General features: G+C 42.7%; 2 protein-coding genes across 4 annotated transcripts; both read left to right on the top strand.

The window, feature by feature from the left end:
• The first annotated feature begins 26,170 nt into the window (after nt 1-26,170).
• Nucleotides 26,171-115,816, top strand: FLNB (filamin B). Of its 3 annotated transcripts, XM_056852869.1 has the most exons (47): nt 26,171-26,504; nt 54,390-54,638; nt 55,910-56,007; nt 57,606-57,753; nt 59,318-59,436; nt 60,200-60,277; nt 64,718-64,880; nt 68,426-68,623; nt 70,344-70,481; nt 73,655-73,781; nt 74,975-75,111; nt 75,890-76,083; nt 76,507-76,620; nt 78,058-78,201; nt 78,474-78,597; nt 78,840-79,000; nt 80,882-80,972; nt 81,204-81,379; nt 84,804-84,921; nt 85,527-85,789; nt 86,777-87,374; nt 88,081-88,254; nt 88,548-88,710; nt 89,385-89,545; nt 91,242-91,409; nt 93,922-94,014; nt 95,652-95,775; nt 96,259-96,415; nt 97,677-97,866; nt 99,458-99,705; nt 100,431-100,508; nt 101,159-101,258; nt 102,369-102,509; nt 103,268-103,396; nt 104,493-104,666; nt 105,149-105,307; nt 105,615-105,818; nt 106,258-106,410; nt 106,908-107,030; nt 108,830-109,096; nt 109,357-109,494; nt 109,609-109,724; nt 111,479-111,611; nt 112,707-112,883; nt 114,535-114,753; nt 114,951-115,154; nt 115,572-115,816. In XM_056852869.1, the coding sequence occupies exons 1-47, from the start codon at nt 26,213-26,215 to the stop codon at nt 115,757-115,759; spliced, it is 7,911 nt and encodes a 2,636-aa protein (XP_056708847.1). In that variant the 5' UTR covers nt 26,171-26,212; the 3' UTR covers nt 115,760-115,816. The 3 variants fall into 3 exon arrangements, with proteins under 3 accessions (XP_056708847.1, XP_056708855.1, XP_056708864.1); XM_056852877.1 differs by lacking the exon at nt 93,922-94,014; XM_056852886.1 differs by lacking the exons at nt 93,922-94,014; nt 100,431-100,508.
• Nucleotides 115,817-125,069: 9,253 nt separating this feature from the next.
• LOC130480361 (protein ATP6V1FNB) lies at nt 125,070-133,178 on the top strand. The gene is made up of 2 exons (XM_056852857.1): nt 125,070-125,635; nt 132,843-133,178. The coding sequence occupies exons 1-2, from the start codon at nt 125,197-125,199 to the stop codon at nt 132,959-132,961; spliced, it is 558 nt and encodes a 185-aa protein (XP_056708835.1). The 5' UTR covers nt 125,070-125,196; the 3' UTR covers nt 132,962-133,178.
• The last annotated feature ends 11,001 nt before the right edge of the window (nt 133,179-144,179 follow it).

Genomic DNA, 144,179 nt, shown 5'->3' with positions numbered 1-144,179 from the left:
ACAGGCATCATAAGCTGGGGACAGGAACAAGGGGCACTCCATTAAATTGCAAAGGGAAGCAATAGCCTTGGGTTCAGGCTCATTAAACGAAGCTAATGGATAATACTGATTCATCTATGACTTGATAGGTGGGATGGCAAGGAATTTGCCTATGAGGGAACTGGAATGACATCAAACAGTTTGTAATAGCCTTTTTCATGGTGATCATACAGCTTGTGAATTGGAAGGATCAGCGCACTGATCCTGGTCTGAAACTGGCAGTTTGTTAAGACAGAGCAGCCATCCTTAGAAATTCAGCTAGAATATGGTACACTTTTGAATTACCCACTGCAGCTGTAGCTAATGAATACTTACACAGAAGTATCTCTGATTGAGTTTGAGAGGTCTTACTACCAACGTAAACATGTGAAAGATGCAATTGCAAGAGCATGAGAGAAGGCACAAGGGCAGACCAAGGATTATTCTTCTGACCAGTTGGCTATCTTGATGTATAGGGTTGCCACCCTTCAGGTACTTTTTACAAGTAAAACTCGGATTGCAATATGTAGTTAGTCAATGCAGGGCAATCACTATGGCTATTAATCAAAAACCAATGATAACAATATTCTTAAAGGTTCAGTTTCTTATTCAGCCTTTGTTCCTTCACAAAGATACAAAATATACATGAACAATATAAATGAAAAACAAAACAGGCTTCCGGTAAATTTCCTGTTTCATATAAACTTTCATCAGTTGGTAAGTATAATTTCATAAATTATAGTTCATTAATCCTTTGTTTCTTCTTTTTTTCAGATTCTTTGCTGAAGAATTATTGAGGATTATTCGTGCACAATGGCGATCCCACGTTGTATCTCTTAATTCTAAATAAAATATTTTTCCAAAAGCTATCATTGGAACTCATTATATAATTGTAAATATATGCAGCACATCCAAATAATACACATATAAATTATACTTACAGACTACTTTTCCACGTCTTTTATATATTTAAATTATACCATTCGTATGGTGAATATTCTTATATCATGATGGGATAGAGTAGAGAGAAAGAGGGTGCGATATTTATTGGAAACGCTCCTGTGCGGCGTTTAACAATGAAATTCACAAAAAGGCAGAATAATCGCATGCCGAGTTCAATCCATTGGGGGCCATAGTATTAAACATTGTAATAAAGTGGGCTTCTCTTTGAAGAAGAATCCTATCTATATTTTCCCTGTTAACCCGTTTCTTCTTATATTGCCATAAAGCAAAAAACCTCAAGTCGGTGTCATTATGTTTTGCCTGTTTAAAGTGCGCGATGACCGGAGCCTCTAACACGGAATTCCGTATCCTCGATCGGTGCTCTCCGATCCGTATTTTCAAGGATCGACCTGTTTTGCCTATGTACATTAATTCGCAGGAACATAGAACGGCATAAATCACGTTTTCTGAGGAACAATCCGTATATGACTTAATTTCAAATTTAAAGCCTGTTTTAATATAAGTAAAACTCTTAACAGGGAGCGCATATGGACACATGGTGCAAGATCCACACCGATAATGGCCCCTCCTAGTGGTTACGATGGGCCGATCGATTCTATCGGTGTGTACAAGTTGATCCTTAAGGGACATGGTTCTTCTATACCCTAAAAGGGGTGGTTCAGAGCAGTCAGGCAAAGAAGCAATAATGTGCCAGTGTTTATGAATAATTTTCCGAATGCCACCCACTAAAGGAGTGTACTGAAAGGATGAGGTTAGTTTAGAAGTTAGTCTCTTAGAACGAGTAAACATCTGTTCCCGTACCTGTGCATCCGCCAGTTTTTTAGCCAAGTCAATTAAAGTTATAGGATACCCCCTTCTCATGAGGGCACCTTTTAAAGAGGAGGCAGCGGTATCAAAATCTTTAGTATTGGTTGAATTTCTTTTAAGCCTCAACATTTGGCTATATGGTAAATTTCGCTTTAAATGGCCCGGATGATTAGAGTTGAAGTGTAAAAGGGCCATTCTATCCATTGGTTTTTTATACGGAGACACCCAGATTACACCATCAATACTCTTATGTATATTAATATCCAAAAAATTAATACAATTGGAATGACTTTTAGATTCAAATTTGATATTGGGATCAACATGATTAAGTTTTTCAAACATCATATTATAATTATCGTCAGTATCTATACCCATTACCTTTTAGGGTATAGAAGAACCATGTCCCTTAAGGATCAACTTGTACACACCGATAGAATCGATCGGCCCATCGTAACCACTAGGAGGGGCCATTATCGGTGTGGATCTTGCACCATGTGTCCATATGCGCTCCCTGTTAAGAGTTTTACTTATATTAAAACAGGCTTTAAATTTGAAATTAAGTCATATACGGATTGTTCCTCAGAAAACGTGATTTATGCCGTTCTATGTTCCTGCGAATTAATGTACATAGGCAAAACAGGTCGATCCTTGAAAATACGGATCGGAGAGCACCGATTGAGGATACGGAATTCCGTGTTAGAGGCTCCGGTCGTCGCGCACTTTAAACAGGCAAAACATAATGACACCGACTTGAGTTTTTTTGCTTTATGGCAATATAAGAAGAAACGGGTTAACAGGGAAAATATAGATAGGATTCTTCTTCAAAGAGAAGCCCACTTTATTACAATGTTTAATACTATGGCCCCCAATGGATTGAACTCGGCATGCGATTATTCTGCCTTTTTGTGAATTTCATTGTTAAACGCCGCACAGGAGCGTTTCCAATAAATATCGCACCCTCTTTCTCTCTACTCTATCCCATCATGATATAAGAATATTCACCATACGAATGGTATAATTTAAATATATAAAAGACGTGGAAAAGTAGTCTGTAAGTATAATTTATATGTGTATTATTTGGATGTGCTGCATATATTTACAATTATATAATGAGTTCCAATGATAGCTTTTGGAAAAATATTTTATTTAGAATTAAGAGATACAACGTGGGATCGCCATTGTGCACGAATAATCCTCAATAATTCTTCAGCAAAGAATCTGAAAAAAAGAAGAAACAAAGGATTAATGAACTATAATTTATGAAATTATACTTACCAACTGATGAAAGTTTATATGAAACAGGAAATTTACCGGAAGCCTGTTTTGTTTTTCATTTATATTGTTCATGTATATTTTGTATCTTTGTGAAGGAACAAAGGCTGAATAAGAAACTGAACCTTTAAGAATATTGTTATCATTGGTTTTTGATTAATAGCCATAGTGATTGCCCTGCATTGACTAACCCTTCAGGTACTAGCTGGAGATCTCCTTCTATTACAACTGATCTCCAGCCGATAGAGATCAGTTCACAACCACTTTGGCAATTGGGCTCTTATGGCATTGAAGCCCCTCCCCTCCCCTCCCCAAACCCCACCTTCCTCAGGCTCTACTCCAAAAATCTCCAGGTATTTCCCAACCCGGAGCTGGCAACCCTACTGATATAGAAGCAATGCTTTGGAGGCTTTCCAAACTATTAGGGATGAGTTTGCCTAAAGCAGGAGTTCTCAACCTTTTGGGGGCATGGGGGAACTTTTGGAGCCAAACTCCAAATGGCTACCACAGAGCCAAACACAACACCTCCCTCTTCACTTCACAAAAGGATTACATGGCAACCATGGGAACAACATAAAGTTGCCTTCTTCAGAGTCCAGCTGTTGGTCTGTCAAGGATAGTATTATTGGTACTTTGGTTGGAAGCCTGGTCAGCCACTGAGAAGACAACAAGCTTGGAGAAGGAGAGGGTGGACTTATGCTCCTGACCACTTATCTCCCCTCCCCTCCTCAGATTCTAATACTAGAACAAAACTCCCTCTCTGCTTTGCAAAATAAGTTCACAGCAACACACTGTCACTCATTGGATTGTCATAGGTCAGCTGTGACTAGACAACACTTTACATACTCACAGGGCTACTAGCAGCATTTGTACTTGTGTGTTTCCTCTCCAGGGAGCAGCAGGAGGGAAGGGTACCCCCCCCACACACACACACACTGCCTAGCACTGCAGCCCTGATCCAGCTGTACCCACTGATCCTTTTAACTGGCAGTGCGAGAGTCTGACTGCATGCGCAGCAGAGGCTCTAGCAACAGCACAGGGGCCTTCCCTAGACTTTTTCATCTCTGTATGACAACCATCACCAGCCAAAATTCCCTTTGCTACATAGCTTGGTTGTGGAGAAGGGCAACTTTTATTACCACTGAGAAAACTGCTTGGTCCCCTCTGCAGTCACAGACTTCTGCACAGCACCCTGGGGAGTCTATGATGTTTCTGTTACGAAAGCAGCTACCTGGCTTTCCAAGAGGACTCCTCCCTGTTGTCGCTTCTGTGCTTGTAGGATCATTAACTGCAGCCGTAGGACTCCCCCCTCCCCCCCCCCCGGCCAGGCTTGACCTGTCTGCCAAGTACTTCAAGTTATGATTGAAATCTGGTCTTTGGGCGAAAACGCATGGTCGCTTTAGCCTCCTTTATTCCCTGTTTCAGCCAGGATTCAGCCAGGATCGAACGCACGTTCGGCGAAACGCATGCGTTCGATCCTGGCTGAATTCTGGCTGAAACAGGGAATAAAGGAGGCTAAAGTGACCATTCAATTTCGCCCTTAGTTTCCCAGACACAGCATTGGTGTCCCGTCCCCCCACTTTGGTGTATCCACATGGTACAGGCAGAAGATAGTGTAATATAGGGATGAAATAAATGTGACCCTTGGCCCTGTGTTCTGAAATATGTGTGAGCATCCTGCTGAAGCCATCCTCTATGCCATACATGGTATTCTTGTCATCCTGAACAGCATGTTACAGTTGCATTCTTTTTGTTGGGGTTTGCTCCTATACCTTAACCTCAAACATACAGAGATTTAGCCAATTCAACATTTGTCACCGCATCTGTCCTTGCCAGAAAAACCACCATCACAGTTGTCATCTTTGGCAGGGAAGGGCAGAGTGCCTTTAGCACTTGCATGATGACACTACGACATTGAGCAGCAGGTGGACCTTTCCCCTAGCATGGAGTTGCAGGAACAGGCAAACCTTTTTGTCACTCAATTTCTTGGTCATAATGGTGGCACCTGAAGAGTACCAAAATGTATTCCAGCATAAGCTTCTGTGAGTCAGCGCTCACTTCATCAGATGCACTGGTATATATCCTTTAGGTCAATGCTTTTATTTTGCTTGTACAGACTAACGCTGCTACCCATCTGGATTTATCAGCATGCCAAAAGGTTTGCAGCTGTACTCTGTGACCCCTTAACCTACTTCATCACTGGCCTGACCCCTGACCTACTTTCAGTCTCTCTCCATGGTTAATCCTGGACTTCATGGCTGTATGACCTCTTTTATTGGGCTCATCTCAGCTGCCAGAGGAAACTTGGACTCCCAGATTGTTGACTGGAAAAAAATGGGGAAGGTCCTAGCTCTTTGTTTTCTGTGCCATTGAAATATCTGGGATGATGGGGAAGTCACAGTGGTGAGTAGTTCCAGATCCCAAGAGTCTCGTCTCGTGTAGCAAGTTGCAGAAGGGAGGCTCTTAAGGTAGGAAATATACCCCCTAGGAAACATTTACGTAGCTAGGAGTACCTGTGCCAAAAGTTTGCTAGGCGGCTAATTCAGCATTACGAAGTGGAATTAATTTTGAATGAAAATATATTTTATTGAAACCGAATATAGTGTTTTTTGCCACTGTCAACTGAACAAACACAATGAGTCTGTTTTTGAACCATTGTCTATCATTTGCTCTCTTTCCGGTTCAAGGGAACACATACCAATCTACAAAGTAATCCTGCTACATAAATATATTGGCTTTTTCACCCTGACCTTTTCATTGTGTAGTTTATGGTAATGCCTTTTATCCGCTGAACGTAAAGCAATCCACCCAGGTGACTGTGATTCATTATCTCTGTTTTATAGATGGAGATAAAAGGCAATCTCTTTCCTCCTATGTCACATAGTGGTGGAAGTAGAACCGGGGTCTTCCAGTTTGTAATAATCTGAGACTTTATCCTTTGTTACAGTGGATTTATCACTCTTTCATTCATGCTCTCAGGAATATGCTTATGCTCCATGACGTAGGCTCACAGACTAGTCCTGGAGGGTTTAGTCCTGCCAGCTGCTAGCTTTTGTGAGAAAAAATTAGGGAGATGTTTGTTTATGAGCTTTATGGGCTGTTGCTGCTGAGAATAAAGTTAGAAGAAAACTTTAGGTTTGCTGTGACACAGAAGATAGCTGTATGTAGAGATTTTTCATGTCACATTGCTTTTATTTACCCTCTTCAGAAGATTACAGTGGATATGGGAGTATTATATAGCATACAGATGTTATGTTCTCCAATAAACTCTGCGTGTGCAACTTGTGACCCACCATATTGAATGCAGCCCACTAGGAATTCAGATCTTTTTGCTGCCATCCATGTGAGTGTGTGTTAAGTGCCATTGAGTCGCTTCCAACTCAAGGCGACCCTATGAATTGATGTCCTCCAAAACTCCTATCTTTAGCAGCCTTGCTCAGGTCTTGCAAATTGAGGGCTGTTGCTTCCTTTATAGAGTCAATCCATCTCTTGTTGGGTCTTCCTCTTTTCCTGCTGCCTTCAACTTTTCCTAGCATGATTGTCTTTCCCAGTGACTCTTGTCTTCTCATAAAAGTATGAGAAGTATGAGAGCCTCAGTTTAGTCATTTTAGCTTCTAGGGTCAGTTGACTTGATTTGATCTATAACCCACTGATTTGTTTTTTTGGCCATCCACGGTATCCGTAACACTCTCCTCCAACACCACATTTCAAAGGAATCTTCTTTTTTCCTATCAGCTTTCTTCATTGTCCAGCTTTCACACCCATACATAGTAATAGGGAATATGATGGCATGAATTAACATGATCTTGGTTGCCAGTGACACATCCTTACACTTAAGAATCTTTTCTGGCTCCTTCATGGCTGCCCTTCCCAGTCTCAAACTCCTTTTGATTTCTTGGCTGTAGTCTCCCTTTTGGTGCCATCCTAGGACTGCCAAAAGAGATGGTTTGTCGGACTACTGCTCCTGGGCAGAACTGGGCTTGGTGGGCAATGTGTTGTACAGGCCTACAGCACACAATCTTCCATCATTCTTTTCATCCAACTTAGATTCCTTCCAGAATAATCCAAGCTGTTCAACATGGACTGATATCATCATGCAAAACATCCAATGCACATTTGACCTGTGGAATCTGCAGCACATTAAATGCTTACTATGATTCAATCTATGCCTCATTCAAGGTGTCTCAGCATAGATTGGAGAATTTACATGCAGTCTGAACAGGTACTATTTTGCCCATAACAGTTTTTCACACTGCCAATTACGAACCTAGGGCTGTCCCTAGGGGGATAAAGGCTCTTGAATAAGAATCTCCCATCTTCTCCAAGCCTTAAAAAACTGCTGAGTGACATTTCCTTCCCCTGTTCCCTTCCCAAGTGACGTGGGCTTAAAGATCTTCAGCGGTGGCTTGAGGCTGAAAGAGAATGGTGGCACTTTTAGTCCCAACTCACTGCTGATTGTTTGGGACTGAAAATGCATTTAGCTTCAAGCCACCGCCAATCATTTGGTCTGCTGGTCTTCAGCACTGGCTTGGTGTTGAAAGTGTATTACATGCTTTCAGCCCCAAGCCACCACTGATCATTTGAGTGGTCCCTATGGACACTGCAGTGTAGGTGAACACACGCCAACCTTGAACACACGAAGCTGCCTTATACTGAATCAGATCCTTGGTCCATCAAAGTCAGTATTGTCTACTCAGATCAGCAGCGGCTCTCCAGGGTCTCAGGCAAAGAGGTCTTTCCCATCACCTACTTTCCTAGTCCCTCTAACCGGAGATGCTGGGGATTGAACTAGGGCCTTCTGCATGCCAAGCAGATGCTCTACCACTGAGCCACAGCCACAGTTGCTTCCATGAAGCATATGGCCTCCCAATGTGTCAACCCTGAAGTGCCAATGTGTCAACCCTGAAGTACCCTGGTTCACTATGCCCAAAGGATCGCTCAGACCACAAGAATAAGTGCCTCTGGTGTAGACATGACCATGGAAGACATGTGGAAGTCCACTAAAATATTACCTGTCTTCAGGGTGACTAAACATCAAGTTGTGATCCATACAGAGATCATTATCAGTTTCTAGCGTAACTTCTTTTTCTGTCTCCAGGAAAGGTAATTAGGGTTGCCACGTCTTTCTTCGCCACTGCGGGAGGTTTTTGGGGCAGAGCCTGAGGAGGGTGGGGTTTGGGGAGGGGAGGGACTTCAATGCCATAGAGTTCAATGGTCAAAGCGTCCATTTTCTCCAAGTGAACAGATCTCTGTCGGCTGGAGATCAGTTGTAATAGCGAGAGATCTCCAGCTAGTACCTGTAGGGTGGAAGAAGAAAATACCTATGCTGGAAATAGTAGAAACTGTAATAAATGGCAGCACGTGGCTTTAAAGATAATAATATGAAATATACCAACTGGAAAAGAAAACAATATTATAGAATATAATAATTCTATTTTTTGAAAAATCCAAAACACAACATATATTCATAAACACTGTGTTGAAAGCCACACAGAAACCTCACAGGGTCTAAAATAACAAAAAATGTATGATACAGATTGCTTTAAACAACATGAACAACATAAATTCAAGAATTATTTCTATGGCCTTAGCAAGGGCTCATGTATACTCAAGAATTATAATCCATGAAAAATCACGAAGAGACGAAGAAAGGTCCAAGGTAGGTCTATCACAAGTATGCGTTTCGGAATCCAATCCTTCCTCAGCTTGGCGACCACAATGATGTTTAAAGAGACCAAAAAATGGCTTCTAGGAATAATGATAATCATAATCATAATAATAAGGCAAATAATAAGGCTTATCAAAATGGCTACAGTGACAACTTAAGAGTGTTGAGAATACATTTGTAACAACATGAATGCAATTTCAAAAATAAGACTGCTTACCACTGCTTTTCAAAAAGTCCAAGGAATCTTCAAAAGGAAATTCATGGGAACAATTTTTTCCTATGGTACAATGAAGCTAATCAATAAGGCTAATATTAAAAAAAGAGAATCAAAGATTGAACAACTCTCCATACCAAAAATGAAGTCTTACCCCATATGAAAGGGATCAAGAAAGAGTAATCAACCCATTCAGAAATCAGTATTCTTCGAAGTGAGAACAAGGATGCAGGGACAAACTCAAATACACACAGCTGTGAGAAAAATTTCTCAAAAGGATCCAACTGATTAAAGTTACAAAAAACAAGAGAGGTCAAATTCTGTATTTAAGCCACTAGGGGCTAATGTTTTAAAAAGAAAGATGAAGCGTCTCTCCTGGCATTTGAGAATCTTCTTAACATCTTGTGCCTGATATGCTTTAGGCTGGTATTGCCAAAGAACAAAGAATTTGAGATCGTGGTCACTATGACCATGAGAGACAAAATGGCTGACAATTGGTGCGCCCTGAGTTCGAGCTCTTACTCTTGCACGATGTTCACCAATGCGTAAACGTACTTGGCGCAAGGTACAGCCAATGTACATTTTTGGAACTGGGCAAGAACACAGAAGGGCATAAACGACGCAGGCTGATGCACAGTTAGAAAACTGTTTAAGAGTGTACACAAATTTACCACCATCAGCAGTGACTTGCTTCACAGGTAGGCTGTACGGGCAGGCGGAACACCCATTGCATTTAAAATGACCATGTGCAGTGATCTTAGATTTCCTGGGCAACACATCTGTTTTAATAAGATGATCCCTCAGAGCAGAGGTTTTTCTTAAGCCTAAAATAGGAGGAGAATCACAGCCTGGTAGGTGATTGATGACATGCCAATGCCTCTGAATAATCTTTTTGATATCATAAGAGAGATGTGTATAGGTGAAAGAAGCTGTCAGTCTCTTGGAGGTTTGTGAATCAGATTTCGGAGACAAAAGCTTAGAACGATCAAGAGACATTGCTCTCTGGTAAGCTCTCCTGAGAACAGGCTCAGGGTAAGATCTGGAATGAAGATTCTGTGTTAGAAGTTGTGCAGCTGTTGCAAAATCTTCAGAAGTAGAAGAGTTGCGCTTCAAGCGTAAGTATTGGCTGTAGGGGAGGTTCTTACGTAAGTGTTCAGGATGATGAGAGTGAAAATGTAAACCCCCTCCTGTGTCGGTGGGCTTCCTGTATGGTTTGACTGCAATGGTGTTACAACTGGTGCGAAAAGTGAGTACGTCTAAAAAAGAAATGGAGGTATGATGCCAACTGCCAGTAAACTTTAAATGTGGCTTTAAAGTATTGATCCATAGTAATACTTGTGAGTAAGACTCAGAGGATTTACATAGGAGATACAGATCATCCACAAACCTGAGATAAAGGACCACGTGCTGTTGGAAAACTGAAGTAGGGGGAAGAAGATATTCCTCCTCAAACCACACCATGTACAGATTAGCAATAGAAGGTGCGCAAGCTGCGCCCATTGAGACTCCCTTAATTTGGAGAAAAAATTGTTGATCATATCTGAAATAATTGTGCTCAAACAAAATATCAAGAAGAGAAAGAAGAAAGTGGGTGGGTGGATGAAGAGAAGTCCGACTGGATAAACATTTTTCAATAAGGGTACGTACATCTTCTAAAGGTATGTTGGTATAGAGGGATGTAACATCAAGAGTAGCAAACACTGAAGTGGGATCAATGTGTTGGCCCTCAACCTTAGAAATAAAATCCCTGGTGTCAGCAACATAAGAAGGGGTGATGATGGAGAAGGGATGCAGAAAAGATTCCAAGTATTTTGAAGTAGGTTCTAGAATTGAGCCCACCGCACTTATGATAGGTCGTCCTGGAGGTGAAGAAAGAGATTTATGGACCTTGGGAAGGGAGTGAAAAATAGGAACCCTGTATTGAGTGGGAATGAGGTATTCAGCAGTTTTCTTATCAATATAGTCAAGGGCTAAGCCTTCATTAACAGTAGTCTTCAACAATGCAAGTATTGCAGGGGTAGGATCAGCCTTAATAGGCTTATAGAACACCAGATCAGAAAGTTGTCTAAGATTCTCCTGATGGTAGGAATGGTCAAAGCGTCCATTTTCTCCAAGTGAACAGATCTCTGTCGGCTGGAGATCAGTTGTAATAGCGAGAGATCTCCAGCTAGTACCTGTAGGGTGGCAACCCTAAAGGTAATGGAGAACGGCCGAGGAAAAACCATGAATAGTGGAATAGAAATCTCTGATCTTATCACATTTCACACTGGATGGTCAAGATGATGGGGGTATATTATATGTGAGAGTTTTCCTAGAGATTTGGGGGGCATGGGGGGAGTATAGGGAGGGAGTTCCATGGGGAAGCGATGCCACAGAGTCTACCTTCTGCATCTGGCATTTCGTGCAGGGGAACTGTTCTCGGCAATCTGGAGATCAGTTGTACTTCTGGGAGAATTCCAGCCCCATCTTGAATTTGGTAACCCTAAACTACATGCACAGGCTTTAATGTGAACTAGGCTTTACACTATTATGGTACACAGCAAAATCTGCAGCTGTTTCTTTGACTCTGGCAGTTGGAAAAAGTATGATCAGATAAATGACTACTGGCCGCTGAATCCTGTATCCATGCACGTGCACGGTCTGAAATATGGAGAGGTTACACCATGTGATCCTGCATGGAGAAAATAGGCAGCCCAATCACTTTCAGAAAACCTGAAAGAATATGAGTGTGCGTGCTTTGGACTTGCCGATTGTAGTCCATTGGCCACCCATACTCATTCTGAATGCAGGGGGAGATCTTTGTCTCCCCAGCTGTCTCAAGGAAGACCTGGTCTATATTCAATACTTGCTTTCATCTCAGAGTTTGAAAAAATGACAAAGAAAAACAAACATTGAAGTTCAGGTATTTTGTTTGAATTTTCACAGACTGGAAGAAATTATTTATGTTAGTCAGAGGCGGCAACAGACGGCCCATGGGGTGCAGTGGCTGGAGTGTCAGGCCAGGACCTGGGAGATCCAAGTTCACATTGCCACTCTACTATGATGCTCACTGAGTGCCATGGGTTAGTTCCTCTCTGGCTAATGTACTGTACAGGGTCGCTGTAAGGATAAAACAGGGTGGGAAGAACTATATGGGCCTAAGGTCCTTCCTTCAAGGCATCCTAAGCTCCTTGGAGGAAGGGTGGAAAAATGCAATACGCAGTTAGAATATAAACGCTATTATACTCAAAGTGTCCACTCATTAGGGTTGCCAGGTCCCTCTTCACTACCGGCGGGAGGTTTTGAGGGTGGAGCCTGAGGAGGGTGGGGCCTGAGGAGGGTGGGGATTGGGGAGGGGAGGGACTTCAATGCCATAGAGTCCAATTGCCAAAGCAGCCATTTTCTCCAGGGGAACTGATCTTATTGGCTGGAGATCAGTGGTAATAACAGGAGATTGCCAGCTAATACCTGGAGGTTGGCAACTCTACCACTCATTGATTTTCTCAGACCCTTGCCTTGCCCTTATGGAAGAATACCAAAGTGCAGACTGCAGCGCCAAAATAAAGTTGAATGAATGCTGTTTAATGCCTGCAATGGAAGCTTTTCTTTAAAAGCAGCAGGGACGATTCACAACAATCTTAGACCAGGGGTGTAAAATATACGTCCCGAGCTGGATCCAGCCCCTAGACAGCTCTTATCTGGCTTGCAAGCTAGCCAAAGCAGCCACCCCCCCTCCAGTCTCGATCTGGGCTGGCGAGGAATGGCCTGGCCCAACCAAGTGACTTTTGACAAAATGCACCTATGCTGGGTGCCAGCTTCTGTGGCCTCCAATACCAGACACTTAGAAGTCTTTCATTCTCACTCTGAAAATGTGTGCATGAAACTATCCTTCCAGCAACGTAAATGAGAAGTTTAATTAGTTAAACGTCGGTGTTAAAACACCAAACTTATTAATTACTTGAACTGTGTTTTATACTTCTTGTGTAGGTATGCTTTTGTTGAACCAGACAAAGAGACCCTGTGTTTGTATAAGATGTACAGGGTAAAAACATATACATATTTTTTAACCAAGAGCTAATTTTCTAAAGACATCTGGTTGCAACACTTCTTATCCCAGTTCTTTCAAGCTCCACGCCCAGACTGCAAAAAAAGAAAGAAAGAAAAATAGGGGAGGGGGAGGAAAAAAAGAAAAAGAAAGAAGGGGGGGGGGAGGCATGGACCTTACTTTGCATGTTGGATCTGCCAGGGAGGTCTTTTCGAAAGAATCAAGTCTAGAATGTCACCTCTTCTTCTCTACATATTATTGCTTCTGACATCAGCTGCCTCTTTAAAGCAGCATGCCTTCTTATAAACTAATTCTTTACTCCTGCTGTGTGAAGCATGGTAGAATTTTTCAGTGTATGTCTTGGGCTGTTATAAATGACAAGGCATTTACAAACGTTGTTACCATGGTGTAAAAAAAAAAAAACAACCACCCTTAGCAATAAGGAAAGTGAGGGTTTGCCAATATGACAAAAATAATATCTTTAGCTGCAATCCCCCAAGGTTTGGTCTTCTAAAACTTTGCAGATGTTAGATGAACGTTTTAATGTTCATTTAGATTCCTTGTTTTCCAATGATACTATCAATCTGCTGTTGCTGCAGAATCCAAGCTGGTTTGAGACTGAAAAGTACATACTGGATTCTACATGCCCAAGGGTTATTCTGCAAGCAGCATGTGCTATGGAGGCCTTCAGGAATATATAATCACATAAGACAATGATAAAAGCTGGTTAGTATGAAGCAAACCTCAGAATGTATTAGTCAGCCAGAGTCCTGGGTTGTTGTTTTACTAGCATCAGTGAATGCTTGCAATAGTTGTCTCTCCCACACCCTTCTGCCTTTGGAAACAAAGATGTTAAAAAATGAAAACCACTCCTTAGCAAAATAATGACAATGAAGTAATAATGATCTCTTATCCCGGGGGTGGGGGGAGGGAAATAAATGTAGGCCCCCAATATACAGTTCTCTTGAAAAGTTTTAATTGTAGTGTTTTGTTTTTTCATGACACAAGCCTTTTAATTTTGGAGAAAAGTAGCTTTGGAAGTATTTTAAGGTTGGGTGGTTTACAGGTAGTACCGTGGTTCAAATAGTCTACTTCCTATTTTATGTCCCAAACCAAATAAAGCATTTCTGGAAGAAGATTGTAATTTTTGGTGCTGGCTCTCTAAGGGCCAAACTGGATGTGACGGCATCTTCGTGGTTGCCACAAGGATGCCGTTGCCACTTAAAAGAGAAAATGCCACAAAATGCCTGCAGTGTGGTGGGCTGGGGGACTCTTGTTTGCCCTGAGCCCTATCAAATGCCAAAACAGCCGTGTCCCCCACCCCCCGTGAGGATTTGGCTCTTGCAGCATTTTAAAATCACTTTTAAAAGGCAATGGCATCCTTATGGCCGCCATGAGGACCCTGTTGCTTCTAGATGGGCCCTAAGAACATGCTTTCAGCCATGAATGACAAGCAGAAAGAAGAGCCAGCGTGGTGTAGTGGTTAAGAGCAGTGGTTTGGAGTGGTGGAGTCTGATCTGGAGAACCGGGTTTGATTCCCCACTCCTCCATATGAGCGGTGGAGGCTAATCTGAACTGAATTTGTTTCCCCACTCCTACACATGAAGCCAGATGGGTGACCTTGGGTTAGTCACAGCTTTCTCAGCCCCACCTACCTCACAGGGTATCTGTTGTGGGGAGGGGAAGGGAAGGTGATTGTAAGCCAGTTTGATTCTTCCTTAAGTGGTAGAGAAAGTTGGCATGTAAAAACCAACTCTTCTTCTTCATCTATTCTCTCAGTTCTAACTGTGCAATTTTATTTGCCAGCTTGGCCCAGAAGCCCAGCTGTTTTCATCTTTATCCTGTACCCCATGTATGCTCAGATCCCAAAAGCAACAAGAGAGACAAAACTCACACCCTGCTTTTAACCGGACAAAAGGTGTTTCTTGAAACCCGTCATGGAATAGGGATGAGGACACAGGGCTGACAGAAGGAGCTGGCATTGTTAGGCAGTCGCCGAGGTCCAAGAACCTTGAGATGACCCCCACTGCTCAACCTAGACATACTGTGGTGCAGCAGCAGCAGCAGCAGCCACCTCTGCCTGCTCTTCTGGGGCCTTTCCATCCCACTCACCTTCAATCAAGCTCCTTCCAAGCTGGGTGAGGAAGTCGTGGCAGCGAAGATGAGAGACTGCAGCCGCTGCCACCTCTTGCCTGCTCCCTCTGTTTGTATGGTGGTGGCTGCCACTGCTTCTAGCAGCCATTGCCACACATTGGCTGAGTGATTGAGCAGCTGTGGCCATGCCAAAGAACAACACCCTCTACTACCTGCTTTCTTTCTCTGTCTGAATGAGGAAAATACTGTCCATTCCATTTAACCCCATGATATAAACTCTTACAGTGCATTCCTGAAGCGGGGGGTGGGGGGCCTGAATGTTCTTAGGAGCCGGCAAGACCCCAACACCAGCGTCCGTGCCACTTGCACCATGGAAACTGGCACAGCCACTGGTGTAGTGCCACTTATGCTGGCCCCCCTGTACCAGGGCATTCTGGGGGGCGGAGCTGCCATTAGGCAGCTTCCTAACCCCTTTTAGCCTGGGAACGCTCCCTAACGCAATGGCGGCACCACGGCACCGTTTTGATGGCACAGCGTCACTGTTTGCAATGGGGCCTTTTGCCCCATTTGGGGGATTTTTTAAAAAAGCCCTTCCCCCCAGCAGTGGCTGCAAAACCTCTGTGGAGGCGCAGCGGCCACACCATCCCAGGCCACTGCAGTTTTCAGGAATGGGCTTAGTCAAATGCTAACTTCCTGTAACTGAATTGAATTCATATTTCCCCATTTAATTCTCATCTCCGTCATTCTCATCGTGTTGTTTATCCTTCCCTGTACTCAATTTTAGACTGTGGACTTATCTTTTTGTTCTTACCTCATGCACTTTGATGGCACTATGTAAACAAAGATATAACATGTTAGCCATTTAATGGCATCACTCAACATATCAAGTCTTGGGTTACAATTACAGAATTGAGGGGATGGAAATGAAATTTCCCACCAAAGACCATCAACTGGGATCTATAGGTCAGGTGCTCATTCAGAGGTGCTTGTCTTGTCACTTCAGGCCATTTACACTTGGAAAGCTAGTATGCCTGTGTGGTTCAATGGAGAGAAGTCAGGAACAGAACTTGGAACACAATTTAAGTTAAGCAAAATTTCAAAATCCTCCAACATACACAACAATTCAACAAGATTGATATAAATGTGGCAGCAAAGAAAAACTTGCAACAGATAGTCTCTAATATGAATTCAGTTAAATAACTAGTTCTTGTTTGCTACAACTTTGTGGTGAGCCAAGCCCAACTTCACCAGTGCACCAAGTGATCGATTCTTCCAGTTCTCTCCTCTTTAAAAAAGGAACAAACTGGACACCACAGAAGCCAGGCTACAATCTTCCTCTTGAAAAATATAGCCCTGCTAGAACAATATGATTGCCATAATAAAACCAGTAATACTAAGTTTAACCCCCTTTTAGCAATTAACTTTTCATAGACATAATTTTCCATTACCCTCTACAAGATGATAAGATTCCAGAAATTCTTATCCATCTCCCCAGGATATAGACTCTCCTTCTTCTGGTAACTTTCATTCCCTGACTCCACCCCTACTGGGCTAAACCAACAAGTTTCTCGAAGTTACACTAGCACATTAGGGAGAAGGTTTCTAGCCTAGCTTTCTCCATGACATGCTAGTTTTTTATGTGCAGGGAAGCTTTTTCTGTTTTAATATGAGGGAGAAGCCAAATGAGGGAAAGAAGGCAGCATGGTATGGCTTGATCTTGCTTCTCACTTGCCATGAAAGCACCTTACTGGGGTTTCCATAAGTTGGTTGGCAAGTTGACAACACGTACTTTGCCAAACAGACAACTCCCAACCAGCATTCTGAAGAGGTATTCTCTTTGGAGAAGTCTACCATTTGATATTTCAGAACATGTACTTTGACTCTGAATGTAACGAGGCCATCTTTTGGTGTGATTTGTTCATGGTATTTATGAGCAACGTGAGGGTGGGAAGCTTGTACTCCGATAGTGTTGCTTGGTGTCATGTCTGTTTTGTTCGGATGCTTCATCACACAACCCCAAAGGTTGGCTTTATTTTAGAGAAACCTGATCACTTGAATGGCAGCTGGGCAACAAAAATCAAAGAGATGACTTGCCAAACTATAAAACTGAAGGTTTTCAAAAATGAGCTGGGTAAACATCTACCACAGTGATGGTTTAGGCTTAGCGAATCTGGCCTCTGTTTAGTGGATGCTCTACCCTGGAGGTCTTCTCTAGTCTTGTGTGTCTATAAATAAATGGCAGCAGCCTGGCAGGATGTGTAAGAACCTTGATCCACTATACTCTGTCCAGTACGGTCATGGAGGAAATGTGCTATTAATAAGGAAACACAGCCTTATTGCTGTATCTCAACACTTGTGTTACTTTAATTGTAAAGTATTTCCCATCTCAAGAGAGGGAAGGTGGCATGGTATAGCCTGATCTTGTCAGATCTTGGAAGCTGAGCAGGAAGGGAGAGACCACCAAAGAAGACTCTGCAGAGGAAGGCAATGGCAAACCACTTGCCTTGAAAGCCCCTTGCTAGGGTTACCAGAAGTTGGCTGGGACGTGACGGCACTTTACACACACACAGCACATCTCACAACCATTGTATCAAAAAAGAAACGAAAAAGCCATAGTGGAAAATGCCCTCTGGTTATGCATCTAGATACACATCTAAATTATGCAATACGTAGGGGGACTGATGAGAAAACATTCCTTCTCAGTGTTTGCCCTAGAAATCAAACAAAAGGGAACAGGATCTAATGTTGACTATAGTGTTGAAATACATGTGTGTGTAATGTACACATATACACAAACATTTGCTCATAAAATATACAGCCAAAGTCTTTCTCCATGTGCTTGTTCATTTGTAATAATATACAGTACTGAGAAGATATTCCAGCAAATTTTGGATGCATGTTTCAATGTATGTTTTACTTTAGCGTCTCCTGATGAAAACACAACTTGGAACATGTGTTCATTGTTAACACACATTCAAATTCAAGTTTACAAGCAAACATTAATGGTGCTCATAGCCAGTTCCTGGAGACAAATCCTGGCTACATTTTCAGCTAAAGAACATGGTTGGTGTACTTGACCTGTCTCTGCGTTATGGTACGGGCAGAAATTCCACCTCCTCATCTCAAAGCAGCTATAGAAACACTGTGTGCTTGCAGCAGCTGCAGAACCAAAGGCATGTCTCTGTGCCCTGGAGGTCCAGTACATCTCTATGGAGCAGGGGGGCCAGCAAGCTGCCATCTGCAATGCTGTAGCTCTCATTTTGATCTGCAAGAAGATTCACATAGAGAAAATTACCCTGGACGGAGGTAAATATGCACCCAGCTCTGGAGCTGACTTTATAAAAGAAACATGGCACTAGAGTGATAACAGTGTACCCAGCTCCTACCACTGAGGGAGAGGGAACTGCAGTGCCCTTACCAAAGGGTGTTGAGAAGCGGTGATGGAGACATTGGGACTGAGGCTCCAGCAGCACCTAGGCATACAGCTACTGAGTGGCACTACTTGTTTCTAACTAACCTTTACCCAAAGTTAAGACCTTATTTAATATCCTGTAAATGGAGGAGCAGAGGCAATGGCTATCAGGTACACCTTGCATGGGATTTTGCAGACCAAAGGGCAAGCATGCATGCTGTAGCCAACATCACGACTTTACAAGGCATTCCTTTTCTGTCCCATTCACTGAATGTCCATAGAACTGTTGCTATGTTTCAGTCAAACCTGGACAGGAATTCCCAGGGGATTGAGAAAACATACTGCCAGAGTCCCAGAGGGCTCACTTCCTGGCTACCACTCCCACTATTACTATTGTAAATGTTCCAGCATATATAGAAATGCACGTGTGTGAGAGAAAAGGGGGTTGAACAGTCTCTGGATCAGACGAAGTTGCCTATTAGGTAGGTTCTTTTTATTGGTTTACAAAAAAAGAACAGATTCTGAAAGATATTGATTTGTCCTTTGTTTCCCATTGAATATATGGCTACGTTAGGATAATGTAGGTATTCCAAAGCCATTGGCACACTATATTCCATAAGGGCTTTCAACTCTGGCTTGGGAAATTCCTAGAGATTTGGGGGGGGGGGTGTTTGGTGAGGGTGGAGTTTGGAGAAGGGAGGAAGCTAAGCAGGGATGTGATGCCACAGATTCCTTTATCTGAAACCACCATTTTCTCAAGGGAACATGATTTCTGTGGTCTGGAGCTCTGGGAGAACTCCAGGCCAAACCTGGAGTCTGCAAACCCACTAGACTACAATGACATGAGTGTATGGTGACTGCTTAAGTTCATGGTACACCAGAAAGTGGAACTGTGGCTCAAAAACATGAAACATGTAGTTCCTTAGGAGGAGGAAGTACCAGTGTCCATGCCTAGTAACTTGGCTATCACCAATGGGAGATAGATGGCTTTGAGGTTTGGGGCAAAGTTTGGATGCAGAGTATGAAAATGATTTTAAAGATAGAAATATTAGAGTAACACATTTCCCTTTGTGTTCAGTTTTATCTAGGAAATCCATTGATGTCTACTCTACTCCCCGGTAGCCAAATATGGCAACTGGGGGGATGACTGTAAGCAGGAAAATTGGAGGGATTTTTTTCCTCCATATTTATGGACAGATGCTCCTTCACGGAATATATACCCCAATTATTGTAGACAAAAGTGCAGAAAGAGACTCTGATAAGTGAGCACAAACAATTATAAAACAAGACATAAAATAAAAACCTTTGGATTCAATGCCTGGTAAGCTTCGGAAATGCTAAGACACACATATTTTCTTGTTCACTAAATACAAAACTTTTTGACATAACAGATTGTTAAAAAAATGTAATTGAGCCTCACCCACTGCCCTGGCCTGTCTCAAAAGTCAAATTTTCTGTTAATTCTCCATAAAACACATTACAAATAGAATGGTATTAAACAGTACTTGTGTTTTACAAGTTGTTCTTGAGTCACAGTTTGGGAAACATTATCTTACTGCATAACTGTAAACTGTTTTTAATTATAATCTGAATTATGTGCAAGACAGGTAAATCTAGCTTTCAGACTGCCTATGTACTCCACAGAGCCAGTGTGGTATAGTGGTTAAGAGTGGTGGACTCTAATTTGGAGTACCGGGTTCAATTCCCCACTCCTCCACATGAAGCCTGCTGGATGACCTTGGGCCAGTCACAGTTCTCTCAGAACTCTCTCAGCCCACACGGAGGCAGGCAATGGCAAACTCCCTCTGAACATCTCTTGCCTTGAAAACCCTACAGGGTCACCAAAAGTCAGCTGCGACTTGATGGCACTTTAAACCACCATGCACTCCATAGTTTTAGATGGGTTTTGATTTGGGAACATGAATAGATCTAGACAAGGAAAACCACTTATACAGTCTTATGCAATTAAACATATTCCTAAATTAATATAAAATATTATGTTGGATCAATGTGAAAAGGTAACATCTCAAATATTTATTTGACCATAATTTTTTGCTATGGCACAAAGAAAAGAGCATATATTTGGGCACAATAAAGGCCTGTGTCCTCCTCTCCACAAATTTACCCTCCCCCTAGGGTTGCCAGGTCCTTCTTCGCCACTGGCGGGAGATTTTGGGGGCAGGGTTTGGGGAGGGGAGGGACTTCAATGCCATAGAGTTCAACTGCCAAAGCGGCCATTTTTCTCCAGGTGATCTGATCTCTATCGGCTGGAGATCAGTTGAACTAGCAGGAGATCTCCTGCTACTACCTGGCAGTTGGCAACCCTACCTCCCCGCAAAAACAGCACAATTATTTTCCTCCTTCCTAGGAAAAAAACAGCAAATCAATTAACTGAAGCTGAAGTATCGCAGGGATGTACATGACTATGAGTGGTGCTGGTTAAATAATCTGCTTGTTCTAGGCCTGCGGCTGTGGACAGATGCCCAGCTTGTCCTAAAGGTGAGCCAAGCAACAAATCTGTTCATACTTTTAAAAGCTATTATATTTTATGGAGAGGATAACAGAGAAACAAAATAAAGAAACAAATTCAAGTTTCGGCAAAGATTTTCCTGCATATCCATTGTAAAGAGTTACACACGAGGCACTGGAAAGGAATTAAAAACCCCAAATGAATAATACAATCTGCTTTGGAAATGTTATTATGACAGCAGAAAATCAATGCAACACATTGGTAAAAGATGCTGTAGAAATTGAAATACCCCCCAAATTCCACTGACCTCCAGAAAATCTAGCATTAAACACTCCGTTTTGTGTTCTTGGGGCAGCTTCAGCCTTTTCCTCCACCTGCATTCTTTACACTATGTATGTATTCATTTTATTTGTGAAATGTATATCCCACCTTTCTATTAGCATGCCCAGGAGGCTATCAAAAGCATAAAGGAGTTACACTAACTAAATGAAAGCAGATGACTGCCCCTCCTCCTGCTATGAGGAAGCAAGGATAGCAAATGGGGGCAGTACTTGGACCTCCCACTACCACTCACAGTTGGTATTTTCTGGCAAATGCAGGGGAGTTCTTGGCTCCTACTTCTCCAACAAGCAGTTGATGTTCTTATGCCAACAGCAGGGATGGCCAATTGAGAGCCCTTTTCTATGTTACTGATTGGTATGTAGGTTGGTTATCATTCTGATTTCCATTTCATCCAGTTTCTAACAGTTAGAGCGGTTCCTCAGTGGAAAAGGCTTCCTCGGGAGGTGGTAAGCACTCCTTCCCTGGAGGTTTATAAGCAGGGGCTAGATGGCCATCTGTCAGCAAAACTGATTCTATGGCAGATCATGAGAGGGAGGGCATCTTGTCCATCTTCTGGGCATGGAGTAGGGGTCACTGGGGGTGTGAGGGGAAGGTATTTATGAATTTCCTGCACTGTGCAGGGAATTGGACTAGATGACCCTGGTTGTCCCTTTAAACCCTATGAATCTCACTGGGGAGGAAATTCCAAAGTTTTGGTGCCACAACCGAAAAGCCCTTTCTCAGGTTTCCACCCATCTAGCCTCAGCTGGCGGGGGCAACCAAAGCAAGGCCTCTGAAGATGACCGGAGTGTAGATCCCACCCTTAACACCACCATAATTTCATACCATCAAAGGAAGAGATCCAACACTCCCATTGTTCTGCAGTACAGTACAGTAGACTTCTGCTACAGTCCAAGAATATATTGCTGTTTATAATACCAGCACCTTCGAGGATTCTACATACTCCATGATGTGTCATGTTGCTGTGTGTTCCACTGGTTCTGTATGTCCCATTCTCTGAAAGGCATGGAATCTCCAGCAGGTAGCCAAGATTAGGCTGTGAAGCTTTTGCTGAATGGAGCTGACCAGAACTAAGTACAGGCTGGGATAGAGAACTGTTGAACTCAGTTGAGTTTGATCCCTGATCTTTCCAGGCACCTAGGGAGTGGCATCTTTCCCCTGCATGTATGAAGGCCCTGGCCACAAGGGGTGTTCTCCTCTGCCTGGTCTCCTTGGCCTCCCCATCTCCTCTGTTCCTGCAGGAGACTGGGGGGGAGGGCTGGAGACAGAAGGGACCACTTTGGGACTCCTGATCCACCTGAACCCTCTGGCTCTTGATGGGAGCCAGTTGTGCCAGAGAAATTAAGGGGTCTTCTCCTGGAGATCTTGGGGTGCAAGGAACTTGTGGTGTGACGGGAACCACAGGGGCTCCACTTCCCCTTGTGGAGTTTGTTTCTTCCTCTTCCAATGAAGATGGACTGGGGCAGGACCAGACACCAAGGACTAGAGGTGTCTATAGTGTGTGAGGTGTGGAGTCTAGTCTTAACTTCTCCTTCTGTTCTGTTGTGCTGTGTCTGATCCTTTCTAATAGATGTACTTTGTCTTATCCTTCCTCTTCATGTGGGACTCAAACCAGCAAGCCATTTCCCACAACATTACTCTTTGATGGTGAGCTACTGGAGATAACTTCTGTGACTGAAGTTCTCTTTATCTACTTTCTTCTCCCCTTGTCTAATTTTATAGACCTCTGTCATGCTCCCCTTATGTTCTCCATAAGGGAGATACATGATCCACTGCTGAAGACTGAAAATGCATGGCCTACAGCTGGATGGGTGGGGACAGAGGTGAGGGAGAGAGAAGAGCAAGAAGAACACAGAGGAAGACAAAAACTGAAATAAGATGGCATAGCAGGCATTGTTCTATGCCTTCTTACTTATGAATAATTTAAGTCAGCAGGATACTTACAAAATCGACATAGATAGTATTGGACTGCACATTCAAGCAAGGGAACTTATGTGTAAACCTTTGTTGCATGTGGTAGTGATGTCACAGGTACTATTCAACTAGTGCAACCAAGAATGCTATGAATTTTATTTTGTAATCTTTGTGGTTGCTGGGGGGAAACAATTTTTCAAACTCTGGTTTTGTTTTTTACTAGGAGACTGTGTTATCTACTGTTAGTTAATTGGTTTATCCTTAGACTGGTTTTATTTTTATGGTGCTCAGTTGTGTTTTCCTAAAGCAAGTTTTAGATTTTATCTTTACGGTGATTCTTTTTAATGCTTGTGCTTGAGCTGCTTCGGGAATACTTTAAAAAAACACAGAGGATGTGGGTTACAAATTGCTGTATGAAGCAAGGCTAAAGCATCTAGGACTTTGTACTTCTGTAAAAAAAAAAAAAGACCCCTGAGGGGGTGACATGACAGAGGTCTATAAATTTATGCACAGTGTAGAGAGAAAGGAGATAGAGAGGAACTTTTCTCCCCTCCTTCATACTACTAGAACCTGGTGGGGGGGTCACCCTATGAAACTGACAGTAGATTCAACCGAGACAAAATTATGATTTCACACTATGGATAGCTGACTTTTAAGACTCCGTGCTAAAAAAGGTGGTGATGGCCACTGGCTGACATGGCTTTAAAAGGTGGTTGGACAGATCTGTGGAGGACAAATCTGATGTGGGTTATTAGACACGACAGCCAAATGGAGCTTCTAGGTTCAGAGGCAGAGAGCCTCCAGTGGTCAACAGCGGAGGAGTGTCTTCTGCAGGCCTTGCTTGTGGGCTTCCCTGTGGCCTCTGACTGGCCACTGTGGGAAACAGGATGCTGGACTTGATGGTCCGTTGGTCTGATCTAGCATGGTGCACACTCTTACTTTCTAATGTAGATATTTTTAAAAATAAAGAAATAAGGAGACAATTCTAGGTTGTCATTCCTCACCCCCGTGGCAGGTTTCTGCACCTTAGATGTGGGACCAGCAATAATTCAGCAGGAAAAATCTGCCTATCACTGCATAACCAAGCTAGGAACATTTCTGATGAATTTCTGAGTATCAAACAGTTTGGTCTGTTCACAACCACCCAAGAAGGTAAAATTCAGGCAGCACCTATAACATTCTGGCAGGGTAGCAACAATGTTTATAATTTAGCTGAACATGATCCCATTTTGTCACTCATGCTTTTCCCCACAATGCCATGGGGGTCACCTTTGCTCATTACCACTGCAACATGAACACCTTTTCTTTCTGGCAGGACTCTAGGGCTATTGACAACTGCAGAGCATTATAGGCAGACACGAAAGGTGTTGCTGTGTTGCTGAGGATGAAATAATGGGGAAGGCTTCCCTTCCTGAATTTCTACTTGTAACACAACTGTTAAAGGCACAAGACCGTCTTTCTCAAAAAAGGTAACAATCCTATCCCACATTTTAGTAGACTCCCCCCCCCCGCCATCAAGTCCTAGCTGACCATTGGCAACCCCATAGGTTTGCAAGGCGAGAGACGTTCAGAGGTGTAGTACACTACAAGCCAGCATTTGGTTGCATAAAGCTGTGGTCTTAAGCTTTGCAGGTTCACTGTTAACACAAGTCTTTAAAATAGGACCTAGTTTCTCTCCCTATTTCCCCCTTACTCATTCTCTACAGCTGGCCCATAAAATGGGAAATGCCCAGTATCTGCTATTTAAGACCCCTCTGGGCAAAAGTTTGTGCTTCTTTTTTCTTAGTGTCCCTGACACTTAGAAAAAATGATGGCAGCTTCACAGGTGTGATTCACCTTCAGTTAGGCCAGTGATTCTTAACAAGAACCCTACCCTACCCTCAGAGGGCAATCTGATAATCTCAAGGGCCATTCAGGACTTCTGAGGGGTGAAGGGCTTTAGGGATTTTAGGCAAGCCTTTCTCCCCACTTGCAGTGACTTCCGACAACCGGTGCAGCGGAATCGCTGATACGGCTCACCCTGCCCTAAGAATACATCAAATCCCTGATTTTATCATTCTCCCCTAGGCCCTTACCAAAGCAAATAGGAATCAACCCTCACATTAAGGAGCTGGTTGATGGCCGTTAGGCACAGGAGTCTAATCAAATGCATACCTCAGATCTCGGCATCGCATGTATTTATCATAAATATACCTATATAAACAAAGTTGCCTTGTCTGGAGTGCCCTTTTTTATGATCTAATTATTTACTTGTATCTCGGGGCAGCATTAAATTATGGCGGTGCATACTTGGCGGGCAATAGTGTGTGTGTGGGGGAGAAACAACCGGAGTAGGTGCATGGAAGCCAGAGAGCACTTTCAACCCACTCGGTGCGAGCTGGCCAAATCCACTTGCAAACGATCGTGAAGGTGCACGGAAAGCGGATCGAAAGCGCATTATTTGGGCTGTGTGAAAACGCCAAAGAGTCCGGGATGGGCGGAGAGTTCTCGTCAGCGTCTGGTGCCTCCGACAGGGGGCAGCCCTCCCGCCTCTCCGGCTGGGCTGGCTGATGGGCTCCGCCCCTCCCGGGGTATTTAGCCCCTGCGGGCGAGGGCCAGAGTGACTGGGGAGCGCGCACGTGCGCCGTCGGTAAGGTGAAGTCCGCGGAGTCCCGCCGGCGTTGCAAAACCAGCGGCGCCCTTCTCTTCCCCCGCAGGTCCCCCTGCTCGCGCCTGGCTGCGACCCAGCTGCAGCAGCCGAAGGAGGGAGAGAGCCGGCCGGCCAGCCTAGGCGGGCTGGCGGGTGGGTGGGTCGCTCGCTCTACCCGCTCATTAGCGCCAGGAGAAGGCGGGGCGGCGTCCTCGGCATGAGCACGCAGGCGCGGGGCCAGGCGTCTCTCGGGGGCTGGAGCAGCAGCAGCTTCGAGCAGAGAAGCAGTTCGCGGCCAGCGAGGCACGAGCAGGAGCCGCCGCCGCCGCCGCCGCCTCCTCCTCCTCCCCTGGGCCGTAGCGACGCCAAGGCGGACTGCGCAGCCATGCCGGTGACCGAGAAGGACCTGGCGGAGGACGCGCCCTGGAAGCGGATCCAGCAGAACACCTTCACCCGCTGGTGCAACGAGCACCTCCGCTGCGTGAACAAGCGCATCGGCAACCTGCAGTGCGACCTGAGCGACGGGCTGCGCCTCATCGCCCTGCTGGAGGTGCTGAGCCAGAAGCGCATGTACCGCAAGTACCACCAGAGGCCCACCTTCCGCCAGATGCAGCTGGAAAACGTCTCCGTGGCGCTCGAGTTCCTGGACAAGGAGAGCATCCGGCTCGTCTCCATCGGTGGGTCCGCTCGGCGCGCGCGCTCCGGGGCATGGGGGGGGGGGTCGTCAGCCCGGCGGCGGGGGGCCTGGGTCCTCTCCCCGGCCGGCTTCGGCCGGTTCTGCCCCACCTGTTGGCTCCCGCTAGCTTCCCCACGTGGCCTCGGGAGGCGCTGGGCTTCCTCTCTCGCTCCCCGCGGCGACGCCCTGCCGCCTGCCCTTCACCTGCGCTTGGAGGTAGGCGCCTCTTCCCCGGGTCAGGCTGGGGCGGGAAAGGTGGCAGGCGGTGCCTCTGTTGCCTTGGCGGGAACACAGCCCGCTGGGCCGCTTTCCGGGGTGCGGGGGAGAGAGCCCCAGGAGGGGAACTGCTGAATGGCTGGGTGGGGCGGCGAGGAGCTGACGCTGAGGCACCTGAGTGGGTGCTGCTTGTGCCTTCTAGGCCTGGCTTTGAAGCAGCCCATTTCCCCCCACCAGTGAAAATGGTCCGGAAATAGGCTCCGGCTCCATCTCAGCTGTAGCCAGCGCTGGTGATGGCGGGGAGATAGGCTGCTCCCATAGGGAGGTTCCGTGGCGGACTGGGTCTAAAAAGGGTGGCTGCCAGGAGACCCACAACTATAAGGCTATCATTTAATTTTTATAAGAAATAAATATTTTTTTCAAAAAAAATACATAAGTGAAAAAAAGGTACAATTAAAATTTTAGTTGCCTACAGTCATAGTCTTGGAGCTTCTATTATATTTTCAAGCTACGAAAAGGTCATTAACATTTTTGGCATATTGGCAAATGTTTAAGGGGCCCCACTTCGTCAGGGGCCCGCTTGCCATCGGGCAAGCTGACCCCCTGGCCAGTCCGCCACTGGGGAGGTTCCTTCCTTGAGAACAAGGAAGGCTCATGTTTTGGCTCTCTCTCTGTGCGCCCTGCCCCAGGTAATTAAGGCTGCCCACCCACCGGTCTCTGGTCTGCCTAGGCAGTGACTGGTCCCAAGTCGAATCATGGGAAAGTGAAGGAATGGCTGACTTTGCTCAGACAGGATTTCCTGAGATGCCTCCCTCCCAGCAGGTAGAGCCACTTCCTTTTGGCTGCAGGGCTTGGGTTTCTATGCTCAAGGTTTATGAAGGCTGCGCACTGTTAAAGCCCAGCCTCTGATTCTGAGAGGAGCCTTTCAGTGCTGTTCTCCTGGGAGAAGTATGCGTGGGGCTAAGCTTTTTTTTTTTTTTCCCTAGTTAAAGCGCTATGTGGGCTGGGGTGGTAGCTTGTAGAGCCGAGCACAGCAACTCAAAGGACATCTGTCAGAAAAGCAGCCTGCCTGTTTTTTGTAGGAGGAAGAACATGACGATAAACCCAATAAATTAGGCTGGATTGGGCTATGTCCTCATTATGGATTGGATACAGATGGGTATAGGGAATGTAGGTGGCAATTGTCAGCCTTTAGTCAATACTTCTAGCTAGCATTCATGTGGGTGTAGACTTCAGCCTTTGGCTGGGGAGGGCAGGGTACAAATGTAATAAAATAAATAATACTGTAAACCAGATAGTATCTTTGGTGTTTATGTTGATCTCTTAAGGTTTCACATTCAAGTAATGTACTGCCCAGATGAATTCACCAGATAATTTTTAATAACCTGTCAATGCTGTAACACTGTCATTGAAAACTTGTAAGCTTATAATTTACCAATAGCCAGCACCCTGGTATGCCAGGGCAGAAATCAAATAATACTCATTTATTCCTTGCCTACTAGATCTTGTTAACTTATTTTAAATTGTAAGTCTGGCTATGCCGGACTTGATAACTGTCAGTTTTCTCATAGCTGCTCCTCTGAAAAAGAATGTGTGGAACCTTCTGAAACCGGCCTGTGTCATGTGCCTTTCTTTGCTCTGTGTCTGAACTTTACTAATTTTTATGTGGATTCGGAGATGACAGGGCCAGAGGAAGATGGCACCGGGAACCTTAAAAAGCCTGGGTTGAAACCAGTTTTTCAAAATGCTTGATACTTTTTTACGACCCTAGTACATTCTCTATTGCTGCGCCTGAAATATTTCTTAACCTTTCAACTACTTAATATACCTGAACTTGGTATTAAATGGATAGGGACGTTTCAAGTAATGCAGCTGTACACAAAGTACTGTAGTTAACCTGAACGTAGGCACTATAGCTCTAAGGTTCTAGTTTTTTCCTGTTGAATGCACCAACTCAGCATTTTACGTGTCAGGGAAGGTAGTGGCCAGGGAAGAATAAAAGTAGTGGGAACAGTGTGATGATGATAGGAAATGACCTCTGATTTGCATCTTGAGATCACTCTTAGTTGGTATGATTCTAGAACTATGAACCCAATGAACATTCTATGTGGGTAGCTTTGCAAAGGAAGTTATAATCTAATACTTGTATAGCGTTTTAGCATCTGAGGATCTGAACAGCTTTTACCAGAGTTTAGCAAACTGGTGCCTTGGTGTTATGGCTGTCCATATACCACAGAGAGGCATGATTCTTAGATGAGCCTGACACTATTCGTGTTTGTCTACCAATAAGTTGAGATTTCAGTATGACTTACCCCCCAGGCATTCGTACATAAGGTCACAGCACACTTATTTCTCTTGCCTTCCTTTAAGCGTCTTCCTTAGTATCTGCTTACACTATTTTGAAAACTTTAAAGCTTATCTGGTATCCTCACTGCAAGGCAAGGAAGATATTTGCCTCTAATACAATGTTCCCCAGTGTGGCACTCATGGGCACCAGGGTGTCTGCCAATAGTGTTCTGGTGCTGGCTTCCTGCCCCTTTCCACATTCCCTCATTATCCCTTTTGAAGTTCCATTTTTCTTTGTTCTACTTTGCTTCATTCACACTCCCTCTTTTTTTCCCTGTTACTGCTCACACTTGTCCCTCCTCCTTTTCCCTGACCTGTTTTTTTCTCTTTAGGTGTTAACTCCTACCCCATGCCACTTCTCTAGACTGCTACAGATTTATCACCATTACCTGTAATTTCTTGGCCTCTATAAAAATGAATTCTTCCATTGCCCCAATGTTTTATTTAATTGAAACATAGTTTTAAAATATTTGGGGTTTAGGGCAGCTGCTTTAGGGTGATACCCACTCTCCTGGTGCTTTCTGTGTATGTACAGATGTAAAGATAAAATGCCCTCACCTGGCTAGCCTAATCTTGTCACATCTCAGAAGCTAAGCAGGGTCAGCCAAGGGTTGTTGTACAAAGGAAGGCAATGGCAAAGCACCGCTGTTCGTCTCTACCCTTGAAATCTCTACGGGGTTGCCTTGAGTTGGTTGCGTCTTGATGGCACTTCATATGCACAAAAATGAAATGGGGCGCAGAAAATAGGCTAAGAGAACATTACACTATTGGGTTGTTTAAAACTTAGCAGATCTTGGCCTAGTCAGTGCTTGGGTAGAGGGCGCTTGACTGTGTGTCATAAGTTACTTGCAGCTTTCCAAAGGGGCAGAAGTATAACAAATAGTCTGTAAATGAAGGTGGTTTGAGATTGGTTAATAGCAAGTCCTCTTAGCCAAGAACTTGCTGTGTTCCCAAGATCTACTGCCAAGTAGTAGCATAGAACTGGTGTGTTAACAAGTAAAGGAAAATAAAACTAATACCTGCCCATGGGAGCTAAAATCTAACATTGTAACAACTGTAGCCCTGTTTGGTTGAAGCCTGTATCTGAATTTTAACTGGGGAAGCAGCTTCAGTTCTCTGCAGTTGTGTCTCTGGAGCATAAAACTATGCTGTTATGAGCCAAACGTGACCTTGAATTAGAGACTGAAGCATAACTACAGAGACGTTATGTCTGTGTAAATAGACTTGAGGCTTCAAGGAAAAGTATAGGAGAAGGAATGTTGGTTCTCTATATGTAACCCATATGTTTTGAAGCAGGGGAAACCTTGCTGAGCTCTGAATCAGGCTCCTTGTGGGAAAATATCTTTGACAGCTGCTTCAGACTTGCTTACCCAGAAATTACTTCATTGTGGCTACCTTTCAGTTTAAATATTAACAGGAGAATATATTGTCAAAGGTGCCAGTGGGAGTAACAATGGGAATCATGTGTTGCTCTTACACGACTTGTGCTCGGGTGCTGCTTGTATAGAGCAGAGCAGCAATGTGGCAGATGTGTTGCAGGAGGGGGGGTCACTGGTGGTGTGTCTCATCTTGCACACTGGATGGGCCAGGTGGGTATTTTGAGACCAGTAGATCCAAAACTATGCAGCAGCATTGTATTAAGCTTTCGTACAGCAGGAGTTCCCAGCCTTTTTTTGAGCCTGTGGGCACATTTGGAATTCTGACACAGCAGGGTGGGCACAGCAACAAAATAGCTGCCACGAAATTGCTGCAGGAGGCTGAGCCAGCCACAAAACGACTGCTACAGCTTTAACTTCAGAAACACAATGTAGATCCTTGTGCTGTGGTGGCAGCTGCTGCCAAAGCAACATTATTATTTTTTTAAAAAAATCTGTACAGCCAGTAAGAAACCTTGCTGGTCAAAAGCCCTACCTGATCCCACCCACTTCCTAAAAACACTTCAAGGGGGCCAGAAGATGTGTCGGTGGGTGCCCTGGCACTGTGGGCACCACGCTGGGGACCCTGGTAGTAGAGTCTTTCAAAGACTGCCACTTGATTGTTTATTTACTTCATTTATACCCCACCTTTCTTCTCAATGGGGATCCAAAGTGACTTAAATCATTGTCCTCTCCATTTAATCCTCATAACAACGTTGTGAAGGTAGGTTAGGGGGAGTGTGTGTGACTGGTCACCCCGCAGCCTTTAATGGCAGAGGGAAGATTCAGACCTGGGTCTTCCAGATCCTAGTCTGACCCTCTAATTACTGTACCGCACTGCCTGTCATTTCAGGGGAATGTCAGAAATATCTGTCTACCTTGGGTGTAGTTCAGATAAAGAGGAAGAGTTGCAAAGTCCAAACTTCAAGCAGACATGAAGTTGTTTCTGAAGGAGGCGAAGTCAGTGTGGGTTTTTGGGTTTTTTTGCTCGAAGGCAAGACAAATATGACACCTTTAAATGAGACTGGGTGTGAATCATGTTTTTGCTTCGTGGCCCTTCTGGCTTTCCATAGGACCCTTTCAGAGGCACATCAAAGCAGACCGGTGGCACATGGCCCTTCCTCTCTGGCACACTCTCACATTGTAGAACAAACTTCCTCTGTCTTTGAGAGGCATGCTGTGGCATAGTTTTAAGAATCCCTCATAAATGAAGAGAAGAATTTTTTTGAAATGTGAGTATACACAGGAGGCCTGCTCCAAGCATGTAACTGCACTTCAATTTAACTGTCAATTTGGGTTGTCTTACATAGAAATCCTGAGTGGTCTCACAACTTTGGTAGCAAAACTTTTAGCAGAGCTGAACCCCAGCGTGCTCTGTATAAATTAAAACTACATTTGAGAACTTTTCTTTCTGAAATCTTTGCTCTAATAGCATACCGGGGTGAACTGCTTTAAGTACTTAGAACTTCTACAGCAAGTGGGGAAAGGCACACTGCTTCTATTCCTGTTCACCAGAGCACACCAGATTATCCAATCTGTTCAGTTCAGGTGCAGTTAAAATACACCCCAGAGTGGAAAAACATACACTTGCTGTGTGATCAGATCTTGCCCTGGTTTCTACATGTAGGGGAGCCTATCATATGCATAAACTATACTTCATAGCTCTAACATCGGTGAGGCAGAGTTTAGACTCAATATAGGAGCATAGTTCACCTGAACATTTTGTGAACTACTTTAATACTGAAAAGCTGTTCTGGTGAACAAGAGGCATATCAGCCGTTCCCATTCTTTGTTGGAACATCTGTGGTTAAGCACCTGTGTGTTGGCAGTTATATTCAGCTAATGACTAGCTATCAACTTTAATAACTGATATTTTACTGAACCATTTTTGGCTCACTTGCTCTAAGCAAGTTACAGTGTAGCTTTATAATGGGGCTCAGAACTGGGCTGCAAATGGAAGTCTAGTAGGCGCTGCAGAAAAATGGGAAGGGATCCAGGTTTTTTTTAAATGGGGATTGCTGCAGCATTATGAGAATGCTACCTCCTGAAATACAGGCTATTGAATGACTTGTACAGTTTAGATTGCCAGATTTATATATGGGAACACTTTCCTATCATAAACCTAGCTGGTTTTTCATGAGCAATAAAATGCTATTTGGCTGCATGAAAATTGTGAATGTATCACTCATGCAAGGCAATCAGGTTGCCTCAAGTGAACCAGACTCCTGGGTCAAGTAATGAAGCCACTGCATGAGCATTGTAGATTGTTGGTAAAAACCAAGTTGCATTCTGCAGTCTGCTGTTGTTTCTTTTGGGGCATCAAAAGTATAGGTCTGCATATTAAGGTAGCCAACTTGTATGTCACAGCTTTTGGTCTGAGTTCTTATATGCTGTTCAGGTGGGTGTGTCTGAGCAGGTTACAGTGGTTCCTGACTCCACTGTGTGGCAGCAGAAATAGTTCCTGTTGTCAAAGGGTATGTTCCCTGTTGTACGTGTACACTAGATGACTAAAACATGACTCAGTTTGTCAGGGGCACACTGATAAGTATCGTTTAGGTGATGACTTGCTATGGAAATGTTCCAACCCCAGTATACAGTAGATCCTTAATAGATCAGCTTTGCTACAGTTGTATCATATCAGTGGCTTACTAGGGTGTGTGTAGGTGTGCTAATTGAGTTGCAATTAGTAATACTATTGAAGCAACTTCCAGTCCTCCTTTTGCATTTCAAGGACCCAACCTGTGCTCTAATTTTAAATCTGGGTGGAGTAGTTCAACTGAAATGTTTGATTTATGAGTTTCTTTATGTGCAATTGCTATAGTTAACAGAAGTATTAGCTCTTAAATAGCTAAGGTGGTTTCACTGCTGTCAGCTAATATGCCCACACCCCATGTTTATATATACTCAAATACCTAGGTAACGGCTGAACCAGCTACTGTTAAATTGGAAGGAACTGGCTTCGAGCAAGGGATGGATATATTTCTGGTACATTCAGTGGAAGAATAGGTGTTGTGCAACTGTAGCACAGAAGATTTTCCTCATACCCATGTGGCTTTCTGGTTACTGTGGCTGGGTCTCCTCAAGCAAGCAAGAGTGGCAAAAGCACCCCTGCATGCCTTTGCTACTCCTAGGGCTAAACTGGGAACTTCATAATGCCATGTTTGTCAGGCCAGGGGAATATGTTGTAGGACTCTGACTGTAATCCAAAACCTTGTGCTGTATCTCAAGTTCAAGGAGTAAGTGATGTTTTCAACCTTGGAAAAATATAAACTAAGGAGCGTTTAACACAAACCCAAGAACTGCTGTGCTGGATCAGACCAATGTTCCATGTAATCCAGCATCGCATTTCACACAGTGATCAGTTAAATGTCCTTGGAGACTTCTAGATTAGTCTTCTCTGTATAAACCAAGTGCTGTGCCATTGAGCCATTGTATCTTGTACAGATAGTCGTGGCTTGTATGGGGCTCTTTGCTCTGCCTCCTCATGTAGCACAAGGTTCTTGATAGTTCTGCTAGACTCGGCTAAGGCCTAGGAGTTGAAGGCCAAAGAGCCACGCTGCTTGGTTTTGTCAACCAAAATCTTAATCTTCCTCAAAAGAATACCGTAATACTTCAGAGCATGCCCAGCTTCTCTCCTATTCTGAATATTACCACAGGAGAAGGGTATAAGTTCCCGAAATAAAACAGCTACAAGTCTACTTTCCAAAATAAGTTTTGTAGCTCAAATTGGAACAAAGACCTATTTGGACCTATCCGGGAAGAACATCACTACTTGAAAACTCACTTGGCTAGATTTCCAAGGCTTCCGTTTTTCAACAGTTGTCTGCCACTTAATATATCACTCATGCTTGCAGTACATGAGAGCCAGTATTTATTAACTACTGGTATTAAAGGACAATAGGTAAAGGAAGGGGGGAATTATTCCTGGAGGATGGCATAAGATCAACAAATTGGTCATAGTTAATTCTACTTGAGCCATTCCTTGGAAAAGCAAAGTGTTCATAACATAGTAAACATAGCTATATTTTTATATGTTTCACTTATAACCATAGATGGCCTTTAAATGGAAGAACCCAAACAAGAGAACAGTTGGTTTAAAAATTTATCTATCTGAAGGGTGCCTTGCACTGGCTCAGACTTCATGGTTATTTGGTGAGGAGCAAAAAACAAAATGCTACATACAGTGTGTCTCATAGCTTGTTGTAGAAGTAGGGAGCCGTTTAGACGGCAAAGGGATCTGACTGAGGCACCCCTTCCCTGGCAGCAGACAAATCTACACCCCCTTTCTCACTCCTGTCTTTCTCTTGCCCCATTAATGCTTAAAGCAGACGACATAGTTGCTGTGATCAACCTGATTTGGGGATTTTGCTGTAACTTGGGAGGGCCCATGTTACCTTCTCATCTAATTCCATGAGCAGTACCTCCTTGCATAAGGGGAATGTTGCCTAGACATACAACCAAGTAATGAGACATAAAAACCATGTTATAGCCTGTAATTTCCAAAACAATTAATGGTTGGCCTAAACTCTAATTCCAAACTATATCCCCCTGGGCTAACAGAGAAGCCAGGCAAGAAAAATAGTACTTAAATCCTGGATGCAGCTATTTTGAGCTAGTACCTGGTTCCTCTGTTTTCTTAGTCCAAAACATGGATCAAGCCAATAAACCTACATTTACCTGTGTGAGGTTACACTTTCCCCATACACAGCAGCTATCTTCCAGGCCCACTCCACAAATTGCACACTCTTGGGAACAGGGTTTTATAAGTTTCCCCAGGCTCCTGCCCCTTTATACAGGATTGGTTGCAACACTCCTTCCAGAATGGGCAAAGACCAGATCTGAATCCTGATTCCCCCTGAGGAGCTCTAGGCAGAAAGACGACTAGTCTCTCTTCCCCCCACCCTCGGAATTCTCCATTTAGCACATGCTCGCTATTAAGGAGTCCAAATGCAAAAGTTGCCTGGAGGGGCCTAGGGAGGCCTCAGGCCAGAAACTCTGGCAGAACAGAGAAAATTATAATGAATGTGTTACTTCTAAGCCGTGGTTCATGATACACATCAGTGCAGGAAAAGGTGTCAGCTGGCAGACTAAGGGAAAGCTTGATGTAAAGATAAGAATATACTTAGTGTTCAGTCAAAAAGGCTTAGCTGTAATTTAAAAAGATGCAACTAAAACTATGCTTGTCAACTTGATAGTACTGGAACTACTTTTAAGTTCCAGCGCTTAAGAACTGCAAATGCTGTATGTAGCATAACTCAGATTGTTCCAAGCCTGCAAAGAAGTTGGCATTGCTGTTTCAATTTCAATGTTCTTCTCATTCTTCTTAGCCTTCCTGATCAGATATGCTGCGCTGTTGAAAGGGATTTTAACACCTTCACTATAGCTGTCCTCTGTAAGAAGAATGCATGCCTGGAGACTGTCAAATGCAAATACGGTTCAGGATGCACCACAACACTGTACAGAACAGTGTTGTTACACATCAGTTTTGTGATTGATTCTAACACTCGCTCCCTTAACATTGGCAGTTAACGCATCACCGTTCATGTGTCCCCGGTTGCCTGAACGTCTGAGTACACTGGTGACTTGCAAATGAAACAGCATTTCAGGCTGGGCGTTTAATGTTTGGTTCTACTATACGTAGCATGGAAATAATACAGCAAGGACAGATATGGAGATAGTTGGCTGTCAGCATCTTCACAGGGACTGCAGGAAGCTTCTGAGAAACCTTGGCTTTTTTTAGTTTTATTTGCCTTTATTGTAGAGGAGGGGTGCTTCACTTTAAGCAGCAAACACACATATTTGGCTTTTATAACTTTGAGAAGCCAACTGGGTAGACCTGTTCAGTGTATATTGTCAAAACGGAATGGGCTGTTCAGCCTGAAGCACAACCATGTTGTGTGAAAATGATGCTTGACTGATTCTTAAACCTGGAGATGGGTACTGACAAAGATCTGTTTAATTCGCTGCTAAGTTAAATTTGCTTTCTGTATAATTCCAAGGGGAAATTGCAGGCCTGGCATAATTTCGGGGTCTGTTTGGGTGATCACAGTAGAAATAAAATAGCTCAACTCCTAGTGTGGTGGTGGAAAGTACTGTCAAATCACAGCTCACTTGTAGCGATCCTTTAGGGTTTTCAAGGCAAGAGATGTTCAGAGGTGGTTTTCCATTGATCAAGATGTTGCCAGGAAAGACCATCCTAGGGTGTCTAGAAGTTCCTGGACTTCTATCTTGCTTCGTCCATTCTCTAGAGTTTTCCTGGAGTTATATTGTTGGATCTGTCAGTTAACCTATGCTATCTGACCTTCTCACCTCCCTACATGTGCAAATATAACTTAATTCTGGAAACCACTGCTTGCCTCTTGCCTAATTCTCTCAGTACTGAATTTTGAGGTCGAAAGGCTCCTCTCTCTAGGCCAAGCGGAAGCCTTGCCCTCTGTGTCCTCTAGTACATGCGAAGAATGCGAGGGAGAATTGGTGCTCTCTTCATACTGGGCTTTGGAGGAAGCTGGAAACGTAGTGCCTTGTTGCTTCTGACTTTCTGAAGTACGTAAGGTGAAGCATAAGAAGATAAAAAAGGCCATGCTGGATCAGACCAAGGTTCGTCAAGTCCAGCAGTCTGTTCACACAGTAGCCAACCAGGTGCTTCTAGGAACCTCTAGACGCCCTGAGAGAGCAACTCTCTCTGACTTTCTCTCGAGCTCAATATGAAATGACTTGAGCCCCCCTTTTCCTTAGCTCACTGTGCTTATAGGTGGACTACATGAAGGTGAGGCTAGTGACAGCTAAACAATAGCTAGCTTCTGAACCGCCTGGGCACAGGCATTATGTGTGGAGGAACTTGTTGCTATTGTTCTCCTGGCTCCCCAAGTTTGGTTTGAATTTAATAAAGACTTAATATTAAGTATGAGTTCTATTGCACTGCTATAAATAATGTAAAAAGTATGTGCTAATGCTGTACCATTAACTATACATGGCCACCCAGGCAGAGAGGGCTTCACGCATACTCTGAATTGCTATTCACCATTTCCTGGAAATAACTCAAGAGAATGGGCTCACCACCATCCTCATGATTGAGCAAGTTAGCTGGGCCTGATGCCAACATTGTTGTCTCCAATGGTAAACTGAAATTGGTATAAACCTGACCATCCTGTGTTTTCTGAGTACTGATTTCAGTTACTTTCACTGTGCTGTCTGACTTGATGAACAGGTGGAAATAAAGATTTCTAAAGTGTTTTTTTGTGGATGGAAAAAATAGCTTACTGTTTTTAGAAATATAACCCTCTTGCTGTTCCTACTGCGGATCAGTTTTCTATAAACTGAAAGATTTTTTGGAATGTTACTGTAGAAGTGAGTCTCATCCTAAAAGCAAGAGTGGACAGTTTTGTCTAAACAGAACAGCTCCAGAAGACTACCTTTGCATGTGTCTGGATAGAGTGATAAGTTGAATTTTTTTGGATAAAGAGATTTAGTACAACAATTTAAGAAAGTACAGAAAAAGCTGGATGTACTAAGGTTAGGGTGCAACAATTTGCAGCATTCTAGTAGTAGGTATAGCTGTAGTTTTGCAGATGGAAAACTCAGGTATTTGCGCTTTTAAATTCCATAAATATGCCAAGTAGCATGTTCTGTACTAACTAAATTCTATATTCTACGTTTTATGACAAAGCGCTAAAGTCTAGGACTGAGATATTGCATAGATATGAAGCCACAGCCTTCAATTTGCAAGATCTGAACAAGGCTGTCAAAGATAGGACATTTTGGAGGACTTTCATTCATAGGGTCGCTATGAGTCGGAGGTGACTTGAAGGCACTTAACACACACACACACACACACACACACACACGGGTTTCCCCAAAATGTCCATTGTCCCAATTATTTTTCCATGATTTCAAAATCTCTGGAACTATGTTGAGTAAAGATCTAATTAGGCACCAGTGACTTGGAAGATATACCCATTCAGTGAAAACAAACATTTCAGTATGGGTAACTTTGAGCAGGTGCAGAACATATATAATCCCTGGGGGTTGTAAGCTGTTATCTCCCACAAAAAGCCTATGTTTAAAACAAGTATATCATACTTGGCCTTGAATATTACCTCCATAAGTTTCAGTGAGCTTTGGCTTTGATAGCCCAGGCTAGCCCAGTCTTGTCAGATCTTGGAAGCTAAGCAGGGTCGGCCCTGGTTAATATTTGGAGGGGAGACCACCAGGGAAGCCCAAGGTTGCTACTCAGAGGCAGGCAATGGCAAACCACCTCTGAATGTCTCTTGCCTTGAAAACCCTACAGGCACCATAAGTCGACTTGAAAGCACTTTCCGCCATTAAGGTTCAGTGAACAAATGTTATGGTTGCCTAGATAAAATCTGATTCAAACCATATGAATGTAATTTTGTTATAGTCTGCTTTTCTTACTGAGACTCAAGGTGGATTACACAATGTAAATCAATGCAATCAAAGGATGAGGCATTTATTAAGCAATGTAACAGGACTAGGAATTGCAGAAATTTCAAACGGAGCAGGCTGAACAAATATGACAAGCAGAACATAGTATCACATCAGTAGAAACACAGTGCATTTTCCTTGACCAATCTTTTATGATGTAGCCTTATTTCCTTTATAAAAATTCTCTCCTTAAGCTGACATGCTTAAGACAAGAAGCATTGCCGAATAGAAGGGCAGATCAGCAGGTATTATACTTCCTTGCTATGGTAAGGTTGCCAGCTGTCAAGGGAAGGGGCTGGGTTTCCTCTAATTTTAGTTGATGAAGCAGCTGAATAACATGATGATTCTGCAACCATATGCAAACTATCAAGGACTGCATGTTGTAAGCAGTGTGAGGGTGGAAATGAAATTATCTAAGGGAAAGGAGATTGTTTAGCTGGTTTGGAAAGTGACAACTCCAAAGATCAGTCAATATCCCTTCCCCTCCATGCCGGTTCATTCATGGCCCTGGGCTTGTGTGGAACAGCAGACATCTTCAGACAGCATTTGAGATTTGATTGCCTGATGATAAAATCTGACTTTATTTGGGATTTAGATCTGTAGAGTTAGCTGTGTGATCCAGATATAAAGCTTCTAAATGCTTTCTCCGTCTAAAAAACAGCTAAAATGGGTGTCTCCCGTAGCATCTAACTTTAAAGGAGTGCCAGAATGTGAACATGAAAATGTGCTTCCTGGAACTAGAACCTTTTTTTAAAATGCTGTTTGGCTGCAGTGGAGTCTGGCTGAACTGTGCATACTTGCATGAATGGGATTTCCTCTTGCCAGCCCTGTTAGTGTGGTAACTCAGTATGGTTTCAGATGGAAAAACTGAATCAAAGTGTACATTGTAGTCAAGGATTTCCCCAAACAGTAATCACTTCTGATTACTTCCAAAAGTGTTGGTTTTGGCTCTAAAAGTTCCATCCACTCTGGCTTTAGTGTTTGTCGTGTGCAGCACAGAAGATATTTGGCTGAACCATATCTGAATAGCTTCACTTATCTGTGCAGTCCTCTGCTGGCAGTAGCTGCCTAGAAGCATCTTGACCTACATCCAATATGAGTAACATGCTGCTAAATGGGGAGGACGTTATGCTTGGAAGCTTTGTAGCTACCATGCTCCCCGTAATACTAGCTGGCTTGAGATGAGGCTTTCTTACTGAGATGTCAAACAAGATCTGGAGGGTTCAGCTTGTCTGTAGAACGTTACCCAAAATGCTACATGCTGTACTTGGAGATCAGAGTGCAGGGAGGCCCCTTTGGCAGCTTTATTTAGTCTTTGTCAAGCATAATCTAAACTCCTAAGAGTAGTATAGTCGGAGGAAGGTACTGGGACCAGATTACTTCAGTGTACCTGAGCTGCCTCTGGCCATTTCAGAATGCTATCATCAATATTACGAGGGACTAGAGAATCCAGAGTAATGTCCCTTTTTGTTCTAGAGGAAAACATGTAGCAGCGTACATTACACAAACTTGAAGAATGTGAATGCAGGGTCCCTTAATGAGATGATCTGCCTATAGTTTTGGAGAGCTATATATTGCTCTGAATATGGTACCAGTGACTGGTGGCTGTCCTGGCCCAGTGTCCAAATATGGTGGTCAGCTATCTGAGAGAGCACAAACAGACGTTGAATCCAGGTAACATAGATGTGATCCTACTTGGAAGGGCTATCCTTGAAGACAATCTAGAAACTGAGCTAGTGCAAAGTATGGCTGCTCATCTACTATCTGGGGTTAGCTGATGGGGCCATGTTACTCCTATTCTGAGTTGCAACTTGATGGTACATTCCATCACCATCTAGTTGTCCATTTGAAAAAGGTAGAAGATTCAAGTACACAAATCTAAGGCATGGTTTTACTTGCTATGCCAACTACAAATAGCATTGCATGTCTGCACCAACCGTATATTTCAGCACCCTCTTTTGAGAGACTACGGGGAATGGGAAATAAGGCAACAACTAGCTTCAAGCTGGCATGATTTGTGCTTGAACGTTACCCATGGATCCTGAGCCAAGTACGGCTCTAAGACAACTGCAGGCTTAAGTGAGGCCCTGCTGTCTGAAATTTGGTAGTGAATTGGAATGAGGTGATTCTGATAGTCCAGCCTCTGAGGCAGTGGTAGCCTTGTCATGAGTGAAGGCATTCACTCTCTAGAGTTTGCACTGAACTGTGGTGTATGTCAATGCAGGCGATGTGGGTTGCTAAGCCTACACAACTCTTGCTTAGTCTATTTTTTCTGGAAGGCTTGGTTTTCTGGCACTTCTGAAATATCAAATTAAAAGACTGTTCTCATTTTTTGGAGAATGGAGTATATGGCTAGTAAAGGGGGCATCTTGTAGAAAAATTTGTTACTGCTCAAGCGAATGTAAGGATTAAGACCTCTTCTATTGTACACTATAATGTGGCACTATAATGGGGCACTTTAATGTGGCACTCCATGATTCAGGAGGCAACAGCCAAGGGTCATCTCTGTTCTACTTGACTTCCATAGCATCCCTACAACAGGGACCCTTAACCAGTGGTTGGAGGCCCTGGGTTCCTTTGTTTCAACCAAGTTGTCTCTAAGCTTAAACAGCAGAGATGAACAAACCTTAGGGAAGCACATTGTACATTTGAGAGCCTGAGATCTAGATTATGCCTGAAAAAGTAATGATACAAGTAGCAAGATCATTAAGTACCTGGGCAACCTGCATTGAAATGAAAGACCGAATCACTTTCCCAATACTACCCAATTTGCATGCGTAGGCTGGTAAAGCAGCCAAGAAAATCTTCCTGGAATACTTGTGTTGATACTCAAATGCTTCACAAAGCACTGTTTCAGTGAAGCCTGTCACAAAGCAAACTGATCTCATCTGCAGTTTCTGGGGGCTTTTTGCATACATGGGGGAACAAGAGGTGACCTCACTAATGAGGAATGTGCTTTGGTAAGTATAAGAGGGGGGCCTGCTCTCCTGGGGCTTATTGTCAGTATAACAAGTTTGTCAATGATGTCATTTATCCAAAGCATGCTGCAGCAAGCTTTAAGGACACAGGAAGTGCTTGGAAAGCTGAAGTCTGTTTTAATAATAAGTGGGAACAAAGTTCTACAGGTTGGGTATAGAAGAATTTATTGGAAAAGGAAGCATTACCAGGTGTGGACTCCTGTTAGAGTACAGCTGCCAGACTTCCTTGTTGACCAGAAGGCTCTGGCTCAAAATGCAGTGCTGAATGTGTGCTAATTTGAAACAGCCCTATAGCTACATGGGGCAGTTTAGGAGTAACACCCCGCCAGACATTGTCAAGCCCACTTCCAAATTCTGAGTTTTTATTTTTTTTAAATTGAGCCTGTAGTCCTTTTGGTTGCAGAGATATAAGGGAAAATGTGCAAGATCTTTTTCCCTCTCAGAGGTACAGCTATAAGATTTGCCTCCAAAGACAGCTGCTGGTTAACCTCTTCCTTACAAAATTTATCCTCTTCTGCTCTGTTCCATCACCTTTTCTCCCTAGGCCTCTTGCTGCTTTCTTGTTTCTCTCCTCCCTTGTCACTTTGGACTTTAAAAAGAACATTGGTCAGAAAACGGGAGTCAGATTTATGCTACTTAGGGTTTGCTGCCTTCTGTTTGCAGTTGGAAATAAGCCTTGATGTGGTCACTGGAGGGAAGAAGCAGAAAAATGAATCCCCAGGTTGACTTGGCCTGGTATAAGGTATTAAACAGTTACAAACCACCTTTGATTGGTTGCAAACATTCTGCACATGCTCTATGAGTAGCCACTGTCAAGTTCCTGATTTGATCCTCACTCCCTCCAAAATCTGGGATTAGGACAGAAGAGGCATATTGCACAGGCAGCCACAGGTCTAAAAAATTCTAGATCCTTTCACAACAGAAAAAAATATGTCAGTATAGAATGCCAATAGGCTGAGGGGCATAATATCCATATAGTCTTATGTCATCACATTTCTACAAAAAAATTAACTATTTGGGAGGATCTAAATCTGTGTTAAGAGTCAGTTTTCTGAATACGAAGAGCACAAATGTTCCGCACATGTGCAGAGTGTTTCTTCCTCACTATACAATAACCACAAACACCTATCTTCCTGGTATTAGGGGATAATTTCTAGGTTGGAGGAGAGGATTTGCAGCCAAGTATACCTTGGGAACTTCCCATCTTAGTAATTAAGGCACTGATTAACTGTTATCTTCCACCCATCTACCCTGTGCTTTCCCAACAGTTTTGAATCCTACCCATTCTTCTATGCCCTGCAATACTTGAGAGAAGAATCTATGTGCATTAATTAAATCAACCAAGGATGTAGTGTGATAAGCAAATCACTTTTTCCAGGGTAGCTGATAGTATTCTAGATTGCAGATTCTAAAATGACACACTAAACACTTTGAAGGAAGCTTGTGAACCCAGAATCCCGATGTTGTATCTACTGCGCAATGGTGGCTCTTGTTCAGACAGGGGGACATGGAATTTATTTGCTTTTAGAAGCTATATGACACTGGTCTTGACATGTGCTGTTGGCAGTTGTAGCTGCTGCGATGCTCTTAATTGATAATGATAACTTAGCAAAGTTGATGAGACTACTGGTATTAAAACAGACTTGTAAATAATTCTGTTTGTCACTTGTGAGAGTTGCATTTGTATGGTTAGAAAAAGAAAGCTTGTAAATTTGAGGAGTAGTTTCTTCTTCTCTTAGGCGGTTGGTATGCCCACGAATACCTAACATGGAAGGTGGACTAGGAAATCCTGTGGGCTTGTTTGTAAGTCTATTTCAGTTCTGGTAGTGAAGTGCCTACACCTGGCACTGCCAGTCTTATATAAGTATTGGCAGAACATAATTTTATTGTTTTCCTAGACATTAAGACAATGGAAAGGGCCAGTGTTTTCTAGGAAGTAAATAATTACCAATGAAACAGGAAATTTGGATGTTTGTCTTGTGGATCTTTAGTATATTGCTGTTTTATGTTGCACTCTGCCGGTTTGTCAAAGAGTCAACAGTACTGGCAGCTGTGAATTTATCAAGTTGTCCTAATTACCCATTTCCTGACCATAAGTATTTTCACTTAATGTTGCCAGGTAGGTCTAGACTACTTTAGAGAGGCGATAGACATGTACCTGGAATACATACAAAAACCTCAACTTACTTAAAGGTGTGTATCTTCCCCATAGAGGATATGGATGTTGGCTTTAACAGGGAGAATGTATCTAGACCAGAGAATAAATGGTTTATTTACTATTCAGAAAACATCTATGCCATCTCTCCAGGAACCTGTCTGAGATGGCTTACAAAATAAAAAATCCAGCCCAGAATAAAAACGTAGGCCGTGAAAACATAGGCCATTGACAGTGTAAAGTAAGCTTCCAGACTAAAATAACGTTTAGAAAATAAACCCCTAAATTAAAAGCCTGGGTGAATAGGAATTTTTTTGGCCTGGTGCTTAAAATAAATCAACATAGGCACCAAGTGATCCTCAAGGGAAAAGGGCATTCTGTAAACAAGGTGACACTAATGAGTCTAGATCAGGGATGTTGAACTCCATTGTTACGGCGGCTGGATATGACATAAATGCCATGTCTTGCCAGCCCAAATCGAGAGTGGGGTGTGTGTGGCTATCTCAACTGGCTCGTGGGCCAGATAAGAGCCCTCAAGGGGCTGTATCCGGCCCCCCGGGCCTTATGTGTGACACCCCTAGACTAGATATTCTATCTCCTCTAAGATCACCTGAAGCTACATGACCATCACCTGCTCAGATACCTTGCCCCAAAATGGAAGGTTGGCCATTGGATGGTAGTTGTTGAGGTCGGTGGGTCCAGGGATGCCTTCCTCAGGAGAGTTTGCATGACTGCCTCTTTCAAGGCATTTGGAACTACACCCTCATTTGACTAACCAAGCCTGGCTTGCTACCAACAGCCATGAAGGCAAGGGCCAAATCTAGATTTGGTGAGTTGCACATTTCTGAGTAATTTATCTACTTCATCAGGCCTCACCAACTAAAAATAATCCACATAGCTAGGGCAGGATTACACTCCAATGGCATCCTGAGATTGAACTTCACCAGCTGTGGAATCTAAGTCATGGTGTATGTGAGTGATTTTATCTGCAAAATACATTGCAAAACCATCAGTGAGCCTGTATGTTTTCCAGGGCCACATTTTTAGGAGCCTGGAATAAGAGCCCCTTAAAAAGGTAAAGGTCCCCTGTGCAAACACCGGGTCATTCCTGACCCATGGGGTGACGTCACATCCCAATGTTTACTAGGCAGACTTTGTTTACAGGGTGGTTTGCCAATGCCTTCCCCAGTCATCTTCCCTTTAGCCCCAGCAGCAAGCTGGGTACTCATTTTACCGACCTCGGAAGGATGGAAGGCTGAGTCGACCTTGAGCCGGCTACCTGAAACTGACTTCCGTCAGGATTGAACTCAGGTCGTGAGCAGAGCTTGGACTACATTACTGCATCTTACCACTCTGCGCCACGGGGCTCCCTAAGAGCCCCTCAACAGCCCAGAAAAGCTGTTCTTGATGGCATTTTGTTGATGCAAAGTACTCTGACTTTGGTGCCGCTGCCACACAGAGTAGGCATGATAATGTGTTCTCACCTGTGCTTGGTCACATTCACTTTACGTTTTCCTCGACTTGCACTCCACCTACCTGCCCAACTGCTTCATTCCTCCAAGCTCCTCAGTAAACTAAGGAGCATTTCAGGCTCTCCTGGGGGGTAGAGGGCACTCTAGAGTGATCATATCCACAGCCCGGGTCATCTGTATATTTCACCAATCGATCAGGTCTGCAAAAGAAGCACCAGCCTTTCTGACCAGAGAATCACCACGAAATGTTAGGAAACCATCTGGATTCATCACCCTCCTGGATTGGACCATCCAAACTGGCTCCCCCACTCTTGCAGAGAGAGTCTAAACCTCACCCCATGACAAGGACAGTGTGGAAAATTTCCCCATTACCAAGGCATGCCTTCTTTCCCCAGAGAATACCAGATCAAGTATATGTCCTGTTGTATGCGTAGGGATTAGAATGTCTTGGGATAGCCCCATGGTTGTCATGGTGGCCATGACGTCTTCAGCCATTCTAGTCAGGGCAGCCTTAGCCTTAGACATTGAAGTCCCCAAGAACAATAGTCCTCAGGGTCCTCAATGTCAAATCTGTGACTACTTCAGTCTGCTCAGGCAGGGAGAGTTGGGCAACATGGTGGGCAGTATACCAACAGTCTCTATTGTGTCCTGAGTTCCCAACATTAGGTACCAGGACTCAAAATTGGGGTTCTAGGTAACAAAACACCTGGAGAGTGCTAGAGAGGCCTGAAAGACCACAGCTACACTCCCTCCTCCCCCACCAATACTAGGCTAATGCTATTTCAGGAACCCAGGGGGGCAGAATTGGGAAAGAGCTACCCTTTCCTCTTTACCCTTCCCATAATGCATACTAGGTCAGCCTCCTTATCCAGTATTAAGTCTTGGGTGCAGGATGTTTTATTTTGAACTGACCTGGCATTCAACAGCAGCACTTTCAGGCTTGATGTTTTGTCAGCAAGATCTGGGGAGGGGCCTTGGATCAGTGATAGAGCATCTGTTTTGCATGTAGAAGGTCCCAGTTCCTCAGCATCTTCACCTAAAAGGATTAGTGATAGGTGTTGTGAAAGACCTCTGCCTGAGATCCTGGGGACCCACTGCCAATCTGAGTAGACAATACTGACCTTGATGGACCAATGGTTGATTCAGTGTAAGGCAGCTTCATGCATTCATTACCCGGGTTGCCTTGGTTGGGAGAATGACCAGAAAAAGAAATGGTCATAACCTGGTGACCTCTGCTTCCCCTCACCTGCCTCATTCTCCTTCCACCACCATACCTTCCAATACCCACCAGTACCTCAGTTGTGGCATCACTCTCCCCAGATCCACATTTACCCAGACATATAATACAAAATCTCACCAGCAGCAACCAGCTCCCACTGGTGGGTCACAGGGAGGTACAGTAGTCTCTTGCTAGTCTCCAGCTTCCAACTCCTGATACACCATGATGTAATGTGGAGATCTCCTGTCACAGTCCCTGAGAGCCACCAAGCACAAGCCACAGGCTAAGAGCCAAGGCCAAGGCCAAGATCCCTTTGGCTTGTTCCAAAGCTTATGCCTCTGGCAATAGCTGGGCTTTAAAAGCTCCGTAGCGCAGAGTGTTAAGCTGCAGTACTGCAGTCAAAAGCTTTGCTCACGACCTGAGTTCGATCCCGACGGAAGTTGGTTTCAGGTAGCCGGCTCAAGGTAGACTCAGCCTTCCACCCTTCCGAGGTCGGTAAAATGAGGACCCAGCTTGCTGGGGGTAAAGGGAAGACAACTGGGGTAGGCACTGGCAAACCACCCCGTAAACAAAGTCTGCCTTGGAAATGTCAGGATGTGATATCACCCCATGGGTCAGGAATGACCCGTGCTTGCACAGGGGACCTTTACCTTTTATAAAAGCAAGTCCTCTGTTGGTAATTCACTTCAACAGAGAGGTGAGGCATCAGGTTTAGCTGCAGAACCCTAGTCAGATGACTAGTTAGTCTCAATCTAGTTCCCACCCCTCCTCACAGTGCAATAATTAAGGTGAAACTTCTCTGCCTGCTTTGCTAGTTTTACAGCATTTTAGTTATAAAATGTAGATTATAAACTACATGCTGTCTAAACAAAATGATGGTTGCCAACTTAGAAGGTTTTATGAGGAGAGTGGATATGTTCATGGAGGAGAGGGCTCTCCATGGCTACTTGTCAAAATGTATACTAGTCATGATGCATACCTATTCTCTCCAGGATCAGAGGAGCATGCCTATTATATTAGGTGCTTTGGAACACAGGCAGGATGCTGCTGCTGGAGTCGCCTTGTTTGTGGGCTTCCTAGAGGCCCATAGAATCATAGAGTAGAATCATAGAGTTGGAAGGGACCACCAGGGTCATCTAGTCCAACCCCTTGCACAATGCAGGAAATTCCAAACTACCTCCCTAGTGACCCGTACTCCATGCCCAGAAGATGGCCAAGGTGCCCTCCCTCTCATGAGCTACCTAGTTGGCCACTGTGTGAACAGACTGCTGGTCTTGATAGGCCTCGATCTGATCCAGCATGACTTTTCTTATGGTCTTATGTTTTCTTCTGAAATGAGTCACGTTTAAAATGGCAAATAATAATTTTAATAAAATTGCCACTCATGTCAGTGGCGGCCGAGCCAATTACAGAAGAATAATTGTGGCCATTTTGTATAGGTAGGGTACTGAGAAGGTTTTACATGTATCTGGCTACGCAGTTAGGGTAGATCAGAATGTTAAACATTTTAATTGTCCACATGTTAATGTGTTCGCACCTAGTTTCTTTTCTGGTGTGGTTTTTAATTTTTACTTGAAGCTGGATAAGTACAAGATGATTGGACTAACATATCTGGCCATCTCTTACATGAAAACATTGAAATTGCATACTTATGCCACCAAAGCAGTCAGAGAAATCATGACTTGTGTCAGAATAGATAAGCAAAGTAGCTATTTTGTATAATTGAGCAAGTGCCAACAAATCCATTGTCTGTGGAAGCTTATTACTTTTTATCTTGACATGCTTCACTCCAGCCCATGTGAAGCTCTCCAGGGCTTGCATTTGAAAATGTGGGCGCAAAGGGCATAGCTGCAGTAGGGCAGCCCGTGCAAGTGCCTCTTACTTGCACCCACTTTCTCAAGTTTGAGTTGTCAAGGGAGTGCTCTTGCTTGATCTGCAGTTGCCTTGTCTTGCTAAACTTATTTTCACAAATCCAATTGAGCATGAGTGAACAAGAGATGTCCAGGAGCACGTGTCTGGCATTCTGCTACATCTGAAAATAGTAGAATAAACATAGGAAGACATCCCAACAGGACTGTATCCAAAGCTTGAGTGCTATAGTTCTACGTAAATCCTGACCCAAGTAATTTGTACCCATTTTCCTCTGTACTGAAGATCAGCAGTTGACATGGTGCTAAGGAGTTGCCAAATTTAATTTAACAATGTCATTCTTCCCTTTCCCTAATCTCTCCTTACTTTTGCTCAAGGCAGTAAAAAAAAGTACATCTCCTCTGTGTACTCCAGTTACCAAGGAAACTTGCTGTAGTAGCTTATCAAGTTTCCGTTAATTGTGTAACTGCAAATTCCTAGCAGTACTGGAGCAGGACAAAGTTCAAAGAGAATGTATCATTTAGCTCTGTAAGCTTTATTTTGAACAGCTCTGTCATTCAAACATGAGAGAACTTTGAGATTGTTTTGCGCTGCAGCAGGTTGTCTAAGTTTATAGGCAGTCATCTTTCTGTTTGGTGACACCCTTGGGTGTGTGCTGTGGAGCAGTTTTTATTGTGACTTAAATAAAAATTAACTTGACCAACAAATACTAGTAAATGCCCTGAATAACCATTTAGTGGTAGGCTTTTAAAGCAAGTCTTTAACATTAATCACGGTATCTGACTTAATTCCAAAGGATATTTGTGAGATTGCTTATACTGTTAGCAGTGTTCAGACTGTGATCCGTTAGGGCAGGAAATTGCCACTATTGAATATTTCTTGGTTTCAGCATGCAAATTTAGTGACTCCAAGTACATTAGAACAAATGACAGCAAATGTGAACTCTATAACCTGGTAGAACTAGCATTTGATATGAAAAAAAAAGCCGGTTAACTGGTCTGATATTCAAGTATAATTTTTTTCAAATTATGCTAGCTGTAGACACTCCTGAATGACTCCAGACAACTGTCCCTTCCAGATTCTCATAGTGACATGCCAAGTTATGTGTTCTCCACATAACAAGGGCAAAGAAGTCTGTGCCAGTCACACAATCCTGGACAGTTGTGATGTGTATTGCTGAGGTGGAGGACTGCTGATGAGAGTTTTGACTTTCCCTGAAGCACATCCTTTATGGAACTTTCTTTGAAAGGATGTTTGCTTGGTGCTGTCTGTTGTGCTCCCCATGCAAGGTCAGAGAACCGCTCAGAGTTTGGGTAGTTAAGTGTTGCTGTTAGTAGATAACTGGTTCTGTGATTAGAATTCCGTGTAACTTTTTGTGTGTTTATTTTTAGCCCCCTTGAACACATGAAGCTGCCTTATACTGAATCAGGCCCTTGGTCCATCAAAGTCAGTATTGTCTACTCAGACCAGCAGCGGCTCTCCGGGGTCTCAGGCAGAGGTCTTTCACATCACCTACTTGCTTAGTTCCTTTAGCTGGGAATGCCGGGGATTGAACCTGGGACCTTCTGCATGCCAAGCAGATGCTCTACCACTGAGCCATGGCCCCTCCTTAAATATCACATTCTGCAGGTGTCACAGAAACACTTTATCTTGGTTCATGCTCCTGCCTGAACAGATGGTTCAGCATGTTGGCTGGCTTTCTTTATTGTCCATGTGGCTTGCTTGGGAAAAGCACTCTAGAACTGCAAGGCAAGGATACCTGAACCTTCCTGAGTGAAGATGTAGGCTGTTACTTAAGGGTGATGGCTATATTTGCAATAGCTATTCATTTATTTAGAAAATGTGCATGCTGCCACGTGGGGTGGCTCACAAATATGATTACTAGGCAGTATCGGACCACGGGTAGTCAATATCTAACTGGATAACTTACCAGCAGCCCAACCCTAGGTTTCTAGTCATGTAGCACACTTAACTGCCTCCCGTGACACTGGCTACTTTTGATTCGAAATGTCTGCTAATTTGTTTCTGTTCCAGATAAATTACTTTGAAGCCTTTCCAAGGTGGGATATAATTGTGTGAAAAATCTTCCCCTGTGGTTTATGCTCTTATGCAAAACACTCCTCTTTTGATGTGGCTTGGCTCTTACTAATCTCTGTGTTTGAGGCCACTAGTAAAGTTGTCATTTTAGTTCCATTAATCTAATTACAACATTAATCTGAGATGGGTTTAATCTTTCAGCACCCTATATCCATTGTGGGTTTGCCTTGATGTGGTGGTGTTGTACATTTTAAAATGAGAATTCAGTAAGCAACTACAGAGGCAAATGTTGGGTTTCATTACTAAGTTCTTTATTAGGGCTTGTACAGGAAAGGCTACCATGTTGAAAGGCAGTCTTCAAGATAGCATGGCTGTTTGAGACAAGGAACATTTGGATTTTGAAATCATTAATATTCCATTAAAAGTGTCAGACTTCCCATTTTTAAAACTATGGCTGTAGTCAAGGCATACTTGAGGTTTTGTACGCAATCTAGGTAAAATGACCTCCCATTTACTTCCTATGCAACAGAAGTAGATTGTGACTGGCTATACTTAAAGCGCTAGCAGTATTTTTGCAGTAAATGCTAAGCTGGACTCTGGTGTAGCCTTCCACATTCGGCTTCGGGTGCATGTGGAAGAAATACTATATATTTTGAGTGAGCAAAACCGTGTCTTATTTCAACCCTTCCAAATACAAATTTCCTAATTTTTTTCAGCCCCCCCCAAATTAAACCTAGGCTTGAGGGGAACAAACACTTTCCCAAAATTTTTTGGCTTTTCCTCAGGCCTTTACATACCTCTATATCATGTGAAGAAACATATATACACCCACTTTTTCACCCTTTGATTCTTCTACGATTCCTGTGCTGCTTCTCCCCTGGATATTCCTCCTAGCCAGTAACCTCTCATGGGGAAGCTGCATATGAGCTTTGAGTTTGGAGTTGGCAGTAAGGAGTAAATTGTTGGACCCTGGTACCTTTCTGCTTCTGTGAGCTTCCTCGACGCTTGCACACTCTGTCATTCTTCATTCTGTGAGTAGAAATGACTAAAATACCTATATCATCACTCAGTTTAGTACAGAGCTATAATATTTTGAGCTATTCAAAGTTTTAAACTCTTAATCTCTGCCTGGTAGTCTTAGCCTATGTCTCTACTGTGTTGCTGTGTCTCTACTCGGTTGCCGTTTCCCTAAAAATAATTCCTTGAGGCCATATATCTCTTTAGTACTTCACACTGTTGGTTTATTGCTTAAGCTGTTTAAGATAGCAATTAATTGCACTGGGTAGTAATTCCACTGTTCCTAATCTCCTATGCAATAGCTCATTGCTTAGAGCCACAAATAATGCAGTAAAACTGAGTGGCAATAGGCGGTGTATATGGGCAGAATCTTGCTGACTGCTGGAAAGGCTTGTGGACGGCCTTGGATGATCCAGGAATGACTGGTGACCAGCTCTTGATCAGCCAGGCATCGCAAATAGTGCCTGGCAATGCTTAGGAAGAGATTATTATAAAGTCACCCTTTAAACCAGTGGTTCCCAACCGGTGGTCCGCGGACCACCAGGGGTCCGGCACGCAGCTCTCTCCCTCTCTCTCAGTTGAGCTGCAGCCGCGGCTCAGGGGCCGTGTGTGAGGTAAAGTGCCCTCCTCCCCCCCTTTCCCTCTCCTCACAGCGCGGCCGGGTTTTGCACGTGGCGCTCGAGGGCCGGCGGCGCCAAGGCGGGCGGCGGCAGCAGCCAATCAGCGGGCGGGATTTTCCCGCTGGTTTTGGCTGGCGGAGGAGGCCGAGGCGCTGAGGATGGGCGGATGGCAGGCCTCCCGGGGAGGGAAGGTAGGAAGGAGCCCAGGTGGCGGCAGCAAGGAGGAGGAGGTCTTGGATTTGCCTTCCCATGGCGATCCTCCTCAGCCTCCACCCCGTTCCCTCTTTATAGAGCCGTCCCCCTCTTAAACGCCTCCCCTGCCCCCACACCGGGCTGGGCCGGGACTTCCGTCAGTCCGACCCTTTGCCTTCCGCCCCGCCTGCGTCCCAGCCGGGCTAGTCCGATGTCCAGCTGGCCGGCGGGCCGCTCAGAAGCTGGCGGTGCGTGTCTTTGCCTCCCCCTCGCTCGTCCTCCTGTCTCCTGGCCGTTTGTGGGGAGGTCCCTCGCTGTGCTCCTCTCTAGTGACGGCTTCCTAGAGGAGAGGGGACATATTGGCAAGGGACCGGCTGGGCCTTGGTTCTTCCCGGCCCCCAGGCCGCTCACGCGGCCACCGTCCTCCCTCACTGTCCTCCCTCATTGGCCATTTGTGAATGGGAGGTTTTGCCTTGGATTTGCTACTCAGATGCACGTTTTCCCCATCCAGATTCTCAAAACTCTGCATGGGGGGTTATTGGCCATCTGTGAATGGGAGGTTTTGCCTTGGATTTGCCGTTCAATAAAAAGTTGTTTGTATCACTGAAAGCTCTGCTATTGTGTTTTTCTTTTAAGGCAAAAGATGTTAACATATGAGTTGTTTTTTCTAAATTAAAACCTCAGTATTCAGGTTAAATTGCCGCATTGGCACTCGGAATTTTTATTTGAACCTTGGGGTCCCTGCACCGAACAAAAAAGTTCTAGTGGTCCCTGATCAAAAAAAGGTTGGGAACCACTGCTTTAAACTCTGACCTGGGTTCTGCTATGGGTTAAGAGTGCTGATACAAACTTTCATCAGGCATTTGAATAAAACTTTTGCATGTGATTGCTATGTAAATTCTGTTACTGTCTTCTACGTATCTTTAGCTTATTATCTCAGTAGGTATTATAACAGTGAGTGCATTTAACTTGCGCATGTGAACAAACTTGGATGGAAGCGAATTCAGCTTGCCAACATACCCTTTCAGTGGAAATGGCAAGACTTACCTATGTGTTCCTAACATCAAAGTGTGTATGGCTGTCTTTGATCCTAGGGCACTGATGAATTTCTGGAATATCTAACACTTGAATGATAAAAGGATGAAATACTTGACATAAGAAGAGTAGACTTATCATACAGCTGTGAAAGCAGTGCATAAAATAGGGCCCAAAATAAAAAATACAGGGGAAACTGTAGCCAGCTGTAAAAGCAGATTTTTGTAGCCCTGTAGATGCTTCTACCACCTATAATTTGTGTGCCAGTCATTTTGAATATTTAATAACATGGGAGACTTCAGATGTCCTTGTTTGTTTCAGCCTGTACTTTGTGGCAGTAAACCTCATTAACTGAGCACGAAACAGTTAAACATAGAAAGGTGGGTGAAGTGCTAAACAGCTTAAACAGTCCTCCCCGAGAATGAATAATCGAAGAGTTGTGTACCTTTTTAGATGCCTACTGAAAGATGGGCATAGCTGGCCACCAGTTAGCACTACTGCAGCTGCCAAGTGAAACTACACAAACATATTGTATACACTTATTTAGCAAAAGACTGGGTTCATGTGCTGGAGAAGGTGCATTTTTCTCATTTTCACCAGGATGGTGGCTAGCTAGACCTGTTCAATACAGTTCAACTTGATTTACTGCTGAAGTAGGAGGGGCTGTGGCTCAGTGGTAGAGCATCTGAATTGAATGCAGGAGACCCCACGATTACCCTGGAGACCCACTGCCAGTCTGAGTAGACAATATTGATCATGATGGACCAAAAGTCTGATTCAGTATAAGGCAGCTTCATGTTTATAAAGTGTAGCTTCAGCTTACTAAATGTGTTACTTTACACTACTAAGCTCCTGATTGTGTTTCTTTTTCAGATAGTAAAGCCATTGTTGATGGCAACCTGAAACTAATCCTAGGGTTAGTATGGACTCTTATCCTCCATTATTCCATCTCTATGCCTGTCTGGGAAGATGAAGGAGATGATGATGCCAAGAAACAGACTCCAAAGCAGAGACTACTAGGCTGGATTCAGAACAAAATCCCCTACTTGCCGATAACCAACTTCAACCAAAACTGGCAGGATGGCAAAGCACTGGGTGCCCTTGTAGATAGTTGTGCTCCAGGTAAGTCTCCTGTGTCCATATTCCCATTCTTTCCTAATGGCAGTAATAGTCCAGTCATTTGGTGGTTTTGCACTGAAAGCTAGTGGCATGGAAGTTGCCATAGGATCACAAGTAGTAAATGTCTGCCAGAGGAGCCTTTAGTGGAATATTCACATTGAGAGAATCCTTATGTAAACACCACTGAAGACTTCTACAGACAATAATGCATCACCTTGGTTCCTAAGGACTAAGGTCACAGAAAGATTACTAAATATCCATTTGTATCACTACACATTTACTATAGAACAACTGATCTTCAACTCCAGGAAGTATTGCATAGATGATAAAGGCTTTTCAGCAGGGCTTTTGAAATAATAGAGAAAAATGCAACATCCTTGTGCTACTGAAAGCAGAGCTTTTGCATCACACTGGCTACCAGTGCTGTTGCACCCAAGTGAACAGAGAACATTGATGTATACTTTTAATCTTCCTGTAGTTGGAAGAGTTCTGTAATTTAAGAGTCCACTTGCTCCTATTACGCCCTCTAATAAAACTACATTTAAAAATCACTATTGTAAAACAACTTTATGTTGGCATTTGATGTTCATGTTCAGAGTTTTATACTGTTTGATCCTTCCCATTTTTGGAGTCTAGACTTAACCAGGCTCCGAGTGTAACCTTATCAGTTGCAAAATTCTTTTCTAGGGTAATGATAGATAGAAAATGAATGATTAATTTTATCTCAGGAGGTTTTATTGTGATTTAGCTCATGGTCTCTAGGTCGATAGAGCTGTACCATTAAAGTAAAGTAGACTTAACTGGGAAAAGAACTTCCTGCTATGCTTCTTGGGTCCTAATTTATCTTTTGCTAGGATATAAGACCTTTTGCAAAAAGACTGTTTACTAGAAGAAAGATCTCATGTGTGGCAGAACTGAGTCCTGGAGCTGAGCCGCTGTTGCAGTCTACTAAGTACAGGTTTTGATCAGATGGATCTCTGGATGCCAGTCAGTGTGCATTGGCCTCAGTTTTTCCATCTGTGAAGTCTTCTGCTTGCACTCAGCACAATTCAGCAGCCTTTAGAACTTCCTGTCATTTGGGGGGAAAATAAGAAATTCTAAACTAGGAGGTCTTCAACTGAAAATTCCCTGTGGCTGTCGGTCTTTAACTTCACTTCAGTGGAAGTGTACTTCTATATTTCTCTCTTCTGAATAGGTACTGGCAGAACTCCCAGGTAATATTCACCTTGGCCAAATATAAAATGCAGGAAGTCTTAAGATTTTTTCCCCCTTAGGTCTCTGCCCAGACTGGGAAGCCTGGGACCCAAAGAAACCTGTTGATAATGCTCGTGAAGCCATGCAACAAGCAGATGACTGGCTGGGTGTCCCTCAGGTAAGCAAAAGCGGACTTCACTTTTCATGGCTGAAAGAAAATGGACTTCTGCGTTACACAACTTCATCCTGAGCTTTGCTGGTTGCTTGAAGCTCAAAGAATCCAGTCTGTGTTGGCTGTGGAATCGCAAAATTAAAAGCTGCATGTTGGTTCTAAGGCAACACAGTTTGTTCTTTGCCCCTTTCAGCCTAGCTTTGTGGAAGAGAAACTAAATGATCTGCTGAAATATGAAAATCATGGAACACAATCCTTGCCAGGCCAGTTGGGCAGGGAAATGGCTTGCCAAGTAGTGAGGCTTTTGTGGTGAGTTGGTAGAGCTTTAGTATATTTCTTGTTTCTGGCCACTCGGGTTCAGCTAACTTTCTAGCAACATCTAAGAACAGCTAGTTCTACAAGTTTTTGAAGTATGAATTCTTGCGTGCAGGTGCTACGCTGGTGATCTCTCTGCTTAGAGGGCTTAGGCCAGAGCGTGTATTAATCATCCTGAGTGCTGCCAAAAGCAGTCCCTCTGTGATATAAAATTCATGGTTATGTTTAGAAAACATATATCCTGGCTTTCTGTTATATGTGATGTTCAAATTGGCAACAAGAGTTTATCATACAAAGTTATGGGTTGTATCCTACCATCTGTTTCTGCTGACTTCTTCCCACTTTGCCCTGATGCTGTTTGTGATGGGGGGATGCTGACCCCCCTCAGATCAAAAATTTCAATGAGCTGCAACAGGAGGGGGAGGTGGGGAAGTCCTGTTTTCAAGATGCATGCCGTTTGCAGAACTTACAGGATACAGACCATTTAAGTATAAGAAATTAAAATTAAAACCATAAAACAGGTTAAGACATTGGATTGTAAAAACAGCAACTGCAGCAGCTGATAAATATTAGAACACCAAATCAAATATTATTAAATATAACCAGCAGCATGGTATAAAGTCTATTACTTTCCCCCAGAGCCCTGCAAAACAAAATGCCTTTTACAGCTAAACAGAAGGCCAGTTGTAAAGCCAGACTAATTCCTGGGGAAGGGAGTTCTAAACTTGTGCGCTCCAACAGGAAAGGCTTGGTCCCATGTACTCAACCTTGCCTATGCTAAAATGAAGTGCTGTTACGTCAGCTGCAACAGATCTTGAACCATGTGCAAGTTTGGTAAAAGCGGTCCTTGCGCCCCATACCTATACTTCATATAGTGTGGTGTAGTGGTTAAGAGCTGTGGTTGGGAGCGGTGGAGTCTGATCTAGAGAACTGGATTTGTTTCCCCACTCCTACACATGAAGCCAGCTGGGTGACCTTGGGCAAGTGACAGTTCTCTCAGCCCCACCTATCTCACAGGGTGTCTGTTGTGGGGAGGGGAAGGGAAGGTGATTGTAAGCCGGTTTGATTCTTCCTTAAGTGGCAGAGAATGTCGGCATATAAAAACCAACTCTTCTTCATATGAACTGCTTCCCGTGTAGTCAGTCTCTCCACATGGCTCCATTGGCAACCTTCATTTAAAGAGGAGGAGCGCATGTAATGTGTTGGAGCAACTTCATTTGATAAGTAGCGAGAATATGTGTGGTGAACTCCACTTCTAGTTAATTTGCGTTGTAATTGATGTTGGTCAGGTCATCGCTCCTGAAGAAATTATTCACCCTGATGTGGACGAGCACTCTGTAATGACGTACCTGTCACAGTTCCCTAAAGCCAAGTTGAAACCAGGTGCTCCTCTGAAGCCTAAGCTTAATCCAAAGAAGGCAAGAGCATATGGCAGAGGTAAGATCTACAATGCTCTTCTCAGTTTTAGCGGTTGAGTAAATTCACACCTGTTGTGTGAAGACCAGTTGATTCTTGTTTATGTAAATCCTGTTTTGTAGACAAACTTCCAAGTCCTATTGTATTCATTTGGTATAGTGCCAAGAAATATGTGGAAATAGTCCAAAAGGGCCACTCCTACTTTCATGTGAATTTCCAAACTCTCTGAGAACCAGTTGAGCAAGCTTGCTATCTAATGTTGTCCTGGACCGTATTTGAGTGGTCTAATTGTCTGTGTTCCTTCCCACCCTTTAAGATGGAGACTTCAGCCTGTTATCAGAGGGTGGAGATCAGTTATTGACTTTGTGTAAACCTTTCTTAAAGATGGGCGGGTCTAATACTGCCAAGAGTGGGGGCGGGGGGAGGAACTCTAAGCTTGTACTTAAATGTTAATGCTGCATGTTAATAACAACTTTTTTCAAAGGCACAAGTGCGCCAAATACATAAACCATTTAGGTTGGATGGAATCATGGAGATAGTTAAACATTTCTCTTGAAATAAGATCAAATGTCTTCTAGTTGTAGTTGAACTCTTACCTTTTCCCTATTTTGAAGTAGTCCTGGGAATACTTGTCAAGCATGTAGGATGGATTTACTGTCCGATAGCTTGTGGTGGTCCTATAGCTTATTGAACTCTATGGTAGAACATTCTGGGTTCTTTAGCATCTATAGGAATGAACAATCCAGTGCTTTGCTCTGAGTTTCAAGTTTACAGAAACATGGGAAACAGGGTTCTATAGTAGTGCAGTTAGATTTAAGCCCAGGAGCACCTCAGAGACAAACAAGAGTTTAAGGATATAAGTTTTTGAGTGTTAAAGCCTTCTGACTAGGATAAAAGGACTCAGATCTCCATTTCTCCATTAAGACTGGCAGGTATACTTCATACATCCTGTGAAATTATGGAACTTGTTACTACAACATGTCAGTTGCCAGGTTGTGATGAATCCTTTAGAACAGGAGGCCCCAACATGGTGCCTGTGGGTGCCATGGTGCCTATTGACACCTTTTCTGGCGCCCTCCAAGTGTTTTCAGGAAGTGGGTGGGGCTAGGTAGGGCTTTTGCCAGGCAAGACATCTGATTGACTATTGGAGGTTTGATTGGCTGTGCAGATTTTTAAAAAGTTGCTTTGACAGCAGCTTCCACCACAGCACAAGGATCTTCACTGTGTTACTGAAGTTAAGCTTTGGCCATCATTCTGTGGCTGGCTCTACCTCCTGCAGCAGCCATTTTGTGGCAGCCTTGCAGGCTCAAAAAGGTTGGGGACCCCTGCTTTAAAATATGGCATTAAGACATAAGGGCTGAAAAAGGAACATTCATATTCAGAGGCAGAGTATTTTTTACAGTCTTAGAGACTAAGGACGGCCGGCCATTGCCATCATGACTCAGTGATGTTTAAGCACATGGCTATGAGAAACTGAATGTTGAGAACTCCTTAAATATAATGAGTATTTCAGTGGGGGACAGCAAACACACACTTCTATACTTGTTACATCCGGCATTGTTCTTGTACCACTTTATTTTTGCAGGGATTGAGCCACATGGAAATATGGTAAAGCAACCCGCCAACTTCACTGTGGACACAATCAGTGCTGGTCAAGGAGAAGTAATGGTCTTTGTAGAAGATCCAGAAGGAAACAGAGAAGAGGTGTGCATATCTAGAAATCTTGGAGTATTTGGAATTTGCTAATCACTTGCTGTCTTTGTATGCATGGAAGGGCATGCTCTTGGACAATCAGGTAGAAGATTTGAGTTAGGTGTATTTGATCAGGCCTCAAGTGTAGCCTTACGATGATGGGATCCTGAAGGCAGGAGTACTTGCTTTCCCAGCCATACTAGGCCTGTAAAAGTAGAGAACTGATTGGGAGAACTGCCTGTTTTTTGAGGCTAGTTCTCAAGACAATGTTACTGAATGTGTCCTCAGAAGTCAAACTGAGTTGTGTGAGAAAGGGTCAAGGGATAGCTCCTTCCCACACAAACGTTGCTCCAGAACAGGTGTTTTTAATCTGAGAAGGAGGTGTCTGCTGTTGCATTCCCAGATTATCTCTACTGATGAATATTTTTATAGTGGGTTACAGAGGATGCATGCTGTAGTGGTTTCCATATTGCTAAGGTAACTTCAGAGGTGGCCTTCAATGGAAACTAGGTAAACTTGGCAAACAAAACTTTTTTAAGCTTCTAAAGTTTGTCCTAGTGAAGGATAGGGCTTAAGTCTTGTCTCCTTGGGACAGCTGTTGTAATGGTTTGAAAGTCAGTGTGAAAGAAGGTGAGATGAAGTACATGGTGCTTGGCAGAGCAGGATACAAAATAGAATACTTTTCATAACATACCAACAACTTTAATCTCTACTGAGGTAGAGTTACTGGAGGTGCTTGGTTGAAAGATTGGTCTAATTGTCACTTTTTCATTAGGCCAAGGTGATTCCTGAAAATGATAAAAACAAGACGTATGCTGTACAGTATGTGCCAAAGGTTACAGGACCTCACAAGGTAAGAAGCTGAGAATTCCAGGAGGTAGAGACTTAATTGGCATTATCTTGAATTGAATTACCAGAGTAATAGATATGTTTAGGTTTACTAGCTTTCCCCCACCCCATTTTAGTAGCATATTCCTCTTTCCTTCTCAAAACATTGGCTTATCTACTGTTTCTTGTTGAGGAAGTGATTTGATGGCATAATAACCACTGTAGAACTTCAGTGTAATGTTTGCTCTGAATTCCCTTCTGATGTACAAGAGTATGTTTCCCAAGCAATTTAGTCCAAATAAAGTCAGCAGATTTGGATTACTTTATTCTTTTCCCTTGTTTTATGTGATATAACCTAGTAATTTTAGTAGCACTCTGAAGTTGACTGAGAGAAAGTAATTTTAACTCTTCACAAAAGATTGGGTTTTGTAGTTGAGTTTTGTAGAATTAAATGTAACAGACCTCCATGCAGGTTGTTCTGTCAAGGAACTTCCAAACTCTTTGCCCCAATTATGGAGTTGAAGCACATTCTGGTAGCTATTATGAGACTTCTGGTTGCATGGCCACTGATTTTATGATAAATCCATACATTTCTCTTTGCAGCTATTTACTACAGTTCTTCTGTAATAACAGATTGAGCCTAGCAAATAGCCACTTGTGTTAACTTAAAGGGTGCCAAGCTGTCCATGTGTTGGATACTAGGATGTGCAATTTAGATTTAGAAGCATCAAATAATGCTAGATTTGGAAACACCAAGTAATGCTAGATTTGGAATAGTAATGAATAATTTTGAATCTGCATTTCATCATTCAGAATCAGTATATCTAATTTTCAAGATGGTCCCATCTTTGGATACTTAAATCCAGAAATTGGGCCATAGACAGGCAAGATTTTTCTACAAACCTGAGAAATGCCCTAGGTATGCAGAAAAATATAAAACCTAAATATATATTAGTGAGTTAAACACTCCCTCTCCCTGTGGTAGAAGCCATGCTGGTACTTTAAGAAATAAATGCTTTTTCAGTGGCTGTTCCTAGACAATCAACAGTATTGACAGACTTTGGGCTTTGATTTTTGTCAGTAGTCTGTTTTGGCCTTAGAGGGAGAACTCATTGGGGTCAGGCCTAGCAGCAACTATCAGGCTACTTGTTACCACATGATTTGCCCAGGCCTGGGTGCTTGCTTCTGTTCAACAGTAGCCTTTCTATGAAAGGCCAGTATGGAGTAATGGTTAGTTTCAGTATGGAATCTGGGAAACCCAGATTAAGATTTTCACTCTGCCATGGTAGCTCACTGGGGCATCTTGGGCCAATCACGCACTCTCAACCAACCCTATCTCACAGGGCAGGGCAGGAGAAGAAGAAAAGTTGGTTTTTAGACCTCACTTTTCTCTACTTTTAAGGAGTCTTAAAGTGGCTTAAAGTACTTTCCCTTCCCCTCCCCACAACAGACGTGGGACTGAGAGAGTTCAGAGAGAACTGTGACTAGCCCAAGGTCACCCAGTAGGCTTCATGTGGAAGAGTGGGGAATCAAACCTGGTTCACCAGATTAGAGTCTGCCACTCTTAACCACTATGCCACACTGGCATAGGTAACTCACTAGGTAAATTGCATTGGTTCCACATGTAGAGAAAGGTGGTGTATGTATGAAGTAAATAAAAAATACAGGTGATGATGAGAGGCAGATACAAGTTAGGTTAGTTGGTGGGTGGCAGGGAAAGCTGAGGATATGGGAGCTGCCAAGAGGAAGGAAGAGATAGTATGGAGAGGAGATACAGGGGAAAGTGAGGTTTTCCCCCCTGCAACAACTTACAGCTTCCTCATCATGCAACTTGGCCCAGCCCAGTGTCTGGCACTGTGCCACTGGGCCAGACTTTTTCTTTGGGAAAGGCTGCCAGGGAAAGAAGGAGGGAGAGTCGAAGGCAGAAAAGATTACGCTGGCTGATGGGTAAGAAGGAGAGAAGGAAGCAGGAAAAGGGAGAGGCTCTGGGGCCTTTCAGGGAAGGGAAATAGTGGAGGAGGGATGAGATGCCCTTTGTAAGTCCTGGTTGGTCCTATCTTGCAATTCCTAATATTCAGAGTCCATTGACTGCTATAGACGGCAGGCTAGGCAGTTTGAAAGAGGAGGAAAGTGAAACCTGTCATCAGACAGCTTGACCTGGCTCCTTGAGAAAAGAAACTGAAATATTCCCCAGACTTCCTGGGCACCAAGAGTGGTAGGGACAGAGAGCTCAGGGATTGTCCAGGTTCTGACAAGGGATGGGGGGAGAACAAAATCTGTCAGTGATGTCTTATATGCACTTATGAACTCCTTAAGCAAAGAGAGATACTGGAAGGTATTTTCATGTTGGTCCTTTCCAACTGAAAGGCAAGCATAGAAGGCTGTAATTCCTTTCCTGTCCTCTGATCATCTGCTATGGATCAGTGCTGTGCATGCTGAAACAGTTTGTGTCTCTTTCTAAGCACCTCACCCTACATTTGATTCCATCTCTACCCCTTAGTATATACTAGGGATAAGATACCTTAAGTGGATTACTGATTTAACAGGGAGTTTTAAAATTTAAATTGTATTTAAATTAAATTTAGCCTCCTTTGGGGATATATCAGGCATAAGGATAGGGTTTGTTGTTTAGGTTTAGACAACTGATTTTTCCTCCTGTAAGTGTGTGTGACTTTCTGTTGTAGTAGAATCAGATACTGCTTTTTAGGGAGATTCCGCCAGCAGTATGAAATGTGGCCATGGTACAGGAAGCTGATGTGTGGGAAAGGCTGCAGGAACTGTGGGGCTTCCCTGAGGTGTCCTTTGAGTAAGAGAATGCCACACTTCTGTCCACAGTACTGGGCTTGCCGTACTTCAGTCTGCTGCCACTGGGTGCTATCCCTTTCCCTTCTTTCAACTGCTACTCCATGACTGCGCTTACTCAACTGTGCTGTGCCCAATGCCGTTGGGTAGTTCCCACCCACCACTCTTTGTCTGTTGCTGCACTCTGTCTGCCAGCCTCTCCCCAGCACCAGCTGTCCTCTGCCCCACTCTGCCATGCCCACTGCTGCCCTGTGGCATTTGCTGACTGTTAATGGTTCATGCCCAGATTGCAGTAATTTTCCTTCTGCCTGGCACTGGTGCCTAGCAATAGGGGCTGTAGCTGTGGTGCATTTGCCGCATCTTCTCAACTCTTTGTTGTTGGCATAGGCACTAGGAAATTTTCAGATGGCTGAAGGAAATCTTGTAAAAAGTGGTTTGCCTTTTTGTGTTGTTTTTGCCAAAAGTGGAAAATGGCTGTTCTATTAATTTTAATGGAGTTCTGGATATTCAGAAATTCTGGATTTTCTAAGCTCTAAAGGGTCTGAATCTGAAATCCAAATCCAGATTTCAGTGTTAGTGCACATCCCTATTGGATGCAAATTAGTAAAATGGGCAGAACACATTAAAGGATAGCTGCTTCGGTCCAGCTATTTAATGTGAATCTGATGCTCTGCGGTTGAGGTAGCCATTGGCACTATGGATGCCTCCCAATATGTGTTACTTGTTTGGAGGGGGAGGTTATAGCTTGCAGTGGTAGTGTGGGGGCAGGAGATGTGCTCATGCATCTGGAAATATAGGTTTGGATTGTACGCACTATGAGCAGAGCTGTGCCAGAGAAAGTGAACTTCCCTGCTTTCAGTGCATTGTTCTGTCCCCCAAATTGCACTGCTGTAAGTCAACAGACCTGAAGGAACAGCATGGAGTGTAAAATAGGCATTTGCAGCATTGTGGGGAAGGGGTTGTCAAGATTACAAGTCTGTCAGATAGTTTGACAGGTGCAAGATAGATCAGTGAGATCTAAGGATGATGTAATCAGCCTGGAAAGTACCTGGGGAGCTAGAGAAAGCTGGCCTGATCCAGTTAGAGCCAGGTGGCTGATGCAATGCAGTAGCAATACCAGGATAATTGGATATCTACTGTGATTGGTGGCTGCGTCCACCAGGTGTATATAATGAAGTGAAACCGCAGTTCTATGCGGGATGTTATCAGCGGAGAGTGTGAAAGGAGTATCTGTATATATTTCTGCACTGTACAAATAAACTACACTTTTCTATGTGGCCGTGGACATTCTGATGGGTATCCTGGACAAGACTGCTAATCCGCTTGGCTTCCGCGTCAGGGGTGTGGCATATCTCCCTTCCCTCCTCTGCAGACAGAAAAGCTATGCTGTTGGAGGAGCTGCAACTAGAATAGCAATTTGGGGTCCAAGCCATAGAAACTAAGTCTCTTGACATGTACATTCACTTTGACATGATGGCTGCTATGGTTGACTTTTCAAGGCCTACATTATGTCAACTGAAACTTCTGTTTCTAGAAGCTTCATTTGTTTCATATTGATAATCTTGTGTGTGATTTAGTTTCATGTATTCTGCTCATGGACACATTTCAGTGTGACCACTGTGAACTTGTGAACCTAGCTTTAACAATGTTGTTACATTTTTAGGTTATGGTTCTGTTTGCTGGTCAGCACATTTCGAAGAGTCCATTTGAAGTACATGTTGACAAAGCCCAGGGTGATGCTAGTAAAGTAACAGCAAAAGGACCAGGCCTTGAAGCAACAGGAAATATAGCCAACAAACCTACTTATTTTGAAATCTACACTGCAGGTAAGGTGGAATAGAGATTTGTATGGATTCACACTGTAAAATCCAGCACAACTGTGCAGCTGTAGAAGACCGGCTTCTATTTTTCTTCCAAGAGCCAATGTCTATGTACAATTCTGTTGTGAATAAATATTTTTTAACTAGAGGAGCAAAGGAATACATGGTACTGTACAGGTTGGAACCAGCAATACATTGGTTCAAAGATCACACTACTTTCCCTTGTTCTCCTCCTCAGTCCTTTCTGAGTGTAGGATTGTTTATTTATTTACATTATTTATAGTCCACTTTCTCACAGCGACTCAAGGCAGATTACACATAGTGAGCCAGTACAATCAACAAAACGGGACATTCAGTAATCACTCCATTAGAATTTTAGAAGCCTGGAACCACCAGAAAGAAACTGAAGCATAGCATAATTGTTAACATGACACATTAAAAAAGGTAAAGGTCCCCTGTGAAAGCACCGGTCATTCCTGACCCATGGGGTGATGTCACATCCTGACGTTCCCAAGGCAGACTTTGTTTGCGGGGTGGTTTGCCAGTGCCTTCCCCAGTCATCTTCCCTTTACCCCCAGCAACCTGGGTACTCATTTGACCGACCTTGGAAGGATGGAAGGCTGTGTCAACCTTGAGCCAGCTACCTGAAACCGACTTCTGTCGGGATCGAACTCAGGTCGTGTGCAGAGCTTTTGACTGCAGTACTGCAGCTTAATACTCTGCGCCACAGGGCTCCTAACATGACACATTAAGTGGTACAAAAATCGCATAATAGGATCCTACTTAAAATAACCTACACACAGCAGTATAGACCACAGTCTCTAATCATTTATCCAAGTACCCTTTTAAACCATTTTGTACAGTGCAACCTTATTACCTGCACAGAAAAGCCCTCCTGAAAAGATCAGTTTTGCATCGTTTGCAGAAAGCCAGGAAGATGGGAGCTGTCCTGACCTCCTTGGGCAGGCCATTCTGCAAGGCAGAAGCCACAACGGAGGAAGCATTCTTTTATATCTGTTAAGGTGGGCATGCTGATTGAAGCTCTTGCCACACTCTGAACATTTATATGGTTTCTCTCCAATGTGGATTCTCTGATGGGAACAAAGGTATGAACATCCCCTGAAGGTTTTTCCGCACACTAAGATTTTATATAGTTACTCTCCCAAGGGAGGAATTTAATGTTGCCCAAGATCTAAATGGCCAGAAAAGCTCTTTCCACACTCTGAGCATTTTAACAGTTTCAACCCAGTGTGGATTCTGTGCTGTCTATTCAATTGACCTTTATATCTAAAGCCTCTCCACACTCTGAGAATGTATATGGTTCTAGTCTTAAGTGAACCATTTGATGTTTTCAAAGGTTAGTAAAAGTTCTTTCCACACCAAGCATTTGTACAGCTTATCTTCTCTGTGCATCCTTTGGTGGATAGTGAGGTATGATGTGCTGCTTGAAAGACATTCTGCACTGTGAGCACTTATGGGGCTTCTCCCCTGAGTGTGTGTGAATATTTATGCATGGAAAGGTTTTTGCTGATACTGAAACTGTTTCCACACTCTGAGAATTTATATGGTTTCTCCCAAGTGTGGGTTCTCTGATGGGAACAAAGGTATGATGGGCCCCTAAAAGTCTTTTCACATTTTGAGCATTTATACCGTTTCTCCCCTGTGTGAATTCTTTGATGGGCATTCAGTTCTGAGCAATGCCTGAAGCTCCTTCCACACTCTGAGCATTTATATGGTATCTCTCTTTTGCATATTCTGCAATGATTATTATATTTTGGTTTGTCCTTTAATGTTTTCTGTCCCATGGGGCAGACATTCTTTCCCTTGGCTTTGGATACCATGGGTTTTATCCTGGTAAAGATTGGATTTGTTGCCACCATTCTCTCTTCAGCTTCTTCACTGCCTCCTGATTATCCATCAACTCCCAGAGGTCTTGTCCATCATCTCCTGGGCTTGATTCTGGGGCCATGGGAATCATATGGACTAATAGTCATGTGGATCTGCGGGGTCTGCACTGAAGGAGAAGGGGACAAAGTATCCCTGTAGTGGCAAAAGAGCAGTGGGTATCGACACACTGTTACCTGCACCAGTGGTCCTTGGTAGTCAGTAGATGTAGCATACTCTGCACAGGTTCCTATGATTGTTCTCATGAACCCATCCTTCCCCTTTCCCCATACAAGTCAACAGAATGAATACTGCTTCATTGACTTCGTGTGAGAATGGATTGCTATCATGGAAAATGAGGTGGCAGTACACTGTCCCAAATCCACTGTGGGGTACATGCAAATGTAGTGCCCAGTTGCTTAACTTCTGTTCCAGGTAGTTGCCTCATGTGACACCTACTTCCATTCCACATGCCGCATCAAAAGCCCATAATGAAGATAGGAAGAAGCAGAGCAACTGGGGGGTAGAAATTAAGGCTACCATTTGACTGAACCTTCAGAACAATGATTCTTGGCCCAAAAAACCATGGAGAAATGCATCGTGTAAAATTTAATTTTGAAATTCACCTCTCCACCCAACTTGTCTCTAGTACGCACGCAGCATAATTACCCTTGTTGGAATTGGCTGTTTTCTCTGAGTAACTCAGGCCTTATCTCTTAGCTAATGTTGAAATCAGCTGCTTCAAAGTTAATTTGGACTCCAGTTAGCATTAGAGTACCGTACTGAGTCCTTAGCAGTTGAACCTTAGAGAGGAGCAGACATCTGGATTTACAATCACCTCTGTTTGCTAAATAAACATAACAAGGAATTTCCCAACTTGAGAGGCTCAGTCTCGCTATATTGCAAAACTTAAAATTGCTTCAACCCTTCAGAACAAGAAAACAAGTAAGCACCAATGCAGATTAGCGTAAGGTTTCCTGTAATTGGAAATCCTGAGTAAGGGGACCTGGTTAAATTCATGGAGAACACTGGATTTTGGGACCTGGATGGAAGGAAACTTGACTTTCTCCTACTCAGAGGACACCTCAGGGAATTTTTCTGGATGGAAGGAATATTTCTGGGCCTCAACTGCAAACATTGTAACTCCTAGAAATTCTTCTCAGGAAAAACTAAGCCGAAACTTTGCTTATAGCCAATGTTGGTGGGATGACTCTTACAGGAACCAGTGCTGTCACTGAAACTGGCACCATAGACCTCTGCCTTCTCGCCTTTTCCTTTTATAGTACACACTGCCTCTTAAGACCAGTGCGCACAGTACAATAATCTCTCATATCCTGCATGTATGAAGAACCAATATGTGTTTGCTTTAAAAATTGGAACAGTTACCTGGATAAATATGAAGCTTTAAAATCATGTTTTCAGCCATTCATGTGCTGAATATAATGTAAGAATTAACACACGTACAAAGAGAAATCATGTACACATTGCACATAGACTGCATGTATGCTAACTGTAACTTGTACACAGGGACTTACATTGATGCCAGTGCTTTCCGTTTGCCCGCTTCTGTTTCCCATTGGTGCTGGCTTGGGCGAAAAATGACCAGACTGTTCCCCCACAGGTAAACTAGTCTGAGGTGGCCTGACTGTGTCTTTGCTGTCTTGTAGGAGCTGGTGTCGGTGACATCGGTGTAGACGTGGAGGATCCTCAGGGGAAGAATCCAGTGGAAGTTATGGTAGAGGACAAAGGCAATCAGGTCTACCGCTGTGTATACAAGCCTTTGCAAGCTGGTCCTCATGCTGTGAGAGTGGTGTTTGCTGGAGAGCAGGTTCCCAAAAGCCCCTGGACTGTTCTTATTGGTGAAGGTGTGTGGTCAGGACAGAGTTGTACCTGCTTGTTATAGTACTGGGTTTAAAGAATATATCCTTCACCAAAAAAAAGTGTAAGGGGTCTTCTAACACTCTGTCAAGCATTAGAACTGCTCTTGCTTAATCCGTTTAAATGTAAAGTAGATACTAACTGGGCTTGGTTTGTCTTCCATCCTAAATGGCCCTACTTCTCCTTTTTGGAGACTTCTAGAGTTGAACTTTTTCTTGCAATCTTTTTAAATCAACTATATTCACCTTATTTTGTGTCACAGCTTTTTCCTTCTCCTCCTCTACTGACACTTGGCTTTCTATTCCATCCTTGCTTGCTCCTGTGCTTTCAGACCTCTGCTCACCTCTCCTGAGCTACTCTCAATTTGTGGGATGCTGGACTTCACTGCTATTGGCTTCATAGTTGGGCAAGCTGTGTCGGTAAGAGGGCCTGCAGGGTGGCTTGTGTTTTTTGCTTTCTTTCCTAAACATCTAGTTTGTGGGTTTGCAGCCTGAGGTAAAAGATGCTGGATTATGCAAAAATGATGCAAGCAACTTGTCGAGTAGTTATATGGCTGTTGGCAAGCAGTCTTGCAAGAAGTCAAACTGCTTTAACCACAAACTGCTGAACTTGATTGTGAGGTTAAACGCTGAAGCTCAGATGTCTGTCGTACTCCCACTTCTGTTGGTGTGGTCAGATAGTCTAGGACAACTAGTATGTAGACTGGTTTGGGGAACAGAATGCTCTATATGTAGAGCAGAGCAAGTTTTTACTGGGTGGATCACATCCTGCTGCAAATTCTGGAAAAGGGAATGTATAGTTAAACAGGAAGCCTACGTTCACGCCAAACCTTTTGTGGTAACAAGCTCTCTAACTATAGTATAGTTGTCAAGTACTGCAAAGTAAGTGGATGACTTTAAACTGTTAATTCAACCAGCCTTCTAGCTTCCATAAAGCTTCACTCTGAACATTTCTGCAGTATCTAGTATTTGTTTAATATCTTGCACACAGGCATGCATTCCTAGTGTCATAACGTAGATGCTTGTTGTATACTCCTGTTTCCCACCTTAAGGTGTTACACATTTTAAACCCCTTTTGTGTGGGGCTTTTTCTGGATTTGCTTGTTTAGCATGTTTAGTTTTCAGTCCACATTGCTGTGAGCAGTCCCCCTTCTATTCTGCATGGCATACAAGTACAGTCATAAGACCAACCTAGCAATACTACACAGTCCCAGGTTCTATACTGGACTCTGTCATGCTATTCTTTTCCTTGGGGACATGCTCTGACAAAGTTGGATTTGGTGCCAGAGCTCTAAGATGGAGAGCTAGACTTTGCAGGCATGCGCTAAAGAACAAGGCTCCAGGGAAATAATGCTCTTTTTACATTAGAATAGTTTGTTCCCTCTTGCTGTTGTCAAACAATTAAACTCTTAGATGGCAGAAACTGATCTCGAATATTCAGGAAAGTGTTGGGTTTCATCCATTAAATGTATTTAAAAAAAGGCTGTTTAACCACAAGCTGCAGTCCCCAAAATTGTGTATTACACAATATGCCTTGACAATCCTAGTGTTGCTTCCGAACACTGTAGAATGGTGTTTGCATTTCATAAAGTTAAATATCATCCATCACAAAGTAAAATGAAAAAAGCTACTACAGACTAGCTCGGTTAGGTGAAAGCTCTTCAGGAATCAAAGACTGTATTGATGTCTGTCTGCAATTTGCTTGTAGCCTGCAATCCAAATGCCTGTCGTGCCAACGGGAGAGGCCTCCAACCTAAAGGAGTTCGGATCAGAGAAACTGCAGACTTCAAGGTTGATACTAAAGCTGCAGGGAGTGGAGATATCCATGTGGCAATAAAAGGGCCGAGTAAGTGTTCAGTTTTTTTTTTTTTTTTTTTTAGCATTGCTTAGGCTTTGGGGCAGGCCTGCTTTTTTCCCTTGACAAGTCTGTTTAATTGCACAAGACAAATGTATGTATCTTTTGCTGGAAGCATAAAATGGCCAGCTGACTAAGCGATAGCATCTTGTTTACTTATTTGTAGAGAAGTAACTTGAGCTGCACAACTACTCTTAGTGGGCTTGGAAAGCTTTGCAGGTTTGAACTACAGCTTTTGTGCCAAAGAAGCATATATTTAATGAGGCTCTGGGCCAGAAGGTATCTGAATACCATGATAGCATTAGGCTTTCATGAGATGTTTGTTCAAAATGTAAAACAAACATAGAGAATGGGAAGAATTCTGAGGGCAAACTAGATCTGACGGTTTTGTGTGTGTGTATGTGCGTGTGTTAGACATGGATCTGCCTGAGATGTGGGTGGAGTGTGTCAGCAAAAGAATGAAGTGTCTCCTTCCTATCCAAAGTGACTCCCAGGTGGCATTTATGAAGTTACTGTTTGAAGAACAGAAAGTTTCTTGATTATGCTGACGAACAGAAAGTTTATTGGTTATGCTGACATCTTCTAAAGTGATAATATTCTGTGGCTTGGGAAATGCCAGCTGTGCCTCTTTTGTGTACCATTATCCAACATGGCATCCACCATGTTTCAGGAAAGTAAGCAAGGCCACTCAGTGGTTGCTTGGGGCTGGAGGTTAGTTCCCACCATGAAACAGCCACCACTGGAGGGGCAGCTTCCCTGAGGTGCAGGCTTTGTGCCAGGGGTAGAAAGGTCCATCCTTTCTGATAATCTCCCACCTTTCCCCACAGCCTCCGAGCATGAGCAGCTGCTAGGAGAACAGGCTGGCTTCAGAGAAATGTCAAACTACCACAGCAGCCACCTGGGAAAAGAGCAAGCTGCTGCTGGTGGTTTAACCCCTCCCCCTTCTCCATGGTTCTCCTCTAGGTGTCTTGGCAATCTCACCCTCTCGGCTGAGCTTCTGTGCCTCATATTGGTAAGAGGAATGTAAAGACCTTGCAGGCTCCTTGCCAAGAGGCTTCACAACACTCCTGGCTGGCTCAAAGCAGGCTCCTGCTTTGGGAAGCCTGAGCACCCTTTACTTCTATCTCTGCCTTCCTGTGTTCTCCCCAGCATAAGGCAGAACAGGCCCTGCAGCTGATGGCCAGATCCAAGCAAGCAGGCTTTACAGAGAGAGAAAAATTTTTCCCCATCCTGGCCGGTAGTGGTGTGAGCTGCAGCTCCTTGAAATCCTTGTGTATTGGCTAGGTTCATTACTTTTCAGTCTTGTGCACACTTACCTGAGAATAAGTCCCATTGAACAAAGGGACACTTACTCTGCGTAAACATGTTGACTATGTCTTCGTAGTCCCTATGCTGGGGGTGGTGGTGGTGGTTAGAATTTGGTGGCTTGTGCAGTCATCTGGTGTTATCCTGGGTGATAAGGAAAGGTAGGAGCTCTTTAGAAGCTGGGATACTTTCATTAATATGCCCCCCAAACTAACAGTTTTATTTTTAAAACACAGCAACTTGCCCATGATGATTATATCAAGGTTATGGAGGTGTAGGTGATCTGTCTGTGAGGACGGATCAACTTATGCTGCTGAATGAGGTGGTAGAGTGGGGCATAATGCTGTTGAGTACCAACCCATAAAATGAAACCCCTTTCAAGTAGAAAACGTGGCATGGAGAGAGGTTAACCCCCCCCCCCCACTGCACACATACACCCAAATTTCCTGCAATATTGGAATTCAACTTGAAGGGTACTTTTAACATATATATTTTTTAAAACATCCAGCCTAATTGATAGTTCTGAATAATTTGAAAGCTTGCGCACTATTTTGTGTCATAAATTTGATAAGCAAGCCCTTTCCCTCACTCCAGGGTCACACCGGCTGGCTAAGGGTCAACAGTGGTAGGCAGAGATGTGCTCGGAGGTACTTGGGTAATTGAAAAGGTGTTACAGTTAGTAAGTAAATCTGCTGTATGTGTGTGTGTGGTGTGGTGCATAGGGCATACAGTAGTTATGAGGCTCTTATCGTTGATGTTAATAGCAAATGCAGCTCTCTGTGGGCTGCTGCAGACTACCACTGTCCTAAAGAATATTTTCTGTCACACAAGATGACTAGCCGCTTCAAGGTTTCCTCAAACATTTGGAAGTAGAAGGGAGAGAATATAAGACATGACATCCAGTATTCCAGTTCAGTAAACAGACTTTTTAGCTGTTGGAAGCAAGTAAGAAGTACTTTAGGTTAACATGGTTTGATGCTGTCTAGTGCCATTGATTAACTCAGTGTTTTTTTTTAAATGGACACTGGGGAAATGTTACCTTTCACCAATAAAGCAAAATTTCATACCTCCTAGTATTTACTGTTATCCACTCCCAGAAACTCAGAGCTAGAATACTCAAGCTGAACTCACAAGATCCCTTGTCTCTACCACAGTATGAACAAGGCAGTCATGTGTGTGCGCTGGAACATAAACGGACAGGAGCTGCCAAGAATTCATTTGTCATCCCTATGGAAACCAATAATTTTCAAATTCTTGCAGTATGGTAGGGCTTGAGTATAGGCACTAGATTTGCTCCCCTCTTGGCCTCTCTGAGTGACATAATCGCTTTCAGCCATCTACCAATTGGTAGAGAAGTGGGGGCTGATGTAAGTGTCCAGTACAGTAATGTTTATAGGATGGTGTTGGAGCACTTAGTATGGCAGTGTTGCCAACTGTGTAGTATTAAGGACAATAGGCTTGTATCAACAAACTTTAGTGTATTTAGACTGAATCTCTAGGAAACGAAATCAAGTAGGCATTCCCTGAATACTTGTGGTCATGAGGTCTGATGAATTGTAAGTGTTCCTTGTTTTAACATATGACATGCATAATGTTGCAGACTAAGGAATAACACCAGGGAATGGAATAAGCGTGATAATATAACACTTTCTCTCATCAATCTCTGCTGGAAGTGTTTGACATTTTTCTGAGGAGACAACTAGAATTTCTTTTCTCTCTCTTTTTGCAAACTGTTTCCGGTTGAAAAAAATTACTTCATTCTTTGGACTCTATTTGAAAGAGTGAAAGGCCCAGTTGCCTGAAACATGAGCAATGGGACTGGAACTATTAAAAATTAGCATTGGGTTGTGTTTCTACAGAAGGTTTGGAGGAGCTTGTGAAACAGAAGGAATTTGTGGATGGGGTATATGCATTTGAATACTACCCTTTAACCCCAGGGAAATACATTGTCACAATCTCATGGGGAGGCCACAACATCCCAAAGAGGTGAGTTAGTGTGTAAGAGTAAATGTGTGCATTCTCGATAAACTACTTATGGAAATGTAGGCTGCTGTAGTTGCTTAGAACTTCTAAGAACAGAATTAAGTCATTGCTGGTAGTATGAGCCAAGGGCATTCCTGTGTTTCAGGTATCAGTATTATATCTGCCAAACTTCGTAGTACCCCTAATAAAAGTGGAGGGTGTGGCTTGCCTGCCTCTGTTGCATCATAACTCATCAGAGCACTTGAATCTTGTAGTCACTGAGGTACCCAGATCATTACTTGGCAGAGGCCAGATCAAAATTCTATTCTTAAAACAACTTGGGTAAGTTAAACTGTGTAGAAACCTTAGGTCCCAGTTCTTTTTCAACAGACATTGTGTGGCTTGGAAGTTTGTGCCTCACTTGCCCATAACTTTCTTGTGCCTCACTTGCCCATAATACTAGAACACGGGGTCATATGCTAAAGCTGGAGGGTGAGAGATTCAAAACAGATAAAAGGAAGTATTTTTTCACACAACGCATAGTTAAATTGTGGAACTCCCTGCCCCAGGATGTGGTGATGGCTGCCAGCTTGGAGGGCTTTAAGAGGGGAGTGGACATATTCATGGAGGAGAGGGGTATTAATGGCTATTAGTTAGAATGGATACTAGTCATGCTGCATACCTATTCTCTCTAGTATCAGAGGAGCATGCCTATTATTTTAGGTGCGGTGGAACACAGGCAGGATGGTGCTGCTGCACTCGTCTTGTTAGTGGCTTATTAGAGGCACCTGGTTGAACAGACTGCTGGACTTGATGGGCCTTGGTCTGATCCAGCAGGGCCTTTCTTATGTTCTTGGTCCATTAATCTGGACAAAGGTGCCTGCATGAGAAATCTCATCTTAAATGAGCTCTGTTTTTCTTGGATTCAGGTGAGGCCTAAATAGTGTGCAGTGTGGGGAGGAACAGTGGTAATTGAAGGCTGCATCTTCCATTTGTCAAAGTGTTAAGTTTTGCTGGGGTGGCCAATGGCAAATTCATCCGAGTTGTGTGCGTATGTGTAGCAGAGAATAAGAAGTAAACAGGTTTTGTGGCTTAGATACAATCATGACCTTACAGGGGTGCGGTGGTGTAAGGGGAAACAATGCAGTATCTTAATTGGGCCTCTTATTCCACTCTGCTCTTCCTCCTAATCTTGAATTCTGGTGTTTCTCCTTTAGCCCCTTTGAAGTTCAAGTAGGTCCTGAAGCTGGTGTTCAAAAAGTAAGAGCCTGGGGACCAGGACTTCATGAAGGAGTTGTTGGTAAATCTGCTGACTTTGTAGTAGAATCCATTGGCCCAGAAGTAGGATCATTAGGTAAGCCAATTTAAGCAAAACACAGTGCACAAGAACATCTAAATAACAGAATGAGGGAAGGCTGTCTCTGTTTAAACGTATAACCTGTGCTCTATTCAAGACAGAATAATTGCTAATGTTCAGAAAGCAGACTTTCTTGATATAAAGCTGCAGCATGTATTGGAGACCACCAGTGAGTGCTTTCCAAGTGCTTTTCTTGCCGTCCTCAATTAGATTGATAACCTACTAATTAATGAAGTGCTGTTTTCAATAATTGTATTCTTGTTTGGTCTCTAGATTAAGTTACAGCTGAATGTATTGTCTAATTGTATTAATGACATTGCTGTTAAGTGGTTGCTAGCTGCCCCAAATGTATGAAGAGGCAGAATATAATTTTATGTATATGTAAACAGTAACGAGCAAGTAGGACTGACTGCTCTAGTCAATCTGATTTAGCCATGCTTTTTGCATCAGTTCCCAGTGTTGTAACACACACAAGGCCGCCTGCCTTAAGTGGGCAGGGATCGCAAAAGTGATGGCAAAGTACAGCATTCGTCCCTGCTTGCCCTAGACGTTCAACTACTGTAATGAGCATCTCAGGGCTGCTCTGTAGTTATTGCAACCTTATTGCAACCCACTGAGTGCATACCGGGAGCTGCCTCCACTAAAACCTGCTGCAAATAAAGGGACTCCTGCTGTGGATGTGAACTAACTTTAAAGAGACACTTAGAGCGTCTTATCAGAAAAATCACAATTGGCGCTTTTTTTACAATTCTAACACGCTTGTGTTCTTTTTTAGGCTTTGCCATTGAAGGTCCATCCCAAGCCAAAATTGAATGTGATGATCAAAACGATGGCTCGTGTGATGTGAAGTACTGGCCCAAAGAACCCGGTGAATATGCTGTTCACATCATGTGTGATGATGAGGACATACAAGACAGTCCCTACATGGCCTTCATCCAGCCAGCTTCTGCAGACTTTGACTCAGACAAGGCAAGGGCCTGAGGGTTTAATTTCTTTAGATAATAATTTATCTAAGTTTCTTGAATAAGTTGTTCTATAGAACAGCTTTTAGGGTACATCCCAACATCTGCTTCCCCCATTGAAGGACAGCCATGCTACAGATTGGCATGAGGAACCCTGGAGATTATTAAATACAGTTGATGGTGCTGCTTTATCCAGTGACATATCAATAGCTGATACAAGTCTGTCCTGGGTTAGTCTGGGCACATTCTGATCTAGCAGTTGACTGCTAGAGTCCTCTGAGGATTGCTACAATGCTAGGAATTTTTTAATAGCAGGATTTCTTCCAGAACATAAAAAATTCTCAAGCAATAAAATATATGCAATCAGAGGATAATCTTAATTGGCCAGTCTGTAATGGCATTTTTTCCCACTCTTGCTAATCTTTTCTAGGTAAAAGCTTATGGTCCAGGTCTGGAGAGAACTGGCTGCATTGTGAACAATCCTGCAGAGTTTACAGTCGATGCCAGTGAAGCTGGGAACGCTCCTCTGAAGATATATGCCCAAGTATGACCAGAATCTAGATATCATTTGCTTCTGATAAGGACGGCACCACCACAGATTTACATTCACTAACATGTTTTGCTATGGAAATAGGAGACTTGCTTTTACGCATATTTAAGACTTTGAGCTGTATTTGTAGTCTTAAAACACTGTAACTGATCAGGTTTTTGGCTCGAGCAGGTTCATACTTGCCGTTGATGTCATGGGAGCTACCTTCTTGCAGCTTCCTCCCACACTGATCGGGTTATGTGCTGACTTTCTGACAGTTGCATCATTGGCCTCCTTCATGTATACTGTCATCAGGGGAGGCGAGGGAACAAGCTACACTTTAGATAAGGAAGGTGACTCAGTGGGAGTAGGTTGTTGAAGACAGTGACATGCTTTACTAAATGTAGTACAATACAGAATAGTACAGAACAGCTTGTGGGTATACAATGAAGAAGCAATAAGAACTTCCACTTCATTGCAGTTCTTGTGGGGAGGGAGCTCTTGCACTTCCCTTGTGCTAATCATTCATTTGATTTTATCGCACCCTTCGGGAGCACAGAGGGGCACATACATGGTCCCCTCATCTCAAAAAACTGTTACGACTAGGCTGAGAGACAGTGACTGGCCCAAAGTTGGCCTGTTTGTTTTATGGCAGCATGGGAGTTTGAACCCAGCCTTAATCGAACTGTAGCCCAGGAATCCCCAACTTTGAGCCCATGAGGCACTTGTGGAACTTTGAGAAGGGGCACTGAGTGCCATCATAAAATGGCTGCCATGGGGGCAGTGCCAATCACAAAGCTGGGAGGTTTCAAGCCAAGCATCATCCTATGGTGGAGGCAGACGCTTGCAAATTCAAAGGTGATGCTGCTTGGATTGTTAAGCACTTGAACTGAGGAGATGGGGAAGTCTGGGTTGGTTTCTTGTTTTGGGGGATGAGATGCTCTCTGCTTTTAAGTTCCTGAAGAAAAGGGAGCATTTGCTCATCACAGAGAGGTTTCCTTGTCCAGAGACACAGGAGGCTGTTCTTGGCCAGACAGAACTTACAGCAGTGATGTACCTGCCCAGGTGAGCTCAGCACTTTGCTAGTTTGTTGGTAGGGAGAGACCCACAGCTCCTTGTGCTTTCTTATTCAAGATCCTTTGGGTTTCATCCTCAAGAAGCAAGGGCACATTAGGAAATGCATTAGCAGGTGCTACATTGGAGACTGCCGCTTTTACTGCTATACCGTACTGGTTGTCCATGGTAGCTTGTTCTTGCATATGAAAATATTCCTTCAATATGATATCGTTTCTGTACTGTGTCCTAAAATACCATATCCAAAAACATGAAGACATTTTATGAACTAAAATGGACACTGAAAGCCACAATAATTGGATCAACAGACAGTTCTGGGAAATACCAGTAGACTTCTAAACTCCTGTTTGTTTTTGGCCCAAACCTTTTTTCTTTAAGGATGGAGATGGTGATCCAATTGATATTCAAACGAGGAGCAAGCCAGGTGGGATCTATGCCTGCTCTTATGTTCCAACAAAACCAATGAAGCACACCCTTGCTGTCACTTGGGGAGGAGCTAATGTGCCCAATAGCCCTTACAGGGTAAGTAGTTTACAACAGATGTACCTGATTGTCCTCTTGCAGTCTGTTTCCGTACCTCATGCAACTCTGGTAGTGCATACTTATAGTAGTAACAGAATTTCTCCAAGCAACTGTTGCATAAAGTCAAACCCTATTGATAAACAATGTGGAATGAGGTTGGAAGCCATGACCATTGTAGAACATGGAACTTAAGGTACCGAGCAAGAAAGTTTCACCTCATTAACTCTTATATCTTGCATGTCAAATTGACTTAAGCCTGTTGTGCCATCTAGGTCCAGATAGGACAAGGCAGTCATCCTCACAAAGTGAAAGTGATTGGACCTGGGGTGGACAGAACTGGTCTGAAAGCCAATGAACCTACTCACTTCACTGTAGACTGCACAGAAGCAGGAGAAGGTAAAAACAGACACATGCTATTGGATTGGCTTTCCAGCAAACCTGTCATAATTTACACTTGCTGTAAAAGGGGAGCATCACTCTGCAGTAGAAACCCTTTGTGGGAAACATCCAGAGAGATGTATGTTTTTATGCATAGGGCTGATAACGCTGTTATCTCCTAGTATTAAGCCACAAGTGGTGGTGTAAGGGAGCGACTGCAAAATGAAACGATGAGCTAACAAATGGCTTTTTCCTTCTAGGTGATGTCAGTGTGGGCATTAAGTGTGATGCTCATGTGTTAAATGAGGAAGAGCAAGACATAGATTTTGACATCATCCATAATGCTAATGATACATTCACAGTGAAATATACGCCACCTGCAGCTGGGCGGTACACTGTCAAAGTGTTGTTCGCTGGAGAGGTAGGTAACTGTAACATATTTGTGTTAATTTTAAGTCTGTAAAGTGTGCTTTTTCGTTAGAAACTTCCTTTAATGCATAGATGCTACAGTAAAGATGATGTGTTTATTATTTTCTGGCTTTTATGATGATGGCTTTTATGATGATGGTAGTTTATTAAAAGGCTGCACAGCACAAAATGGTTCAAAGCTAGGGGTGTGCAAAAAAAATCGGTAAAATTCAGATTCGGATCTAATGAACCTGAAATTTTTCAGGAAACACGGGATATTCCTCTACTCCCATATCAGCGTTTGCCGGCTCAGAGCTGCAGCTGAGCCTGGCTTGCAGCTCTGCGCCAGCTGCCACCTTCAAGCCCCATGTGGAGCCCAGAGGCGGTGGTGGCAGAGTTCTGCGCCAGCCTCACCAGCTATCTAGGAAATTAGGGGGAGGGGAGGGAGAGGCATAGAGGAGGGGTCCCTCCAGTCTTTTGTTAAAATGGTGGAGGGGACTTTTTTGGTGTGATTCGGGATCCATTTTTTGGCTCCCTTTAAACAGCTGCCATTTGTGGGGAAGGAGGAAGGAAAAAACCTTGAAAAATACTGATAAGATATTTTTCAAGGTTTTTTTCCCCAGTTCAGCTTTGCTGAGCACCCACACTTATTTGCAACCTTACTTGGATAAATGATTTGGACTTGTGATCTATACTGTTGTATATAGTGTATTGTAAGTAGGATACTATGTGTAATTTGTGTACTGCCTAATGTGTCATGTTAATACTTATGCTAGGCTTCTCTTTCTTTCTGATGGTTCCAGACTTATAACCTCCTAATACATTAGTTATTCAATGTCCCATTTGTTGATTGTGCTGACTATGTGTAATCTGCCTTGAGTCCATGTGAAAAAAGTAGACTATAAATAACACAAATAAAATAAGTAAATAAACAAGAATTTTAAAAATAACTTCTAGTTTTGGGTAAGCTGAGAATCTTTAAAAGCATAGAACAGGAAACAGATATGCTATTTAAGCACTGGCAGCAGAAAATGAAGCCAAGCTCAAAGTTCCGCTTGTCACAAATGGGGAATGAGATCACCCTGTCATTGCTTAAATGGCCACTGAACTTTTGATACGTTTTCATAAGTCTGCATGTTTAAACCAAACTATCAACAGAAGTACAGTGTCCAGATCACGCAAAGTGATGGTATCACTTTGCTCTGGTTAGACCTCACCTAGAGTATTGTGTTCAGTTTTGGGCATCACAGTTTAAGAAAGATGTAGACAAACTGGAACGGGTCCAGAGGAGGGCAACAAAGATGGGGGGGTGTCTGGAAACCAAGTCCTATAAGGAAAGGTTGAAGGAGCTGGGTATGTTTAGTCTGAAGAGGAGAAGAATGAGAGGTGATATGATAACCATCTTCAAGTGCTTGAAGATCATGAGAGGGAGGGCACCTTGGCCACCTTCTGGGCATGGAGTATGGGTCACTAGGGGTATGAGGGGAGGTAGTTTGGAATTTCCTGCATTGTGCATGGGGTTGGACTAGATGACCCTGGTGGTACCTTCCAACTCTATGATTCTATGATTGGTCTGAACAGGAGAAAATATTACCATGAAGTCTTAGAAGACACTTGAACTCTTTGGAGCCATTAGCCCAACACACAAAATAAAAACAGCTTTTGTTCTGTGATAGATTTTACTAATTAATGCTGGTATCTTCTTTAGAGGGAAAGCAGTAATTGATAATGTGGGAGCAGTTTATAGAATGGAAGAGGCAACAATGCAATATGTATTGGACATAAGAGCTTCTGCAACATGTTGCCTCTTAAGCTAGTTCACTTAGTCTGCATTACTTTCTTATGGAAAGTTAAGTTGCTGCTTTTACTACAACCAAGTTTTATTGTCTCAAAGGAAATCCCAACCAGCCCTTTCAGAGTGAAAGTAGAACCCTCGCATGATGCAAGCAAGGTGAAAGCTGAAGGGCCTGGACTAAATAAAACTGGTGAGTTTTCTACCAATTTGATACATGAAATCTAGGACTATTAATTTGTGGAGTCTTTCTGTGCTATGGTTATAGAATGTAAACTTGCATCTAGGACTGATACGAGAAAACTAAGCTTGGGACTTGTAGGGGTAAAATTGTCTCCTGTATCTTTAGCATTTCACCCACAAAGAAGTGTGGGTTGCCTTCTTAGGGTGACTGATTATTCCAACTGCTTTTCCAACTACTTAGGTGTAGAAAATGGGAAGCCGACACACTTCACTGTATTCACAAAAGGTGCTGGGAAAGCTCCTCTGGATGTTCAGTTCCGTGGACCTCTGGCAGATGTTGAAGATGCTGTCAAAGACTTGGACATCATCGATAACTATGACTATTCCCACACTGTAAAATACACTCCGGTACAGCAGGTAGGCCTTCCTGTGAAAGTGGATAGTGAGCTTTTTTCAGAACAGGAACAGATTTCATGTGACATAAAATGGCGAACCAGGGCCTCCGACATTATGTTGCTGATGTCTTTCTGTTAAAGAGAGCAAGGCTACTGGCACAGACTAATCACCAGACTGTTAGACTAAGCATGTGCCCAAAAAGTGCCTCTGAAGCTCAATTATTTTGTTCTCTTTTCCTGTTCCAAACTGTCATATTCGGCAACTTTGCTTCTGGGAGTCGTCATGGTTGCTGATAGCTATGTATTTGAGCGATACTGTTTGTAAACCCTCTATCACATTCCAATGGACAGCAAAATCAAACCTCACTTGGCAGGTTATTCCAGAACCATTCCCACATCCTCCTCACAGTTCTTGTACTTCTCAAGAGCTGGCTTCGGCTTCAGCTTCTGGTGCTATGGGTCTGGTATTTGTGACTGTTGCCAAAAAGTGGCCTCTCAGCCTAAACCCTGTAGTCTTTCATGTTGGCAGTGACCAATTGAGTCTCCTGCCCACCCCAAGCAAATTTTGAATGCCTGTACTGCCATGACTCTGCTTTAATTGGATCTTTGTAGCAGGAATCTTGGTGCCCAGCTGTCTCTGGCACAATTCTCATGAATGTTGGCAGGTATAGATGGAAATGGACTTTATGACTTCTGAAACAGTGGTGCTGTGTACTGCAGCACTTTGCAAATGCAGGGTGTGTTTGAGGGGCTTTCTTCTAAAATATAGTTGACTCCCAGCAAATGTGCCTACTGGAAAACTTAATTCCTGTAGCTTGATTATTGTACATTCTAAGCTTTTCCAAAAGTGGCAGTACCTGGGTACGCAGAGCAGCTAAAAAGCCATTTTACCCATTACAGAGCTGGTAGAATTCTGGGTTGGACTATATTAGACACGTACTTGCATTTATGTTAATGAGTGAAAAATACTGGAATCACTGGAGGGTCACCTGCCAGCTTGGATCCTCCTCCCTAGGATGGATCATGCCCGTTCCTATAGGAATTGGAGTGTTTACCCAGTGCCCGCCCAAAAGGCCCAGGCCTCTGCATGGGAGTCTTAAGACCAAACTGAGGTCCATAAAGTATGCACTTAAAAAGAACAGAACATACAATTGGTCAATACCTAACGAAAGGGGAAGTGGTTTCAAGTCTTGCCATGCTTTGAATCCAGATAGGCTCTGTGTTATTGAACAGCAGGTATCTCCCAGCTGAAGCAGTATCAACTTATTTGGCTTCTGCAACCTTTCCCCTCAGTTTATCAGCTGAACCTGCTGACTCCTCCTCCCTCCCTCAGTTCACAGCCCAACTGTCATTTTTTAGCTGTCATATTCTCTCATGAACACAAATCTTGTTAACTCATGCAGATGCATAGTTCATGCAGATTTATAGTTCAGGATTCTTTGCTTAGAGGAAACTGGCAGACTTACCATAGCATTATCCCAATATATCTCCCTGATGGGCTAAGTAAGTTGGGAGTGTATTTTGTACTTTGTACCTGTGGTCTGAAGTGGCACAATCCTGAGTTCTTCCACCTCATTCTTTGTAATACGTAGACCAGCTCTGGCACACTGGATTACTTCTATAACTTAGCCTCTGGGCTCCCACTTAGATGAAGGATCTAGAGATAAATTCAGGAAGCTGAATGAGGGCGCTTGGCCAACATTCTGTCAGGAAATGAAAATTATAGTAGGTGGTGTAACTGTTAAGAAATACTGCTGTGTTTGAGCAGTGCACCATATGTACATCTGTATTTTTGAGGCTGACCTGGCAAAAGCTCTGTTGGGGGAAGGGCGACTGAGCAGGCTTAACTAAAGGGGTGGAGTAAGCAAATATTACAGGCTTTACTCTGTCAAATGGTAAATGTAGCAGTGACAAATACTAGCTACCAGACTACTTGCGAAAACTTAGCCTTCATTCTCCAACTCTTATCCAAGGCATTAAGTCGTGGAACTACAACATGATATGCACCTTAGTCATGGCAAGTTAATGTGTTATGCTTTGTTGGCCCACGCCCAAGGAGTCTGGCTGAAAAATCTTAATTTCAAGGTGTCCTTTCTATAGCCTTTTCTGCTCCCTCTAGTTTATTAGTGTTCCACAGAAATGGAACAAAGGTAGCCCAAAGATCCTGGAGGCATTAATCTTGCACCCATATGGGAACTTTGTAGATGGCTGCCTGGCAGTTTCTAGGCAGTGAGCACTACTTGTATCTTGGCACCTAATTAATCTTCTACACAGAAGCAACAAAATGAAGCCCATGCATCTTGAGAAGTGAGTTTAGGTGCAGTTCGGACGCCAGCAGGCAAAGTGACTTGGTAAATGTGAACGCTGAAAAGTAAATGATAGTCATGCATGGAACTGAGGCTGACTTCCAACTGTGGAAGTTCTTATTGGGTACGGAGTATTTAAATCTGTGTAGATCTGTGGTCTCAAGCTGTGCAGATTCACAAGCAAACCTCTGTAAGCCAAAAACCTTTATTAAGACTTTGAATCATAAATGGAGCTGCTAGCCAATTACTTTTCTTTTAGTAATTTGTAACTGTAAAGGTTCAAATACCTAAAATAAGAGTAGTTTGGGTGTGGGTCTCTGTGTAGAGATCCCAAGAGTAATATCTGTATCTCATCAGTATAAAGCCATAGCTCGATTGTGTACAACACTTAATCTTCCTCAAAATTAAATTAAATTTGTATGTTTTGCTTGATTCTTGCATAACATGCAAAACAGTTACTTCAGCTAACTGATGAAATAACCGGCTGTTTAGTGAATTTCATGGAACAATGGTGTTTCAGCAGAGCAGGTTAAAAATTAACTAAAGCCACAGAGTTGGTAAGACATGGACATGGAGATGGATTTTCAGCTAAAACTCATTAGAGAAGCCTAATGTCCTAGCCAAAGCATATAATATAATTTAGCCATGTGCAAGTTCTGATGTTAAAGAAGCATTTGCTTTCTCCGTCAGTTAGATTCCTGCTTCTGAGAATTTAGCTGCCTTTGCTATTGTGTACTTACTTGTATACTGTGGGAAGTTGAAAATAACCTGGAAGTAAGGTAAAATTTCTACCTGCCTGACTTATAAAAAGTGTGCAAAGGAAATATTGTCGAAGGCTTTCACGGTCAGAGTTCATTGGTTCTTGTAGGTTATCCGGGCTGTGTAACCGTGGTCTTGGAATTTTCTTTCCTGACGTTTCGCCAGCAACTGGTGTTACTACTCTGAAGATGCCTGCCACAGTTGCTGGCGAAACGTCAGGAAAGAAAATTCCAAGACCATGGTTACACAGCCCGGATAACCTACAAGAACCAATGTGCAAAGGAAAGTTGAGGTATACTTGATGGAAATCAAGGGCTACTACATTTGGGCTACTAATCTTGGTCTCAAGTATTGAAATCTGAATCTGTTCAACCTCTCTAGGGTAACATGAAAGTTCAAGTGGCCTATGGTGGTGATCCTATTCCTAAAAGTCCATTCACTGTGGGTGTTGCAGCTCCTCTTGACCTGAGCAAAATTAAAATCAACGGCCTGGAAAACAGTAAGTGATCTGGACTAATCTGAACCTTGTGTCAGCTGACAGTTAGAAAACCAATGAGCAATTGTAGCATAATAAGCTAGGTTGAGTTATCCAAAATGAAGGCCCAGCTACCACTTGGAATTTGAATTTAGAACCACAGTCAACTTGTTTTTGAAAAAAATGATAGCGCATATTACATTATTGCTTAGTATATTACACTGTAATTGATCTGCTTTGCGGAGAGCAGCCAGTTTAAGGCCAGTACTTGAAGTGAACATTGCTTATCCAAGCACCAAAGATTAATTTTGGCTAGATATTTTTGACAAGTTCTTTTAATGCAACTGAGGTATTCAGTATCACTAAAACTATGCAAGGAGAAGAGTTCTGTTAAAGCAGGCAACTTCTGGTTTAAAACTCATACTCAAAGCTGCCTTTCTGCTGAAGCGACTCTTCCTATAAGAGCATCCATGAACTTTTTTTTAAAAAAATTAAAGGCTATGTAGGGGGTTTGGGACTATAGATCTAAGATGTCTGGAATAAGAGAATACTTTAGTAGCTTTATCTCCCATGATATTTGAATAATATAAAGAGAACTTGCTGAAACAGACTGCTTTTGTTTCTTAAAGGAGTTGAAGTAGGGAAGGATCAAGAATTTCTGATTGACACAAAAGGAGCTGGTGGACAGGGAAAACTTGATGTGGCCATCTTTGGCCCAACCCAGAAATCTTTGCCATGCTTAGTGGAGCCAGTTGTAGGCAAAGAGTGCAGCTCTGCAAAGTACATCCCAAGGGAAGAAGGCATTTATGCTGTTGATGTAAGTTATGATGGTAATCCAGTGCCAGGAAGTCCTTACACTGTGGAGGCTACTCTGCCACCAGATCCATCTAAGGTAAGAACATTACTAGTCCGTGATCTATGGAGTAAGATGTTGGAGCTCTTTTTGCTTGGGATGTTGTCATGGATTTATAATATGTACTTTAAAAAGTAATGGTTTTGATTACTGACTTGGAGGCGCCACGTTGTGTGGAAAGGCAGCATTAAAATGTTCTAAATATGTTTTAAGCTACTTCTGTATACCGCCTTTAGATATGAGACATGGAAAGAGTTAATAAACTCTGCAATTCTCAGATTTGTGCCTAGTACAGAATCTGTTTTGCATAGTTTAAGGCAGGTTAAAGTAAGTTGATGAAACTCCTTGCTAAATCTACTAGAATGGGGTTTCCTAAACAATGTGATGAATATGGAAATTAGCATTTGTTTTCTTTTTTGGAGAGTGGTGAAAGTAGTGACTGCAGTCCAGATTTAAGTGTACAAAGTCATCATACAGTTTAATATTCTCATAGCCATACCATAGAATTTATTGCTACTTAGACTGTGCAGCAAGAAATGTAACACAACGTGGTTACTGATTTTCTAGATAATTGACATACACATCTCAAAAGCATATTGTCATAGCCTAAAAGCCTGTAGGCTACTTGAAAGCACGTTGAACTTTATGTGACTCATGACCAACAAGCCTATTTCTTCCTTCATGTTTTCCCATTGAGATAATTTAACTGAAAACCACAATGTAACACATTGGGTATTCATTGTCTAACAGTGTCCCATATGTGAGTACTCTAGCTTTTGTTTCCTGGATTTGTGCTAATTAGCTGTGCCCTCTTACTTTCAAAATCAATTAGACTAATGAGAATCAATTTGATAAGATGTGGTAGTTGGCTAATGAGACAAACTTTGCCACATCAGTACCCTTTAAACAGAAAACAGCACATTGAACTTGAAATTTTGCTAACTTGGGGTAAAATGCCTTCTGGCTGCTTACGGTATAGGAGTGACTGAATGTTACTGGAAATATTTAAATGTATTATTCTTCTAGGTGAAAGCCTATGGTCCAGGCCTTCAAGGAGGCCTTGTAGGAAAACCAGCAGAATTCACAATAGATACCAAAGGAGCTGGAACAGGTGGTCTAGGGTTAACAGTGGAAGGACCATGTGAAGCTAAAATTGAATGCTCAGATAATGGTGATGGAACATGCTCAGTCTCTTATCTGCCTACTAAACCTGGTGAATACCTTGTGAATATCCTCTTTGAAGAAGTGCATATTCCTGGCTCTCCTTTTAAAGCAGATGTTGAAATTCCATTTGATGCTTCAAAAGTAGTTGCCACAGGCCCTGGACTTGAGCATGGTAAAGTTGGTGAAGCTGGATTGCTCAATGTGGATTGCTCAGAAGCTGGACCTGGAAAGCTGGATATGGAAGCTGTGTCTGATACTGGTTCTAAAGCTGATGTTGAAGTTCAGGATAACAAAGATGGAACCTATGCAGTTACATATGTGCCTCGTTCTGCTGGGATGCATACACTCCAGATGAAATATGATGGAGAGCCAGTGCCAAATTTCCCTGCCCGGGTCAAAGTTGATCCAGCTGTAGACACAAGCAAAATCCAAGTGTTTGGACCAGGAATTGAAGGGAAAGGTAGGTATAGTTTTAATCTGTTTTAAGGCAAACTCCAAGGAGTGCTGTGAGTTAAAGTAGAATCATAGAGTTGGAAGGGACCACCAGGGTCATCTAGTCCAACCCCCTGCACAATGCAGGAATTTCACAACTACCTCCCCCACACACACCCAGCGACCCCTACTCCATGCCCAGAAGATGGCCAAGATGCCCTCCCTCTCATGAACTGCCTAAGGTCATAGAATCAGCATTGCTGACAGATGTCCATCTAGCCTCAGCTTAAAAACTTCCAAGGAAGGAGCACTTATCACCTCCAGAGAAAGCCTGTTCCACTGAGGAACCACTCTGTTAGAAAATTCTTCCTAATGTCTAGATGGAAACGCTTTTGATTTAATTTTAACCCATTGGTTCTGGTCCGACCTTCTGGGGCAACAGAAGGGTGTATGTCACATGTGGGAATACAGAAAGTATGCTTAGATACATGCTTTCTCAGAAAGCACCTTACACTTGTCAGAGTACTAAGTTGCGTAGGTTTCGTCTACATATGGAGCTGGTAGTGGCTATCCTTAAGTTGGGGAAATGCCTTGACAATAATAGGGGGGCGGGTGATGTTTGTGAAGACTTGTGCACTTGTAGTGGAATGGCAGACAGTTTCAATAAACTGTACATATGTGGGCACCAAACATGGCTCTGTTTAGTGCAGCTTTTCAAAATTTTCACTCTGTAGATGTCTTCCGTGAAGCTACGACAGATTTCACTGTAGATGCCAGACCCTTAACCAAAACTGGTGGAGACCATATTGGAGCTCAAATTGTAAATCCCTCTGGAGCTTCCACAGACTGCCTGATCAAAGATAATGCTGATGGGACATATGCAGTAAAGTTTACTCCATATGAAAGAGGTAAATGCTTCTAATATCTGGTTTCTGGAGGGGATTGATTTTACTAAGCAGTAGCACAGTCAATGAAGCAGGTGCAAGTTGGACTCTTGCTTCCTGTTCAATGCGAGACAGCCTTACACTGAAAACACTCTGCCAAATAGGGTTGAGGTCATTGGCTTAAACTGAGGATAATGTATAAAGGCCAACAACTCAATTCTCTTGGGGTAGAGAACATTGCTTCTAGTCTAAACTGCTTCATGGCCATTATAGCTTCAGGGTGCTCCAAAATAGTAATCTTCCCCTTCTTACGGCAGGTCCTCACACTGTTGAAGTGACCTATGATGATGTGCCTGTTCCAAACAGTCCTTTCAAAGTTGATGTCACTGAAGGATGTCATCCTTCTCGTGTGCTGGCTGAAGGAACCGGACTAAAAGAAGCCTTCACCAATAAACCAAATCCATTTACTGTTGTCACTCGGTAAGCATTATTTGCTTTTACTGTGAGATATTCACATGGGAAATTAAGCTATACTTGCTCATATGTAAAAACATCTAGACTGAATGTGTTACATATTTTTTTTGAAAAGTAAAGATGTCTAATGTGCCATGGGATGAGAGAGCACAAAACTTTAAACCACTCTTGTCATTGCCATAAATGTCACTGACAGGATGGCTACTTATGATGTATGCACTATCTGATGAAGGGAGCTTTGACTTGCGAAAGCTCATACCCCCTAAAATTTTGTTGGTCTGTAAGGTGCCACTGGACTCCAATCTAGCTGTTCTACTGCAGACAAACATGGCTACCCTCTGAAACGAACACTGCCTCTTGACAGCTTTCCTTAATTTTTTTTGCATATGGCAGACCAAAATGTGTGCTTAATGTCATTGCATGACTTCAACATTCTGCAGCTTAAGCTAAAGATGTCACTACTAAAACTCACCTATATTAAAGGTATATGCTTGTTCAATACTTAATTGACAAATGGTGCTGTTTACAGGTGAAATACATATGTAGTTGCAGTTGTAGAAGTCTATCAAATCGGGTTGAAGGGAACAAAGCATTATGACAATATAAGCATGGTGGTTTTCTTCTTTTTATTCCCATGACAATATAAGCATGGTGGTTTTCATCTTTTTTTTCTTCCACAGAGGTGCTGGGATTGGTGGCCTTGGGATAACTGTTGAAGGGCCATCAGAGTCAAAAATAAGCTGCAAAGATAACAAAGATGGCAGCTGCAGTGCAGAATATATTCCTTATGCTCCAGGAGACTATGATGTCAACATAACCTATGGAGGAGAACATATCCCTGGTAAGACCTAAGATCCCCTAAAGATTAATATTAAAGGTGTTGTAGATTAGGAATGGCTGGGTTCAAACCCCCTACACAGTTATGAACCATACTTAAGGTTAGAGAAAAATGTCCTTTCCCTTTGGTTGAGGCTTAATGTGTAGAAGTAGGCAGTTGAATCTTTTCATTCCATGGAGATAAATAACATCCCATTATATATTAGAGGGCCAGGGCATTTTTCTTTAGGCCAGTTTGGCAACCCTAACTGTACTGGGTGACTAGTTGCAAGGTAACTGGGAGGATAAAATGGAGGAAGAGGAGAACTAAGGGCAGTGTGCAGAATCTGTTGTAGGAGGGGCATGGTAAATGTGTACTAATTAAGTACTCATTCTGAATACATCAGAAAATCAGAGAACCAGAAAAACCTGAAACTGGAGTTTGGAACAGGCTAGGCTTTTAAAACTCTGTTCTTGATGAATGATTCCAGTGAATGAGTGACATATAGGGTAGCTGCTGCTGTTGTAATCTCCATGTCAATCAAATGCTGTTCGGATTATTTAAATTTCTAAGTTTCAGGGCTTCACTGCTGAAGTGTTAATTAGTTTAGCGGTCAATGTAGCTTCTTTGCTATAAAATTGTCAAAACTTCCTGTATGATGGAGACCTGAATTATTGTCTAGCAAGCCAAAGCTTAATATGCGAGGCTGTCATTTAAAATATTTTAACAGCCTTATAGGCAACACCTATTGAAGGAGCGGGTCTACTTTGTTAGAAACAACTGACTTTGTTTGGAATAGATTTGGCCCCCTTGGCTCTGCCATGATGGTGGTGAAGTCTCTGCTTATTTATCTCACAGAGCTTTGAGGATAAAATGGGGTAATGTGGATATGCTGTCTTCAGCTCTTTAGAAAGAAGGGCAGGCTCCAGATGGGCAGAACTGAGGAGATTAAGCAGGCAGGTTTGAGTGGATAATACTACAACAAAGCTATCAGTTGGTGACTGCTAAGCTCTTAAGAGATAACTTTGCATTAACTGGTTTGAATTTATAAGTATCTTAAGTGGAAGATGGTTTAGACTGGCTTGGTTTACACTGAACTTGATAAATATCATTGTCAATTCAACTCCTGTCCCAGATGTTTATTACTAGCAGATACTCAGATACACAATTCTCCCATGGTGCCCCATTTGCTTCAGCAGCAACCTGTGAGGAGAGGAGGAGACTTGGAGAGTCCAGCAGAAGACTGGGGGGACTGATACCCTCATTGGGCTCCAGGCCTGTATTGCCTGAAATCTCACAGCCCAAGGCATAGTATGACACTTTGTGAGATTTCTACCATCAGGTGGGAATGCAGCCTACTAAGCCCAATTCTGCCCCAACCTGGATAACCCAGGCTAGCCTGATCTCGTCAGATCTCAGAAGCTAAGCAGGGTCAGCCCTGGCTAGTATTTGGATGGGAGAGCTCCAAAGAATACCAGGGACACGATTCGGAGGCAGGCAATGGCAAACCACCTCTGAATGTCTCTTGCCTTGAAAACCCTATCAGGGGTCACCATAAGTCAGATGTGACTTGATGGCCAAAAAAAAAACAGGAAAAAAAAAAAAAAAACCAGTTCCTGCCTGAATAATCATTAGTTGGGCTCCCAAAGGGTTGTGTTCTTGAGAGTGGCTGCTGCCATTAACGCCTCTCCTACGTGCATATTTTCTGTGTTATCTACAGGCAGTCCATTCAGAGTTCCCGTGAAAGATGTCATTGACCCCTACAAAGTGAAAGTTGCTGGACCCGGTCTGGGAACAGCAATTCGTGCCAACGTTCCTCAGTCCTTTACTGTTGATACCAGCAAGGCTGGAATAGCACCTCTTGAGGTTACAGTGGCAGGACCCAGAGGTAATACGTTCTTTGGCTGTTGAAGTGTATTCATAAATGTGTGTTTATATCTGTTATACATTTGAAGTATATAAATGACATCACTTCAGTGTACTGCTTGCTTAAATTCTTTAACTTAATAAACTCACAGCCGCTATGGCCAAACCGCAAAAGTAAGTAGTAAAAAATGAATTAATTAATCAATGTTGCAATGCAGCATGTGTGTTAGACTCATATATTAGAATTACTTCAATTTCCCAAATACGAGAAGCATCTATCTAAATGCACTTACTATAACTGAAGACGATGAAATGGTATTACCATAATAAGCATAACAATCATATAGAACAAATGCAATAATTATCCAAACAGTGCCAATTGTCCAAACTGTAATGAACAACACTGTGTTGTAGACGCCTACAACACAGCCTTGTTACAGTTTGGACAATTGGCAGTTTGTTCTATATGATGGTTATGCTTATCATGTTGATACCATTTCGTCGTCGTCCAGTTATAGTAGGTGCACTTAGATGTTTCTCATTGTATTTGGGAAATTGAAGTAATTCTAATATATGAGTCTAACACACATGCTGCATTGCAATTTTGATTAATTAATTCATTTTGTACTACTTTTATGGTTTGGCCATAGCAGCTGTGAGTTTATTATATTATCCATTAGAACAGCACTAGTTTTTCTTCTTTGTAAGTTCTTTAACTGACAGAGTTAAACTAGAAGTGCCAAATAAAGTATCATAGTGCATAGTCCTGAACTAGTAATTTCTTTTAGGGTAATGTTTCAGTATTAACAGCTCTTTTAAATGGTTGAGTCTTTGAGGATCAAGATGCTTCTACCAGCTGTGACATATGTGAACACTGTGGGGGAAACTACTGTTAAAATTTAATTAGTGGACATTTTGGTAGATTATTAGGAATTGGAAGAGGCATTCATATGAGGGTCATGTGATTAACTTGTGCTAAAATGAGAAGTAGTCATACTACCCATAAGTCTATAGTTTAAGTTGTGTATCACAGGTAGTGAGCAACAGATAGGTGTGCCACTGCAGAAGCAGGTGTTGGCTGAAAAGTTTAGGGCTTAAAAGAAGTTAATTTGGTAAATGAGCTTACTATGCACTCTACAAGATAAGTATCTGGTATCAGCTAGTTGAACTGGAGAATGTGTTGTAATACAATGGGATTTCAAGATCATGGTGAAGTCTTGACAATCATTTGTTAAGCTGGCCAAATGTTGCATAGGAGTAGATGTGGATGAGGGTGCCTGGCTGCCTTTAGCTCAAGTGTGTTAATTCTTGAGGAGCTAGTGAAAATAAAGAAGCAGGCCTTCAAGCTAAGGGAAGCAAGTAGGCTGGAGCAGGATAGTCTGAAGGAATGAGAGAGCGAAGCCCTGAGTAGGCGGAGGTACCTCTGCGATTCTGGCCAGCGTTCAGTGGTTTGAACTATCCAGCCAAACTGAGGCTGCAGACCACGAGTTCTTATGCTACACATGACAAACAAAAACAAATTCTGCAAATATTTGATATTGAGTGTCTTCAAATGGAACATCTTAATTTTGAATTCAAGGGATAGCTGTATTAGTCTCTACGGTAACTTATGGCCAATTAATTGGCCATCAATTAATTTCTTTAATGTCATTTGAGGGCTGATTTCATGTGGACTCCAGTCTAAGGAAGATTGTGCTACAAATCTGCTGGTATTTAAGGTACCACAGGACTCTTCTTTTTCCAAACAAACCTTGGAATGAAACTTGCTCAACCTGAATATTTAACCCTGTGTCCTTTTTGATTTTGGTGTGTCGATAATGGTCAAAAGCTGCAGTATTTAGTGTGGTGGGTTTCAAAAACTGTGAAGATAGTTGGCATGACATAGTGTTTGGTCTGATACTAAACCGTTCCATGCCACCTATTGAATGCTGCCAAATGCTGAAATCAGATATTAGATGCCAGTACCAAATATTTGGCAAGTGTTCACAGAGTCTGAAATTAGAAAATTCAGAAGCAAGTTCATCTGTCTGAATTTTCAGTTGTCTTCAAAAGATCTGTTTAAGCTCTGGTGTCCCAAAGTTCTTCCTTGCTGGGGCCAGGACTTAGTTCCTCAAGAGTGGTGGTGGGGGAAGGATTCAGCATTGTTTGAATTCTGGAACTGCTCATATACTGCAACTAGGTTTGCCAACTCTAGGTGGGGAAGTTCCTGAAGATTTGGGGTGGAGCCGAGGGAGGGGAGGGACCTTAGCAGGGTATAATGCCATAAAGCCCGCCCTCCAAAGCAGTCATTTTCTCCAGGGTAACTGATCTCTCTAGTTTGGAGATAAACTGTAATTCTAGGAGATCTTCAGGTCCCACCTAGAAAGCGGCAACTCTAACTGCAACATAGCTATGCTGAATGTGACACTTGGAACTAACATGGCTGTTGCATGTGTAGCTGTTTTAGCTTTGCTGTATTATTCCAAGCCAAACATCTCTCACAAGGGACAACTTAGAGGTCCTTGTTCAGATAACTAACTGTCTTTTAATTCTAGCTGATGAGACGGATTCCCAGTCATGGCGCAGTCCACTGAAAGCAATTTCAGAATTCTTTAAAGGTGACCCACAGGGTCAATCTAATGAGACAGGTTTGAACTTTCACTAATTACCTGTGCTTACAAGTAATCTTCTCTAAACTTTATAGCTATAAATTGCTTCTGTCAGTTAAGCTTTCCTGCGTCGCGGCTGCCTTACTAATCTTTTAATTAAGTGCTCCTTTACTGAAACATGCTGTGATGTTTCTTGAGGAGAGTTGTTTTAAAAAACTTCACCTCACTAGATACTGCCCTATGACTTGTCACTTTCCCACTGAACTGGGGTTATCATTAGAAATGCTATTGTGGGAGAGAATTTGACTTGAATGTGATCCCCACCCAAGCCTGTGACTGATAGCTGTGATATGTGACAAAATACTTTTCCTTTTTTAAAAGAGCATTTGAATGAAGCTAGCTTGATTGAATATTTTTACCAGGTATCAGAGATGTGATTTCTGTTACCAGATTGTGATTATGAAGGAAAAGCTTTTTCCAGACATACTTTGATAACTTTGTTACACAAACACAGCACCTTGTTGCAAGTTCTTTCTTACTGCATTTGCTTAATTTATATCCCACGTTTCTTCCCAGTGGGGAACCAAAGTGGCTTACAATATTCTCCCCTTCTGTATTTTATCTTGCAACAGTCCTGTGAGGGAGGTTAGGCTGAGAGTGTGTGACTTGCTCGTGGTCACTTAGCAAGTTTCCATGGCAGAGTGGGGATTTGAACCTGGGCCTTCCAGATTGTGATCTGATACTCTAACCACTACATCACAGTGGGTCTCTTAGTAACACCTGTGGCACTTAATTCACCCACACAGTATATGGAGCCTTAATTAAAACATTGATCCTTATCCCTTTCTCCTGTGTAGCAAACCCATTCCTTAGCTGACACCTTCCAGCTGTCAAAATTCCAGGGTCAGTTCCTAACTGATCCTGTTCCTATTGGCAGTTAGAGCTCTGTTCTCATTGGCTTCTCTGCTGCTGGGTGGTTACTCCTCTGTCACACACACCTTGCTTGATCAATATGCATTTGTTTTTGTCTTCTGATATTGTGACTCTGAGTATGTCTAATCACAAGTTTCAAGTTTGTAACTAATGCTCTGGAATGGCTGTAGGTATACAAACCCATGTATCTTGACTTTCAGAAGTAGGCCTTATTACTCCAAATCGTGATCTAGCCGATCATGCAAAACTTAGAAGTGCATGTAAAGCTTTAACTTTCTCAAATGTGTCATTCAGAAACATGATGAAGCCAAACTGAAATCATTAACTATTTTACACTAACAAGTGAATTAGGTGCAGAACCGCATCAAACAGTAAAATAACTTGCTGTCCTGGTTTTGGAAACTTAAATGAGTATGTCCGATAAGTGACGTAAACAGCTGTCTAATTTTGGAGCAATAAATTGCTCCAGCCTCTCTGATGGGGCTCTTAGCTTATGGTTGTGGGAGCTGAGCCAGCCACGAAACAGCTTGTGATTTTGCCTCCACATTGGTGATGTCACAGACTAGGGATGATGGAGATAAATTGGCTTGCCTGATCAAACCATAACACAGATGTTTGTATAGATTGCTTGCAAGGCTTTAAATTAAGTGTGTTCATACTTACACTGCTTTGCTTCAACACGGATGCTTCAGTGGAAATGTAGCTGAATAAATTATTTTAAAAGTAGCCTTCCCTCTATTTAGGCTTGGCAGAACCGGTTAATATAGTTGACAATGGTGATGGCACTCATACAGTGGCATACACGCCTACCCAAGAGGGCCCATACACAGTATCAGTAAAATATGCAGATGAAGAGATTCCTCGAAGGTAAGAACTTTTGTCTGGGGGGTGTGTGTTTTTTTTGGGGGGGAGAGAAAAAAGCAGTTATGCTTTGGGAAGATAGCCAATAGGACTGTCTCTCTCTCTGGGGTTGGTTGTCTTTTTGCAACAGAAGGTCTGTTACCATCACTTCCCCCCTTAGTGTCCATGGGAAAGATGTGAGTTACATTTAAAAAAAAGTTTAAAACAAGACAACAAAATGCTGGGTGCTTACAGAATCCTTCAATGCCCAGTGTTTGCTTCTGTAATAAAGAAATGTACCAACAGGCATTTTACCTTCTTCTCATCCTGATCCCTACACACTAAACAGTTAACTTGTGCATTTGCTAATTAATGCAGTGTCAATGGCAGACCAGTGCCTTCTGTGTAACCTTGAATATTCATCATTGTCTTGCAGTATGATGTCTACTGTGCAAATAGTTAATTATGTGAATTGCTGTAGGGGGAATTCACTGCTCTCCTTTTTAATAGCCCTTTCAAAGTCAAGGTGCTTCCAACATATGATGCCAGTAAAGTGACTGCTAATGGGCCAGGACTTAGCTCCTATGGAATTCCAGCCAGCGTGCCTGCTGAGTTTGCTGTGAATGCTAAAGATGCAGGCCAAGGACTTCTCTCCATAAACATAAATGTAAGCCATCTTCTCTTGGGTTTTACTCAAAGATTGACACTTTCTGAACAAGATTACTCAATGTAGTAGGAGAGCTAGGAGCCTCACTGATACATTGTATGAAATCAGTAAAGGTTAAATAAAGTTGGTATAGGACAGGCCAGCTTTTCATATGGCAGTAGGGTTGCCAGGTCCCTCTTCGCCACCGGCGGATGGTTTTTGGGGTGGAGCCTGAGGAGGGTGGGGTTTGGGGAGGGGAAGGACTTCAATGCCATAGAGTCTACTTGTCAAAGCAGCCATTTTCTCCAGGTGAACTGATCTCTATTGGCTGGAGATCAGTTGTAATAGCAGGAGATCTCCAGCTAGTACCTGACGGTTGGCAACCCTATACAGCAGTCTTCTAAGACCTTCCTCAAAAGTATCCACTGCATCTCCCCCACCCCAAATATAGCAAGAGGCTACTTATTGTGAATTGCTTTCAGGCAAAACTTGTGTATCCTGATAAAGCAGTGGTTCTCAACCTTTTTTGCTCCATTCCCCCCTTTCACCATTGTTCAGAATATAATTCCCCCTTCCCAAAATAGTCTATCTCAAAAGGTGCATTCCAAATAATATGCACTTTGTTGAATAGTGGTCCGAATTCCCCCCCCCCCGGAACCCTAAAATTCCACCCCGGGGGGGGGGGGGGCGGGAATTCCCTCCTTGTTGAGAACCCCTGTGAAAAAGGGTGCAGTGGATGTGGGGTACATGATAAAATGCTTAAAGTGAGCAATTCTTGGCTTTTTCAAGGACTTTAAACTAGGCCAGTCTGCAGTTTCCACCATGAAGGTTTTCTGGAGGGGTCAGTACATGCGTTTGAGCTAATCATAGTCTTTTCAGTGCTCCATTTCCGAGCAGCTCTGTTTTAAAAAAACAAAATCTTGCAACAGACATTGATTTTATATATATATATATATATATATATATATATATATATATATATATATATATATATATATATATATATATATATATATATATATATATATATATTAACCCCTGCAGTGAATCAAAGAAGCTTGCTTTAGCATCTGAATACAAGTTATACCACTTGTCTTACAGGCAGTCACAACTCATATCTCTGATGTGACACTCTAATGTAAACCATAAATAAGCTTCTCATGTCTCAGCTACAGGATCTTCTTCAAAAGCTTAATATCCATAATTCATCTGAAAACTCTTGTGGGATTCAGATATTTCAGCCTGCTTCTCATTTAATCGTGACTTCACTTCTGACACCCAGGACCAAGAAGGCAAACCCAAGAAGGCTAACATCCATGACAACAATGACGGGACTTACATTGTAACCTACATCCCAGACAAGACTGGCCGCTATTCAGTTGGTATTAAATATGGTGGGGATGATATCCCCCTTTCTCCATATCGAATCCGGGTAACACCAGCAGGAGACGCCAGCAAGTGCCTGGCAACAGGTAGGATCCAGCTTCCCTTACTCCAACTTCCCTGGCACTGCCTAAGTAAAAAGTGATCCTAGTGCATAGAAACTAAGCAGATCATATGAAAACCCTCTACAAACTTTGCACAAACGCATTGACTGTAAGGATTGGGCTAAAACAAACAGTACTTGCTGTTCCTGCCTTATGACTGGGACAGTACGTGTGGTGGGGTCTGCATTGAAGTATGCTTTTATCTTCAGCTTATGCACAGTCTGTGTGCCGTATCAAGGGCATTCCAAACGGTGGCTTGTGAAACCAATCATGGTGTGCGTCTTGGCAGAGTGGTACATTACTGAGGAAAGTGGGATGATTTTGGTGAAGCAGGAGCTTTATTGCTCAGCTAGGGCGAAATCCCCCCTTCCCCTCCCCCTTAAGAGGAGATATTGCTTGAGCAAGGCAAAGTTGCCAAGAACCACCTTCAGTCTCTTGGATGCTGCCCTGTTTGCTGAGTGGGGCCTGTGACTAGAGGTCAGTCTGGTATATGCGTGCAGAAACACAAATTCAAGCACTGAAGCTGAAGGGTACTGAGTATACCAGTTTTGCTGCAAGACATCATGCCTGTCTGAGGATAGAGATGACTTCTGTAGTAGTCACTTCCTGATGTGAAACTTTGCTTCAGGAACTAGTGGAGTTTATGGGGAAAGCATGACCTTGCGCCTTGATCAGAAAGAAGTAAAAAAATTTCCTCCAACCTCTTTTTCACTAAAGCAGTGCCTTCATTCACATGTTGTCAGTTACTTCTCCCTTGCTGGGTGATGCTCGGTTAGCTTTAAGGAATTAAGATGGCATAAAAGGTTCAAAAGAAAAAGTTACTACTGGGTGTGTCCATCTTTCTTTGCAAACTCCCATGGCAGCTGACACTGATAATAAAGCATAATAGGTATCTGTAACACCCATGAAGATGACTAAATCCTGTGAGTTATGACAAAATGTAGCCTGGTAATTACATGAAAAGTGCACAAGAATTTTTACTACTGTAGCAGTGGTTCATCGTCGTGGCCTCTTTGCAGTCCCACATGGGAACTGCGCGTGCGCAGGCCTGCACATGCACAGTTCCCATGTGTGCCTGCAAAGAGGACCACTCAATGAACAACAGTTAAAGGTAAGTGCAACTCTGTTTTCTCCTTACCAGAGTAGTCTGTCCCAGAATAAACCTCATTCATATAGTGTTACCCTCCTGTAGAATTAATCTCCTTGACTTCTGCCTTAAAACTCTTCCACTGCTTCTAGATGTGCCTCCTGAAGTAATCTCTTAAAGACTGCAGCAAAACAGTTTGGTAGTAGGAGTGCCTAACTCACAAGAAAGGCAACGTGACTGCTACAGTTCAGTGTACCTCCTAACATTTCTACTTTCACATGCAGCAAACACCTGAGGAGTAGTTCAGTGTGCGGTCAGTGTGTGCGCTTGCTTGTTTACAAACATTTCAAGGCAATGTCACAGAGCTGGGGTTATGGTTTGGCTGTGAGGTTTAGTGATGCAGGCTTCCAAAAGGAAACCGCATCCTTTTTTCTTGACTGAGGATATGGGAAACCTGCTCTAACCCTTGTGATGCTGATTCCCTTCCAGGTCCGGGCATTGCAGCCACTGTGAAAACTGGAGAAGAAGTTGGCTTTGTAGTAGATGCTAAATCTGCAGGGAAGGGTAAAGTGACCTGTACTGTCCTGACGCCAGATGGTGCAGAAGCTGAAGCAGAGGTCATTGAAAATGAAGATGGGACATATGACATCTACTACACAGCTGCGAAGCCAGGAACCTATGTCATTTATGTCCGCTTTGGTGGTGTGGACATTCCAAACAGCCCCTTCACTGTTATGGTAAGAAAAATGGATTTTTAATTCTTGTTAACTAGGCTTTTTGGCTGCAGGGGGGTACCTTGAGAGGTGAGAAGCAAAGATCCCCCCCCCCCACACACACACCAATGTGTTCATTCCTGCTGCCAAAGCAGTTGCTTCTCTTGTCTCTGGCTGTTGAGGTTGTGCACACCCTTCTGGGAGCCAAGTTGGCCCTGGAACACTAGTTGCCAACTGCTGTTATATTATCATGATCTTATAAATGATCTGCTGGATGACCTGTTGAAAACTGTGGATCTCCTAACTGGTTAGTCTGCATCTAATTCCAGTTAGGAAAGTTCTCTAACTGTAGGGCCATGATTGTAGTCCAGATTCTTGTTCAAAATTACCTTCTTTCAATACAGCTAGACATGGAACTAGAAGGGATGTTGGACCTGCAGGCCAGGATGATCAGTGTGGACTGAGGGAGTGTTTAGTAGGGTCTTTGTCTTTAGAAACTGAAGATCCACATCTAAATGTGGTTACTCAGAAAGGTGATACCTGGCAATCCAGCCACCTTTAAATACCTGCTGATGCTTGCCCCTCCCTCAAGGAGTGATAGGGTGGCAGAAGGAAGTTGGTGCCACTGCTTTGTGCATAGGTAAGATACAGTCCAGAATCATCTACATACTTAATCTGACTTGTGATACACTCTTTATGAAATATATGAAGTAGGTGTTTTTTAAACTATACCTTTTGCTACTAACCAGGCTACAGAAACAGATGACGTTGCAGTATTATCTCAGGAGCCACTAAATGCAGCCTGTCCCCCTGGATTCCATCCCTGGGTACACAATTTATTACACTTCCTTCCATGTTCCATTCAAGAAATGGCCTGCCTCTTGGGACTGCTTACGCTTGCTTTCCGTTGGTCATATCTTATCATTGATCAAAATGGTACTTGGGTTCAGATTTGATTCAAAATCTCCCTTCATTGCTGTGCTAACAACTTCTCAAACAACTTCTAACATTGCAATCATTTAAAGGAAAATGTGGTCCTGTTTCCATTAAAAAATTACATATCTTAATCGTTCTCCCATAAGATGGCAAACATCATCTTCTGGACTTCGGTGGGATTATTGTTGCAAAATTGTTGTTGAATATAACTTCTCTGGCTGTATGTTCTGGTTTCTGTGCTATTTCAAAAATAACTTCTAGGCCATGACCAATTTTAATCTTTCAGATGGCGCTGTTCTGTGTTCATACAAAGTGTGTCGCATCTTCATTACATGCTCCATTTGTGTCTTTAAAAACATTCTTGTTTGAATAGTATGTTTCACTTCAAAGCATGAATGGTTGTCCTGTGGGAGCGAATTTCCATGTTGTCGGCCTCTGCAGATGAATGATATCTATCTTCTGGATGCAATTGTTCAAATTAGTCAAGCACAGATTACTTCCTATTGGCGTCACTTCATGCATTCTGACTTTTCTGCTTTAGGTCACAGAAGAACCTTACGTTCCTGGGGACATGAACGGCATTGGGTTTAAGCCCTTTGATATGGTCATTCCTTTTGCAGTAAGAAAAGGAGAAATAACTGGTAAATACTTCATACTACAGTTCTATAGGCTGTATTTTAACCTCTTATTTTACCCACTGTGTTTTCCGAGAAGGAATTTTATTTTTGTCATATGAAAGAAAGAAATTGATTTAAAATTATCTTTCAGTAAACATCCACTATTGTTTGGCCCAAATAGAACTAGGGATGAGTATTCTTGGCGTAGCTGCTTATTGGTCACATGTTCCACAGTAGAATGAAGTGTACTGTTCTGGCCAGTACCTTCAAGAGCACTATACATCAACCATATTTGACAGGGGGAAGGTTGGATCAGTTAAGAGTAAGCAAAAGGTGCTTTTGATGGTTGCATGCTAGAATGATTGCACGGCTCGATAGCCTGATCTTGAAAGCTGAGCAGGGTTGGCCCTGGTTAGTATTTGGATGGGAGACTACCAAAGAATACCAGGGTTGCTATTCAGAGGAAGACAGTGGCACTGCAGAGGAAGGCAGTGGCAAACCATCTCTGAATGTTGCTTGCCTTGAAAACCGTATGGGGTTGCCATAATATAAGTCAGTGACTTAACAGCAAAAAAAAAAAAAAAAAAAAAAAAGCTACAATAACAGGTTGACTTCAAAGTAGCACTTGGATAAGGCTGAGGCTTTCTGCTTGCCCAACGGCTTTGAGCTGTGTCTTCCGTGCTATCTAAAGTGTCTCATGACCCTTGCAAGCAATTTTTCAGGGGCTGCAGGAGGAAGGGCAAAGTGGAAAGAGCCATTCCACAAGCAGAATGCTTTTCAGGGGTCTCTGGGTTCATCCCAATAAAGGCTTTCTCTTTGTCTGAAAGACGCTAAACTTGCCTGTGTCTTCATCTTGAAGCAGGTGGCTTATGTAAAAAACTTCAGTTATGGCCACTGCATAAAGGGTGGATGTTTCTGTGAAACCCAGGTCTGAATTTGGGAGAATATTCTGTATATACCTTGAGAGCAATGCAAGGGATAGCCTTATGGCCTGCTAAAAATACATCTGCCAAGCAGTGTTTGACAGAAGGACCATACCATCATACAAGCTTGAGCGTGGAGATGCTGAAACAGGACCTTGCTATCTGACAAGTAGTTTTGAGCATTTCCAATGTAATCTTTCTGTTATTCCAGGGGAAGTTCACATGCCTTCAGGGAAGACAGCTACCCCAGAAATTGTGGATAACAAGGATGGCACAGTAACAGTTAGATATGCTCCTGTGGAGGTTGGATTGCATGAAATGCACATCAAATACATAGGTAACCATATTCCAGGTGAGTGCAAACTGATAACAGTTGCATTACAGGAACAACTCAATTATAATTTTTTGTGCACATTTCACCATCTTTGTGAGTGGCCCCAATCCAGTGAGTTGTGCTGGTTTACATCACATGGTTTATGCCTTGTAAAACAGGAATGAAGACAGTAGGAATTCTTAGTCAGTTTTACAGCCTGTGTTGGATTTAAAATGAACTTGGCTAGTTTTGTGGCCTTTCCAGCATCACACTGTAACCTATAATTAAGTTATTTTAGTGAGAGATAACTACTGGCAAGCTGAATAAAAAGTTATGTGGCAATTGTAGTACATTAGACTTTCTTCCCCTAGCTTTAATCTGTGAAAAGGATCACAGTGTAAATGGTGAAAGACAATTGCCTAATAGGATAATTTTGACTATTTGTACCATATTATTTTGCTCGCATTCCTTCTTTATGGGGAAATGAGATCAGTTGAGGAAACTGAGCAGCATGCTTCAAAGCATATAAAAAGTCTTATGCCAAACAATGGTTCTTATATTTATATATGCAATCGTTTATAAAAATCTCCTGGGCTTATGGTATATGAAAGGGCATGTACAAAGGAGATAGTGTTGAATGCCAAGGATCTAAGTTAAAAGATCTCTATAAACTCTTGAATACACTCAAACATATTCATGTTCTCTTCATATTTCAGGAGGCTTTATACAAATCAGCCAAAACATTAAAATACCTCACCCTAAAGTGCTTTCTCATCATCTCTGTGATCCTTTTACAGAAAGCCCTCTGCAGTTCTATGTGAACTATCCCAACAGTGGAAATGTGACTGCTTATGGACCTGGCCTTGTTTATGGTGTAAGCAACAAGCCAGCAACTTTCACCATAGTCACAGAAGATGCTGGTGAAGGTAAGTGACTAGCTGCCTGATGTTAAATCCATTTATGCTGAGGCGAATCCCCTGACTTCAGGTGAAACTTACCTTAGAATCATAGAGTTGGAAGGGACCTCCAGGATCATCTAGTCCCACCTCTTGCACAATGCAGGAAATTCACACTTGCCTCCCCCTACACCCCCAGTGACCCCTACTCCATGCCCAGAAGTTGGCCCAAAAAATCCTCCCGGATCCCTGGCCAATCTTGCCTAGAGGAAGATTGCTTCCTGACCCCAAAGTAGCAATCAGCATTTCCCTGGGCATGTAAGAAAGGGCCACAAGAGCCAAACACAAAAACCTTTCAAATAAACATGCTTAGAATTGCAGGCCAAATACCTCAGACTGTAAAAGTGTAGTTGGAACTGATTATAAATCTAGTACTATTTTTTTTTAGCAACTTCAGTGGCACATAAACATATTCAAGAGGGATACTTGAATTGTTTATATGCTAATTTTGTTTGCAACCCACTCCCCAGAACTAGGCATGCCTAACTCATCTGCTTAAGCTGTATTTCTGTAGCACTCTCCACCTGCCATCCTGCATTGCAGCTGTCCTGTCCAGCACCACAATGACCCATTAAGCCTGAAGACTTTCCCAAAACCACAGAATAAGTTTCATGGCCAAGCTTGGTATTTATGGCTGGAGCTCCCTCGTGTTTCTGCTCCATATCCTATGAGAAATACAGACATTCACTTCAACATAAAGATTAACACTGATTTCCTTTAAGTGACTTGCTTATTCTCTAAAGAACCTTTTAGGGAATCTTATTCTATGTATTCAAAACATCAATCTTTCTTAAGTGTAGAAGTCAAGCCTTATTGCTTTCTGCAGAACTGCCCCACACATCTAGAACAACAAACAGTTCTTAATCTAAACATTACATTCAGTATTGAACACATGAATCTGCCTTACGCTGAATCAGACCCTTGGTCCATCAAGATCAGTATTGTCTACACAGACTGGCAGCGGCTCTCCAGACTTTCAGGATCTGAGGCATCTCCCCAAATATCTCTGCCAATCTCTGAAAATGTAAATTGAAAAACAGTCAGTCGCATGTTTCCATTTTGACAGGTGGCTTGGACTTGGCAATTGAAGGGCCTTCAAAAGCAGAGATCAGTTGCATTGATAACAAGGATGGTACTTGTACCGTCACGTACCTGCCAACACTTCCAGGAGACTACAGCATATTAGTGAAGTACAATGACAAGCACATCCCAGGAAGCCCGTTTACTGCCAAAATCACAGGTAAGTGGAATTTGTAAAATTGACTTGCTGTGATTGAAGGAAAGATTAAAAACCTGCATTTTTTTGAAATTTGGTGCCTTGTACAGTTTCACATAGAATAGCTAATAGCTTTGTAAATCCATGCTAAGGATTGACAGTGTGAGTTCATGGAGAAGTAAACTGGTTAATGTATCTGTTCTGTCCAACTAGATAGGTCTAATTTAGTACAAATCCTGGTAGGAATAAAAAAGTATTTTTTTAAAAATGTTAATGCAAGGCTGGTTTCTTATAGATTTCCATGTTGGAGCTACTGGAGTAGAATGTCATGCCAGTTTACTAGCAGATACTCACGTTGCCTTAACATGACTTTTCCCAATGTTTTGACTTGTCTCCATGAACTGAACAGCTCTTTGAATTTTCAGAAAAAAGTTGATAATTCCACAATGAGCCAATAACAGTTGGAAGGCTGTTGTTCTGACAGGGAATTTTATCTTTTTATCAAGATGATAATAGGAGGCGCTCCCAAGTTAAACTTGGCTCTGCTGCTGACTTCTTGTTGGACATTAATGAGACTGATCTTAGCCTCTTGACCGCCAGTATTAAAGCTCCATCTGGCCGTGATGAGCCTTGTCTTCTGAAAAGGCTACCCAATAACCACATAGGTAAGTCAGCCTTTTCGGAAGGCTAGTATATTTGCAGTGGCTTTTGAAAGTTGGTAGACTAGTTTGTACAAAACGGGATACCTGGGCTGACATGAATAAGCCCAATAGACTTGTAGACCAAGGCAACAGTTGGAAGCTATTAAACGACAATATGCAAGTAGAGTGGGATTTTTTTGACTAATTCCTAGTCTGTATTGTGATTTGATGATGACTTTTTTGAGGGGGGGGGGAAATATAGTTCAGAAAAGCCTTTTTATGGAGTATCTAACCTTATCCATTTCTCTGCTGCACCATTTCTTCCTTAAAGGTATCTCATTCATCCCACGGGAGGTGGGAGAACACTGGGTCAGTATTATAAAGAATGGCAGCCATGTTCCCAACAGTCCTGTGTCCATCATGGTTGTTCAATCTGAGATTGGCGACGCAAGCCGAGCAAGAGTTTCTGGACGTGGTTTGGTAGAAGGACGCACCTTTGAAATGTGTGACTTCATTGTTGATACAAGAGATGCAGGTCAGTGCTACATCTCCATTCTGTGGAAACTTCCCTTGGGTACAGGCTTCAAATACTCTCACATGGAGTAACCTCCTAGACCTAGCCTACCCTTGGACAGTCTAATTAAATTTTTCTAGGCCATACAGCATCCTAGAAATTGTTTCGGCCTGTTGTCCGTTTCCACCAAAATAACTCAATTTCTGAGTTCCGATTTATCTCTTATGCATCTGCCTTTCAGTTTGTAGGGCAAAAGGTTATAGAACACAGGGTACCTTTTTTGATGTGTGTCATAATGTACAGCAGATTTTGTTGCTTGATCAGCCCATCTGGTCAGACTGATCAGATGTGGAAATAACTTGTTTGCATGTAATGCTTGAAACACAATGACATCCCAGTTCTAAATTTTAAAGCTCACCTGCGTTGGAACCCTGATGAATTCTAGCTACTTTTTTTCTAGGCTATGGTGGGATATCGCTGGCAGTTGAAGGGCCTAGTAAAGTAGATATCCAGACGGAAGATCTAGATGATGGAACCTGCAGGGTGTCATACTTCCCAACTGTACCTGGTGTTTACATAGTGTCAACCAAGTTTGCTGATGAGCATATTCCAGGTAAAAGGCAAAAAGCTGTATAGTTGGAGGCAGAGCAAGAGTTGCATTTTTGCTGGCCCTTGGAAACTGGCTAGGTTTCTGGTCAGGTTTTTGATTATCTGAAGATGTTCATTCCATCCAGATGTTCATCCCTTAAATATCTGTATAGGGATGGAAGGAACATCTGTATAGTTAGAGCTATTTGTTTTAGGCCCAGGCAACCAATACTAATCTGAGGGAATGAATCTCTTGAAGTATAGAACTTGCTGTTCTAATTAGAGATAGCAGAGATTATTAGTATGGTATAGAAAATTACCTTCCTTGGCTACCAGTGCTTAGTATTAAGTTGGCTAACATGTTTGTTGAAAACTTAGTGGCCCAGTCCCTCTTAATGGAGTAAACTGCTATGAAAATAGTGCTCTGCAGCAAGCGATGAAATACTTAAGATCAGCTCAATGTTTTTCTGTGTATTTCTTACTGTGATAAAGTCCAAATGGTCTTGTCTCTACTAATTGTAGGTAGCCCGTTTACTGCTAAAATAAGTGGTGAAGGAAGGGTGAAGGAAAGTATCACACGTACCCAACGAGCTCCCTCCGTGGCAACTGTTGGAAGCTTGTGTGATCTTAACTTAAAAATTCCAGGTATGTGTATTTTAATAACATGCAAAACACTTGGCAATTTTACACATCCAAAGTTCCTGTACAAATAATACAGTAAGGAAATGTAGAAAAAGCAGACATCTGAGTTGCCTTAGCATTCTGTGTGGACATGCATAAAAATGGACTGTCACTTGACTTCAAGAGACCAGGGAGAGGTGTCTTTGTTCATACCAGTACTTCCAGTGTACATTGCTTTTGGCCAATTTGTTAACCTTCCTGTGAGTTTGGGGAATAACCTCTCATCTCCATCTCAGTAATGCAACAAAAAATAACTTACCTAAGGTTAAGAACTCAAGAGGTACCTGCTGAATCAGACCAGTGGTCTATCTTTTCCAGTTTCCTGTTTCACACAGTGGATGCCCAGTTGCCCTCTAGGGCAGACAGGGCACAGAGACTAAAGCCCTCACTTGTTGCTGCCTCCCAGCATCGGTATTCAGAGGTTGTCTGCCTCTGTATGTGGAGGTTCTCTTTAGTCACCATGACTAATAGCAAGTGAAGGACCTCTCCATGAATCTGTCTTAATCCCCTTTTAAAGCCCGTTATTCCTGTGGCTATTACTACTTCCTCGGCAGTGAAATACTGTAGTTTAATAACCTAGTGAGTTCCTTAACATGGGCTTGACATTTAGGTCAGCTTTAATGACGTCCAGCGCTTCAGTCAGGCTTCTATGTCTTCAGTTGTTGCAATGAGAGTTTTTGCTTACGGTGCGTTCTGCAGGTTTGTTGGAGAGCAATGTAGTGGAAGAGCAATAGCGTTAATAAATTAGTATTTGGCGTTTCACATAGGATCAATGGAGAAACAGACTTTGCATTTTCAGCTTATTTTTCTAGAATGCTTGTCTGAAATTTTTTAGCATTTGTATAATATGCATGGAGTATCCTTATAGAGAGCACTTTAATTTAAACAGTATGCTTAAGTATGCTTCCTCTTTTGTTTAAAACTTTAATATCTGTTTCCCTAACTCTCTAACCAGTCTTGCTTTTCCTGTCTTTCTTCTGTTGCTTTCTCACAGCTACGGGATTCCAAATGGCTGTATGTTGGAGACACTATCTTGTCTTTCCTAACAAACCAGTCCTAACAAACTGCCACACACCACTGAGAGAACCTTGGTGTCCTATTATATTATCACACATGCCCAATTAACATAAGATGACAAATTTCCCCATCTGTCTATTTTGGGGATCTGTAGAAATATTGAATGCATGGTCCAGTAGGATTAGTGGGTATTCCTTTTAGTACTGAGGCTGTTCCATACAGTCTGCATTGAGGCACAACAAACAGCGAGCAGGCTACATAGAGAGTGAGATTTACAAGTAAACCATGTATTAGTTTGTAGTGCTTAGCTCTTCAGAATGTTGCTGCATTCAAGAATGTGTGCAGTGTTCTCATTCTATGGTAGTTTTCCTCTGTTATCCTAGTTAAAGGTCTCCAGCTGCTTATGTGTCCAAGAGAACAGACTTAAATCTTGAAGCTTGTATGCACGTGTGACCATTTCCATGAACAACTGTGTACTGTCATGTGGCTTTGTGAAGGCTAACCATCTGTTATGGTTGTTGGAGTACTTGAGAAGCTGAGCAGCATTGCTTTCCTCAATAAATATATAGATGGCAAAATGCTCACTGGCATGACCTTGACACACAGGTTTTTCCAACGCAACTGTACTCTCATTTAAGAGCAATATCTCATAAAGCTTTCCATAACAGTATGTTGGACACCACACATGTAAGATGCTAAAAACTAAACTTCTTGCTCCCCACTAACCTTGGACACTTGTCTTTTAGAAATAGACATTGGTGACCTTTCAGCCCGCGTAACTAGCCCATCGGGAAGATCTACTGATGCTGAAATAGTAGAGCTTGATAAAGACACCTACTGTGTCCGCTTTGTACCACAAGAAATGGGGGTCCATACTGTGGATGTGAGATACAGAAGGCAACATGTACCAGGCAGTCCGTTTCAGTTCACTGTTGGACCGCTTGGTGAAGGAGGAGCCAATAAGGTCAGAGCTGGTGGTCCAGGACTTGAAAGAGCAGAGGCAGGCATCCCAGGTAAGGCCTCCGCCAAATTCCTTTTCTAGAGACATGGATTCAGGTGTGAGTGTTTGTAAAAGAACAATGGCAACACAAATTGAAGGCAGAACTGAACTCTGAAGACTGGATCCCCTGGAATGCAATTTAGGAACGCCACCCTGACTCCATGTGTGCACCTGTGCACAATCCCAGTGTCACAAGAAAGGGATTAAAGGATCTCATATGTCGATTACTAATAAGAAACTAAGTTGCTGGTTTTTGTGTGTGTTGGCCAACAGCTGAGTTCAGTATATGGACAAGAGAAGCTGGTGCTGGTGGGCTGTCAATCGCAGTTGAAGGACCGAGTAAGGCAGAAATTGCTTTTGAGGACCATAAGGATGGATCTTGTGGTGTATCATACATTGCTCAAGAGCCGGGTAAGCAGCTTAAGTATTAATGCAATGAGTAGAAACCATTAATAAAATCAAACCTGAAAACAGAACCTCTGAATTCCTACTTTCCTTAGAATTTTTTTTTTGGGTCTCTTTCAGGTAACTACGAAGTATCCATCAAATTTAATGACGAGCATATTCCAGAAAGTCCTTACCTGGTTCCTGTGATAGCTCCTTCCGATGATGCTCGTAGGCTCACTGTTATGAGCCTTCAGGTGAGACATAAGGAAACATCTCAGTAACTTACCACAGGCTGAGTTCATCCTTGTTCTTGGGCTCATATCATACTCACTTACCTGCTACTCTTTGGAAGAAGGTCCTGTATAAGGGTGTATGGAGTTCCCAGAAAGGCATCTGATAGGAGAGAGGGTAGCTAGTACATTTTCAGCTAAGGTATTCACTTCCACTGTCCTGTACAGTAACACAAAACTGTGTTCTGGAAACCCTGGCATATTTACAATCATTATTTTGTCGTCGTCTTTAGGTACTGAAGCATAGGATAACAATCAGTGACAAGTGGTTGCTGTATTATTATATTTGCAGGAGTGCATATAGCCTCATTGCTTCTGCATAGGCAAATGTGAAGGCATTTTTTTTAGGCGTGTTCTGAGATGCACATGAAGGAATGGGGGCCCCTGGGGGAGCACAGCACAATAATTCTCACTGGCACAGGTGCCACAGCCGCAGGTTTGTGGTCCAGGTTATTCCCAAGCAGCAGCCAGAAGTTCTTATTTGTAGATGCTTGTATTCATGTTCAGCCATTTGCTTTTTTGTGGTTTGCCTGTTGCTTAATGCAGGTAATCACTCTTCGAAATGTCTATCGACTTAGCCTCTTCCATACTTCTGTTTTGACTGAGCTTCAGTGAGCTAGTGTATGGAGGCTTTTGCCGTATTTGAGGAATTAATTTCTGTCCTTTATTTCAGCATTAGTTAGATGACCTGATTTTTGTAGCAGACTGTGTGCTGGTACTTGGTTTTCAAATAATCTTTCCAGCCGGATCTCACTCAAAAGCAAGTGAACTACAAGGATGTTAATCAGCTGTGGTACTGATGATTTTCTTGTGTTTCATTTAAAGACTCCTTGACAGTAATGTTTGGCAGCTGGCTTAAACCCTAAAGAGGGAAATAAAACTGATTAGGGGGGAGAGCGGAGGAGGATAATTGTGTTGCAGAAGCTGGCTTTTCAGATCTTCTGTTCTGGGGGTCTGTTTGCCAAGCTTTTGCTCACTTTCAGTTTATTTCTCTCTTGAGGGTAAGGCTGTAAAATGGTATTTCAGGTAAGTTATGCCCTAAAACAGCACTGCACTTGGACACTTTCAGAAATGTTTGATTCTTTTTTTTTTTTTTTTGCACTGACTTCAGTTTTGCCATTAGAGACATGAAATTCACTTGAATATAAAGGAGGCTTAGCATAGTAAATACTGGGGTGACACAGAAGCCTTTTGATTTTTTTTAATAGCTGTGCCAGTATTAGTTAGAAAAGCAGGGCTGCATATCACCTAAGTGAGACTCATCTTGGATAGAGAATGCATCTAATAGATAGAAAGAGGTATGGTTTTTATAAGCCATACCCAGCGGTGGTCCTCCTTGACAAAGTTGTGTATGCCTTGCAAGCACATTAGTTCATCAAGAGAACATCCCACTCTGTAAACCTCAGGAGATGATCCCAATCCTTTTATTTCTAGTTTAATTCTCAAAGAAATAAGTGGGATTCTATTTCTAGTTGACTGATGCTTAAATGTAGGATACATACCAGAATAGTTAGTCTAGGAGATGGCTAAACTGAGAAGTTCTTCATATGTAAATTCCACTGCAGATGGGGTACATGTCTGCTATAATTCATGTAATTCTTGTGCTGCTTTTGATCAAGTTTCAAAGCCACTGTGATCTTTAGAGGCAATTGTGTATTGAAGTATTTCAGTGTGTATCTTGCAACCAAAATATGATAATGTTAATATCTTATTCTTAGGAGTCTGGGCTGAAAGTGAACCAGCCAGCTTCCTTCGCCATAAGGCTAAATGGGGCAAAGGGCAAGATTGATGCTAAAGTGCACAGTCCAATAGGAGCTGTAGAAGAATGTCATGTCTCTGAACTGGAACAAGGTAAGGATGTGTAGGAAATGTTGTACTAGAGTAACAGTCAGATGAACAAAGACAGTGCACTGATGTAGAAAAAGATTTGCAGCCACGGCCTAGGGTATTTTTGGAACCCAAATACACACAGCTGTTTTTCACAAGGGATTGGACAGCAGTCTTGGCCAGAGTTGAATGAAACCGCTTTCCATGATTTGAAGTGCATGTGCTAGTAAATCTTCAGCACCTGCCCTGGTGGTGGTTTCATGCATGTGAGGATCTTCTCTGATAGAGGTATGCATCTGATTGACCCAGTCACTGTATATTATCATAGGCATGCTAATGGATTGGGTATGCTCCTCCTCTATGCATGGTGGGAAAGTCAGCCTTTCTCCTTGCATATCCCATTCAGCTAGACTTCTGGTTCTGCACATAAGGAATCACTTGAAGATATTCCAGGTACTGGTGTCTCCATGCTGCATTGTTACAACTGTGTCATAAATGCGTTGCAATGTTTGAGATGGAAAGGCCCTCACCTCTGAGGTATCCCAGTGGGGCATTTGTTGGATGATTTTAGTCAGTCCTAATCTCAATTGTAACTTTGTTTGAATTAACTGTACTTTATTCAAACACTAATTTTGTACTAGATGTCTAGTGTACTACTTGTGGAACAACTTTTTTAGCTGACTTATGTGGCAAATGAGTAACCACCTCATAGTAGGTTATTGCTACCAGTGTCGGGAAAAACAAGCTAACTTACAAGAAACATGTTTCTTCATTAAAGGCCAATTTAAATGTTAAGGCTGAAATTTAACACTTGTTTGGAAGACCTACGTGAACAAGTTTTACAAAGGCTGTTTGTGTTCTGGTCAGCTTGCAATATTAGGCCACACACTGGCCCATCTGTCTGGGCTGAGTGTCTCCATAAGCATGTCTGCACTAGTCTTCACATGGCAGTGGTTGCTTTTTAATCTGCCCTCGAGTGTTTTAAGTTCAGATCAATCTAAATTAAAACTTAAATGCTTCTGCAGCCTTGTTTGGTAAGGGAGGTGTTCTGTGTTAGAACGCAATGGCAGCTCTAGACTAATTCAAGAAACCAATTCTTTGCCTGCATGTGTGTTTCAGATAAATATGCTGTTCGCTTCATCCCACGTGAAAATGGTATTCATTCTATCGATGTGAAGTTCAATGGGAGCCATGTTGTAGGCAGTCCTTTCAAAGTTCGAGTGGGGGAGCCTGGTCAAGTGGACTGCCCAGCGCTTGTTACTGCCTACGGTCCAGGTCTTGAAAGTGGCGTAACAGGTAATCTTCTCCTCTTAACATTGGTAATTAAATTGTGAAAATATATTGGCTTCTTCCATGGACAGACTGCTTTGCCTTATTGCCTAATATATGCTATAGCTCTGAGACTTGTGAATTATGAAGCTGAACAGGAATGAGCCAATATCCAGGAAGCTGCAGAACTAAATGCCAAAACTAATTAGAGCAACAATTCTCATAAGCGATGTGCCAGTTCAGTTTAGCGGTGTCGTCAAGCAAGAAATCCAGGACAAATGTGGCCGATGGAAGTGGTGTCTAAGCACTGCTCCCTCCAAATGCTTTCGGAAAAAACTGAATTAAATAAACTAGTTTGGCAAATGAGGGAAACATCAGCTGCCAGTTAACCGACAGAATCTGCCAACTTGACTCAGCTTTTTGGACTGTTCAGAGCTGTAGTAGTTTCTAGACAGCCATGAAAACAGTGCTTATTTTTAGAACTTGGTTATCCAACTGCTACATTTGCCAAAAATATGGACCTAGTTGTCTGGCCTGTCTTTCAAATACCATTGCCTGAAGAAACATCTGCAAAATTTTATTAAAAATAAATAAATATGAGCTTGCAGTGCCATCCTGAATTACCAGGGACCATTGAGCTGCTCTTCCCTGTCATTAAGGCATATATGTGATGCACCATTTTGCATTCACATTTCCCTGTGGCAAGAGAGTTCCTTACTGTAAAGCAAAGCTGCCCTTGCAGACATGAGTTTGCAAGGTGTCAGCAGAAAATGAGCACTGGGTTCATGTGAATGGGCAGGCATTTCCTTAAACGTGCTGAGTAAAGTGTGGAGTCACCTCTTAGCTGGTGACACTGTTATTACTCAAGTGGACTTGTTGAAACTCTAGTTTATAAAACACCTGAACTTGTACTTGGGGAGTGAATGTAGATGGTACATAAGCTCTTTATTGCATTAGGATAAATACAAAGGGTTTATACTTTGAGACAAATGGCTGCTTTCAAGGATGACTTTAAATAAGTGGTTTTCTGTTCATCAAAGCTATTAATATTAAACCTTTTATCCTGCCTCTCAGGGAGGCTTCTGAGGCAGCTAGCAACAGAAGTCAATAAAAGCATCAGTACAATCCAACAAGTAGCAGTAGCTTACATTTTTGATGGGGAGTATACTTGCAGAGAAGCCACAGATGACTGTCTTCCTACACAAATGTTTGTTTTGTGTATTGAACTAAAACTTTTAAAACTTACAAAAAAATGTAAACATTTTTTAAACATACCCGCCAAGGTGTTTTAGCCAGACATGTTCCTCCTGTGTGTTCAGTGTGTGCTTTGAGATCCATTTGAAGCTGCTGTTTGGGATATAAATGTAAGCTTGTGGCTCACTACACAGGGTTGCCAGCTCTGAGTTGGGAATTACCTGGAGGTTTTTTGGGGGGTGGAGCCTGAGGAGGGTGGGTTTGGAGAGGGGAGGGGCATCAATGGGGTATAATGCCATAGAGTCCACCTTCCAAAGCTGCCATTTTTTCTAGGTGAATTGATCTCTGTTGCCTGGAGATCAGATGTAATAGCAGGAGATCTCCAGCCACCACCCAGAGGCTGGAAACCCTATCACTACAGCTGTTGCTGGTGTGCACTTGCCAAGTATGTGATTGAGCCCATCTTTGTACTCTGTCCTTCCAGGGTTACAATCAGCATTTACAATAAATACTACCAAAGCTGGTCCTGGTACCCTTGCTGTTACAATTGAGGGTCCCTCAAAGGTCAAAATGGATTGCCAGGAAGCTCCAGAGGGCTACAAAGTGATGTACACACCTATGGCTCCAGGAAACTATCTAATTGGAATTAAATATGGAGGGCCTAGTCATATTGCTGGGAGTCCTTTCAAGGCAAAAGTGACAGGTAAGGTTGGGGAGCCAATGTTGCCAACATGTATAGGTTTTGGGGGAAGGAGTACAGAAGGGGGGAGGGTGTTGCTGATATACATCAGTGTTTTTAATGTGGCTTTGAAATCTCTTAGCATTGTGAAACAGCCAGATGTAGCCATTCAGTTGAAACTATTCTTTTGGATAATGTAAGAATGACCTTTCTCTTTTTAGGTCAGCGGCTAGTTAGCCCAGGCATCTCAAATGAAACTTCCTCCATTCTGGTAGAGTCTGTGACCAGGTCAACAACAGATACCTGCTACAGTGCCATTCCCAAATCTTCATCTGATGCAAGCAAAGTTACCTCCAGAGGAGCAGGGCTTTCAAGAGCTTTTGTGGGTCAGAAAAATTCGTTTTCTGTAGACAGCAGCAAAGCAGGTAACTTCCCTTACTGTACTATTGTGAAGAGTTCTAATGTCCAGATATCCTGATCTATAATTATTAAAGTAAAGGGTGAAAGTTCAGTTGGAGGATATAGGTGGTAAATATCCAGCCCTTTTTTGCCTGGTATCAAAATAGGGAAGTGGCCACTAACAGTGGGATGTTGGGGCTGCTTATTCTAAGCACCCATGGACAGCATGTACCCTTCTCAATGGGCTCTGTTCTAGCATGTAGTCTCAACACTGACAGACTGTTTAATAGAGTTACATGGTGCTTTTACCGCAGAGTATTTTGCTTAGTCAACATACTGAGAAAAGAGTAGTTATAGATTGCTTGAAGTCCTTGGATCTTTGAGTATTGCTGGAGTCAAGCTCTGCCCCTGTTAGTGGTAACCATTTTCCTATTGTGCCCTAGGTTCCAATATGTTGTTAGTTGGTGTCCATGGACCTACAACTCCTTGTGAAGAGATATCTGTGAAACACTTGGGCAACCACCAGTACAATGTAACTTACGTTGTCAAGGAGAAGGGTGACTATATTCTGGCAGTGAAGTGGGGTGAAGAGCACGTTCCTGGAAGCCCATTCCATGTTACTGTTCCATAAGAACATCGTCTTGTGTCAAAGTTCTACTTTTCTACAATTGCAATCCTGTTCAGAAAGTGTTTTCCAGAATGCAGATCGTATTTTAACACACCAAACTAAAATCTGTAGCTGTTTTTAGTGCATTCCATTTTGACTGGAGAATCATTGCTATAAAATGTAATGCCCTCTTCAAATTCTGTTTTTCTGAATCAACATGCAAGAATCATGTTATGACAGGGCACTATCTTTTCATGGATCTTAGAGTTGTTAAACTGGAATTTGTCTTAGATAATTGGGTATCTTAAACTACTGACTTGTGATGGACTCTTGACTGGAAACTTACATTTAGCTGTAGAATATCACTTAGGCTGTTGCCAGTTTACAGTTTGTAAAGAAATGAGGTAAAATTGGTACTTATGTACCATTTGGTATACTTAATACCTAACTGTGTACTCAAAATAGTGTTTACAGCAGAACACTAAAATGGACAATACTTGGCTGTTGATACTTAGGGGAAAGTAAAAAATCATATTACATCAGGTATATCAAGCCAAAAGGTTATGAAATCATTTTGGAGCTTTTATCAGAAACATTCTGTGTGGATTATAGTGCTCACTGGCTTTAACTATAGTTGTTGGGATGGGGGTGGGTTGACTTGATATTGCTGCGTTCCCAAGGACACAATCAGTTGTGACACTTTAGATACAACCTGCCGTAGGTCTTATTCTAATCACTGCTTGTTTTTGTACATAACATAAATTTATTTATGCTTTTGTGTAGTTCATACACCAATTATAATGCAAAGATGTTCAGTTCCGACACAGGCCAGTAAAAAGCAGCTCATGGCTTGCTCTCATCATTTACCCATTTATGTGATAACTGGCCTGGCAGTTAACTATTAAACGAATCTTAGGGTAATCCTGCTAATAGTAAAAATTGTCCTGTGAAAAGGTTAGTCTAAGGAGTCCAGTATGGCTCACTCCTGTTTGCCTTCCATGTTTATCCCTTAAATGTTTGGAATAAGCACATAACCCTTCCTGTTGAGAAAATAAAGTATTTTAAAAAGCATTCCATAGAAGCAACTAACAGTTGGGACAAAGCTGCTATGGCTTTTAGTAGACATTTTTTCTCTGAGCTTTAAAATGTGCCTAATAGAAGAAACAACGTAATGGAAATAACTCTTCTTTCCCCATGTTTAGCAAGAGATTTCTACCTAGTCAGCTTTATTTTTGTAGTTGTGTATCATTGCACTAAGTCTGAGCACAGCTTCTTGTGGGGGTAGAGTAAGGATATTTTTTTTACTGTGCTGTGTGCCTTAATGTGAAATACTCACTACATTGTAAACTATAAGGAAAAGCAAAATAAACTGGAACAAATGCAAGATTGTAATATTGTATCTTATAACTTATTAAAACCATGAATGTTTTGCTTCATGAAATAAAATGTGCATGTTAAAACTAATTTGGATTGGCTTCTTGGTTCTAGCTATGTCCTGGCTCACGTTTGTCGATTTGCAGTAACCACATATTCTACCTGCACCTCTCATTGGTGGTTTAAATATAACTGAAATGCTTTACTTTAATGATACTGCTCATACAGCCAATTCGGCTCTGAACAGTGTCATGCTAAGACTAAAAGAAAAGAAAAAATATATGTATATATACATATCTGCATAAACAATCAAGAATTAATCATTTTTAATCTTAATCCACTGGGGGGGGGAAACTTGGTGACTGCCAGTGTAATATTAAAACCCACCCCATAACTGAAATGCAGAGTTTCACATGATGACAAAATGCTTAGGAATAAGGCATTCGAGTCTGCAGCAAAAGTGATGCATATGTGTCAGGTGTACATGTGCTCTTTCCCTCTGGTTAAAACAAGAGGCATGTGCCCTCCATTTAAATAATGTTTTTTAATAATTTTTTATTTTTCAAAATTATTAAACACAAAGTTCAAGAGTTAGTATAAACAAAGAATAAAATATAAAATGCAATAGAAAACATTAAGTATGATCAAAAATATATTGACTTCCCCTACACCTCCCTCCATCTATTGATTAATTAGTAATCTCTTTTGCATAAACTTCTAATCCTAATATTATTACTAATACCTATCAATCTCTTTGTATTAATCATTCTCTCTTTAAAGAATATAAATGCCAATCATAAAAAAGAAGAAAAAAAAGTAAATCTCACTAATAATAAATGGATTAGAACAATAGGAAACATTTAGTTGTTTTCATTAAAAAATAATTATTTTGTAAACCCTCCATTTCTCCCAAACACTCATTTTAATACAAATTATATTTCTAGTATATTGATATCTTATGTTATTTCAATTCCATTAAAACCAAGCCTTTTAACCAATTCCTGTTTAATCCCTTCCAAAAGACAAGCCAGACTCTTTTAAATCAGTTCCTTTGTCCGGAATTTCCAGCATTTTTTTCTTTTCTTCATTAACACTAGACATCGAAGAGCATCCTTGGAAGTTGTTAGTAAGATTTCTTCTGCTCGTGAATGATCTTCATAGTAGATCTGTGTTGCAGTTTCTTCCATCTCAAAGTCAATAAAGGAGATCCCCATAGCTCCAGTTTTTCTACCCTTTAAGTCCTCCAAGCTGGTGTTAAAAAGTTCCTCAGGCAGATTATAAAAACAAAGATCTAAGTCGCTCACATTCAGATCCATTGTTGCCAGCTGGACTATTGCAGTTTGTTTGTTGTCATTCTCCATTTCCTTTGCAAGGTTCTTCTGTTCTTTGTCTTTCTTGTCATCTGAAGAACCCTCTGATCTCACCTCCGACCTCATTGTGATGATTTGAATTTTTATATCTTTAAGGTCATCTAAGATAAAATCCAGTTTTTGGTTCATCAAAGCAGAAAATTGATCCAGCTGTTTAATCAAACGTTCCATGATTGCTGCTTCTGAAAGTTCCATTGAGACTTAGTTGGTAAAGTCCCGACAAAGACTGGTGTTATAAATAGCAGAGAGGTACTGCAGGAATCAGTGTCATAAACCTTCCGTCTTCCTTTTGTTCAGGAACTTGGGAGGTATTTGCCAGTTGCACGATGATGCCACACTTCCGATTCCAAGTTCTCTGCTACTTTCGCGATGATAGATTATTTCCAGGAAGGATGTGGCAGGAAGACTTAGTGTAGTTAGAAAGACGACATCTCGCGATGTGGGGGGATTACGCCTCCTCCCTCCTCTTTATACGTCATAGTTTCTGATTGGTAGCAGAGACGTCTTTCAAAAAATCTTAGTTGTGTCTTCCCACCGATCAAATTGATAAGATTCCTGCTGATTTATCTGATCTTTTCTTGTTTTCAAAGAGTCATTTAAACATTTAAGTGGGGAGAGACAGATTCGGCCGATGTATTTAGCAATCTCCCGGTGCTTCCAGATCCAGGTAAAACAAAAGAGTTCTTTTAACTTACTCAGATTTCAGGAGAGTAGGTATTCTTGCTTCTGTGTAGTTGCTTAGATGGTGATAGATAGGGGAGATCTGAGCCTAATTCCAAAGAGACGTTTTCAGCAGTGTTTCCCCCTCAGGCCGGCGGGACCTCTTACAGGATTCCGAGAGTCGTCCGAAGACTCTCTCAGCAAAACTGGGGGTCAGACCGCTCTTGAAGGCAGCAGGGGTGTTCCTGTTCCTCGGTCCACTAATTAGAACCGGGGTGGGGTGCAAAAATTTGCCCCCAAGTTCAAACGTTTCTTGGTTCTCTTGGGAGCCCCCGAGAAACGTGACACTCAAATCAGCGTCCCTAGCGGAAGTGTCTTCCATTTAAATAATGTGATGAACCACAAGAGAATCCTTGAGATGATAAACATGTCTCCCATGGAGCTACTGTACTGTGCTTGTGACAGTTTGGGGAGGGGGGCACTGTAAATACTGTATTTTAAGATTCTGGTTAAATCTTGATTGAAAAATGAAAAGTAGAGCAGCCCAAATCTGTTACCTGTACCCATGGCTCTGTCTGGAGTTCCCAGAATCATTTGGTATCCCTTCCATGCTGCCCTTTGCAGCCCTGAAAGGCACTTGAGATCACTGTGCTAAAAAACTGGTTGCTACTGAGGAAGTGGATTCAGTTCTATGCCTGGTAATAAACCTAACTGGCTGTGGGGAAGTCTTCTAGTTTTTGAAACAGGAAAAGAATCCTATCTGCTGATGTACTAGGTCAGGGTTGCCAGGCCCGGCAATCAGCGGGAGACTTGGGGTGGGGAAATGAGGGGTGGCATTGGCTGACAGTGTGATGTCACACCTGGGAAAGCAGTGAAGTTACATCAGTGTTCTCTAGGAATTGCCAAAAACTCTCTGGTTTTACCATAGAGTTTCAGGCAATTCCTAGAAAGGTGTGGCATCACTTTCAGGTTTTCTCAGAAGAGCTGTAGAATTTGACAGTTTAAAATATAGAGGCTCTTGCCTGCTTTACCAATTAAACGTGATGCACATTGTATTGCAATACATCAGTTATTTAACCTTATACATGATGTAAACATCGCTACTTAAAAAAACATTCAGTGTAGCGCAAAGGTTAGTGTGACACAATCAATTTCTTTTTATTTTATTTTTTATTAAATTTAATATTAATACAAGAACAAAAGCCAACACAGCAGCAATTTACAAATAACTAGTAGGCAATTGCCATCTCTCTGGTTTTGTACAAACTATTGAGGTATCTAAATAATTCTTAAAATGTGAACGAAAATGAATCACAGAAAATGAAATGGAGAATCTTGTGGAAGAATGCTGGATTCACTTACCCCCCACCCCCAATGCAGAACAGCAATTGTTTCCCAGGCAGCCCTCAGGTCTTTGGGTGAACTGGCAGACTGCCGGTGGCAGGATGAGAGAGAAGAAAGCTGAGGTCGGGGATATCATTAAGTTTATACTAACACATGTAGGACTTAAAGTCAAGGTATCATTAGAGAAAGAGAAGCCTTGGGGAACAACCTGCAGAAAGGAGAAGCACTAAAATTAAAGCACTTGTTTACAGCAGGGCATTAAGTACCCATTCTTCACTTCTACCTCCTCCAGGCCTTGTACCTCTTCCAGGCCTCTTAATGAATACATTCGTCTGGATTTTGTTTAATTATTTTGTAGACCTGGGGAAGGGGGCTTTTACTTTTCTCAAGTTAGAAATTTGCTATGTCTTCGTATACACATCCCAAAGTGTGGGATGACCGAGCATCTCCCTATGAAAAATGTGTGCATTTCATCAGTGTGCATGAGATGCACAGACATGAGATAGGCAAGTCCCTTGTGCTTCTGCTGCATGCCATAGCCAAAGCCCTCCCTCCTCTGTCTAGATATATGGTTGCTTATCACTCTCTTCCACCCCTCAGTTCTTGCACTGAATATCCGTTCCCTGAAAACCCCTTCGTAAACTGGTCATTATCTGCAGGCTTCTTGATCCAAAGTGTCTATTCCAAACCCACACAAGTGGGAAAGCAACTAGGTAGGCAATCACCCTTCAAAGTTATATCAAGGGAACCTCATCATTTAACAGCATAACTACCAACTACTGCAAGCCAGGGTGAGTAATAAATAAAATAGTGACACAATCAACTTCTGTGACCAGGTAACTGGCATAGCTAACTCAAAGTCCAAAAACCTTGCCTCAACATTCATCTGTGAGAGTCCATGTGTACTTTTATAGTGTTAAAGTGGATGTCTGCAGCTACTTAATTTTAACCGCAATGGGGCTACTGTGACAGGTTTATTCTTATTTAGGTAGGCACTGTTAACTCACTTTTCTCTGCTCAGTGTGGGCTCAAAGCAGCTTAGAATATTAAGGGTAACAGCAGACCAATTCTGCAAGCAACGTAAAAGCAAGTTATCAAATTAAGTCTGTCATCAAACTTACCTACACGGTGGAAAGGGGAGGGCAGACCAGGTGGAAACAGTCTCCTCAAACCTGCAGGTCAGTAGACACTCCCTTCTCCAGGGGCTGGAGGGGAAGGGCAGAGTAGGTGGCAGCTCTGCCCTTGATGAAAACAGTCGCTCCCCAAACAGGCGGGCACTCCTCTCCTTCTAAGAAGGTTCAGGATTAGATGATGAAAGTCCCAAATTTAAGTAGAAGAGGGATGAATATGGCTGATAGATGGAGGGGGGAGCTGTGTGGAGGTGGAAGGTTCTGTATATTCTGCTGCTGCTAGAAAGAACACTACATTCTCACTGTATGCAAACTGCACTCTATAGTGGCATTAATTTAGAAAACGTATATTCTGTCTCTCCATCTGCATTCTCTATGAATAGTATGTTGCGCTCCAAATCTCAGAGCAAATACATGAATGGTCTGATATCCTCCCTGCCTTTTCCGATAGTTCCTTCTTGTAACACTTGTGCCTCCTTGTCCCTGAAAGCTCTTAATTGCTACCATGCGGTTGTGGGAAGGCACTTGCATTGCAACCACCTTTGATCCTCTTGGCTTTGGATCTTTCAAGGGAACTAAAGGCTTGGGAACGAAAGGAGAAAAGATTAACTTGCTCTGTTGGCTTCTTCAGTGTAGTGAAGTGGAGCTAGGCCTGGGCTTGGATGTGAGGAAGCCAAGGCTCAAGACCCTGTCCAGCCCTGCAGATCACCTGCAAAGCTGGTCCGGGCAGAGTCAGTGGCAGCCAGGCGACACAGAATGAATGTGTGTAATGACTGCTGTACACCCCCTTCTGAGTCTCTGGGAAGCTATCAGCTGGATGCAGCTTGGATCTCATCATGGTAGCCCATACAATATGCCCCCCTCCCCAAAGCCCAAGTGTGTTTTGGCTGGATTTCCCATAGTATTTCCCTGAAAAATGGAAAGACAATGTTTATTAGTCTGTTAGCAGAAACGGTACGTTACAATCTGGAGTAAATGAATTGTTGACATGATGGTCATGGTTACCATTTTTATGGTTTGGGAGAATGCATAATTGTGTCATCGAGTCACAACTGACTCATGGTGACCCCAGGACCATGGGGTTTTCAAGGCAAATGATGAGCAGAGATGGTTTGCTATTGTCTCCCTCTGCACAGAGCAACCACAGTCTTCTTTCATGGTTTCCCATCTAAGGCCAACCCTGCTTAGCTTCCAAACTCTGATGAGATCAGGCTAATCATGGCTACTCCAGCTATTGGGAGAATTTCTACTGTAAAAATGATCCTCCTTTTTCAAAATCCCCAGTCAAGGGCAGAAAATCATTTTAAAATGGAGTCAATGACAGAAAATCATTTTAAAATGTATCTGGCAAGGCAAACCTCCCCCATATCACTGCAAATACCATGTTTAAGCAAACTAATTAGGAAGGCTTAAGGGTACCTAATGTTTAAGTGTACTATAAACTGGCTTGAATGACATCACTAAAGGAATTGTTGACACCTAGGAAAGATGAGGCAGCTGTTTCCAGAATATTAAAGGTGAAGATTGAGGATTTGATACGGTTTCATCAAAGTAACTGATATTGTGTTTTTCTTCCTATTGCAGAGGACTTAAAAATTTGGTATAGTCTGGAAACCAGAATGAGCCCAGGTCTTTCTCCAATATTTTCCAACAAACAATCAAAGCTTCATAGTTCATTGATGTTCAATCCTGGCAAAGATATAAAAAGATAAAAGAATTTTTTCTCATTCCATAACGTTATCATTTCAAGAAATAATAGAATGAGTGGAGGGAGGATTATAAACTTCCTTTCAGCCTTTGCCATGTGGTGTTCTCACTGGTTAGAAAATACCTTGAGGCAAAACGGAGCTTGAAATACTGCTTTATAATAATATCAAAAAAAGCACCCCAGTTTTCTACAGCTTGATATTAAAAATAAAACAAAATCAGATCTGATATTTAGCAAAAGCTGGAATAAGATGCTGTCAATAGAAATACCAGTGGAAGTTCAGAAATTGATACTGTCTCATGTCAGCTCAAATGTATTCTGATTTAAATGAAAATTCTGCAAACATTATGTACAATTGGTATTTAACACCTAATAGGTTGGCAGGTATATATCCAGGGTCTACTAGTGGTTGTTGGATATGTTCCTCTAATTGAGCATATCACAGACATGTATTTTGGACCTGTCCTATTAGCCAGACTTTTTGGCAACAAATTCGGAGTATTATTTATGAACCTACAAGATACAATTTGCTGCTCACACCCATAGATAAGTTGCTGTGTTATCTACAAGGGCTGTTATGTTTTCTCACAATTGCCAAGTATGCTGATCTGTGGGGAGTTTCTGTACTTGTATAATGAAGGTTCTTGCTAAGCAACTCTGGGCATAACATTCAGTTTATGAATGTATTCAGGGTACATACCTCTCCTTCATATTGATTTACTCAGTATGCACTTCTTGAAACTAGGGTAGAGATCTGTCACTTGTATGTTTTCATTTATAACTTATCTGCAGAGATCTAAACTTTCCCATGTCTGTATGGGTGTGGTCGTTCTTGCTGTGTGATTAAAGCTGGAAAGAAGATGCCAGATGACTGGAATAGAGTGGCTCCTTTATACAGCTCCTTCTGCTTACATTATAGATTGTTACTCATGCTTTTAAAGATTTTTTAAAAAAAGAATCAAGGTGCTTACTTTTTAAGGGCCCATGGTATCCTTTCAAAGGAAATGAAAAACGCCACACAGTGGCATACACTCAGCTTCCCACTCTATAATTGCATACTGTGTGCAAACCCCTCTACCGCACTTCCTTTCTACAGTTGCCATGGCCACTGTATGATAGAAGGGGGCTTTTATGTAACACACAGGACCAGTCAAAACTCATTTATTTGAGACCCGTGTTATACATCTACACCCCACGGTGGGTTCTGAGCGGGGCACAGGGCCAGTTTCATGGTTGGGAGAAGGAATGCAGCCACCACATAGAATGATAGACAATCAAACATTTTGTGGCTTCTGCTGACTTTCGCTTCGGTTTACTTTGGGTGAATTCCAACACAACTGAAAAACAGAGAAATCAAACTTGGGAAGTCGCTTGCTTGCTTATGCGCAGCTCAGATTCAGCACTTTTTCTAATTTCCACACAACCATTTCAGTTTAATTGCCTTGCCTTTAAATCCCCTTTTTTTTACAAAGTGTGAGCAGAGAGCAAGGGGATCTTCCATGCAGATCTGCAAGGGTTGGGCAGAAGAGAGAGAGAGAGAGCTCCCTTTAGCTGTTTTCACTTTGATTTACAAGTTCTGCCAGCATAGAGAGTTGACTGGATTATCTAGTAACTAATTCCACCTGTTGGCTGATTACAGCATCAAACTCAGCCCGGCTAAGGTTTCAAGCATCTCACAACCTCCTCCCACCCCCTCACCCCACAGTTTTTTCTGCATAGAACAGGAGGAGGGCAGGAAGCAAACTGGAGACCCTGTTTTGACAGTAATTTGAGCCTGGCCCTTTTGTGCATGTTTCCTTGGACACCAGAAACAAGAAGCGTTAACTTCCACCAGGCACGCAATGATTGCTGCGCTCTAATCTTCTGTCCAGGGCTATGAGGGGCCTATTAACCACACGAGAGCAGAATGGCTGGAGAGAACTGATCTACAAGGAGGCCTCTTGCAGGGTCAACTGGAAGGCAAAATATGGGCATAAATACCCCAGGCGGCTTCCTGACATGGGCATTTCTAGAAGGAGATGCTTCTTACCTCCCATCAGTCCCGCCAGGGAGGAGACGAGCTTTCCCAGTTGTGAAGAAAGCACTACGCCAAAACAGCAGCAGGAGCTGCCAGAGGAGAAGCCAGGGCTGACCCTTCAGGAACCCCTTCCAGAGATGAGGGCTCCAAACCTGCAGACAACTCAGCTGCTGTACCAGGGCATCTCCCACGATGGCAAAGGCAGAAAGCTCTACCTCAAAGAGAGAAACGCAAAAGGCCCCGAAGATAAATTCAATTACCCAGTGCTGTCGTCATGGGAGTATGGCTGGCGCTTAGGTATGTATCGCTTGTTTGGTGGTTGCCATATTCATCCCCCCAACAACACGAGAAGCACATAATATATATAAGAACGTCTGTTTTATTGGCAGCAATAGAAAAAACAAAGGGAGCCTTTGAGTTTCTTTTGGTTGTTTTGTTTTTCTACTTCTTATCCTTCATTGTCTTTTTTGAGGAAAAGTTATTCCTAAGGAGCCAAGATGTCATATCTGGGCAGTTTTAGGTCTTAGTCAGATGCCACAATTTGCAGTATAATGGCTACTGCTGGATCAAGGTGCTCTACCTGCTGTTTACTTTGCACCTGCAGAATGACTAGGAATCACATCTTACTTGGCACACACCATGCAAATCACTGAATTATCAGCTATGCATTTTTGTATGGTTAGCAAAAGCCAAACAATAAACTAATCTTGTATGCCAAAGTCTGGGCTGGGGTTTAGAAGGCATGCAAAGTTAAGCATGTGTGCCAGTGCTGGTGAAGGGGACCACCATTTCTGCTGGCCCTGCTGTTGTGCCTATTTGTGTGGTGTCTTGGTTCGAGTGTCGGACTTGGTCTGGGAGACCCAGGTTTGAATCTCTACTCTGCAGTGGAAGCTTGGTGGGTGACCTTGGGCCAGTCATGGACTCTCAGCCTAACCTAACTCACAGGGTGGTTGTGAGGATAAAATGGAGGGGAGGAAAATGATGCAAGAGGCTTGGGGGCCCAACTGGGGAGAAAAGTGGGGTATAAATTAAGTAAAGAAATTAAAGAAATTAAGTAGATGAGACTTTTTCTTCCTAGCAGAGACATAGAATGGTTGGAAATGCTGCACCTACTGAATTTCGGTTTACCAGGCATCTATTAAAGAGTCCAAGATTTTTTTTTGTCAGCCCTCATTTTATGATAAAGCTTTTATATATTTTCTTCAAAGTAGAGCTAATCTGCTGTTTTGTACATTAACATTTTTAAAGCGGAGCTGTGTTCAATGGGAATTATAAAATGTAGAAGATCTCACAGATTCATATTCGAAAGGACCAACTATGTACAGACATACAGGTTTTCATCTGTGACCTCTCTGATGCAGCATTAGGGTTGCCAACCTCCAGGTAGTAGCCAGAGATCTCCTGCTAATTACAACAGATCACCAGCCAACAGAGATTCGTTCACCTGGAGAAAATGGCCGCTTTGGCAATTGGACCCTATGGCATTGAAGCCCCTCCCCTCCCCAAACCTTGCCCTCCTCAGGCTCCACCCCACAAACCTCTCGCCGGTGGTGAAGAGGGACCTGGCAACTCTAGGCAGCGCATACATATACAAGTTCTTCTTTGCAGGAAGCTCTTTTCCTACTTACAAAAGAAACTGGTTCTGCATAGTGCTGATTGTCTGGCTTGTGTGTCCAGTAGGGTTGCCGGCTCCGGGTTGGGAATTACCTGGAGATTTTGGGGGCAGAGCCTGAGGAAGGCGGGGTTTGGGGAGGGGAGGGACTTCAATGCCATAGAGTCCAATGGCCAAAGCAGCCATTTTCTCCAGGGGAACTGATCTCTGTCACCTGGAGATCAGTTGTAACAGCGAGAGATCTCCAGCTACCACCTGGAGGTTGGCAACCATAGTATACAATGGAAGAGCAAATGGTAAAAAACTTCTGTGGACATCCAGTGGACAATTTGTGATGCAATATTGAGGCATGGGTTTTCTTGATAGTCTTCCCTGAAAGAATTGCCCGAAGAAGAAGAGGAGGAGTTAGTTTTTATATGCCAACTTTCTCTGCCATTTAAGGGAGAATCAAACTGGCTTACAATCACCCTCCCTTCCCCTCCCCACACCAGATATCCTGTGAGGTTGAGAGACAGTGACTAGCCCAAGGTCACCCAGCTGGCTTCATGTGTAGGAGTGGAGAAACAAACCCACTTCACCAGATTAGTCTCCGTCGCTCATGTGGAGGAGTGGGGAATCAAACCTGGTTCTCCAGATCAGACTCCACCGCTCCAAACCACTACACCACGCTGGCTCTCTCACATAAGTGTTATGGAGGGGAGGGATCAAAATGGTTGACAACTTGTTTTCTTTAAATGGGCAATAACTAATAATTGATTCATGGCTCAAATTAAAGATTTTGCAGAGACATACAGACCTGAACTTGAAGTATACTTTTTAAAAAATTAGCAGTGTAATTCTAAACAGAAAATACACCCATCTAAGATGATTCCCTTCAATGGACTTAGAAGGATATAATTCTGTTTATGACTGACCTGTAGGGTTGCCAGGCCCCTCTTCGCTACAAGTGTGAGGTTTTGGGGGCAGAGCCTGAGGAGGGTGGGGTTTGGGAAGGGGAGGGACTATAGAGTCCAATTGCCAAAGCAGCCATTTTCTCCAGGTGAAATCATAGAATCATAGAGTTGGAAGGGACGACCAGGGTCATCTAGTCCAACCCCCTGCACAATGCAGGAAATTAACAACTACCTCCCCCCACATCCCCAGTGACCCCAACCCTCCCCCCGCCATGCAGGATCCCACAATCAAAGCACTCCTGACAGATGGCCATCTAGCCTCTGCTTAAAGACCTCCAAAGACGGGGACTCCACCACTCTCCGAGGCAGCACATTCCACCATCGAACTGCCCTCACCGTCAGAAAGTTCTTCCTAATGTTTAGGTGGAATCGCTTTTCTATTAGTTTAAATCCATTACTCCGTGTCCTAGTCTCTGAAGCAACAGAGAACAAGCTAGTTCCCTCATCAACATGACATCCCTTCAAATATTTAAACATGGCTATCATGTCTCCCCTCAGCCTTCTCTTCTCCAAACTAAACAAACCCAACTCCCTAAGTCTCTCCTCATAGGGCATGGATTCCAGACCTTTGACCATTCTGGTTGCCCTCCTCTGGACACACTCCAACTTGTCAACATCCTTCTTAAATTGTGGAGCCCAAAAATGGGCACAGTATTCCAAGTGAGGTCTGACCAATGCAGAATACAGTGGTAGTATTACTTCCCTTGATCTAGACACAATACTCCTATTGATGCAGCCCAGAATTGCATTGGCCTTCTTAGCCGCCATATCACACTGTTGACTCATGTTCAGTTTGTGGTCCACTAAGACTCCCAGATCTCTTTCACATGTACTGTTGTCAAGCCAACTCTCTCCCATCCTGTACCTTTGCCTTATGTTGTTTCTGCCTAGGTGAAGTACTTTACACTTCTCCCTATTGAAATCCATTTTATTGCTTATGGCCCAGCTCTCCAGTCTATCGAGGTCATTCTGAACTCTGACCCTACCCTCCGGGGAATTAACTACCCCTCCTAACTTGGTGTCATCTGCAAATTTGATTAGCATGCTCTCTATTCCATCATCCAAGTCATTTATAAAAATATTAAATAGTACTGGTCCCAGGACAGGCCCCTGTGGCACCCCACTGGTCACTCCTCTCCAGGATGAAGTTGTGCCATTAATGAGCACCCTTTGGGTTCGGTTGGTCAACCAATTACCAATCCACCTAACGGTAGCAGTGTCCAGCCCACATTTTACTAGCTTTGTTTCAAGATCATGGGGGACTTTATCAAAGGCTTTACTGAAATCAAGGTACACTACATCTACAGCATTCCCTTCATCTACCATACTTGTCACTCTTTCAAAAAAAGATATGAGATTAGTTTGGCATGACCTGTTTTTGAGAAACCCATGATGATCTCTATCAGCTGGAGATCAGTTGTAATAGCAGAAGATCTTCAGCTAGTACCTGGAGGTTGGCAACCCTACTAACCTGTGAATGTCCCACTGTGCATAAAAACATGTTTGACCCTAGCGCCAATCACAAAGTCACTTCTCTTTCTCTAGCTGGAGCAGAATTCAGAGTGCAAAAGCAAGAGGTGGGGGTTTAAAAAAGAAAAAGAAACTTTGAACAACCTTTTAATTGGATGATAATGAATGTGCTCTGAAAATAGAACGGCAGTCAAAGCCAAAAATCTGACTGAAGCATACAGGGAGGGTTTAATTCTGGTGCCAGATGCCAGTGTGGTTTAATTCTGGTGCCAGAGGCCAGTGTGAATATAAGAGCAAAGATCCACTTGCCCTGTAGCAAAAAGCCCCATAGTAGCATTAAGAGGCATTCTCGTAGTTCTTTACCCAATTTTCTCCTGAAATCCAGCAATCTGTTTCCTTTTCACTTTTTTTTAGGAATTTGGAGTCTGTTCCAAGGGAGGTTCTACAAAATTTCAGAATTTCATTCTGCAGATGTTCAGAAGCCGGCAATGTCTTCCTACACCTTCCTACCCTCCTGCTAGACTAGGGTTGCCAACCTCCATGTGATGGCTGGAGATCTCCTGCTATTACAACTGATCTCCAGGTGATAGAAATCATTTCCCCTGGAGAAAATGGCCGCTTTGGCAATTGGACTCTATGGCATTGATGTCCCTCCCCTCTCTAAACCCCGCCCTCCTCAGACTCCACCCCCAAAATCTCCAGGTATTTCCCAATCTTGAGCTGGCAACTCTGTGCTAGACCCACCTATGGTCTATAACATTAAAAAAAAGAAACGGTTGAAGTTACAGAATTTATAGACAGGTATGGCTCAGGCTAGCCTGATCTTGTCAGATCTCAGAAGCTAAGCAGGGTCAGCCCTGGTTAGTATTTGGATGGGAGACCACCAAGGAAGTCCAGGGTTGCTGTGCAGAGGAAGGCACTGGCAAACCACCTCTGTTAGTCTCATGACATGAAAACCCCAAAAGGGGTCGCCATAAGTTGGCTGTGACTTGACGGCACTCTACACACACACAACAGGAGACAGAGAAATCAAATATAAATTCTTTAGAAACAGAAAGGGATAGATGAATCAATGTTTATCTCTAAAAATAGTGAATTTTGGAAAAAGAAATTCCACCCCTTAACAATGCAGCCTGTTCTACCGTTTGGGATGGCTAACTATTTCAACCAATTATAAAAGCAGTGGACAGTAGCTGAGCCTTGGACAGGCAGTTTCATTTTAGTTACAGGTGTATCCCTAACATGGCAGTTAAATCCCTGATGTGAATTTCACCAAAGCCAAGAAACACATGACATGTTTATTTTGCTCTATCGGCTTACAAGTTGTGAGCTTTAGCAAAGGAGTCTGAAAATCTCATCTTTTGGCAATTGGCATTACTCGTAATTGTTTCAACAGGTGTGTGGCGGCTGGGGATGTGTGACAGCATGGCTCGTTTGTTTGTCTGTTCCATCCCCTAGGCAGCATTACCACAATGGGGAGGATGTGGCCTTATCTATTTCTATATATGATCTTATTTTTTGCTGCACTTTCCATTTACCCTGGCAGCCTGGCTTGTATTAGGTGTAGGATGGGCACTTTACACACACACACCTATGCTAATCTCTTCTTTGTGTGTGTAAAGTGCCATCAAGTTGCAGCCAACTTATGGCGACCCCAGCAGGGGGCTTTCAAGGCAAGGGAGAAGCAGAGGTAGTTTGTCATTGCCTTCCTCTGCAGAGTCTTCCTCGGAGGCCTCCCTTCCAAGTATTGACCCTGCTTAGCTTCTGAGATCTGAAAGATTGGGCTATACCATGCCACCTTCCCTTCCAATTCCTTTCTCTATTAGCATTCAGATATTTTGTCTAGCCTGCATTTAGGGTTGCCAACCTCCAGGTACTAGCTGGAGATCTCCTGCTGTTACAACTAATCTCCTACCGATAGAGATTGGTTCACCTGGAGAAAAATGGCCACTATGGCAATTGGTCTCTATGGCATTGAAGTCTCTCCCCTCCCCAAACCCCGCCCTCCTCAGGATCCACCTAACCCCCCCCCACTGGTGGCGAAGAGGGACCTGGCAACCCTACCTGCATTCCAAGCAAGTATTCACAGAGCCTTGCTTGTGTTGCTCAGTAGTCTGGTCAGCAACTTCTATTACTTTACTGCACAGGCCTTCTCAGTATTTGTCAGTACAATACTAAGCAGAGTTATACCTCGCTAAACCGATTGACTTCAGTGAACTTAGAAAGGCACGACTCTGCTTAGAACTTCAATGTATATGTATTTTATTGTTTATGAATTGATAATGACAGAAACAGTCTATAGATTGGATTCAACCAGCTTTTTTGCTGGTAAAAGAGAGGAGGGAGTCACTTTTGAATGCCAAAAAAGTTTGCTAGGGATCATAGGAACTGCGTGGACAAAAGCCGCGTGGGATGTGCACTGTGGTAAAATGAGTCATAAAGCTGGTTGGATACAACTCAGCATTGAAGGTTTCTTGTAGGTCATCCAAACCAACTCTGTTCGCTGCAGGAAATTCAGAACAAGAGATTTCCAGGTGACTGTTCAGCCTCTGCTTGAAGATGTCCAATGAAGGAGAAATATTTTAAATTAAGTCCAGAGGTTTTACCTATTTATAATGGACACTTTTCTTAAGTTATCTCTTAATCCTTTTAAGCACCCTACCATCGTTATGATCATAGTAGCTTACATGTTGTGTGATGATGACCCTGCACAATCTGTTGGGAGAAACATGCGTGATCAGGTCACATAGGTGGAGTTTTCAACACTACCCTGTTTGAGGGGCAACCAGTGCCCCTGATTATTTTTAACTAGAAATTCTCCTATTCTAAAAAGAAGCTCTTGTTCATAAAAAATGAAACTGCCACAGCTGAGGCTGTGCACTACTGGCCCCGGTCCTGTGAACACCACTAGTCCTCAGAAGACAACTCAAAATTGGTTCTTGTAGGTTATCCGGGCTGTGTAACCGTGGTCTTGGAATTTTCTTTCCTGACGTTTCGCCAGCAACTGTGGCAGGCATCTTCAGAGTAGTAGCACTGAAGGACAGTGTCTCCCGGATAACCTACAAGAACCAATGAACTCTGACCGTGAAAGCCTTCGACAATATTTTACAACTCAAAATGTTTTGATTTAGACAGATCCTTTATTTGCTTATAATTTGTTAAGCATCAGTAGAAAGTATATTGTATAGCCTGATAAAAAGAAAAGTGTGTGCCTTGCCTGTCAACCTACTGTGTACAAAACAAATCTCAGGAACATTTTTACTTTAACAAAAGGATTAACAGTCAAAAACATTAAATATAGTTTTTTGTGATGTTTTAAAGTTTGTGTTTGTGGCCTATCTTTAATTTAATTAAAACATGCAAAGAAGGGTTGTATAATTTAAAAGCTCATCCAGCACTTTAAAAAATTCATCCTATTCCCATATTCCTGTTAACCTCCATATAATCAATTCTATTGCAAATTTTTCAGGGGATGTTGTTAAAGACATCAGGACACCAATTCATGGCAAATCCCGAATTGTAAAGGATACTTTCTACTTCAGAAATGGAGTCTTCTATCATCCATCAAAAACTGACAAGCTGTCATGAATACTGAAGCCAGCTGAAATGTGGAAATGTTTGCGAAATGTTGCCTAGCATGGATATTTGTTGTGGTGCTGGATCGCGCAAACTCTATAATTATTTCTTCCATAATTATTCTTTCCGATTTAAAGCCTGCCTCCAGCCTTGCTCTCTTTCTGTAATCTCTGTGTAGTATTTGTTGCACAATGGATTCCCAGTAAATCTGAATTTGTTGGAGTAACTTTTTGGGTTCTGTACCAAAAAGGTGTGTATAACCTTGCATAATTTTGGGACGGTTTGCCTGATTTAGGGCCAGTTGACATGGCTGTTTTCTCCGGGTTGTTCCCTCTTTGTGGCGACAACTTGTCACTGGATGAGCATATTCTGAGAACCTGCCACAGGCTGGAAAGGGGCGGGGGGAAACCACCACAACCATGTGCGTTGGATATATCAACCTGATTTATATAAGATGAAGTTAGTGCAATATTTTGAAATTCAAAACTGAGTTGTAATTGCTCAAGCATTACATGAAAAAGAGGAAGGTACAACTCAGAGGTAGAATCTATTCCAGCAAGCAGATCCATGAAAGACTCCTGCCAGAGGACTTTGACAGTTGGTATCAGTCCACGTTGATAACATAGGACTAGATGGTCTGAACAAACAAGCCATCTCCTTAGAGGCAGGGCAACAGGGATGTGCATACCGAAGTTCCTGAGCAAAAAATATACCCGAAAAATGTCTTTTGATGTCATTCTGTTTATGAACAGAAGCAAAAAAAATAGAATCACAAAACTTTGTGGAATTATGACAAAACAGAAAAAAATTCAGGTGGAAGAGGAGGTAGGGGCCTGGCAGGCCTAGTGTGTATGGGGAGGGGGGAGTTTTTCTCTGTTACTGTTTGATATTGTCTTGGAGGACACGTGGCATATTCCTCCATGGGAAACAACGGAAACCAGGATGGCTGGGGACACCTTGTTTAGGGGTCTGTAAAGTGAGGCACCTTTGTTCAATCTCCTTCAAACTTGTAGTATCTTTAGGAAAGAGGGTTTGGGTTTTTTTTTTTTTTTTGCTACCTGCAGATTTGGTGCTATGTGCTCTAAAAGCACCCCCAGAAAGATCTCCACAGGAACCCATATATCCAGAAATCTGAAAAATAAGAATAAATAAACACAAACTGGTATAGGGATACCTGGAAATTCAGTATTACAGTATTGCCCCCCCATTCCAATTCAAAATTTTACCATTTCTTCCCAAAAGTGCACATCACTACTGAGCTTGGTATCACACTTCCACATTTGGCTTTACTGTTTTCCATATGAACCCATATGCATCCATAATTCACCATTTTGACAAAAAATGTAGATTATGAATGCTTTAAAACTATTAATATGATAGACATGGTTAGGATGAGAAGCTGCTGACATTATGGTTGAGAACAATTAGCTGATGAAACAAAAGTTAGTGATGTTGGATACCTTTGTATCTTTTCATTACTTTCAGTACTTTCCCCAGGAATTTTCAGACATCGCTTTGACTGAACTGTAAGGATATTTTAAAAGATCATGCAAGTAGGGGGGTTACAAAGTTACCTGTATAATAATCAGACCACAGTTCAGATTGAATTGATCTGTGAGCCAAGATTTCTGCTTTCATGGATCATTTGCAGTGGAGGGCAAGGGTGAGAGGCCCAGCCTGGCTGTGGAGTGAATGACAGGCTAATAGAATTCCCATATTTTGCAAGGAGTATTTCAAGATATGCCATTTCCCTCTGCATAGACTACACGCCACTGCCCCCAAATGTCCCTCAGTCTGAAAGCTTTTTGCTGACAGACCTCTGTTGCTCTCACTTGTTGCACTGTAGCCGGTAATGTGGACAAAAGCTCTGTGGTTTCAGAACTCAAACCAGTCTAGCTCAACAATATGAGGTTTTAAAGAGACTGAGGGTTATGTCTGCCCTGTGGGTGCTCATGCTTTTAAGGGGGCACACGGCAGGTATGTTTTTCAAGGCTACCATCACAGAACATTCAAGTATTTGGAGCAAAAGTTAAGATTTTCAACAATTTGAGATACTTTCTGGAGCCTAGATGTACTACACTGCAGACCACAGTTGATATAATCTTAGAATAGATATACCACAAAATAGGCTTGTGTAACTTTAGGCTACTATTTGATCCAAAACCTAGGTGCCGATCATTTTTCCCTTTGTTCAATCTTTCTTTCTTGTTTGGCTTTACTTGCTTTTACTTGAGAAGCTGAAGAGATCCTGTGACTCATTGCTCCACAGGGTCCACTTGACCAGAACAAAATATCATAAAACAGAGAGCTGCAAAATAAATTTAGTGAGTGGAACCATAAATTTCTGTGTGCTAATGTATCTAAAAGGTGGCTCCTTTTAACTAAATGTGAATAATCTCATACAGCATCTTGGGTCCCATTTTATGATTTGACTGAAATTTGAGAGCAACATGAAATATATTTTCTACTTTTGTGATTTACTACAGGAATGTGGTTGAAGAGGCCATGTGGAGGAAAGCGGGGAAAACTTTCAGCGCACGATGTGATCTGTTGTTGATAGTTTATCAGTTCTCAGACAAGCCAGTCTAGTCGAGTCACAGCTGGAGGGCCCAGACTAGTGATTCAGTTTGAGCTGGTACATAGTATCAATTGTACCTAGAAGATGTATTTGGACCGATGCTTGTTGCATTTTGTTTCAGTTTTGGCCCTCGCTATTCCAGTATAAATCTTTTTGCATTTACCTTTATTTATTTCACTCACAAGCTGCCTTAAATGAGTGGATAATGCCATAGCTGTGGAACAACCACAGAGATTGTGCCACTCCACCCGAGTGAGTGTTCCTCTCTCAAGAATTTCCAGCTTGGGATTTTATGTTCTTCTAGGGTTGCCAATCTCCCAGTACTAGCTGGAGATCTCCTGCTATTACAACTGATCTCCAGCTGATAGAGATCAGTTCACCTGGAGAAAATGGCTGCTTTGCCAATTGGACTCTATGGCTTTGAAGTCATAAGAACATAAGAAAAGCCCTGCTGGATCAGACCAAGGTCCATCAAGTCCAGCAGTCTGTTCACACAGTGGCCAACCAGGTGCTTCTAGGAAGCCCACAAAGAAGATGACTGCAGCGGCACCATCCTGCCTGTGATCCACCGCACCCAATATAACAGGCATGCTCCTCTGATACTAGAGAGAATAGGTATGTAGCATGACTAGTATCCATTTTAACTAATAGCCATGAATACCCCTTTCCTCCATGAATATGTCCACTCCCCTCTTAAAGCCTTCCAAGTTGGCAGCCATCACCACATCCTGGGGCAGGGAGTTCCACAATTTAACTATGCGCTGTGTGAAAAAATACTTCCTTTTATCTGTTTTGAATCTCTCACCCTCCAGCTTCAGCAGATGACCCCGAGTTGTAGTATTATGGGAAAGGGAGAAAAACTTCTCCCTGTCCACTCTCTCCAAACCATGCATAATTTTATAGACCTCTATCATGTCTCCCCTCAGCCGCCTTCTTTCCAAGCTAAACAACCCTAAGCGTTTTAACCGCTCCTCATAGGGCAGTTGCTCTAGTCCCCTAATCATTTTGGTTGCTCTTTTCTGCACCTTCTCAAGCTCTGTAATATCCTTTTTTAGGTGCGGTGACCAGAACTGTAAACTCCCCAAACCCTGCCCTCCTCAGGCTCCACCCCCAAAACCTCCCACTGGTGGTGAAGAGGGACAATGTCAACACTATGTTCTTCCATAATAATGGATGGATTGAACCAACTGCCTGGGTGCACCCAAGCAACCTCATCAGCTATGGTGGTCTGGAGGCAAAATGATAGTCAAGCCAGGAAGAGGGCAGTCAGATAACCAAGGATGGGTATTTTGAGAACAGCTTGTTCCATCTTCAAGCAGTGAATATGCTCAGACTACAGAGCCAGGCTATAGCCAGCAGCTTCAGAGGATTAAGTGGGATCTTGTTGGCTCATCATGACACTTGACTGAAGCTGAAATACTACCCTTTGGCCATCAAAGTAGTGGTTCTGAAGCACAATACAGAGGAGTCCAGAAGTTGCCTCCTTTAGTAAACTACAAGGGTGGTACAGGGAATAAAATATCTGCATTCCACAGTCCGTGGTGTCAAACCTGTGATGCCTTAGACACCTATGCTTACCTCAATAAATTTGATGCATTGTGCTGAAAAGGAGAGACAATAGGAATGTAGAGAGAATGCTGAGCTAGCCAGGACAAATGGTGGATGGGTGTACAATTGTGTGGTTTTGGTGGTGGAAAGTGCTGTCAAGTCACAGCTAATTTATGGCGACCCTGTAGGGTTTTCAAGGCAAGAGACGTTTGAGGTGGACTGAGAGAGTTCTGAAAGAACTGTGACTGGCCCAAGGTCACCCAGCAGGCTTCATGTGGAGGAGTGGGGAATCAAACCTGGTTCTCCAGATTAGAGTCCAACGCTCTTAACCATTACACCACACTGGCTCCCTGTGTGGTTTTACCCCTATGTTTATAAGAAAAGAAAGCATCTCTGGTCATAAGGAGTTTGGCTATGACAATGCCCAGAAAGGGGACAGTACACTTATCTAGGCCAGTGCTGGGGAAGTTTGTATGCCTCTAAGGAGGTACCTATGCAAAGTTTCTATGCTAAATTCAGGGAGACCAAGGCATTTAAACACATGCTTAATAAGAAGAATCACACACATCTACACTGAACTTCCTTCACTGCAAAGTTTGTCAGGAGGAGGAACTAACCTATCTCTTTAACAAGCACATGAAGATATCGAGGGGGGTGCACGGCATTGAGTACTGCAAAGAGTACTTCAGCCCTCCACTTCTCCCCTCCCACTAACCCCTTCACACTTCTCATCCAGATATCTCCAACCAGTATTTCAGCTGTGGATTGACCACATAGAAGCCTTTTTATGGTGCACAGATGTTCTGCTAAAGAAGGCACTCTTGTTTGATCTGAGAGATTCTTCTGGGTCATGAGGTAATTTCTAAGGTACATGTGATCCTTCAGTGATTTTTCCAGAGATCTGAGCCAGATGGAGCAGAATTTTCTGGCAATGTTCCTTGTATACCAACAGGACACATAGCGTGTGTGTGTGTGTGTGTGTGTGTGTGTGTGTGTGTGTGTGTGTATTTGAGGATATTTAAACTGTGTTTTTGTGTGTGGGGAGTTAAATCCCCCTCCTCTGTACCCTGATCTGATCTTGATCCCCTCACTATTTAACAACAAAAATGTGCCAAAGATATACTCACAGATTTCCAGGCCTCATCTGGGTTACTGTAATGCTGTCTGTGAAGTGCTTTGCACACTCAAGTTCTGTAACTATTATATATATCTTTTTATCACAGTCTCTTAGCTAGCCCACCTCACAGGGCTGATGCAAATCTAAGATGTATGCTGCCCTGAGTCCTTGAAGAAAGGGCAGGATATCAATATGACATATGATATTCAAAATGGAACAGGTTTAATCATCAAAATTGCATGTGTGATTTACACAGACCTACCATTTGTGCCAATATTCTGGAAAATGTGGTGCCATTACTCATACCTATTGAATTTTGCTCATGCAAGTGGCTTTTTGAACTGTAGATTGATTGAAACAAGTTAGTGTTATACAGGACTGGGAAGACAAATATAGAATTGTAGCAAGACGAAAGACTGAAATCTGCATTAAGAACTTGGGTGGTATTAACAGCAGCCAACCATGGAACAAAAATAACCTTCCTCGCTGACCACACAAAAAGAGTTTTCTTTAAAAAAAAAAAAAAAAAAGGTTAATGCAACAAAAATAATATATTTGATTTGTAAGGTTAATATGCCAGAAACGTGGAAAGGAAATGTAGGTTGCTAACCAGAAAACCCTAGGCCAGGTGAATCCATGACATTTCTACTTCAGTGGAAAAAAAACCAAAATAAAATAAATGGCTGAATTTACTTTGGCATTGCTGATGATACTCAGTTTTTGCTCCTCTCCCCTTTTTAGACACACTGTGCTATGAATGGCAGAACAGGGAGAAAGAACTACCTTGTGGCTTGGGTGGTTAAGGTGTTTGGAGTGCTATGGTTTGGGGAACCCTACTCCCTTAGTTGGCTCACCACTCAAATTATGCCCATTAATGTAATACTTTTCTGCACAGCTTTTGGAAAAGGCATATTTATGCTATTTTATGCCTAATAGTCAAGTGTGCCCCAATCTGTGAATATTTAAATCTGTGGATCAGGGCCAGACCCAAGGGAGCTTTTTATCCAAACATGGGCGTTTCAGGCAAGCTGATAAAGGCAAGGAAAGTCAGTAAAATCTTTGTGATGAGAATGAGAGCTTTTGATAAATACAATAGAATGTGAATGGCAGTAATCTACGATAACTCTAGACCTGTAAGTACTTAGTAGTAGTAGTGATGGTAGTAGTATGAGATAAGACCATGGGAGATAAGGGGGAAACCGCTTGGGGAACAATTGTTTTAAAACAGAATGCAGTGGGGTGTGGTTCTTAAAAAAAAATAGCCCTCTGCTAAGTGGAAGAGAGCCGTTTTAGAAGAATAACTTCGATGTTGACAAAATTTCTGCAAACCATTATCTGAGAATATTCCCAGACGAGCCACAAGGAAATGACTTCACTTGAGAAATTGGGAGTTTGTTCTGAGTCAGAAATGAAGTACTGAACCCTCAGTTTTTCCTAACTGAACTCTGTATTTGTTCAGTTAGGATTGCTCTAATGAAAACATGGCTGTCATCTTGGGCTTGGCCTGCAAGTCTCTTGAGGGCGACTGGAGCTGTAAAGTTGTAATTTTGCACATTTAAAAGTGTGGTGTGTGCATGTGTGTACAACCATAACTTTACAGCACACACACACACAAAGCCATATAGTCTGAAAACAAACTAAAGATAACTATAAGTAAATGAAATGCTTCTGTGGTCTAACAAATATATATAAACAAGAGAATGCTTTCTGTTCCAAACCTTGCCTTTTTTATTAATTGTAAGAAAGAGTTCATGCTCACCCTAGTGGGGGAAATGGTGTAATGCAAAAAACTTGAAGAAATGTTTCTGATGAACTTTTACAAGTGCAAAGGAAGAAGAGTTTTATTCATTGATTAAACTTGCTTCACTTCTTTCTAAAGTCTCAGGACGGATTCAGAACAGAACCAAGATACAGATACATAATTTAAATGGAACCCCCCCCCACACACCCATGTACTCAGCTAGAAAAATCTCACAAGAAAAATCTGTTAGGAAATTCTCAGCCTCTTACTTAATCCCATCTCCAACAGAAGCAAGGAATATCTCTACACTAACACAAAGGAAGAGCATTTGATGCAGCATACTTTCAAGTATTCAAAGTGCTTCACATTAATTATTTCTGTAATTGTTACAAGAAGAGGAAGAGTTGGTTTTTATATGCCAACTTTCTCTACTACATAAGGAAGAATCAAACCGGCTTACAATCGCCTTCCCTTCCCCTCCCCACAACAGACACCCTGTGAGGTAGGGGGGGCTGAGAGAGCTCTAAGAGAGCTGTGACTAGCCCAAGGTCAACCAGTTAATCAGATTAGCTGCTGCTGCTTCTTCTTCCTCTTCCTCTTCTTCTTCCTCTTCTTCACCTCTCTTAACCACTACACGATGCAGGCTCCCCAACAGGTGGTAAACTAATCTAGTACTGTCTCCTCCATACCGAGGGTTGAGAAGAACTGAGACTGAGAAAATAGTGGAAATGCCTGAGACTCTAACAGAGCGATTCTAAGCAGGTCTATTCAGTGTGGCTTACTCCCTGGAAAGTGTTCTTAGAATTGCACCATAAGTGAATTTGTGGCTGAGCTGAGAAGCTCACAAGGAACCAGGTCGCATGGGTCACTGGCCTTCCTGAGTCATGTGCACATTTCTTCATTCTGAAACCAAGTAGTAAATGACGCATGTCTGAACAAGTCAGTGTTTCTCAACCTTTTTGAACTTGGCCACCTCTTCTGAACTTACGCTGCCTCCTAACCTTCCTAACCTGTGAATATAATGAGAGTCTCATGTGCAGCTACATACAGACTGCTGCTGCATATGAGGAACAGTGGACTGGAGTAATAATCAAATACTGTCATGATTCGAAGACGAATAGAGCAGGACAACACAGTTGACCCCCCCATCAATTCATCTACCTGCAACTATCATGACAACAAAGGAGCAGCTCTTTCTGGGCTCTGTCTCAAACAAGCTGGGGAGGAGTAGAAGGGGGACTGAGGATAATATATCCTCAACAAATCCCATAACCCTGACATCTACATCCAAACATCTCAACAAGAAGATATGGTCCAAAGGATTAAAGGCTGCTGAAATGTCCAGAAACAGAGGTCCTCTGCAAGGCAGCATTCAACCTAGGCTTGCAAACCTCCAGGTGGGGTCTGGAGAGCTCCCAGAATTACAAATGAATTTCAGACTGCAGAGATCAGTTCCCACGGCAGCGTTGGAGGGTGGATTGTATGGCATTATATCCCGCTGAGGTGCCCCCCTACCCGCAGGCTCCACACCTACACCCAAAGCTCCAGGAATTTTCCACCTGGAGCTGGCAACCTTAATTCAACCTCTCCAACCCTTGGTTACTCAATTCATACATTACAGAGCACATGGCTCGGGTATAGGATAACCACTCTGTAACACTCAGATGTGAGTGGCAGGTTCTCTTCAATTCCCACATGTGTCGAAACTAATTCCAATTAGAATTGTGTTGTACATGGAGAAGGATCTTCAGCCTTCTGGGGAACTATTTGCTTCACTGAGGAAATCCACGTATCCCAGAAAACATGTAGGTTTCCCCAACTGGCCAAATAGCACTACCAGGACTGTTTCAGGTAGGGAAAATGGGATGGGGGTAAGTCTGAAAGCTGCTGTCCATGCATGCCATGTTCCCGATCTTAACTGGGTTCCACACATGCGGAAATTGACAACTTATGTCTGACTTGTACACAGGGCGGGGACCCCAGGTCCAGCTTCTACACTCCATAATGCGTGCATCAGCCCTTTCTTGCAATAACATAGGAGAAAGACCTCCCCAAGTGAGTCTCCCTTTTGCTAGCCTATGGGGCTAATAAGGTCTATGAGAATTGTTGCATTAGATCTGGAATTCAGGGCAGTTCTTGGCCAACAACCTACATTTGGTGTGAGCTTGTCAGTAGCATTTCTCAAACACTGTGCTATATTTTCATTGTTGTGCATTTATTATTTTGGAAGGGTATTATAACTAGAGGAGAGCATAGACAAGCATCAATTGCTGCAGTGTGTTTCTTACTGACTTGTTCCATTGAACTGCAGTTTCTGATTCTCCCAGTGGGATAAGCTCTTCAAGAGCCAATCTGTGTGTCCCCCACCCTTTTAAAAACACCGACTTGTTTGCATTCCCGAACTACTGAATGTTTCAAAGCACTGATTTTGGGAGAGAAGATGTTTTTCTTATCTGGTTCCCCAGAGCAGGCATGTTTGGGTTTATTGTCAGCTTTCATAGTTTTTGACTCAGGCAGATCAAAGGTCAAAATAAAACTCAAATTGTGTTGCTCTGTTGTAGGGGGAAAGGGAAAGGGAAGGGAAAATAGGGGAAGGGGGGGAAGGCAGTTAATAGATTAATAGTTAATAGATTTTTCCATCGCACTTATAAGTCTGCGTTACAATCCACTGGGGACTTTTGAAAGAGAGAAAAAAATACAATATGTTATCATGGAGCCTACTTGATACCTCCATATTTCTCTGTTGAGAAGCCACATTACGGCCCTATTCAGTGACGGAAAAGTAGGGAAAACTGGCCTGCTGACTAGAGTAAGAGAACAAGCAGAACACTGTTAACTCCTTGGCTGCTCGCCTGCACAAAAGGTAAGTACATTTCTTCCATTTTTTTAAAAAAAACTATGTCATGGGTGGATTCAAATATTCTTTCTTTAGAGCAAAATTAATTCGGTTTGTACTATTGGACACCACTGCTGTTAAGAACAATGGAGTTATTATAAAAACAGAGGCTAGGGGCTTACTTCAGCAAAGATTTTGTCTCGGTTCATATCAGCGTACTTCCTCCAGGAAATCTCTGTGGTGTTCAACATCAATCATGCTAAAGTCCCCATATACCATTTCCATCCATCAGGCAGCACTAACTATAATAAAGCTGTCTGGCACTGGTGGACTGTACATATTTATCTTTTAGGGGGGTAAGCAAAGCATTAATCAACACTGTTCTAGACTAACAGTTGCAGTGGCCCGGAAGGGCTCCTTGGTTTCACTGCAAGCTACGTAGCAGTACAAACATTCGGTATTAGCAGGTGATCTTTATCTGTCAAAGGAAAAGGACAGCACCCTGGAGGTGGCCCCGGATAGTCCTAATGCTGGGGGTTGGGGGGCTGTTTCAGCACTTGCAATAACCAAAGGAGAAAGACCTCCCTAAGTGAGTCTCCCTCTTGCTAGCCGATGGGGCTAATAAGGTCTGGAAACAGCATGAAGTTCATACCATTAGCTTCCCAAAGCGGATGTTGGAGTGTAAAAGGGAAAGAAGGATGTTGCTTGAGTTCCTGTTCATATGCTGTACTTTCTACTTAGGATGGTACTATAACTAATTTAACTCTGATTTCTCCAGGATCAGAGGAGCATGCCTGTAATATTAGGTGCTTTGGAACACAGGCAGGATGGTCCTGCTGCAGTCGTCTTGTTTGTGGCTTCCTAGAGGCACCTGGTTGGCCACTGTGTGAACAGACTGCTGGACTTGATGGACCTTGGTCTGATCCAGCATGGCTTTTCTTATGTTCTTATGTACCATAAGTTGCTGAGGGCTTGAGGCCTCTTAAGAGATGCAGTGCAGAGAAGCTTCAGACAGCAAGATTTTTTTTAATGTTAAGGAAAAGATCGTTCACATTTGCAAGCACTCTGTGGTTCACACCCTGCTTGCTGGCTGCATGCAGGAAGCTGGTCGTCAAGCAGCTTGGATATGTCCGAACAAATGTGGATGTGTCAGTTTTGCATGATTTTGCTGCTTTCTCTAATGATTAGCCGTCTACCACCCCCTCCAATTTTAAAAGGGAAAAAAACTACATTTGAAGTGAGACATAGCACATTTTGGATAAAGTAGTTCCAGCTGTCAACCTCCATCCAAACTGCTTACCATGGCCACCATTTTTTTAAGTGATGCTATTACACCATCCTGTTATTTCTGCACTTAGGTGATATTTCTAATACCAGGGTGTAACAGTGCTAATCTGTTCACTTCAAACG

Source organism: Euleptes europaea, chromosome 1 (assembly GCF_029931775.1).
Source record: "Euleptes europaea isolate rEulEur1 chromosome 1, rEulEur1.hap1, whole genome shotgun sequence".
NCBI lineage: Eukaryota > Metazoa > Chordata > Lepidosauria > Squamata > Sphaerodactylidae > Euleptes > Euleptes europaea.
The sequence above is the reverse complement of the archived record's forward strand: the minus strand, read 5'-3'. Positions and strand labels throughout refer to the sequence as shown.

Bases quoted from the DNA above. Each gene is read 5' to 3' on its own strand.
- LOC130480361 (XM_056852857.1), top strand. From the start codon at position 125,197: ATGAGGGGCCTATTAACCACACGAGAGCAGAATGGCTGGAGAGAACTG. The intron at 125,636-132,842 runs GTATGTATCGCT...CAAATTTTTCAG, and splicing joins GGAGTATGGCTGGCGCTTAG to GGGATGTTGTTAAAGACATC.
- FLNB (XM_056852869.1), top strand. From the start codon at position 26,213: ATGCCGGTGACCGAGAAGGACCTGGCGGAGGACGCGCCCTGGAAGCGG. The intron at 60,278-64,717 runs GTAAGAAGCTGA...TTACATTTTTAG, and splicing joins AGGTTACAGGACCTCACAAG to GTTATGGTTCTGTTTGCTGG. The intron at 104,667-105,148 runs GTAAGTGGAATT...CTTTTTATCAAG, and splicing joins GTTTACTGCCAAAATCACAG to ATGATAATAGGAGGCGCTCC.